Here is a 144,179-nt window from a genome sequence, read left to right on the forward strand (position 1 = left end):
TCAGAGAACATGAATGCACCCACAAACATGAATCTTTTCCATAGTAATCAACACATTCAAAGGAAAGAACATCAAAGGAATAATGAAAAACTGCAATGAAATAATCAAATACTGTTTCTTGATCGGATAAACATGTGCAAAGACATGTAATCTATTCGGATTCAAAATTCACAGATCTTTCTTCTCCCCAAAAACAATATCACCAGATTTCATATATATATCTTTATGTAATCAAAGACATAATGATACATCTACTAATCTTTTTCCACCACAGATTTCAACCATCTGATCTCTCCTTTGATTAGGAATAAGAAAATACAAAAACAAACACACGTTCCAGTTTTTTGTAAAATCAGTTATTAAAAATCTAACCCTTCTACCATCGATTCTACTTAATTTATAGTCTAAACGGGGGGGTCTCCCTGAAAACTCGACCACTCCCCGATAAAACAGTTACAAAACCAACAGAAAGTATTTTGGGACAGTTGTCCCGAAGTTTTTGCATAACTATGAAAAATGTTTTGTTTTTTTTTTAAATAAAGAAAACGAGCCCAAAGCGGATGCATTATGTTATATCTCATCATCACCCTCTTCTTTGTCTTCGCGAGCGTCATGAGAAGCCATGAGTTCTTGGATCATTGATTGGCTTGGGATTTTCATTGCATTAAGCTTCGCTTTTGCCTCCACTTTATTCCACCTGTGTTGCACCATTTTCTCTGAATGCTTCGGCAATTGATCATTCCCAATGAATACCATTGATTCGATCCTAGCCACTTTGGTTATATCCTCCGGTGTGAAAATACTCCTAACTCTGATCTTCTCCATGTTCAACCGAAATGACTTGACTGCTTCCTGTGTACTTGCCCCGCAGATTCCTAGTTCCCAGTCATGATCGGGATTAACCACTTTATTATCTTTGACAATACTGCTCTGCAAATCCTGGAGTTCATAGACGGAGGTTTTTGCATCTGTAATTACCGACTGAAAGGTGAGCACCCACCACATGATAGTTTTCTTAAGCATGAAAAGTTGGCATTCATTAGATATCAGCTTGATTGAATGTTCAGTCAGAAATCTGGTAGTTCCATACTCTTCGATTTTGGTAAACAAAGGCAGGACATTTTGCCATTTGTGCTCTTCTTTCTCCCATGGTACAAGCTGATTTTGAATTTCAGAAATCAGGCCCTATACCTCATCACACAACTTCCGGGAGTCGTTAATGTATTTTTCACCATCTTTGATCACTTGTTCAATCCATTTTTCAACCGCTTCAGCGATGCTCTTAGCCCGTTGAACTTGATCCATCAACTTCCTATTTTCCGGAGAAGTTGGGTCAAAATTCTCAGTGGCATGGGATATTGGCATTGCTCCAAGGCAACCGATGCTCTCGATGAACTGAGCCAAAACACTTATATGTCTTTTAAGTTCTCTTTTCTCCCGTCCATCCTTCTCTGACCGGGTAAGCATCTTCTTCGCTGATACTTGAAAAAAATGGTTAGCTGTATCCCTGCTCATCTTTCCCAATTCTATTTTTGTTATTTCAAAATCATCAGAACCGGCCTCTTTGTTCTCATCTCTTGGTTTGTAAGAAGCAATTTCCGCCGTCCACTTACCAGTTTCCTCGTCATTGTTTAGGTGCACGGTGGTCTTGAACCTCTTTGGCTTTGGATTCTTCTCAGAGTACTTGGAACCATCTCCTGAATTGGAATGGTCACGGGAAGAGAGCTCCTTTTCTTGTTCACTGAGGTTGTTAACCATTTAGGAGTCGCAGCAGAATGAGAAGTTCCTTCAATCATTTTTGGAGGTGGCGTCATTGCTACAGTCACCGTTTGAGAGTCTAGAGCACAAGCAACTTCACCATCCAAATCTTCAATTTCAAAGATCTGAGCTTCAAGTACGACATCTTTGGCTCCCATATCCTTGACCTGGTCCATCCTCTTCTGGGCGACACTACGTGATCAAGTATACCAAGGGGTACTGAAATCCAAAGTTGGGCTAGGTCTGCGTCTAGGCTGAGCCGACTTGATTTCCTTACCTGCACAAACAGGAGCACTATTAGAAGGATGTTTTGGTGAAGACATACTTCTCGTAGAAAGAGGCTTGGTGTTTGGCTTCATTGCTTTCTTCTTGGTCACCCATGCCACTGTTTTGTCCAGAACTTGTTCGGTTCTTGATTGAATGTCATCATTTTTGTCTTCATCCCAATTTATTGGGGGCATTTCAGTCTCTGTGTGGGCTAAATAGCCTGGTTCAAACAGTTCAAGATAATCTGATTCAAGCCCTTTAATATCTATCTTTATCTGCAGAGAAATAACCTGTTCCAACACCAGTCTCATATTTTCTCTTTTGAAGACTTCAAGTTCATCTGAACAGTCTTCCCAGAAATCTTCTAACTGTGGCGTGGGAAGATAAGGCATTAAACCAAGGCTCCGAGAAAATCCTTTGTTGTCAAACCCTTTTCTTTTAGCATACAGAGAGAAATTAAAATTTCGAAGGTCTGCTCCTATACTTAGTGCATCAGACATTGAATTACAGGATAACACTCCCAAATGTATTGGAAAATGACCTTCCCACTTGTCCTTTGGCTGTGCCTTCTTGAGCACGGAAGTCAGTTGTCTGCATACTTCTGCTAGGACAAAACAATCAAAACAGAAATGTGGAAGCTTGAAGGGTTCCTCTTCAAAGCCTCCCACTCGTATATAGCAAAAGCGTGGAAACTAGATGTAAAAGCTTCCGAAATTCTTAATCAAAGCCTGCGCCTCATCTGAAATCCGTTTGGCTTTTGTACCTTTCAGTTCATGACACATATCGCCCAGGAATGCATTATGTACCCTTCTGAAATCTTGTAGGGCATTGTCTTTTTGTAGCATTGGATAAAACTCATACACCAGAACATCTTCTTCAGTGGGTTGTTTGGGTATGTCGGTTAACTCCTTAACACAGGCTAGACAATACAAAAGATACGAGGACATGAAAAAGTTTTGCTGAAATTGCTTGGCTAGACTCAACTGCTCTTTCATCGAATCAACAATTAACTCCGCCCAATCCAGATATTGTTTTCCTTCCAGAACTAATTGTACATAGCAATATATCCAATCATCAAAGCTATAAGCTTCGACAGAACGTCTGGCTCGATGTAACAGAAGCATTACATCGTGGATATGTGGCAACATGTGGTTCTTGTTAGGATTTTTAGGCAGTCTAGAACCACCTCTCTAAGGGACTTTCAACCAGTACTTCACCACATTATTCCTGTGTCCATCTCTATCCGCATTGAACTCACTAATTGACTGAGCAAGGGAGAAATTAGAAAACTGATAATCTGGTATTTTGAACACCAAAGCAATCACTTCGCGGTTAATGGCGAGAAGGGTTTCGCTGTTATCTCTTTTGATGGTTTCAGATACAGGGTCGTATCTGGCAATACACTCCCGAACAAGCTCTGGACAAGGGATTGCTGGAGGAAAGGCTGCAGCTTCTAAAAGTCCACTACTCAAAATCTCTATACAGAAAGACTTATCAACACCCTTGAACACCCTTTCTTTCAAATCTTCAAGGTTCTCACCCTCAAGGTCAGTATCACTAACTATGGCTTCTGTGGACGCCATGCTAAAGACGTTTCCAAACAAGTGCAGGGTGGACTTCATGATTTCAAAACAAGAAACCCAAACTTGATTGCAATGAAACCAAACCTCTGTATGAGAGAAAATGCAAGGGAAAACACTAGAGAGAATAAGGAAAGACTCACCTTCACAGCTGTATAATCGGACGACGGCTAGCGGCAAGAAAAACTCCTATCCAGGGACAATATAAACACAAATCCAACAGCAAGAGCAAACGCAGAACACAAATGATTTTCATACCTTATAAAGAAAGGTAATAATGCAGACACATTAAATGCAATGATTTCACAATTTCATTCTGAACGCGGCAAATTGATAGATTAGACCCCCGCACGCATGCATTGAATGCATGGCAGCGTACTTTAAGAAACTGCTAGTTCTCGCAACGTTCACTTACTTCGAAAAAACCAAAGAACGACATCACTTTACAATATGGTTCTGCCTCTCCGTATTTAGCAATAAATGCACTTCTCGAAACATTAGAAACATGGGACCCGCCAGCATTGAACCTGTGTGAACATCTTGAACCAACTTCTTGAGTGTTCAAGTAGTTCAAGATGTACGCCGCGTCAAACTGTTGACCGCTTTGCCGTGTTGAACACGTTGAAAATATTTGAACCCTTTGAACTTAGTTCAACAAGTTCAACACAAATATTATGTCACCGAACAAGAAAAACTTTATTAAAGAGCCGCTACAAAAACTTAGAGAAAATGTTAGTACGAAGAACCTTTTCTGAACACTTCGGAATCTATTGAACCTAAATGAACATCTTGAACCTAGTTCAGAACAATTCAACGCGTTCAAGGAGTACAATGAATTGTCCGAACTTGAATGAAAATGACTAGAGAAAGGACTTGAGACTACATTTAAAGACTTGAACTAAGGTAATATGGTATGAACTAGGACTCCAACATAAAAAGGAAATTATGACCCATTCTCGGCATGAAGAATAAATGACGCAGTAACACCCACTAAAGTCGCTTGTTCGCACATATAGACCTTGGAATCAGTAGTGCTTTTTTAGGAGAGGATAGAATACCTTCGGGTATCCTATCCTAATGTTTGGTAGATGATAAAATAGACACCAACAGGGCCTTTACATCAAATCTGTCAATGAGCTTCTCAGTGAACTCAGCATATGTGGTGATTAAGTTATGACCACGGGTTACTAACCCGTGGTACCACCACTCATGGGCAGCCCCTTCCAAATGCAAGGTGGCAAACTTAATTGCATCTTCCTCCAGCATTGGTCTTAAGGAAAGATAATTATCAAGCTTCTGCACCCAAGACCTTGTCGTACATTTAGTGTTGCCATCAAAATAAGGCATAGGTATCTTACCAAGTGTCTGTTGATAGTCATTCCTTGGTGGATTGTAGTGATCATTCCTAGCTCCTCCTCTTCTATTCCTTTGATTCATGTATTGATCAAAGGTCCACTGGTCCTTCAAATCAGTAGGTAGTGCAGTATACTCTTGGTACGCTTGCCTTGCTTCATCTCCAAATGTGGTAGCAACAACTACGGGAGGGTTTTCCCTTGGTGTGAAAGTGGGGAAGAGTAGTCTAGAGGCTAATCCCCTACTAGTAGTCCTTTGGGCAGACCTATCTCCTTCAACATTTCTGATGTTTTCATTGCTCCCATTGTGTTTAGCTTCATTTCTTTGGTAATTGGTGTCGTTGTTGAACTGCTGCTCCATCTTGCCCAATAATCTTGACATCATGTCCAACATGGTGTCAAACTTCCTCTTTATCCGAGCATCTTTATCATCTTCCGCCATTTTTCTAACATCTCTTTCCCTTAATGTTGCTGCTAAAGTATCTACGATAGGTACCTGTGGGTTATGGTATTGTTGTTTCCATTGTTCCCTATTATAGTGCATTCTCTTGCACTCATTAAGAAATTTTGATCACACGATGGCAGGATGAAAGCTCTGATGCCACTGTAATGTCCCTGCTAAGTTCTAATAAAAAAATCCTAATATTTATCACTCAAACATTTCATCAAACACTTGGTTATCATGGTTTAGTTTGGTGTTTTCAGTTTTAGATTGACTTCAAGGACATTCAAAGGCAACTACTTCATGTATAATGAATCACAACAATAATGTAATACCATAGAAATACTTCTAAAACAACATTTACAACATATCAAGGGGAAATCAGGCTCATATATGTGACATAACTCCTTGTTGTCATTTAGTCAAACACCTGGCATGCATCTCAGAATGCCATCAAACTAATGTAGTCCCAAGTCAAGCTTAATCCCTTCTTACAATATGCTAACAATAACCAACTACAAGGACAGACTTACATGAACTAGATCTCAGACTTTCTGAGGACTCAAGCCTGATATAAATTTACTCTTTCACCATTCCAATGCTGCCAAACAGGAATTACTCTGTTTGATTTGGCTACAGGAACAGTCAATGGATTTGTTTCCAATGGCTACAGGAACAATCAATGCAAGAACGTCTACTGCAGCTAAAGAAGAAAACTATTTTTAACAAAGGCACAGGAACTCTCACCAAGTGGGCCCCCTTGGATGAGTGCTTCCAGGCTTCCAAAACAATTCTAAGTGCTCAGAATAACATATCTTTATTCATTGTTCCTCAAAAGTCATTACATGATTCAGAATCAAAAGAAACTCAAAATACTTGTAACTTTATTTCTTAATCCTTTGCTCTATTTCTTCTCTTTTCTTTCTAACCTACGAAAAGAGATAAAGACCTTTATTTAAAAGAAAATAACTACTTCCTACAACACACGCAGATGAGAAGAGGCGGATAATTATTCAAGAAAGGAAACAGCCAGAGTTAAGTCACTGATAATGTGGATCTAAACCGAACCACAGTCATAACATAGCGTGACAGTATTTACAACACTAATGCACACTTGAGTAAGAAATCAGTAAGTATTGAGCACCTACTTTTCCTTTGTCATTCCTTACGCTCATCAACTTTTCTGCTGATTCGATCTTTCAGTCACCTCCTTGAATATCTCTTTCTGCAATTGGACAAGCACATACACATCTATTTTAATTAATCAAAACATTTATTAATTTCACACATGATATTGCCTAAGACAATCCGCATGGCAACAAGAATGAATAACATGGCTGCAGGAACAACTAGCAACGACAAAACATGATTTAATAGGCTCAGGTTAACATCTGAAATGCACATAGTCAACTTTTAATACATCATCACTATCCCATCATATAAATCAAAATATGAGAAAAACTTAAGAGTTCTGGGAATAAAAATATGCTAATGTCTCAACTCATCATGCCCCCCAACTTAAGGTCTTGTTGATCCTCTAGTAAGAGGAAAATTCATGATTCTAGCACTAACCCTTAAGTCACCAATGGTTCCTTGACCTGTTCCTCCTGAAGCTAAACTCCAATAAAACCCCTTCATCTTCTCTAGCCTAGACCATTTGGCCTCTTCTGTAACTGCTTCATAGGGCTTATCTGTAACCTGACATCCCAACAATTGCCACATAAGGATAGGGGGCTGAAAGATCAAAGGTAACCAGTTATGGTTTTTCATCCTGCCCAGTTGGATATATTTAGGGGATATATTTAGGGGCACATGAAAATTTGGCAGTGAATGAGGTTCTCCCTGTTTCAATTCCTCTGGCAAATTATTCCAACGCCGAGTTAGGCAATCAATTGCAGCTACACTTTCATTTTGAATTAAGTGATCATATGCTTGAAATATTTCTTCCCTCATTGGCAATACTTGGCCCCTTACATCTGGCCTTGCCAATAGCTTCTGCCAATCATAATAAAGAACCCTTGGGTCTTTTGCTTCCTTCCTCAGTGGTAATGGACAATCAAATTCAATATTCTTATGAGTTTTGGTATGTGTTCCCATGCTGATCTCATTATGAATCCATGACATTAAGGCTTTTATGTAGATATCACCAATGTATAGCAAGGGATTCCACTCACTGTCAGAAGTTACAGCATAGTTATGCAAGTATAGTTCACACAATAAATTTTTCACAGCTGCTTTCATGTACAGAAGTCAAGTGCATGCACTTCCCTGCACTCCCAGATTGACATGCAGGGGTCATGATCACTCTTGTAAGGGTTCTCTCCCTGCTGGCTTGAGCTATTCTATGCTCTCTCACTTCTCTTGTATTATTATGTATTTTGCAACTGTAAATTGGCCATTGGCCTTATAATTAATTGAAATCGCCATTCTTGCATTCTTTCAACTTATGTATGTTGTGTATGTTTTCTTACCTTCATCGTAGGTGTATGTTTTGTGGCTCTTCTCCCATTTATGTTGTGTTCACTTATTTCTAAGTGTGACTTGTGGGAAACCTTCTCCCCTCTTGACATCCAATGGATTCTAACCTCCATAGATGCATTGGGGTCACTCATACAACTGAAGTTTGTGCATCTCCTAGGTTTTTCAGTTGATTATTTGTGTCATTTTGGGTAGGGAGAGGAACATCAACAATCTCTTCTTGGTGCATCACCTCCTTTTATTTCAAGCAATTATCTCTTCCCTTTACCTCTACAAATTGTTAGGATAGGCTTAGGAGTAAGTTTTGAAGTGTTCAGTTGGTTCAACACCTGCACCTGGATTGAGAAGGAAGTCGACCTTCTCCGGAGATTCAACCCCTTGCGCAAGGTCCCACACTTCGAGGTTGTTTCTATGTTTCACAAGGTTGCTGAGTTGATAGCTCAACAAGGGTGCGAGCTTTTGTGATAACAAAAACCATTACAAGAATCCGAATCATAACCATTGAACCATATCATCAAATATCGCCAACCGGTAAAGCTAACCGGTACCAATAAATATCAACTCGGAACATAAGCAATAGCTTCTGAATCACCAAATCATGAACCAACAGAATATGATAAGCATATAACCATCTAAAACCGAATCCAAGGATCTAATCATACCAGATCAGAATCACGGCCAAAACCAAGACAAACACCAAGTATAATGGGATAGGTCCAACCAGGATAGCAGAACCATATCCAACTGGGATACAATGTTGACATCAATGACAACACTTAACCAAATCCAACATATTGCCAACAATATACAATGCCTCTTTAGTTTTTAACAAGCCAAAAAAACAAGAAATTGCTTATTTTAAACAATTACACATTTTTGTTTCATCGACAAGGCATCAATAAAATGATCCGGCATTGTCAAGAATATCTTACATTTAAATGTTCAAGTTGGTGTTGTTAGCGATTTTTCTTGCTACCTTCAGTCCTAAGGAGATACACAACACCAGACCATGGGATTGGCAATCTAGGACATGGAATCAATGCTATCAGTAGACTAAAGACAAGAAAACATAACCGAACAAGGCTATACAAACCTTCTACACTTCGAGTTCCACTAGACTCGGGAGGGTGTTCCTATTGCAGGTCTGAAAATGATAAACTTGTACAAACTAACCAGTAGACCTATTTAAACAAAGTGGATAGTTCTCAGATGTATGATAATGAGTGCTTGACATTTCACCATTACTTGAGCATAATCCCATTTTGCTCCTTACAAATACTGAGAACAAAGGTTAAACTAATCCTACTCCTACAACATAAAGGAAAAGTAGAAATGAAATGATTTTGATAATATATGGAACCAACTGAACCAGAACTTGTAAAGAAATGACCAGTGCCAAAGAGAGGGCAGCAAAGTCACATAAAAGTTCACCTATGTTGTTACATCCAAGCATGTCTTGAAAGTCTTTTGAGTGTTTTTAACTTGTAATAACAATATTCAAACATTCATACTTAATGATCCACCTGAGAGCATACAAAATCTTGTTGCATCCATGAAAGCATTTACTCCATTCCTTGAATAGAAGGCAATCATAAAACACAACTTAGAGCAGCAAAAGTGCTTGAAGAATGACCATAATACTTGATTATTTCATTCAAAGAAATATACATTCTCAGCTGGAGACAAACATTTGATAAGATAAAGCTGTTAAGCACATTTCAAGACACAAAAACTTCACAATTAAGATCAACTTTCAAATATTTGCACCTAACTAAGAAATACCTTACAAAAATGCCTTTACAATACTGACTGCCTTAGCAGAAAATCAGGGTTGGAACCCTTCAAAATGAGGAGAAAATATAATAAATAGATAACATAGGAAACCTAGAAAAAACCTAGAATGCATAAAAAATTGACACATGCCTCCATCCTCGATGTCTTCGATTTTGAATCTACACTTTCTCCCCCAAAATGGGTCTTCAACTTGCACTCAAAATCTGAATGTGACCTTTGAAAATCTGGAGAAAACAACTTGTAGTAGTTGTCACATTCAACTTTGCTCATCAACCAAAAATTGCCACATTTGTATCACTGCAACCATGTGGGAAATTTGGGCAAAATCAGAAAATTGCCACTTTGAGCACATGTCAACTCACTTTTGCTCACTTTGCCAAAGCTTGCTATATTTGGTTCGCTGCCCACACTGACTGAAAGAACACACCCTTTTCTCTCTTCTTGGAAGACTGAAAAAAATGCCCCCTTTGAGTGAAAGTCAAATCTGCACATTTTCATCACTCGAAAGTTTTCCCTTTTGGTGAAAGAGGCTTATGACCTTCAAAGTAGATTCTCTCAGAAAAAAACTCCCCATTACCCTCTTTACCCTCTTTTGAACAAATGTGACTCTATCGCCCGTTCCTTTTAGCTCTCTTTCAACATTGAATTTTCTTTCCATGATTAAAAACAGAAAACCATTCCTTATTATTTTAGAAATTTTTGTGTATTTCCTCTTTGGAGATGCCCCTTTACCTGACCAAAGTTTGTATAAAAGCAATCTCCTCCTTTTGATTTTAATAAATCTCACTCATATATGAGAAACATTTGCACAAGGTTACACAGAAATATTAGCCTATAATATTTTATTTCATTCATAAGGATGCCCCTATACACCACTCCAACCTCTGTAGGTGAAAATTACCCCTCATGCACAATATCATACAATTTCCACTTCTCCTAGGTGCAAACTACATCATTGAGTATCATTCTTTATCATGTGCGCTCCTTCAAAGTATTTATTATTTGAACTCAACCAATTGGGTTTCGACTTAAGGAAAACAATAGAAGATTAAAAAGTGTGATCTGCAGATGCTAAAAGAATGTACCCATGAGTTATATATTTCGAGGTAACCATCTAAGTTTCTGACATTTCTATCTCTCGATGAAGATAGTTCCCCCTTTTGAAGCATTTCCATCATTATTGGGAGCTTCATTAGTGCCATTCACCATCACATCTGCATGCAATTCTTATTTGATTTGATTTTACCATTTATTTCAAATTGGTTCCACAAATCGCGCTCCATCCATAGCCAACCCATAGACTTTTGATAGAATGTACAACACGGGATCGTAAAGCCTGAAGACTACATGGCATCAGCAATGAAGGGTGCCTCTTCAGCTATCTCGTGCAACTCTTCAGTCAATTTTGAAACTCCATAACACATCTTATTTACCAGAGTCTCCACTTCATGCTCATCCCACGCGGCCTACTTCACGGCTTCCTCTGCATTGATCCTATAAATAGCATCACCATGCCATTGCTTTCCTAGCAGAAGGCTTTAATGCATTCGATTAAATCTCCATCATTCCCTTTCAGCAGCCTATGATTATTTCTCTGCAAGGGGTTGTGATACAACCTTTTCCATTTGATTTGGGGAAGGCCTCAAACCTTGACGCCCCTCATCACAACATCCCATGGACCACTCATTCTACTCATTGCTCACAATCTCATGCATCGAGCTTCTTGTTGGCATGGCAGGCTGGGCTGCCATTACATCTCACAATGCGTCTATCTCAATGTGCATTCTCAGTGCCATATTCTAGCATTGGTTAAGACCCCTGAGCACATAGTGAAACCTTTCCCCAAATCCACTTCGCTCATTACCCGCCTTCGCCAATGGCCTATGCTTATTTCTTTTTCTGCCCTAAACCTTCATAATTTCTCTTTATCTTCTATTGTTAGCACTGCGTGATCTTATCCCGCATGATTTGGGGTGGGCTCATTCACCCCCACAAGATAAGGGAGGAAAAACCACTTCCCGCTTTGCACTTAATTTAATCTTCACCACCAACTATTCAGCTCGTTTTTCAAATGATAAAATATTTTCATCCTTCCCTATTAAATCATTAAAATAATGATTTAATAAAAATTTTAAAATTTCTTGGGCCTTACATTTAAACAAAAAATGATTTAAATGAAATCATTCAACTCCCCTTTAAATTTAAAAATAGTACTATTTCAATCAAAATGATTAAAAATAATAAATATTTATAGTAATCACACTATGTATTAGCTCTAGTTGGGCCCCAAAGTGGGCCAGGCTAAAAACAAAGTCGTTTTTGAATCACTGCAACAGTGGAAATGCTCTGATATGCTGACTAATCATTAAATTTGATGTTTTCACAACCCTGATTTTTGGCTCAAAACACCTGAGGAGCCTCCGAAACAAGCTTTAAAAACTGATCGAAACACCTGATTAGGACTTGAAACCTGGCACACATAGATTGAAATACTAAGAATCTGGAGCACCTGACGGATCGTCGATAGGACATCCGAGTCAAAAGTTATTCATTGTGAAATTTGCCTACTCAGAATTGTCTGAAATTGAAACTGCTGAATCAACCTGAGTAGCCTTCTAAACCTGATTTGAAAAAATATCAAATCACCACTTCATGAGCTGCCACTTGGCACACTGGTAGATGAATATACCCTAAATGAGTGTGCAAGAGGGTTTGACCTGATTAGGTCACATGTGGAATTTATAAACCCTCAAAGTTGACTCCTCTAAAACTTTTGAACATGTTGATGCTGAAACCCCGAAAAATTGCATTTGGAATGGGTCTCAAAAGCTGATCATATGACGAGCTGGTGAGCTACAAATCTGGGACATGCTAGAGAATTTTACAGAGAATCATGGGGTACCAATTATTTAAAGTGGTTGGGTTTTAAGGCCCAACATCTGGAACTCTCATTGGGGATAGCTGAAGAACTTGACAAAGATAGGGAACTGAACCTCAAACCTATAATTGTCTCTACTTTCTATGAGACACTGTCCAAATCATATTCTACAAATCCATACTATCTTTGCTCACATATGGAATTGCGATGAAATAGGTGTCCAAGTAGGCAAAAATGGGGCTATGAGTGTGTTGGCTAGAAGAGGAAGTAGGAGTGTCTCTTACATTATTCCTAAGAGTCAAGAATAGATCACCATTATATGTTGTGTTAATGCTTTCGGGAAAAAGTATTCCAAGCTTCTACCTATTTAAGGTCAAGAGGCAGTTACAAAATTACATCTCCAATTGCGAACCAGGTGCTTGCATGACAGCCTAGCCACATGCGTGGATGACAAAGGAGCTCTTCTTGAATTGGCTGCACCATTTTGCGCGCTTTGTTCTAGGGGGTGTTTCGACCACCAACAAGAACTTGTTGATTTTCTATGGTCATGGCAATCATGTCACACTCACAACCATCCAAGAGGCAAGGATGCTAGGTATTGATCTACTAACATTGCCAACTCACGTATCTCATAAACTTCAACCCCTCAATGTTAGTGTTTTTTCTCCTTTCAAAACATACTTCAAACATGAACGAGCATCATGGCTGAAAATATTTCCTAATGTAGAAATCAAAAGAGAAAAACTTGTTGAACTAGGCAGTAAATCCTTGACAAAAGTAATGGCGGTATCAAACATTGAAGCAGGATTCGAGAGGACCAAGATATGGCCCCTCAGTCCTGATGCACTCCTTGAGGACATGTAGTCGAGGAACACATTCCAAATTAAGGATGGTGAGGATGCTTTTTTAGTGCAAAACATACTTAGCCTACCAAGAGTTTTTGTTGTTTCAACATAAGAGGTTGCACATAAAACATTGCTCAAAACAACCAAACCGATTCAACTGCACAAATGAACTCTAATGAACCACCTCAACACATGGTGGAAGGTCAAGTTGACAATAGTGGAGACAACATTAGTCTTCCCTCTGAGCCAATACCATTGTCATGATTAGAAGGGGCCATGAATCTAGGTACTGGCATAAAGGACCACAAAGAACAAGGGACTTTTACTTTCCCATCACCACCACCCACCATCCCATCAAAGCTGGTACATTACTATATTGATTGTGTAATATTTAATTGTGCATTTGATGCAGAATGTACACAAGAAATAGAAGTAGGTGGCAATGATGTGGAGGCCAACATAGGCTTCCAAGAAAATGACACTTAAGCTTCACAATCAAAACCAATAATCAACAAATTCTTAAAACTACTTGTGCATATTGTCAACCAAAAACGCAACAAGGGAGCTAAATATGTTATCCTGTTGAGCCACCAATCTTAGCTCTTGATGTCAGATGATTGCATGAATCTTTTAATGGAATGGTAATAGAGGAAGAAAGATCTTGAGGAGATCAAAGTCTGAAAGAAAGAACAGACTAAGGAGAATAAGGCAACTCATTTTTTGGCAAAGAAATAAAAGGAACATGACAGAATAGAAAGAGAAATTACATGTTAGAAAAGAAAAGAGAATAACAAAAGAGGGATAAGGAGGCCATAAAAGAGAAAGAGAGGGCACTAAATGAATAAGAGGCGGAGGAAAGGGTCATCCAAGATAAGGCAAGGGATTTGGCAAGGAAGAGGCAGTTAATTACTACATCCACTCCATCCACTCCCTTGCCTGAAAACTATGGCATAATACGGGATATGATTAACATAAATATCCCTAACTTTACACATGTATTAAAATGTCCAACTGGCTCAACATCCCTTGAATAATCTGCTATTATGAGTTTTGTTGCAGGTGTCCTACCAACGATTATGATAAGTGCATATTGTAAAGAAACTCCAAGTCAAGTAACTAGCAGTGGATATGACAATCCAACTCCAAGTCAAGTGACTAGCACTCCACAACCAATATCAAGGGTTGACAACATGGTTCCAATTTCATCCTCAAGGATCCAACCTACATCACCCACTACTTCTTTTCCTATTTGCTTTAGTTGAGGTTGGGATGGGTCTATAATTGAATCAACAATGGACAATTTCATAGTTTTTTTGTTCTGGTTTTTGGTTTATACCGTAGACAATGGATAATGGATCTATCCTTATTTTGTTGGTTTTGTAATTTATACTAGCAAATGTTAACTACATTATGTGTTATCAATGTTGCAATAGTGCAATTAAATGTTATTAATATTGCAATAATACAATTATATGTTATCAATACTGCAATTATGTGTTATCGATACTGCAATAACACAATTATTTGTTATCAATGCTACAATGCTAACATGATGAACATGTGGCATTCCATCACATGGCCACCTTTTTATCCAACTTGTCTGCATTTAGTGACCACCATCACCCTACACTCTTCCTTGCAGCGACATTCTTTGCAAGTGTTAATTCCAAACACTACAAACCAAAACTGAATTTGTGTCACCCTATACTCTTCATTATAGTAACATTAACTCCATGCCCCTTCTCCTTGCTGCCACCACATAGCTCAATATTCTCGATCACAAACTCATTCAATGCTCCTGCCTTATTGCCATTTGAGCCAACTTTCCTTCCATTCTCTCCCATGTCTTCTTGAGTTTTTGACAAATTACAAGCTAGAATGTGTTCACCTAGCATCTCAGAACATGCTCCCTTTAGTTACCAGTCTCCCTTCAACCTCAAGGATGGCTACCACTCTCCCTTCCACCTCGAAGATGGCTACGCCCTTGTTCTTGGGCAATTGACATCCACTATGAATCAATAGTGCAACGAGAACACACAACCATTTGAAGGCCTTTTGGTGTTGATTTGTGTTGCAAAGCTCGCCCATTCACTTTGAATGGTGGAGTGCAACATAATTCAACAACAAAAGGGTTTCAAATAACAACATGCCCTCATTGCTAAGACTGAATATTAGGGTAGACTATGATTTTCTACAAGGAACAAATTTAGTTGGCAGTGTTGTCTAAATGTCTATAAGTGTAATTGAAATAAATGTTGTTGGCATGTTTAGGATCCCGTGCACGTATTGACTCATCTCCCCTAGGCATTTGTAGAACCATGTCTATACAATTTCTTAAAATATTGTCATTCTATTTGAGATGTTGGACAACGTTACTTAGAAGCATATACAATAGTGACAATAAATGTGAATGCTAGGAAAAATGTAAATATCACTAAGCTACCTCACTATGAAATTGAATACTGTGAAACATGTAAAATGTAAATCTGAATGAAAATTCTATGAAAAAAAATGCTATGAATTATGCAAATATCACTAAGCTACCACAATGAGCATTTGTACAAACACCAAGATGAATACATGAGATAGGATGCACATGTATGCAACGCAACCAACAACATTTGTAAGAAAATGATAATTGTTGTCTAAGCTAATTTGAAATTAGAAAGGATGCACTTGTACACAACACAACCAACAACATTGGTAGAATGCAAGATAAGGCAATATTAGATTAAAAAAACAATAAGGCTAGACACACACACACACACACACACACACACACACACACACACACACACACACACACACACACACACACACACACACACTGTCTATATATGTACATATATAGACATGTCTATATATGTACATATATAGACATGTCTATATATGTACATATATAGACATGTCTATATATGTACATATATATACATGTATGTATATATATCAGAAACTAAATAAACCATGATGATGTCAAGCAGTTTGGGTTTCACAAACTATGAATGTTTACATACATCCCTTGTAATGAGGACTGCAAGAGAGACACTACAATCTACGAAAGCATTTATAGTACTAAATTATGTTGCATATCTATAATTCAACATAATGCAACATAATTGAATACAAATTCAAATCTGAAATTATCATGTTCTCTAAATTTGTGGGTTCTTGTGGACCTTTGAAGATAGGGTATGCATGAAAAGGCTCCCGACCCATACAAACTTAAATAACTATTACAGTAAGCACATGCATATATGTTTACATACACACATATACATATACATATATACCAATATACATAGATCAAAGAAAGGGATTCATAGGTAATTATCAATGTAGTTAATAATCACAAATAATGACATATTCAATTCTAATTCAAGAGAATCAACAGTTTACATAGAATCGGAATTGATCATTTCCAATTCTAATTTCACAAAATCAGCTAGTTACAAATAATCACATATGATCATTTTCCAATTCCAAAATTGAAGTCCGAGCGGGGGTGGGATGAATAAAAAGAAGAACTCATAAACCTCAAAATCCAACAAAAATAAGTACATATGGATCAAAACGATATCAATCCACACCATCGTTAGGTCAATATGCTAATAAGGCAGGGGAATGATGATACATTATAAATTTAGGGGAAACAAGTAGAGGAAACAAACAGAAGCAAGTATAGGGGTAACTGTGAATAAGCCCATAACATAGTAATGACAAAAGTATTTGTGGTCAAGTACATATGTGCATTATGAGAGGTGGCTAATGAGACCCCTGAGGAACAGGTGGGAAGGCTATTTCAAAAAGAGGAGGAGAATGAGAAAATGATAGTGATCAAGATCCTGGGACCAGATTTCTGGTCGAATGGACACATCCATGATGGGCAAGTGTATGAGAGTGTTTGATCCAATAGTTCAAATTCTAGGATATGCTCTTAATGCTTATTGCATTGTCAACTGTATGGTTAGAGAGGAAAATGTTGTGGGCATCAAGATGGCCTTGGAGACTTTGGAAACTTTCCTTGAATCGGGTGTAATGGTGGGGTATTTTGATCTGAATATTGAAGATAAAAAAACAAAAATGGCAAAGGATTATAAGCTATTAAAAAATGGAGTGGGCAAAAGATACAATTTGGATGAGTTTAATGCTTTTATGGATGCAAACAAGGCTGCACTCCCTGAAGAAATGGTAGATAGGTTGAAAGAAATAGAGGGGGGTTCTAAATACCTCTATCACTAAAATTCCTGTATGTTGATATTAAACTTATTATCTGTTTATGCTTGGAGTAAGTGGCAGTAGTTAGGTCACGAATTGTGAACTGTGGATTGTAATCTTTTTATGTTTATCTTTTGCAAGACAAGTTTCAAGTCATGAACTGTGAAGTGTGATCAGGTTATTTCCATTTTCACATTTAGCAAAATATTTCATGTCATAAGTGTGATAAGTTAAATATCAGATTTTATATGTACACAACTATAATAGTTTCCAGATTTCATATGTACATAGCTATAATATTTTTTATATGTATAGTTTATTTAGTCTCTTAAACCCTTACTACATGGCTTAACACATTGTCATTGGACCCGTTTCTATGTAATCCTTGTGTAGTTTGCTTTAAAAAAAAAAATCTATATCTTACAAGAAGGAGCATGTGAGCACTTGACTCACATGACTCAAATTGGTACTAATATTCAGTCTAGAAGGTCTTGACACAATCTCACATCAAGTATAAAATAAAATCAATTTATTAAAATCTATTGCACACACACTTGATAATTTTCTTGCCTAACTTTCTTAAACAACATAACTAAGAAAATATTTAAATAGGTCACAACCTCTGAAAAATAGTAGAAGATAATAATGAACAACTTATTATTCTTTCATGGATTTACCATGCATGATCAATTCACATCTTTTAAAAAACAAGTGCATCTAGAACTAATAATTCATGCATTTTGTGAATGCATGTTGGCGAGTTTGTATCATTTATCAATAATTGGGTTCATATACGTTCTGCCTGGTCCTATATTTTCATGGTCTTATATTCAACCATCCACCATGGATGAAAATATATTTATATTCAACTATCAAATACTATAACACTCTATTGTTTTAGTCTTTTTCATATTAATGCTGAATACTAATGAATACTAATAAAATAGGTACATTTCTTCTATTTAATCCAAATATGATAGAAAAGTTTTTTTTTTTTTTTATCGGTAATACGAGTTATTATATTAAATCATGAAAATAGGTAATACATTGTCAAAAAAGATTAACTTCAAACCACCAAACCACCACTGATACCACCCTTCATGACCTACCAAAACCATCCTGCATAAACCAAGAATCAAAAACCACCACCCAACATAACCATCAAACCCACCACCAAAAACCCAAATTTAAGTTATCTGAGCTCAAAAAATGCTCGTTACAACAGTATCCATCAAGACTTGACCAACTGAAAATAACCACAGGCTACACCAAAGATTTAACATAAAGTTTTCAGACACAAAAAAATAAAAATAAAAAACCATGAGACAGAGCCGAATTAAACAAAGGTACTCAGGATCAAAGCCAGGGCATTAACATCCCTTGTCTTCCTCCTCCTCAACTGCAAAGCTTGTAGCTCCACCAGTCCTGCTTCCTCCTACGCTTGTTTCAAAGCCGCTTCCACCTCCATGAGTTGCACAAAGACCTTCAGAGCTTCCCAACCTCTTCTTGCTTCCACCCTACATTGTGCCTTAACTTCATCTTCTTGCCATCTGATAAAAGGAAAGTATCTGCCCTGGAAGTCTTGATGAAAATTCGGACTTCCTTCACAAACATTGAATCCCTCACTTAGCACTGCCCACTCAATAATTGAATCCATACCTAATAGGTATTCCTTAGGGACAATTGCCTCCATTACCTTTTTGGCAGTCTCCACTGAGCTCTCCAAAGCCAAATCCCGAGTCATAATGAGGGAATAAACCTACATGTTTGTCCTATAACAATGGCATACTACTCCAAGGTTCTCCCCAAAAATAAATTTCACACTCTGCATCAATCTCTCATCATCAAACATAAACATTCCTCTCAACCGCCTATTTGTAACACATCCAAGGAAAGGACACAATTGTTTCTTCGTTTTCAAGGTGAAATTTGCTTCCATTTCTATACCTACAATGCCACCACCTTACTACAAAACCTGCACAACTTTGCTTCGCTGCTTGAGAAGAAGGGAAAGGCAATGGTGATGACAACTCAACAATCACAACAATCGAAAAAAGCTCACACCAACTTAAATGCTCTGTACAAACATCTCGTCGTTGCCCTTCTATGTTTATTCATCCACACACATAAACAAGTTGAGTTCATTAATGCATGCATAAATGCACCGTACTTGTCACTTAAGTTTCAAAACTTGCAATTACATCCTACTCTATCCTTCGTGACACCACACCCCCAGTTTGAATTCTTTCCTTTTGCATTCAAATCCAATGAACAATCAAGAAATCACCAACCTCAAGCAAAAGATCTGTTAATGTCATCTGTCACCTAAGCCGACCAACTAACATCCTCGTCAGCACTACACCACCATTGGGTTGTGAATGGATCCAGATCACAAACCACATTGGACAAAAAATCCGCCACCCCATTCCTTGCCCTCTTAATATGAGATATTCAAAAGTATTGAAAAAAGTTCTTTTAGTGGATAATTGTGATGAATTTACTTATTTACCAACTTGGAGTAGAGCCTTTCAGAATTACATCAACAATAATCTTAGATTCACCTTCAAGATGTAACTTTGGGACCTTTAAATTATAACCCAACTCTACCACAAGTAAAGCTACTTGTGCCTTCGCCTCATTGTTAGTGGCATCTTAAAGTTGTTGCGCTCATTTCATTACAATTTTTCCTTCTGCATCACAAGCCACGCAACCAACCCTTGAGATACCTGGGTTGCCTCTTGAGGCCCCATCAAAATTAACTTTAACCTATCCTTGCTCCGGGTTAACCCACACGCAGTTCGAAACCCCTACCTCAATTGAATCAACTCTAGACTAATATGATATAAAAGTTAGCCAAGAGGAAAAATCTAATTTTACTATGGGAGAGGAGCCACTATTTTTCCCAATATAAAGATATTTTCACAATTTTATACATTTGCAAAATACTAGTGAAGCTTGAACATAAGAGTACATTTCCCTTTCTGAGATATTGTGTTCGTGAACACATATTTTAGTGTTCAAAAACACAAACCCCTTAAAAATTCAAGCATGACGCAACCACTCCAAAAGGAAACAAGAAAACGTTAAAAATTGTGTAGTCTGTTTATATATAGAGCAAGAACCCACAAATTTAGAGGACATTACAGTTGAGAATAAAAACAATGTCTACAACTTTTCTTTAACTAAAAGAAATAATTGAATAATGGGTAACAAAAGGTCATAGTGAGGAATAATCGTCAGTACGGTCGAACCAAACAAACACCCACAAATTTTACAATGAGAGACTATAGATTGAACATATAGAATGCTTCAAAATCTATAGAAACCACAAAAAAAAAAGCAGAAACAACAAATGGAAGGCCTTAGTGAGGATTAATCCTCACGTGGGTTGAACAAAAAATCTCAAAATCCACGTGGTTGAGCTCCACGACCGCCTTCAAACCCTTTTGCAACTACTTGCAATGAGGAAAGACAAGGAAGTAACCTTCAAACACAAAACCATTATAGAAACAAAAACCCTTAAACTTGCCTTTAAACAAAAGCAACAAACAAATGTTTCTAAACCACGAAGAGTTACCTTTAAACAATAACGCTAGCGAAACAAATGCCGAAGACCTAGATGGTTGCCATCGCCGAAGTTGAAGGGAGACTGGTAGTTAATGCTAAGGTTGAAGGTAGAGTGGTAGCCAAAGTGAGCATTTTTTGAGAAGTTAGATGGACACGTTATGGTCTGTAATGTGTCTAAGACTCGAGAAAAGGTGAGAGAAAATAGAATGAAGACCGGCATCAAATGGTGTCAAGGCAGGAGCATTCAATGAGTTTGTGATAAAAAAGCTGAGCTATGCGGTGGCAGAAAGGAGAAGCGACACAAAGTTAATGCAAGTGGCAGAGGAGTGTAGGATGACGACGATCACTAAATGTAGACAAGTTGGTGAGAAAGGTGGCCATGCATTTAGATGCCACGCGACCACCTTGTTAGCTTCAAAAGGTTTTAGAGGCAAGTTGATGGGGTGGGGCCTTTGACGTTTCGGTCGGTGCACCCTTTTGGGGTTTATTTGACACATTGGATGAATCGATTCACAACACGTGGTGAATGTGTCCTATTTTGAAAAAAAAACTATGTTTCTTGTTTGTCCAATCAACTATAAAAGTGGAGGGCAAAAAAAATCAGCTTGGAAGTCCACGTGGACCTACCAAATTAGAATGTGCACGTATTGACACCTCTCCCCTACTATTAAAAGAGCTCGTTATTCTAAGAACAAGAAAGCTTAAAAGCTTCCATACCAAATGTAACCAAGATTAAGAAATCTTACTACATTCAACCAAAAAAATATATATATACAAAATTTCCCATTACGATTATATAATTCAATGGTTTTCTATTGGTAGACTCAATGATTTAAAATTGACCTAACCACCCCTTGAATTAAGATATGATTCGGAGGGTAAAACAAAATTCTGACTGTAAAGAAAAAATTCCGACCGGTAAAATTGAATTTAAAACGAAAGGAACTTAAAATATTATTAGTTTGGCGCATTTCCGTGTTTCTTGCAGTTCTCATTTTTTTCGAGGGTTTGAATTTACACCTGAATCTGTTTCTGGAGATACTCAGTTCGAGTCCCTTCACGACATCGTTCACTGTACGGCTAAGTTTATTCAAAATTCAGTATGGATCCAGAATCTTTTCGCTCCACCTTCTCAGATCTAGCATTGGGAAATGCTATGGCAGCTGCAGCCAGGGATTATCAGAAGGTATTCTCTATATTCCACTTTTCTTTCCATACAATCGATTATGCATATGGTTTAAGGTCAAAAAAGTTAAATGTTTAAGCATTTATTTCTTTCTATACATTGTTTATGGTAACATATGCTTATTCTCAATATCACGCGACTCTTTTAAAACGAAAAATTGAGCAAATGAAACAGCTTTGGAAAGGAAGATTATAATTTTTTAAAATAAATTATACAAATATTAAGCATGTCAAATCTGCGAGAACGTACCCTGTAGTTATGCGGCAGTATTATTCTGTTTCGAGCGTCATTTAATGTTTATTATGATAATTGCAATCCCAGTGTTCAAAAGTGGTCGATGCATTCAAAAGGTTTTTAAAAGAAGAGAGAAAGACGAAATAGTAGGGCTTCTCGAATTAAGAAGCCAGTTTTAAACCACTGGCTATATTTACGTATTTATTACAAAAATTGCGAAAATGTAGAAGCGTTTTCTGTTGTTAATTGTTAAAGAGTTAATGTTTCTCGGAGATCTGCTATGCTGTGGTTTATCTGAGTTGGAAGCAATGCAAGCGTGTTACAAGCATGCTTATGACCTGGTATGCAAGTGGTTCACATCAAATACAATGAATACAATCTTAAACTAATAATGGAATTGGGATGCTAGCATAACATACCGTTATTTACCTGCAAGAGGCTCGCTATACAAATGCCTCTTGTAATTTGTCAGCACATTAGCTCAATTTTATTGCTAAAAATAGTGTGGAGACAAATACCTCCTGTAATTTGTTAGCTAATTGGTGCTACTTTTTGGCCAAGCATAATGCTTAGATAAATGCCTTCTGTAATTTGTTAGCAAATCGGTACTACTTTTTTGCTAAGCATAATGCTGAGAAATCCTGGTATGCACACCTCTTGCAGCTCACTTATGTCTAGTGGGAAAAATACTTTTTAATAAAAATGCGAATCGAAATTATTTCCTTTGCAGGATTTAGACATTTACACCATCAGCAATAATTTTTCACCTTAATCTTGTTCAGGCAAATCTGAAAATGCTTTACCTGTAAGAGGCCCGCTAGACATATGCTTTACTTGACTTTTGTTTTTAACTTTTTAGTTATTATTTGTCAGAGGAAGACTATCCAATTGTTCTATTTGCAGGGGGACGATTAATACCTTTGTTTCCGTTCTAATGTATCAACAAGCTCAGTTTGTAACATTTGCCTTTGGTGTTCATTTTAGGAACTGGTGACTCAAGGGAAGCCACAGGCTTCCAGTACTTCCCATGAAGAAGTTGATCTGGATGAATTGATGGATGTAAGATTTTAACCATTGAAGTTAATAAATTTGGCTGGCATATAGTTGACTTATTTAAGGCTTAGGTTTTTCATAACGGGCCGGTACATTTTTAGGATCCGGAACTTGAAAAGTTACATGCAGACAGAATTGCGGCTCTTAAGGTGAGGACTGGTTTTGATCCGTTGGGTGAAATGTGATTTTTTGTTTGCATTTTTTTTTCACATTCATTATATACTCTTATTTAATTAACTACATTATTAAACCACTTTTCCTATGTTAGAGTTATCTGTTGATTACTTGGATTTATTGGAATTCTTGTGACTGCCTTTGAAGCATTTACCCAACAATGTAATGTGAACAGTGATGGTGATCATCTAGATGGCATTCAAATATGAGAACAGCTTGTGGTTTATGGAATGCAAAGAATATGAACATACAATAAGCCCAACATCGGGTTTAATATTTTTGTGGAATAACATTTCTGCTTGCTTTTGTATCTATTTTTCTTCTAGCTGTTTGAGTCAAAACTGCGATAATTGTTTGGCAGAAAGAAGCTGAGAAAAGACAAGCTTTAGAGAGAAAAGGCCATGGGGAGTACAGGGAGGTAGGTCCTATGAGTATTTTACATTTTATGAGACTTATAGTTTTCCAGGCTTGAAATTGATTGAAAAATGGTGTTTTACGTCCACAGGTATAACTCTGTCTATACTGGGTAGAAGATCACAAAATAGAGATATAAAAGCTAATCCCCATGAAAGATGAAAGTGAATAAGTGTGCAATCTTGATGCTTTCTGATTTCCACAAGTTAATAATTATCTTTTTACTGGAAGGGAATCACAAAATAGAGATATAAGCTATTGAGACCGTATAATTGATTCCTACAGAAATAACTTTCTTTTTCTAAAGCTGGGAAAGATAGAAATAGAATTTCAAATTATTGTAATAGTTTTTTAATGTTTAACAGGTGACAGAAGGTGATTTTCTGGGTGAAGTTACTGGAAGTAAAAAAGTTATTTGTCATTTTCATCATCGGGAATTCGTGCGCTGCAAGTATGCTTTCTCACTGGATCTTGGGAGTATTTGAACTTTGATTGCAAATGATTATACTATAAACTTTTAATTGCATGGAAACAAGTCAGGGCCATTCAAACTTGTAGGCCATGTGCATGGATTTTTCTTAATAAAAATGGTGACATGAAATCAAGTTTCAAACCCTCTCAATAAATTTAGAGCAACAGTATGCAATGCACCACTAGTATTCCAGAATTCCTCTGTTTTAGATTTTACCAATATGGCAGCAACACCTCAACTCTTAAGTTCTACATCAAAGAAGTTTCCTTACTTTGGTGTGTCTATAATTCAATTTTCATCCCGTCTTTCGAATACTATTTTTCTATTTTTATATTGTCATTGGGATATATAGGTACCACATGTGTACAGTTAGGTTCCTTAGAGTATATATATGTTAAATATTCTTCATCTATTTATATGTATGAGATTTGTTTTTAGAGCATTCCAACCTAATGAACACACACAAAATATTTTATACCTTGAGTCACTTTGGCTTATGCACAAAGGCTAAAAGTTGAAGTTTTTTAGTGTTGTAAAGGTGTTTGAAATTGTTATTCATAAATAGAAGTATTGTGTTTCAATTAATAGATAACATTACATTTAAATAACATTTTAGTAATGTGCCCTTTGTTATAATTGTTAACTGGAATTAGCTGCTTAATCTGATCAACTCTTGACCATGTTTCCAAAGGAACTCTCTTTGGTTTTCTCCACTTTTCTTTGGGAGCTAATTTCTGATGTAGATCAAGAGTCCCAAAGGTTCTGCTGAAGCATTTGTCATCTTGCTTTGGAAGACTGCTCTCCCTTTTTTGGTCTTTCTTCCTTTATTCACAATTTGCACAGTATACAAGAATTGGACAAGTACATTGTAGTAACCATTTACTTTATGATCTAACCATCTGTATTGTTCATTCAGATTATAACAGAAATGTGTGAAATCCATAATGGAAAGTTAAACCGTTACTGCAACCATGGAATTTAAATAGAATGTAAAATAAAACAAACTAAATAGAAGAGGAAATTAGAGAGAAATGCAAAGAAATATTACAACACTTCACTGACTTTTAGGAAGATATTTATAAAATTGCATGAAGCCAAGAATTTGAAAAGTTGAGTCAGACTACCAAGCACGAAACCTTTTCCAATTCCTACAGCCAGCAATATTGGAGAATGTGGCTTCCTAGCTGGTTACTTCTGTGTTTGTTTTTTCTTTGCATTTTTTGTTTATGAATTTATTAGATATTCACAAAACGTCAGCCATTTTAAATCACAAAGGAGTATTTACAATAAGACCCCTAGCACCTTTGCATCCTTCTTGACATCAATTTGAGGAGGCAAATGATGTTAAGAACTTTTACTATCTGTTTCTTCCTCCGAACTTCTCTAGCCGCTTTCAATTTATTTTTCCCCGTCGTCAAATGATGTTTCCGCCTTTTCTTTAGGAAAATTCTGGACTTTGTCTTTTGGCAAATTGAGATTTTCCTATCAGTGTTTAGATGTGTACCCTGATATAATTGATTGGATTAATTTTGAGCAATATGTCTTATTTAACTCCTCTAACAACTTATTTGTATATCAAGAAAGATATATAACGAACTTAACTTAAACTGTTTGGTACCGTTTCAGATATGTTATAAGGATGCCGTTTTATATTTTTTATATCAGTATTTTGTTGGGGAAGGGTCTTGTTTAATTCAAATACAGGTGATTTCTTACATTCCATGTTATTTTGGCTAGAATTTAAAAAAAAAAGAAAAGAAAAGAAAACTTAGAAAAGTAAACCAAAAAGGGAGTATGATTGGAAGGTCAATAAAAATTACTAATTATAAGTATTATCCAAGTACGATTGATTCTGGAACTGTATAGAATAAGAAGGGTATGCCAAAAAGCCATCTTGAACAAAGAGTCTTTTTGTCACATACTTAAATCTAATTAAGGTTCCCATCTGAGGTATATTCAGCTCTATTTTTTGATGGTCGGAGAGGATTGCTGGCTGATTTTTTATTTTTGAAGAATTCCATTCTAGAGAAATGCTGGCTGATTTTTCATTTTTGAAGAATTTAATTCTAGAAATTTTACTTTGTTCTGATTTTTAATCTGTATTTTATTTACATATGCAGAATCGTTGATAAACATCTCAAATTGTTGGCTGCAAAATATTTTGACACAAAGTTTATCAAGGTTGATGCAGAGGTTAGTTTCAGCTTAGGAATGTAGTTAAAAACTTCATTTGAACTTGACTTCTAGCAAGTGCAGAATGCTTGTTTTTTGATTCACATTATTCTTAAGTCTTAAAATTTTCCTTGCAGAATGCCCCCTTTTTCATCACCAAATTAGCCATCAAGACATTGCCATGTGTAATCCTGTTTAGGTAACTTACTGACTCAATTGAAAGCAGTTGATCGTGTAATTAAGAGTGATGATAATGTATAAACGTGATTAATGGTTGTTTAATGACATAGGATGTAAATAGTTACATTATTTTGAACTAAAGACATTGATTGACAGGGATGGAATTGCTGTAGATAGACTTGTTGGTTTCCAAAGTTTGGGTGGACGAGATGATTTTTCAACAGAGGTGCTTGAAAATTGGCTTTTGAAGAAAGGTGCTATATTGTTTTTCTTACCATTTTTACTTCTCCCTTTTAAAAGTGTTTAATGTTGTGGAGTTGATTCCAAGGATGGCAATGTTTGAATTACACTTGATGGATTCCCTTTGCAACTTGTGGTCTTGGGTGCTGTTGCTTATGTTTTTGCTCAATCCAAATACAAGGCAATCTGAATGTGTCAATACTAATTTAAAGAGTGAGTAAAACATCTCAATATTCTACGCAGATTTACAATGAAATCATATTATCTATAGAGCTCTATAACTATAATTTATAATTTTCAACAAATCCATTTTAGGCATAACCTGCAATTATTGCAGTCAGTGAGGAATAATCAATGTGAGGCATTCTGTCAAACAGTTCATGTGCCTTGTCTATGTTTTCACACTTTGCATGCATGTTTACCAGGGCAGTGACAATTATAACATCTGACAAAACCCCCTTCCCATATGCTTTGATTGATGTCTATACCCTTCTCTCAAGCTCCCATTTTAGCAGAGGCATGGAGTATGCTGGCAAAGGTTGTGGAATTTGGCTTTGCACCTGCCAGTTGCACTTGCTTAAAGTTTCTAAAGCCTTTTCAGCAAATCCATTTTGCGTATATCCTGCAGTCATTGCATTTCGTGAGATGACATCTCTTTGACTCATTATGTGAAACAGTTCACATGCCTTGTCTATGGTTACATATTTTGCATATATGTCTACCAGGGCAGTGGCAAATATAACATCTGACAAAAATCTCATTTCCATTATGCTTTGATGGATGTCCATACCCTGTTCCAAAGCTCCTACTTTAGCACAAGTTTCTTTTGTAATATTCAGGAGCTAGCTGTCTATGCCATGTTCCAAATGCTTTTTTGTTTTAATTTTTTTTTTTAAAATTAAGTTTTGATAGTTTTGATTTTTCTGTTTTGCATGGGTATGCAGGGGTGCTCCCTGGTAAGGCTTGGGTCCACCTAGATCCACCCCAAGTACCTTGTGGATTCTTTTGAGTGAACCTAGGCCATTCTGACCCCAAATTGGGACTAGAACCGGACCTGATAGGTATGAGAGGGATTCTGTAGAACCTGTTAACATAGCATGAGACTGTGATGACATTTCTACAACTCTTCCTACTTGGAACCTCAAGAATGCCCTGATGCTATGAAACACTTCTATACTGCTCCTTGTTTCTCTCAAAATATTATTCAAACAACCTCAATTGATTATTAATCAGCTTGGCTATACCAATGTATGATTTACCAACATAATTTAGTTTATTTTCAAGTAAAAACAGTCAATCTTTGATATTGAAAACTCTGGTTGACCAAGTAACTTAATTAATAGCATCCCAACCAATTCACATTCAAACCTAGGTGTTTGCTTCATCTTTTGTCATTTTTAGGTTGTATTTGGCCCTGCACTAACATGCCTTTGTCTTGGGTCTAACTTTCTATAAGTTTGACCATGAACAAGCATGTTTGGAAGGATTCACCCATGGATGAATTTGTCTCTCCAACGTGGTTGTAGATCTAGCTTGTAGCTCAATTTTCAAAGCTTGGATATGCCTTGGAAAATCAGATCAGGAACCAACTCATGTGTCTTGAATGAATGCTAAAGCAACCCATCAAGCTTTTGAACAAAATCACGGGGCTGGATTTCACTTTGAAGGCCTTCAAAAACAAAACACAAAATATGTGGAAATATTGATGGAAAATTTCAGTTTTTTGCTCAAAATTGCCATTTGGGTGACTTGAGTTGATCTTTGCATCATATGTCTTTCCTCAAGAAGCAATGGGTCCATTGCTCGTAGTTTTTGCATTGAATGAAGAAACTTTTTGATGATTTTGGTTCCTAGTGAACAACTTGTTTTATTGTTTTAAATTCATCTTTTATTCAAAAATAAAATGCTTATAAAAATAGTAAAATTAAGGTCCTAGGTGAGAACTGAAGAATCACCACACATGATGGTGACTTGGGTTCTTGGAAGTTGAAACGAATAGATGGATTAGCGCAAACTTGTTACAAACTCAAAGAAGTTTGTTTGAGTTATTTACATTTGGAATCAGAACATGTTGGGGTTATAACTAGAAAAGTCCATGCAAGGAATCCCAGAAGCCAAGGATCCTACAAAGACAAAGCAACTTTCTACAAGGAGATTTGTAATAAAAAGTTAAATTGCCATTGGTAATACAATAACTCTTTTCCATAGTGTATTCTCAAATGCTAGCTCTATGCTCTTATATAGATAAGGTATAGGCTAGAGATAAGATTGAAGAGTAATTATCCAAAACAATTAATCTATTTAAGAAATAGTTAATTGGTTGAACTTGAGTCCTTAAGAGTAGTTAACTAGTATAACATATGTACTTAAGATATAATTATACCATTTAAATACAAATATCTTGTATGAAACGTATGACACCATAAGATTATGACAAGTGACTTAATCTTATGGCTTGAGACACAAAAGCTAAATGTGTTAAGTAAACTTAGTTATTTAGGTGTGAACAAGACCCAAGAGGGTATCTAGTTAGTAAATAAACCTTTTCACACTAATAATAACTTCTGGCCCTCTTTTGGTTGGACCTTTGTAGTGGTGATAGTGGCATGTAGCTTTGCATCAATGATCTGCTTGCCTTCTTTTTGCTCAAACAGATCTGTAGTTACTAGTTAATGATGCAGATTTTTTTTGCAGCTCCTGCAACTATGCCAAGAGAGCCTTGCTAGTGCAACTACCTTTCTGGTCATGCCACTGGCTCTTGTGTGTCTCACAATACATGTCAGCTCTTGGGTCTTGTAATTTTTCTTTGGTTTCTACTACTGTGGTGAAGCATCCTTGCTTTATTTCTTTCTTGTGAACATGGTGTTGTCTCTCTTTAGATTAACAATTGCAAGGAGACCTTTTTACTTTTGGGCATGAATTTAGCTTTAATCTTCACCACATAATTATAGGTATTTTCTAAGGTTTTGATATTTGGAAATGCCATTCTAATTGGATGTAGCAGTGAAGGTTTGTATGATACTTGAGGAGTTGGTGCTTCTTGAAGTTCTCAATGCTCGTTTCACAAATAATGCATGAAAAATATTGGAGTAGTTTCTGTATTGATTGGTCCTATCAGAGTAGCTGCCATGGAATGCAATTTTCTTCATACATATTCTTTGGAAAATTTCTTCCATTATGGGTTCCATGATTTCACCCTATGTAGGATTCATGTTGTCATCATTGAAATTGAACTCTCCCAATTTCTCTTTGGCTAGCAAGCTAGCTTCTCATTATTGTTGTACACAGGGTTTGACTTTGAGAAAGGCCAATTTGTTTAATTTTAATCTAATAATTTTTTTTTTCCTACATAAATCAAAATCTCCTTTAAAGGTGGGAATGCCAAATTTAATTTGCACTTTGAAGGGAATTAGATCAGCAAATGGCCTGTTTGTTGTGTCTTGTGATGAATTTGGGGCATTTTGGAGGATCTGCTCAAACTGGCTCACCATCTCTGTCTATTGTCTTTTCTAGAGTCACCTTGTTCAACACCTTGAAGGGATCTGAAGAGTTAGTTGCTTGTTCTTTGATATCCATCTGTAATTGTTTGTCTATTAGTAAGGTAATTTAACGAATCTCTTATCTTCAACTAATTTTTTTGACATCCTAACCATATTTGATAGTACATGTATGAGTGAATAGGCTTTGATATCACCATTGTAGTATTGTGGATTAATTTGGTAATTTAGGGGACAAGACACTATTTGGGTAACTTATTATTGTAGAACACAAATTTTCTACTTAGGGGGGGAGGGGGGTGAATCAGTAGAAGATATAAATTTATGATCCTTAATCATTTAACACTTTGATAATGTTAAGCGTAAAAACTGAAATGAAAAGAGAGCAATCACACAAAGAAACCTCAACACATGAAGTACGTGGAAAACCCTGTAATGTCCCCACTTTGAAATATAATTTAATAATGAATAATAATAAAAAAAATTAAATTACAAAAGAATAAAATTAAAAAATAAATTAAAATATAAAAGAATATAATTAAAATTTGATTAAAGTTAATGAATGGTCAAAAGGCATGAAATGATAAGTTGTGACTACCCCAAATATTAGGTATAAAAGGGAAAGGAGAACTCATTTGAAGGGGGGATGATTTGGGGATCAAAAGTGCAGTTCTGATATAAATAAGAAGTGCAGATTTGATTGTGAAAGGTTGTGTCTTGCACTCTTTCAAACGGTGCTAATGGTGAAAGGGTGTGTCTCATGCCAAAGGGCATACATGATTGCAGCGTCGTATATTGTTGTCGAGCCAATTTACACCTCATGTTTGTGCTGCTACTTTAGCGTGTCTCCCTCCTCATCCCCTATTCGAGTCTATTCAATGCCTTAACTCCAATTTTTGTGCCATATACACATGTCAATTGATCCTCTGGAGCTATGTCCTTCTCCTTGGGGCTAATTTGAGGTCTTTGATTGAGGAGGACTGCGCTGGTCCTAGGACTAGAGCGCCTAGCGCCCTGGTCCCCCTCAATGGGACCCAATTTTTAAGTGGGGGATAGGACCTATCACCCCGACGGTAAATGAAATTGGTGGCTCTATATGATCGTTGGAGGTCGGCCTAATCGGTAAATTGACCTAGGATCTCATAAATAAGGACATTTGATCAACCTAATTTCATATCTAGCAATTTTATTCAAGCAATCAAGTGTTCAAGTGTTCATCATCAAGTATTCCTAGAGGTCTTCAAGGCTGCATATTTTTCATTCATTCATTGTGGAGCAAATTACATCATTCATATGCAAGCATGTGTGTGTGATTAGGGTTTTATCATGTTCATGCCATTTCATACAACATATGTGATTACATGCAAGAAGCGAAGCATCATTATCAGTCATTGCAGATCTGAGGTATATCCTTCCATTTTTTATTTCAGTATTTACAATATTTCGTTCAAGGTTAATTCCTAAATCGAGGTTTGACTTAGGCAAATCCCTATTCCCAACCTATTTCTCTTCTCTAGTGTGCGTAGGAACAAGTACGGAGCTACGATCTTTAGAATTTTATTTATTTATTGTGACAAATCAATCCCCCATTGGAGTGTGAAAAGTGCGGAGAACCAGAGTGATTGTCGCTACGGTCTCGACAAATCAGGAGATCCTTTTGGGAATAGGTCCGAATAGTCTTGCAATCCTGAGATCTAGGTTTGGGGCTCGATCCAACGACTGTAGCTCACTATTCATGCATAATTACTTCAATTTCAGCCCGTTTGCCTTAATTTCAGCAAATCAAGAGATCCTTATAGGAATAGGTCTGAATACTCTTACAATCCTCAGATCCTGGTTTGTGGCTCGATTTGACGACTGTAGCTTACTGTTCACGCATAAGTACTTCAATTTCAACCCGTTTGCCCTAATTTCAGCGTCTTCAACAAATCAATTCAACTCAAGGGAAAGAAGAGGCTCATCCAAAATCCCTGGAATTTGATCGGAATCTAGATCTATTAGGTTTAGATCTATCAAACTCCTAACTTTCCCTAATGTATTGGTCCTTAAGTAAACACTAGTGGTTTTTACCTTAATTGGGTGAAAGCCCTAATTTTTCACCAATACAATGATGAAGAGGTGTGACCTCTCCCTCACATTGAGAGATATAAAGGAAAGGAATCAAAAGCATCCAGTGACATCACCATGGATCAGATCAGACCATTACTGTTATTAAGTTACAGGCAGTAACATCCTTGTTCTTGGTGGTATGCATGGGGATGTGCTTAATATGTATGCTTAATTTATGAAGCTTGATAATGTTCTTATGCAGAATTTAATAGTAATATTAATATGGACTGCAATATGTATGACAGTCATACTTAATTTCATACACATTCATACAACAAGATATTGAAATATTTACAGTCCCAAGCTCTTTAACTAGTTCTAATTCCTTTTTCTTGAGCAATGGTGTGATGCTGTTAGGGAGAGGCAAAGTAAAACCATCTCATGATAGATGAGCCCCAAGGGCGAAAGAACTCATGATCCTAAAATCTGGGCTGCAGGCCCCAAGAGTAAATCGACTGAGGTTTCGGTAACTTGGGTTGCATTAGGGAGATGGTATCATTGTGCCCTAGAGAAGCAAGTCTCTCATTCAGGATTAGAAGGGGATTAAGATTAGGCCTGAGTAAGGACAATGCTGAACTGCACTATGAGCAACCCCAGTCATTAATTCGTAAATCATAATTACTGTAACATGGTATGTAGTAATGAAATCTGGGCTGCGGGCCCCAAGGGTGAATGGACTGAGGTTTCGATAACCTGGGCTGCATTAGGGAGATGGTATCATTGTGCCCTAGAGAAGCAAGTCTCTCATTCTGAATTAGAAGTTAGAAGGGGATTAAGATTAGGCCTGAATAAGGACAATGCTGAACTGCACTATGAGCAACCCTAGTCATTAATTTGTAATTACTGTAACATGGTATGTAGTAATTTATGTTTCCCTTTGGGAATTGACACCCTATAAATAGGGGACATTACAAACCCAGTATGGGTGAAAAACAACGGTGAGAAATGCTGCTTGGATCTACTGTCCTAACCCAGCCTCATGAATAAAATGTGTGCAATGCTTTAAGGGCATTAATTCTAAGGAATTACCAAATTCCTTGTTTGAGAGCACCAACTCCAACCAAAGCACCAACTTCTCATAGTGAGCACCAACTCAGCTTCCTGCAATGATTATTCACACCACATTTAGTGTTCTAACACAAATTCTTCTCCATAAGTTTTGATATTCTGAGCAATGCACAACCTTCTGCTTTTCTTAGTACAGGTTTTTCTTCAAAACTCTCACAACATTATTCTCAAAAACACACGCACCATGCCTCAAACATGTATTCATATAAATAGAAACTAATAACTGTTACAAACAGTTAACAATTGCAACTGATCATAACTGATCTGGTCGATAGTTAATGATTTTATTTTAACAACTTTCAACTGATCTAGAAAATTAATCTTTTCACATCGATGATACAAATAGTGTCATGAAAACAAATCATATTACAACTGCTTGTTCAACAACTCACAACTGCTAACTATCCCATGGGTATAACAGATCCATAAATAATGTGTATTTAGAAATTTGTTAATGCTTAATGCATCAGGTTAGGCAGTTAGAGCAATTACTCTTTACAGTTTCGCAACCACTTATCAACCGAACTTAACATAGTTTGCAAAAAGATTCATTTCTGAATTTGACAAATTTGTCATTCATTATGAGTCGTGAACTTTCATGGAGATATAGTTCATTCATTTCTGAATATGTCGAGAATACAGAAGAGAGTTGGCATTGTGTTATCATTGATGTCAACTGGATTGTGTTGTCATTGATGTCAACTGGTATGGGATGTTGACTGGTGAGTAAGTATTGGAGACCGGTATGGTATGACAATCGGTAAGTGATGGTTTGGCAATATGTTGTTGCCAACCGGTAAGCGTGTGACCGGTAAGAAAGCAAGGTGAGCTAATGAAGAAGGGCAGACAACCGGTATGCAGTTTGTTTGATGATATTCAACAAGACTCCCACCGGATGAAGATGTTGTCACCGGATGAAGAGAAGACTGATAAAAGTGTGCTACATCAAGTTAGCAAGGAAGACATATGGGAAGTCTACCGGGTCATATGTCTGGCTGAAGTTGTGTCTGCTCAATCTCAGTAAAGTCACATTAGTGCAATGCCTGAAGCAGAATGAGCAGGGGACAAGGATCCACTCCCACCGAGTGTTTGGCATATTGAGTGCTACTGTCTATCTACTTCCATCAGTAAGTGGTCATACTGAGCTTATCTACAACATGCATGGAATGCATCATAACCCTCTGAGATAATACAGTCAGAGAAGTTGAAGGCAGGTGATTGAAGGCTTATACCGGATGACCATAGTGGAACATGAGGATGCCTCAGGTGTGTGAAATCAGAGATGTGCACCGGATCAGCAAGAGTAAGCATGATGAGTTACCGGGACAGAAAAAGAAGAATATGTAGTGATGAGTTTGACACTTTGACAAACCAGTCAAGAGGAGAACTGGTCAAATGAAGATGAAGGTAAGGTTTAGCAGTTGCAGACATGGAGTTATCGGAATGTTGATATCAACAAAGATCCCTATTGATGACTGATGTCTGTGTTGTCATGCCATCGGTGTGATAGAATGTGTGCATTGGAGACTGTTGACATGTTTTTGTCAACCAGTAAGCGAGCAAAGAGGCTAAGGTGAAAGGCTCTCAATTGGATGGAGATGTGCTCAACGACTCACCCTGGATACCTGCTAAGGATTGGCTTGATTTTATGACCGGTTAATGTGATCCATCGACAGAATTGTAAAGTGCAAGCAAGAAGGTTAAGCGGCAGGTTTAGAGCATCACTGGTAAGGCAAGTTGAACCGGTTGTATAAGGTATACACTGGTTGTGTGTTGTGGTTGGTGACTTAGTCTAAACCGACACAAGTGACTGCGCTGAGGTGGATGCCGACAAAGGGGACACATGGACTCTAGGTGTCATACATGCAGGAGTCGGTGAAGAGTGTTTTGACGAGGTAGTTGGTGAGTGGGTCTACATTAATGTTGACTGCGGAAATCATGGGTCGAGGACAGAGGTTTGCGGCTCGATGCAAACCGAATGACGGAGATCTATGACGTGCACTGATCGATGCTGGATGTTCGGGTGCTGATCGGAGTTTGTGAAAGTTACAGCGAGATCATTCATGGTGATTGACCAAAAGATACGTCGATAGATTGGATGCAGGTTACTAAAGATAGTAGATGTGCATTAGAAGAAAAAATATGGCAGAGTTGCGTAATTTGTTGCATGCTATCCATCCTTACAACAAGATCTGATTGGACATGATGTGCCTCGTGGTTGGTGGAGAAACCCTATCGTGCCAAATTTGAAGTGATGTTTTGGTGGGAACATATAGAGATAAATAGGTAGACCAAAGATCAAAGTGATTAATGATGCTGCCAGATACTGGAGGCCGGAGAGAAGAGAAGAAGAGCGTGACAGTGCCTCGTGCAGTCGAAGTGCAAGTTGTAGAAGATAACAGCGATTGAGTGAGTGGAGGTGCGACCGGTAGCAAGGTTTAAGGGAGGCTTAATTGGTGATGTCCCGGTGACTGGTGAAATGTTACTGAGTATGACAATGGTGTGAACAGGTAGCGTGTGTATCGGTAAGAAGGCAGTAGAGAAGGAGGCAATAGAGAGTGAAGCAGAGTGTGAACCGACAGAGAAGAGGCGGAGTGGCAAAAAGAGAATACAACCGGTAAGGTTGAGGAGTGAAACCGGAAGTGGAATCAGACAGAGAATCAAGCAGGGTTTAACCGGTAAGCAGAGTAACTGGTAACCAGGTGTAGAGTCTGAACCGGTAAGGTAGCAATAGTGAGCAAAGAAGAGTCAGAGAACCGACAGAGAACAAAGAAGAGGACCGATAGAGAAGGGTTAAATCGACAGAGAGTTTATTTGCAGAGATTACAAAGTTCATTTGTAATTGGGATACAACTATTGTATTGTTAGCATTCATTGTATCACTGAGTTGGTGCTCCTTGGATTGGTGCCCTAAACCTTGTAACCAAAGAAGCAAAAGTTGGCATTGAGTCGCGATTAATCGTGAATAATCACGAATCGTCAGAAATGTCAATTTTTTTCCCAAAGTTGGGCCAAAAAATCGTTGACTGACTATTAGTCAACGACTTTGGCCTATTAATTGCGGGTAGAACTCTGCAAAATCGTGTTTAAAAATTGCGAAATATCTGCTCGGCTAAAAAAATGACTTAAACCCTAAAAATCACCTGTGAAAATAGACCGATTCTGGGTATAGTTTGCATGGAATCAGTTAGGGTTCGAAATTTTTGTTCTTAATTTTTTGCCGGACGTTTTGACCTCTACAAAACCTTAATGACTTTCTGTATCGCTGAAAATTGAAACCTTAAATATTTTTCTTTGCATTTTGAATAAAAGCCTTGTCTCACTGTTTCACCTAGGAATTATAAATAAAAAATCGGAAATAACGTTTCTGCAACTGATAAAGCTTGAGAAATACGAGAATAAGCTTTCCGTCGTTTCCTTATTTTTGGTAACTTTATATTATTGACAACTTTAAATTAAAATCTGAACTCTAAATTAAAAACTATGACATCTAATTTGGGGGATTATAACTTTATATAGGTATTTATAAAAAAAATTATACGCGACAATCCTTACATTCATTTATATTATTGTTTACTATATGTTTAATATATAATTAAAAATAATTTAATAATTAACATTATAAAATTATTTGTAAATTAAAATTATTATACATTATATTAGTGTCATTTATTAAAATATATAGAATAATTATATAATTTAATAAAATTGTAAATTAGAAATATAAATAATTTAAAAATTATAAATTAAAAATTCGTATCTTTATAGACCATTAATAAATGTAAATATAATAATATTTATTTTTAATTTATAATATATATTATTTAATTTTTAATATATAATTAATATATATAAAATAATTTATAAATTAAAATTATTATATATTATATTAGTGTGTAATTTATTAAACTATATAGAATAATTATATAATTTAATAAAATTGTAAATTAGAAATATAAATAATTTAAAAATTATAAATTAAAACTTCGCATCTTTATAGACCATTAATAAATGTAAATATAATAATATTTATTTTTAATTTATAATGTATATTATTTAATTTTTAATATATAATTAATATATATAAAATTAATTTGTAAATTAAAATTATTATATATTATATTAGTGTGTCATTTATTAAACTATATAGAATAATTATATAATTTAATAAAATTGTAAATTAGAAATATAAATAATTTAAAAATTAAAAATTATAAATTCATATCTTTATAGACCATTAATAAATGTAAATATAATAATATTTATTTTAGATTTATAATGTATATTATATCATTTTTAATATATATATACTATATTTAATTTTATAAATATATTTATTTTTTAATATATTTATTTTTTATACTATATCCGATTTTCTTGCTGATTTTTTCTCGATTAATTCCCGATTTTTTCAAAAAATCTTATACTTTTGTTTTGCCAATTAATTCCCCAAACGATTAATGCTTCTTTGCTTGTAACAATTGTTTATTGTGAGGCTGGATTGGAGCAGTAGACTTTAGCAGCATTTCTCATCGAGGTTTTTCCCATGTTGGGTTTTCCTTGTATACCTGGTGTTGTGTGATGTAACCTTCTGTGTGGTTGCATAATGTTCTCTTCCCTTATCTCACAGGTATGTCTTCTTGGTCTTTGATGTGTTAATCGATATTTACATTTAGGATTAAAAGGGATAAAATTGGAAACCACTGGTTCACCCCCTCTCAGTGGCATCTTGTGTTCTACAAAGAGAGAATGGTAAATTAAAATCTGATCCGATTGACAATCTGAAGTCACAGGTGATGTAGATTGATTTACTGTTTTGTTATCATAATAACAGTTTTTTACTATTTGTTTGCTCTATCAGATCCAAGGCACAAAACCTTCAAAAGTGACACGATGTAATGCTACCATTGAAGTCAAGCTAATGTATCCAGTCTGTATAATCCAAACTTGTAATGTCCCCTTGTTGAAATCATACACAGAATAAAATACCCAAAGGCATCTTATCCTCTCTTGAATAAAGTCGCTAACTGCTGAAGATTTCGCAAGAAGGATCAGTTAGGATGACTCCAATGTTCTTTTTGGTAGGGTCTCTACGTGTGGATAAGCACCAGTGGTCGTTGTGATTTGCTGTGTCATCAAGGGGCCTTACGTTGCCGAAGATTTTGCTGAACTAAACAAACTTCAAAAAATAACAAAAGGATAGGGTTTTGCAAGAGGTCTAATTTAGTCTAACCCTAAGAATGACTTCATGTGGGCAAGACTTGGCAAGATTCAACCAACTTCAATTTTGCCATAAAATAACAACTCAATTGAAATCGATGCGATCTTCTAAGGTAACAAATGGTTCTTCAACACATCAAAGATCAAAGACACTACCACGAAGGTACATATCCAAGATACAATAACGATTGAAGGTTAAGTGATTCGAGTATTCTCCAGTCGACCACGCAAGGCGTTCCTACAATCAGCAAGAAGCTAGTGGTTTGGAAAGCGAATCCTACCAAAGATCAAGTCCAACACTTTGTCCTCCGAATTAACACACTACTTTGATCGAGAAATGATTCAAGAAAATTGAACAACCATGAAGATAACTAAGAGAATTGCAACAAAACACCATAACTTCAATATTTCATTGATCTCAAAGCCATTATGTACAACAATTGTTTGAATTCTTTCTTCAAAGCTCAATCTTGCTACAAAAAAAGTAAATTGCTTCTAAACTCTAATCTCTCTCTAATACTGATTTTCTAGCTACCTCTAATTGACAAAATGAAATGAAATGAGGGTATAAATAGCATCCTCAATTACAATGAATGGTCCAGATCAAAAGTAGATCAATGGTCAAGATCATGACACCTAAACCCTAATTAGGGTTTGTTACAAAAGTTCCCCTTTTATTGCACAACATTAAATGCATAGCCAATTATAAATTTGGCACGAAAATCTAGGAGACATAGACCAATGATAATTAAGGTGCCATGTCATCTATAACAACCTCTCATCTAGAATCTTATTCCCTTTCCAATGCTCCTTTTTAGCATATGCAATGAATCTTGATACGATTCCCTCGATCTCAGCAATTGGAATCTCGGGAAGATTCTTCATTCTTTCTTCCAAGTGGATGACCTGATCAAATGCATCTAGAAGAGCTGCGTACCATGTAAGTTCAAGTTCCTTAGTCTTTTCAATCAGGAGCATGGTAGCAAACATCTGGTCCTGTTGCTCATCTGTGATATTGGCGTCCTTGCAAAAGATGACCTTAATCCTATCCTCCAATTCCTGCAAATCCACATCTGTCTCAACTTCGATCCTCCTGCCAAGAATGGTACGTAGTACCTCAAATACTCTGTCCTGGATCGGGTTGATCACCTCCTCAACATGACTGCATCTAGTACTGATGTCCTCAAAGAGAACTTCCTTCATCTGGAGTAAGGTTGACCACTGAAGTAAACTGTGAGGTCCTCCATCCATAATCTTTTCCTGCGCTAAGACCTTCCTCGATGTTTGTCTAATTACTTTCAAGACAGGAATGATAACATCCTTGGTATGAGCAAAAGCGGCCACTGTTATCATTAAGTTATGGATAATCTCAAGAACTTGAATAGCTCGGTGAATGGTCTGCATCATTCTTGTTGCAAATTCTACGGCAACTGTATGAGATTTGTCCATCCAAGTACTCATACACTGGACCATACTCCTGAATCTCTCTGCTTCACCAATTGATTGAAGGGGAAGTGCCTGTATGGGTGATCTTGCTGGATCCTAACGTCCTAAAGGCTGATTGAGATGGCTGAAATATGTTCTCCATGCACCGACCTCTCTCTCAAGCTTCCTATTCTTCTCCATTTCTTCCCTAAGCTTGTCCTTCAATGCTTCAATCGAATCGGTGGCATCATCTAGTGTCTGCTCGGCTGTGGATGGACCTAGCTCAAATGTCTCTATATCATATTCCTCTGCTAAGATCTCACCTTCATACTTGTCCACTGCCGGTGTAGCTATCTGCAATTTTCTGGATCCAGTCTCATCTCTAATCATCTTGGACATCTTGGTAGCCTTTCTCTTCTCTGTCACTTCCTGGGAATGTCCAACAAGGCTCTCTAAATCAATTACATTGTCCTCGTCCTCTATTACGATCACCTTGGTTAATCTTTCCTTCAACCAATCTGGGATGGCTGATCTTGTCTCTTTGACCTGTATTTCCTTATGCAATATTTCTTCTTCTCTGTGAGGAGATGTTACCTCGTCATTGTTCTTGTCTTCATGTAATTCATAATCTTGGAGAGATCCACTTGGCGACCCTTGAGGTACCTGTCCTTCTTTATCATTCTGAACCATCGACTCCATAGACTCTTCCACTTCAAGTGTCCTTTTCTCTTGTCGAGAAGATGTACCGGATGAACGATCTCGGCTGGCCTCTTGTTTCTTCTTGGAAGATTCTCTCTTTCCAGGTCTCTCTTTCCTCTTCGAGCCTCTTGGATGGAGATCGCCTTCACTTGCACTTCGAAGGTTGCCCTCACTTGCATTTCTGGGATTAGGATTACCTTCGCTTACACTAGCTCCACCTTCGGCTGGCTTCTCTTCCAAAGTGAAAGTCATAGCTATGCCTTGCTCTCTCAACTTCTGATGCTGCACATCAACCCATCTGCGAGTACAAGACAAGACTGGAGCCATCAAAGCATCTAGATCCGCGACCTCGGGCTCATTCCAATCTAACCTTATTGATTTGCTTTCTCGATCATAGGATGACTGGAGATGTCTGCCACTGTCCTGAGCTTGGTCGGCCACTCTGTAAATCTTGCATTTCCTGATGAAATCCAAAGGCAATCTAGAATGCATCTTTCTTTTCACTTCAAGATCGTCTAAGAGATTCATCATAAAATCTTCAATCTGAAACTCATGCTTAAACTTCCTACCGACTGTCTCCTCTATATATCCATGTGGATCAAAGCTTTCCCTCAAAGCAAAGAATGAAAAAGAATACAAAGCTAACTCCTTCTCTGCGTCATCCATGGCTAAAGCATTAGGACATACCTCAACTGAATTGCCCAATACGATAGGTATCGGAACTCCATTTCCATGTCTGTGTCTGAATGCCTTCGCATAAGCTGCCAACTGTCTTGTTACCTCAAGTAACACTAATCTGTCTGTCGGATATCTCGGCAACATGTATGGAGGTGAAGGACATCCATGAACTCTAATATAAGTAAACTTCGGAAATTGGATAAACCAAACACCGTACCTCTTTACTAGTTCCTGTGCATCCTGAGATAATCTGTTGTGAATCCCGCCTTGCAACGTCCTTGTGATGTTCATAGTGAAGGTATCATTAACTAACTTGTAGTTGCTTCCTGGCGGATGATGCAAGTGAACATAGGAATCACAAACCCTGACCTCGCCGGGTCCTCTTCCAATCACTCCTCTGTGAGGTAGTCCTGCATACTCGAAGCTCCTAATCAAGGCATAGATGACGTATGAACTCATGTGGAAGGACTTGGTAGCTTTGAGTCTCCTCAACTGTACGTCCAAGCAATGGCTAATCATTCTAGCTCAATGAATTGTTCCTTTACCCTGAACTATCACCTGGATGAAGTAGAACATCCATTTTTCAAAGTAAAAAGCTTGAGGTGCACCTGTGACTCGGTTGAGCATTGTAATCAAATCTCTGTACTCCTCCTGGAAATCAATCCTGTGTGGTGTGTTCGGTACCTTGCTCAGGCGAGGACGACTCTTGAGTAACCAGTTCTTGTTAATGATGCTTAGGCAAGCATCTGGATCATCTTCGTACATGGACCTGGCTCCTTCCATGCTCTTGTAAATCATATCTCTGTGCTCTGGAAGATGGAAAGCCTCACTTATAGCTTCCTCTGAAAGATAGGCTAAAGTGTTTCCTTCCTTGGACACGATCGTTCTGGATTGAGGATCATAATGACGAGCACACTCGATCATCAACTCATGCACTGTACTGCTGGAGGGAAGCCGGCCGCCTTAATGATGCCACTTTCAATTATCCTCCGAGCGACAGGTGATGGCTTGCCAATGTAAGGGACCTCTCGAAATTTCTTTGTACTGAAGTTGCCCAAGTTGGTATCTCCAATGTTGCTCCATTTAGACACGATCTTGGTCTCCACCTCTTCGGTCTTTTGATCTTCCTTCATGAGAGCAGGACGACTGGTGGATGCTCCCGCCTTCGGGGTCACCATACCTACACAACATTTCATAATAAATAACTAGATATTGCAATGCATAACATAGATTAAATTAATTTTAGGAAACTTCATGATAAATCCTTGAGTTATCATTTCCTAAAAACGATTGAGCTATTGAAATTCAAAATTTCAAAATTCAAAACTTGAAGCAATGACGATCAAAATTCAAAATTTAAAACAAGGGACCACATCGCCATACCTCAATTGAGAGTTAACTCTAAAATGCAAAACAAGAAAATTCGCCTAGGCAACAATCGAAATTTGGTGACTTCAACGTGATCTCCTTCAAATGAACGTCCTCTTTATCAATTCGCCACCCTTGGGGATGTCTTTGACGTGATCTTCAATGTCCTTGGCAAGTTCGCCCCATTTGAAACTAAGGTTTGCACTCCCTTTCAATGATGCTTCGAACTACTTCCTTGGAATGGAAATTCGCTCCACTTGAATACCAATCGCACTTCTCCAAAATCGCATATGAAAGATGATAAAATGATAATGTGAAAATGAAAATTTTCACCCTCCTTTTATAAGCGCTCACCTCTCATTTACCTCTAGGCCGACTTTTATAATATAGCAATTAAAAACAAATTTTAAATAAAAAACAAGGCCGACTTTTGTAAAATATATCCAAGCGCTCCAATTTTATAATAATAAATTAACTAATTGCCTTTATAATTAATTTTTTCGATTTTTAAATAGGCAAAATTAATTAATTAAACATCCAAGCGCCATTTTTTATTATATAAAATAATAATTAATTAATTAAATGCCATCGCTTTTTAATTAATAAACTCGATTTTTAAAAGGCAAAAAATTAATTAATTAATGTTTTAGCGCAATTTTTAAATGCTACTTAATTGAATTTTCAAACTTATCGATTTTTAGCATTTAATAAAAATTCAAAAAATGTTTAGCGCCAAAATTGGAGGAGGGAAAGATGCAAACCATTATCGCCCTGGTCCCTGACTGAGGGACAGGAGCGAATTACCATTTTGATCTTGATTCTTGTGCCTTCGACGTTTGAAACCATCATCTCCATGTTGAAAGTGGCATGTTTACAAGGAACTTCGAACTTGAGTGACTTGATTTTGTAAATGAATGCCTCCTGGGGTGATATCGCCCTGGTCCCTTGGTGAGGGACAGGAGCGATCTTGGTGTTTTCTCCTTGATCTTGCTTCTTTAACCACCAATCTTCATTATATGGCAAGTAATGATGTTATCCTTTCGTTCCATGCTTGTTCTATTCGTTTTTAACAAGGCATTTTAGATGTTTAGATGGATTTCGCCCTGGTCCCTTGGTGAGGGACAGGAGCGATCCTTGTATCTTAGCCTAAATTTGTCGTTTTGTAACCTTTGTTCCTCGTTCATTGCCTTCCAAACGATATCCTTGATCTTATCCATCCTTGCCTTGTCATGATTTTGAAGGAAAATGAATGATCTTGTGAAAATCGCCCTGGTCCTTGGCTGAAGGACAGGAGCGATATAATCTCCTTAGCTCAATTGATCACCTTTTGACGTTAGATTTCTTTGCATATCATCTTCTTAAGATACCTTTGATACTTTGCAACTGCGCATAACCTTGACTTGGCATGATTTTTGAAGGAATTGGCCAATATAGTAAATATCGCCCTGGTCCCTGACTGAGGGACAGGAGCGAATTTGGGCATCCTGGGCTCATCCTTGTTCTTGCCAACTTGCCATCACTTTCACTATGAAGAATGAGGTCCTTCGATCTCTTTTGGCCACTTGAAACTTGATAAACCTTCAAAACTTAGGCCTTCATGAAGATTTTGCTCTGGTCCCTGGGAGGGGGACGGGAGCTATACTGATTTTCGCCCTGGTCCCTGGGAGGGGGACGGGAGCTATACTGATTTTCGCCCTGGTCCTTGACTGAAGGACAGGAGCGATCCTGGGCTTTTAGTGCAAAAATCTTCATCATATTAACTTGCAATTGTCTTTAAAGTGCAAAACAATGTCTTTTACTCCCTTTCAAACATTTAAAATGTGAATGGCAACTTAAATTTGGCCTCATTTGAAAATTTCGCTCTGGTCCCTGCCTGAGGGACAGGAGCGAATTTAGGCATTTTAGTGCAAATCCTTTATCTTTGGCGATCTTCATAACTTTGTCCTTCGTCAAGACGCTTCAAAATGTCCTTGTCTCCTTGTATCCTGTCTTGGAGTGGTTTGAACTTGGATGGAAGGCAAGATAACCACTATATCGCCCTGGTCCCTGGCTGAGGGACAGGAGCGAATTTATACTTGTAGGCTCCATCACACTTTGCTAACTTCAAAAATTATCTTCAATAGACTCGTTGTGCATCCCTTCATTCATCCATGGCTTGGAATTCATTCAAACTTGGCGAGAAATTGACCTAAGGCAAAAAATCGCTCTGGTCCCTGACTGAGGGACAGGAGCGCCTAGGCCAATTTGGAGTTCATTAGGTGTCTTGCAATCTTCAATATGTATTCAACGGGTTCATTTCACCTTCCTTCCTTGCCTCAAACCCAAAACTTGCTTGCTTTTTGCCCGAAACATGCCTCATGAGGAATTTCGCTCTGGTCCCTGGGAGAGGGACGGGAGCTATCACTGAGTTCGCCCTGGTCCCTGACTGAAGGACAGGAGCGATTTTGGCATTTTGGTCCATTTCCCTTCACGAAGGCACTTCAAATTATATTCAATTGATAAAACATATCTCCTTGATCTCTTCAAATCGTCAAGTTGTTTAAATCCTGCAAGGACAAGGTGATGTTTGATTTTGAGCTCCGGTCCTCCACTGAGGGACAGGAGCGATTTTCACTCCTGGGGCATTTCCGTGCTCATGAAATTCTTCAAATTATATTCAATGGAAAGATCATGCCTCCTTTTACTACTTCCACTCGAAAAATCATCTTGATCCTGCAGGGACAGTAAGATTTTTGAAAACGAGCTCCGGTCCTTCACTGAGGGACAGGAGCGATTTTGCTCCTACAAGCCAAAATATCATGATTTCGGGATTTTGATCACTTCACAAGGTAAAAACAAGTCATTTCCAATGCCCGGGATCAAATATCAAAATTTTCAAAATTTGGTCAAAATCGCTCAATTGGACAAAATTCGCAATTTCATCATTCATACTTAGACAAATTCATTCAAAATTCCAATTAAAAAAAAGACCAACTCACTTAGCCTCTGGCGAATTCACTTTATTCAAAATTGCATCCTGCGAGAGGAAGCTCAAAAAAGCTCTCAAGACTGACTGGACTCTGGCCTGAAAACGTCAAAACGGGAACCCCAAGGCTTGACCCTAAATCCAGACAACTGACAAACTACCAAAACCCTAAAAAGCAGAGCGAAAGGCAATCAACAACGAGCAAAAAGAGGGGGTCCCCATTTAAATGGGGCGATGTGTGAAATGGTCACAACAAAACCACTGGTTCACCCCCTCTCTCAGTGGCATCTTGTGTTCTACAAAGAGAGAATGGTAAATTAAAATCTGATCCGATTGACAATCTGAAGTCACAGGTGATGTAGATTGATTTACTGTTTTGTTATCATAATAACAGTTTTTTACTATTTGTTTGCTCTATCAGATCCAAGGCACAAAACCTTCAAAAGTGACACGATGTGATGCTACCATTGAAGTCAAGCTAATGTATCCAGTCTGTATAATCCAAACTTGTAATGTCCCCTTGTTGAAATCGTATTTATTTTATATTAATAATAATAAATTAAAATATAAAAGAATAAAAATAAAATTTAATATAATTAAAATTTAGTTAAGTTTATTGAATGGTCAAAGGCATGAAATGAAAAGTTGTGATTCTCTCAACATGAGATATAAAAGGGAGAGAAGAGAAACTCATTTGGAAAAAAAGGGATGAAAGAAGGGAAGAAAGGAATTAAGGAAGCATTAATGGGAAGAAGATAATGAAGTGACTCATTCAAAGGGGCAGCAATGATGAAGGGTTGTGACTCTTTCGAAGGGTGGTAATTGTGAAAGGTTGTGACTATTATGAAGAGGTGTGACTATCCCACACATTGAAGGATATAAAGGAGAGAATTTTTCATTTGAGGAGGAGATAAATAGGGGAGATCAATTTGGGGAATAATATTTTATTCTCAACAGCAAAAATGCCCAATTTTATGATGTGTAGAGTGATGAAAGAAGACTTTAGATTTAATTAAATTAATTAATTAAATGCTTAAAGGGCAATTAAGGTGCAAGATGAAAACACACTAAGGCAGGTGCCAACCTAAGCGTGGAATTTTACCACCCAATTAAGGGTGTACAATTTATGATGCTACATTTAGCCCCCATTTTAGAGCTCATGTGACACTATGTGCATATGCAAGCTAAAGTACATAAAAGTAAACATTTCATGAAAAAGGATATTTCCATAAGGTGTCAGACGAAGCCCCCAGCAGTATCTATAGTACATTGTTAGGAAACACACCCTACAAAACCACTTGTTAGATAAAATTATAAAATCACCTTTAATGCTTACTAGGGAAATGATAAAATTCGAGGGTAGTTATATGCCCCCTTTTTCGGCTTGCTTATTAGTGAGGAGAAACAGGGTATCATGTTTACCGCATCAAATTGTGATCAAAGATGATGACAAATGCTTGCAACAAGGCTCGATCAAAGAGAATCATGGAAAATTTGGTAAGAAAGAGAACTAAATCATGATTCCAATGCCACCAATGGTTTAGAAATCAGAGTTCTCTAGCTTAAGATATGAAAGATTAAGTAGAAAAGCATAAATTAGGTTTTCGAAAAAGAGAAAAGTGCATACCTCACAAATAGTGAAAATGACACTTTCATTTATTTCTCATTTTCTGTCTTATTTGCAACAGAGGAACCCACATAGCACTCGTGATGCCTTGAAGACAACCCGAGATGCCTAGCCGGATGGAGATCCTGCGATAGTCTATCATCGTTGATCATCCGCTTAACGAGGTGAGTCTACTGAATTACCTTAATAATTTTTGTTGACTTAGGTTTGAGTTTCTAGTGTTGAGGAAAGACTGATTTCATATGTGCCTCTAGAAGGGCGCCATGGTGACCCTTTCACCAATAAAGTATAAAGGAGAGTTCATTCCAAGCATTGAAGGGGACTTATCAATCAATGGAGAAAATCAATACAATTAACATCTATTCTCCTAAGAAAGCAAAAAATCTTTAGCAATCAAATACAGATCGAACCATTCAGCAATAGCACTCATCCAAAAGAGCAGCGTCCAAGTTTCAAAGAGGGAAACAACATCAAATTGAATCTGTCCAAATTACCACAGTATAGTGAAAATACATAACTTGCAATAATTCTACAAGTATAGTGGGCAAGATTTAGTGTCCTCCCAAAAGGGGACATTACAAGTGGTATTGGAACATGATCCTACCAGCCTGCAGGGTAAAGATAAATCGATTATGCATTTTAATCAATGAGAAGGGATATATTAACTCAGTCCAAAAATATGGCAACAACTAAATGACAATGCAAGACAATATGAGACATTGTTGAACATACATGTATTGTTTGCAAAGAAGACAATCAAGTATATAATATATACACTAGACTGAGAGACAATATTATATGAAGATCTAAGTTGAAGTATATAAAGAGTTTTGTAACAGACTTTTGAGAAGAGATTGTGAATGCTTTATGTTAGTCTTATGATCATATTATAGAAGAATTTACAGCAGAATTGTGGAAGACTTAATAGCAAATTTGTGGAAGAGATTTATTATGATTACCCCAAGGGATGGAACTGGTCATAGTTGGATGTTCTTGCCTCTTGTGGGCCAAGTGATGAATTGGTTACCTCAAGGGACGGAACTGGTCATAGTTGGATGTTCCTATCTCTTGTGGGCCAACTAATGAATTAATTACCCCAAGGGATGGAACTGGTCATAGTTGGATGTTCCTGCCTCTTGTGGGCCAAGTGATGAATTGATTAACCCAAGGGATGGAATTGGTCATAGTTGGATGTTCCTACCTCTTGTGGCCCAAGTGATGAATTGATTGCCCCAAAGGATGGAACTCATCATAGTTGGACGTTCCTACCACTTGTGGGATGTGAGGCAAATGGCCATGATTTGAATGTGACATGCTCTCAGGCTTAGTTGGGTTGGGTAGTGTTGTGTTTTTTTACGCACATGCAAACATAGAATAAAATACCTAAAGTATCTTATCCTCTCTTGAACAAAATCTCTCAAATGCTGAAGATTAGCTTAAGGATCACTTGAGAAGACTCCAAGGTTCATGAATGCAGGGTCACTACGTGTGGATAAGCTCTATTGGTTGATGTGATTATGCTGGAATCACAAGGGGACCTACATTTGAATGCCTGAATGCTTGATTCGTTGGAACTTAGATCATTTGATGTTACAGTATGGTGATGCTTTTGATCCTAAACTAGCTAGAGTTTGAAAAAGTGGCAAAAGATGAAGGGTTAAGAGAGTCTATTCTAAAGCCTAGAATGTGAGAAGATGGATGAATGATTAGATAGAATCCTACTGAGTGAGGTCTCACCATCAAACTGAACAATTTGACACAAGCTCAGTGCAATCTTCTAAGGACATTTCAAAGATGTTCAAATCATTACCATCGAACATTGATCACCATTCAAGTTAATGCATAAACAATGAACGCATAACAATTTGAAGCTAAGCTCATATCATTCTAGCTGACCATGCAAGGCACACTTACAATCAACAACATGCTAGTGGTATGGACTAAACGAATTCCATACAAATGCATTCAACAAATCCTTCCATTCAATTTAATTTATTTATCATCTAACATGAAGATCCAACAAGAAACCATGCACATTGTAAAGAAACAACACACTTCACCATAACTTCAATGGAAATGGAGTTCATTTACAACTTAGGCAACAATTTCTGCCTTCTCCTCCTACTCTACTCTAATTACTATTCTATTCTTCTATTCTCTCTCTATTTACTATTCTAGCACTATTAACTATTAGCCAACTATTAACCTTTACAAATGAAAAATTTGAGCCTTTTATAGTGTTCTCAATACAATTCAATGGCTCAAATCCATTTGAAATCAATGGCCGAGATTTTACAATGAAAACCCTAATTAGGGTTTGTTACAACAAACTCAATTCGGCCAATGAAATAATTACAACACTTCGGCATGACCAATAGATAACAAGGGTTGGTCCCTCGGAATTTGTGCCATCACTAGTGAGTCATGTACATTGCATCTAGGCATGTTGACGTGGAACCCCTCGGATCGGTGAGTGGTGACTGGGATGCCACCTCAATTCGCTTGTAGATTTGGAAGATTTGATACTCGACATTACAAGCTTGCTCGAAGTAGTGGTGATGGGATATATTGAGGGAACTGAGTCCTTCCTTCATCCTCACTTGCTTGCCTTGGAGTGATTGTATAACTTCTCTTTCGCACTCCTTTGATCTCTTCATGTCTCCATGGTGCGGTGAAGGTTGAAATTCCTCTTGGGCGTGAAGTTTCTCCTCTTACACTGTGGTGTAGGTCTTACAATTTTTCTCCTTTTTGCTTTGCAATCACCATCCTCTCCCATCTGCAAAACAAAACAAACATGATATCAAATACATAATATATAACTTTGATAGTTCTTCTTAGCTTGATATATCCCTTGATTTTTTGTGTTTTGCAAGTTTGATAAGAAGATCTAGAGGATTTCACCTTCATGAAGGAGCACTTTGAAGTTGATTTTCGCTCTTAGAGAGGAGCTCTTGAAGTTTACTCCACCCTTGATGTTCATGAAGTTGTCCTTGTCTTTGAACTTACTCTCCTTCATTATATGAGCTTAACCTAAAATGGCTCTTTCCAAACTTCAAATCAGTTTAAGGTATTAATCATGTAACCAATCTTGCACCTTCGCCTTCGACTATGAACACATGAAGTAGAGTTCACTCACTTGGATTTTGCTCTTGAGGCTCAATTTGTGGAATTCACTCATATCCTTCAAATTGTGAGGTTCGCTTATGTAGGTCAAATCATGAAGTTCGCTCATGTCTTAATTCTTGAAGTTCATTCGTATGCCTTGGTTTTTAAAGTTGGAATTTTTCGTTGAAGCCTCCTATATGAAGCTCGCTTATCTCAAACACGAAGTTAAAATTTGCTCATGAAGCTTGATTCATGAAGTTGGTTTTCGCTTTCATGAAGAAAGATGGAAAAAGTAAAGATTCCCTCAGAGTGGATTCAACGCCTAGGTGGAGTGGTTGGGCACTAAAATGGAGTGCTCATGAAAGTCAAAAAAATTGTGAATTCCTTGGTCTAGTCAAATCAACGCCCAAGGAAGGAAGTCTGGCACTAGAGTCAATGAGTCATGGAAAGATGATAATCATGAAAATTCCACCATGAAGTGGAATCAATGCAGGAAAACTCACAAAGCGATGAATTCCCTCTCCAGGTGAAAATGGCGCCCGACACCACTAGGGTGCCAAAACTTGATGGTCATGGAAAGCTTCAAAATCATAAAATTCCTTACCAGTGCAGAATCATCGCCCAAGTCCAAAGGCAGGTGCCAAAATCAAGGTATCAAGGAAGGCATGGAAATTATGAAATTTCCTCCATCAAAGTCAAAATTCGATGCCCAAGTCAGAAAGTTGTATTTTTTTCCAAGGCATGGAAATAATGAAATTCCTTCATTAAGTGATTTCCATGCCCAAGTCAAGTAATTCAAAATTTTCCAAGGCAAGGAGTAAATTGAAGGTTAGAAATGGATTGAAAAAGCAGAAAATCCCTTCGGGAAAAATTTCTAAAAAAACCATTTTTTAGGCACCAAATCTCATTAGAAATTCAATTTTTTTATAGATTTGGACTTGTGAGAGAATTCTCTCTTGGACTCAGGTCCTAAATTTTAGGAAAGTTCCTAAAAAATAGGAGATGGTGGAAAATCATTAAAAATCTCCTCCAGAGCAAGGAAAGTTCGGAAAACTTCAAAAAAAAATTTCATGGATCAAATTTTTCTCTCCTAAAGTTTTTCTCTCTAGTGGCTTCTTGCCAAGTGATAGTCGGGTCAGTGCATGTTGAGTCAATGGAGCATCTTTTTGCATGCAGTCGTCCCCTGAAGGCATAGTGGTGGTACACTTATTGCTGGAGTATTTTGACTAAGCGGCAGCCCGGTCAATGCATGTTGAGTGCATGAAGAATCTTTTGCATTTTATGACAGATTCCTTCCGCATGTCATCGTCGCATTGAGGAATGATGGGCATTTATTTCTGCATGGGGAATATTCATTGTATGCTGGGCGAACTTGATGTAAGTGGTGCATTTAATGCACAATAGATGTCATTTTGGGCACGTAAGATTAATTGTATATGGGCATGATGGGTCATTAATTGCTGATTCCCACCTTGTTGCATCATGCGTGGGGAATCTTTTTGGGAAAACCCTAATTAGGGTTTGCATGTGTCCTCAAGGCATGAAGCCTATATAAAGGGGTAGGGAGACTTGTATGAAATTGTTGCGATAAGTTTTGAGATAATAACAGTGAAGCATTATTCTTTGATGGTGTCCACTTAAGCTATTTTTAAATTTTCTCAAAGTTTGCATGGTTTCACCTTCCTCACTTAGAGTAGAAGTAGTATAGTGCTTTGATTTCAATGGAGAATGTAATGGTGTTTGATGAATTTCCATGGTTCATACTTTTTGCATTTTGCTGATTGTAAGTTGCAGTGTAAAGTTAGTCTGAGCCACCAAATTTGTGCTAAGTTCGATTGTGAATAGTCATTTGGATTGTGCCATGTTGGGTATTCAAATGCACTTTCTCAATGTGAAAATCTTTCAACATCCTCGGAAGATTTTACCGGTTCTTGTGGAGTTGTGGCAAATCAGAAATTGGTTTATTTGGAATTTGTCCACCAGAGCACTATCCATTGATATCACTGCCCTTAGGAGTAGATTTAGATCCTTATGAACCCTTTCCCCTTTATTTTCAGTTCATTTTAGTTCGTTCGAAGCAGAAGCATCACAAAATCACTATATTTGATGATAGAGTTCCAACCATAGCAAAGCAGTGAAAGAACGATCCAGACGTAAGGCTCCTTGGATTACCAACATATCACATCCACCAAGTCACATTGTAGTATAAAGGAACCTTGGAGTTAGCCGTTTGATCTTTTTGCAATCTTAGCATACGGCCTAACCTTGATCAAGAGAGTAAGGTGACCATTGGTAACTTTATTTTGTGTTAGACGTTGTCATAAAAAACACGTCAACACCTCCAAGGTGGGTTAAGAGTCGGAAGGACAAAAAACCTTTCATGCTCTTTGTTAAGCTAAGGATGAAAACCCTTGGTATTGTCACTGTTGAGTTAGGGACAAAAGGCTCTAATTCATTAGATTTGTAAGTATTTCTAGAGAATTCACGATATGATTGACTTTGAGTATTGTGCTATGAATTATTCATCTAAATATTGTCATAAGTTCTTAAATCTTTGATAAAAGCTATTATAATCTTGAGTAAATATTATTGTTTTAAGGAAAAAATCAGGAATACTCCAAAAAGGGACAGTACACTCCGTTTTGGGTGAGGTACCTGTTGATGTGTTTTTTATGCACCTCGAACATAGAATAAAATTCCAAGGTATTCTATCCTCTCTTGAACAAAAGAAACTTTGAATGCTAAACAAAGTGATCAATCAAAGCAACTCCAAGGTTTATAATGCGAACTATGCGACTTAAATGCTGCCGTTAGACTTGGTGATTGTGATGTGATTTTGTTGGAATCACAAGGGGACTTATGTTTTGCTTGAACTTTGTTGGAACGTTATCTCTAACTCAACTTTGGAAAATAAAAGATAAAAGGGATGAAGGGTTTAGAAAGGCTGCACTACTTGGATCAATGATGACGATGATTGTTACGTAGATAGACAAACTCCCTCAAATCAAGCTTTGTCTTGCTATTAGGAACAACTACCCAAACTCGATGCAATCTTCTAAGGGAATGAAAGATTTTCACATTGCGAACACATCACCCAAATGCCCAATGCTGATGCAACTTGAACAAGTATCCACAATCGAACTTAGCACAATGATGAGGTTCAGGCTAACTTTACACTATGACTTACAATCAACAAACCACAAAAGGTATGAACCAAGGAGTTCATCACAATATCTTCATAAGCATCCACCATAATCAATGAACTTTAATTAAACTATGAGAAGTAGAGACCATGCAACATGTTGAAATAGCACACCAAAATTCACCATATCTTCAATGAAAAGGTATGTTCATTACAACAAGCTTTGGCAACAATCTCCTTTCCTTCTACTCTACTCTACTCTATTATCTGGCTATTAACTATTATCTATTTACCTTTACAATGAGAGATTTGAGCCTTATATAGAGGTTTCATTACATTTTGAAGGCTTAAATTGATTCTCAAATCAATGGTCGAGATTACATCACAAAACCCTAATTAGGATTAGTTATAACTAACTCCCTCTAGCCAATGAGATAAATACATTTTGCTCCTCTTTGAATATACACCAATGATAAAATAGGTTAGGTTTCTTGAACTTTGTGCTTCCATAGGATGATTCGGGTACATTGTATCTGGACATCTTGACTTGGAATCCTTTGATTGGTGGAATGATGATTGGGATGCCACCTCAACTTGCTTTGTAGACTTGATACTAGTGATCCACGGGGACACGTCTCCCCACTTGGCCCACATCTCCAAGATGGGGACATCTTCGAGACGGGGAGATGGGGACGTGCCATCCCCTGTCGGAGATGTGGAGATGTCTCGATGTCTCTCGAGGGCCAGGGAGACATGCGGAAGTCTCCTGCCCAAATGCTTAAAAAAGCGTTTAAATTTAATAAATTTTTTAATTTTGAGCGAATTTTTTGGGTTTGGGGATTAACCTAATTTGACGTGGGGCGATTCGTATGCTATCTCAGGTTTCTAGTTCTTTAATTGCTAAGAGGAACTGGTCTACATATAGCTTCATCTACTCTCTTAAGAGGAATAGCCTTACTTCTAAGAGAGCAGAGAAGTTTGTGGCTATACATACTACATAGTGCTTTGCGTCTCATTGATTGCAAGACACTTGTGTACAAAGAGAGTCCAACGACACGATGGGATGTAGAGCCAGAGGAGCCATCACAGGTTGATTTGGATGCTCCCACTTCAGATGCAAGGCTGGTTGGTGTTAGTTTGAGGGATCTTGACCATGAGGAGTCCAACAGTTCCAGTGATGAGAAGTTTGCAGATGATTAGAGGCCTCCCTTCACTACATTTTGACATTTTGATATTTGTACTTAAGTCTTATTTTGATATCATAATAGTAATTGTAATTCTATTGCTACTCATTGTAATGATGTAATCATCTTTATGATATTACATATTCATATTTTCAATATAATAGAAATCTCCAATTTGAAAATTTCATTTGTCAAATTTTATTTAGCATTCAAGAAATCTTCGTATTTAGTATTTCAAATTTTGTCATTTTATAATTTTACTGTTTCCATAGATTCATTTTAAATGTAATAGTAATTCTTATACATCTTTTCAGAACTAGTTTTTCAAGCACTATATGTATATCAGCATCACCACTCCGCCACCCCCCTGTCGCTGTCCCCAAACTTAGGCCCTTTGTCCCCTCGTCTCCAAAATCCGTCCTTGCGTCACCCCATCCCCAATGGCCATGGAACACTGCTTGATACCTCATCACAAGTAAGTGTTGATGCCTCAGGCAATATTTCTTGATACTCAACATCCCAAGCTCGGTGTGATGTGGATGAAGGCATATTCCCAAATTGCATCATCTTGATCAAGCCGATCTTCTAACTTTGATTAACTCTTTTGACTTGATCACACTTGCATTTCCATCTTCTTGTTTGGGAATCCTGAAGTAGTTCACTTCTTGATAAAGTTTGATTCTAAATTGAATTGTTTTGAAATCTTTCACCTTAGAGTAATAGCAACGATTCTTGAATTTCTGGGGGAAATCCAAAATTGTAAACTTTTCCACCTCTCCACTGATATGCCCCAACCTTTTCCTCTCTTGTGGTGCAATGTTGTTTCTTGTCCTTGGTTTCTTCATGATGTTAAGTAATGTTTGGTGTATATCTTATATTGCAATTGCCTTGTTGAAGTTATGATGGTGGCCATCTTGGTATCCTTGTGATCAAAGTGTTTGTAACCTGCTCCTTTACCTCAATCCCTAATCATCATGCCTCCTCTCCTTAGTCACCCCTTATGTTTTGACTTCATACTAAATTGACCTCCTTTGCTTTCCTTCATCCTAAGCATCCTCCTCTTGATCTCATCATCCTTTGCATTACTGCTTGATCTCCTTGAAGCCTTCTCTTCAAGTCTCCTCTTTCCTAGACCTCTAGCTTCGCTTCAAACTTAATGTTTATGTTGCACGGCCTAGTTGATTTGATGTTGTGATGTAACCTCTTCATGTGATGTATTTGCTCCATCTTACCTTGAAGTTCTAAAGATAGTGATCTTGCGGAAGGGCATCCCCTCCACCACAATGAAGACCTAGGTGTTAGCCTTGTATAACGTTCTTATGCATGATGCTTACTGACGAATTTTCCTCTTGTGGTAGTCATATCTTTGAAGTTGAGCTGCTTGAAATCCTAGGCACCTTCCTTTACGGAGTAAATCTGAAAAAGAGAAAAGAGATCTTAATATCAAATAACATGGATTGGAATACATAACAACTCAGGCCCTCAAAAAGTGGTGACAATGCATTACAAATGACATTATATGCTTTATTACTGCCTAGGAAAATCTGGAATGATATTTGCTACTGTTGAAACCCTAGAAAATGCAATTTATGGACCTTTTGATTTTTATTCGATTTCTGACCTGTATGGTGCTAGTTGGAACTTGTATGGCTGCCTGGTAGAATCCTATATCTGGCTGATAAACAACAATTTCCTCCTCCAACAGGATTGGTGCTTCATTTTTCTGTGTTTTGGCTGGCTGTAAAAGGTTTAGGGTAGCATTGAAACCCTAGGATAATTTCAACGTGCTAAAATCCTCCTTTCCAGATATGACAAGAAGCTTGAATGCTGAAATACATTTAATCTGCCCTTGTGGTCACTGCATTTTCACCCAAAATTCTTGGAAATTCTTCCAAGGCTCTTTAATTCCGCCTCGAGAATAATATGGAGATATTTGTTTGATTGTTGGAATATGCGTGAAAAACTTTGAAAATAACAACCACCTCTATTTAGAAACAAGGGTTTTTGTAATTGATCCAAAAATGTTGAATTCCAAGAGGGTTTTGTCCTCTAGAATTTGAACACACCAAGGGTGTTCGTCCTTTATAATTTTAATATGCTGAGGATTTTCATCTTTGGATGCCCTAGATTGGATAAACAATTCATATCTGAAAATTGTATGTAATGATAATTTGAATGATGAAATGAAACTAGTAGGCTCCATATTAAAAGCACTTTTTAAATTATAATATTATATTAAGTTGGGTCCAATTTTAATTATAATATTATATTGAGTTGCCCCTTCAATAAATAATCATTGGACCCGACTTAAAAATAATATTATGGTTTCCTTTCCCTTGCTCAATCCTTAGCTTTTGGGAAAGAGAATAGGTTAGAGGCCTTCTCTATGATGGTAGTTTGAAAAAGGGGACATGAGAATCCTCTCTGTGATACAAAACGTACTGTCATTCATAGCAACACAAAGTTAGCTTAGAAAAATAAATGCGAGGAAGGAAAGTTTATTTCTCATCATAAGAATATCACATACTCTTAACTACATACATCCATAATGTGATTAAACAAAACATATATTGCATTTCATCATGAGGATATCCCCTTCCCTATGATAAATATTCTTGTGTTTCTGCCCTTGTACGAGTAGTCACACAACTACTTTTAACTTCTATTTGATCTAACTCTCATTGTGGTTTAGCCACCTTCCTTATTTCACCTTCATGGGCACTTTCACAAAAAATCTTGTACAACTGTCTTTTGCATAATTGCATTTCAGTATTAATTAATTTTTTGAAAATAATTAATTCTCCTTGAGATTTCAAAATCACCAATGGCCCATATAACTCTATCTTACATAACTTGACACTACTTGCCTTCACTAAAGTTTGCCCACTTTACATAACGACTAATTACAGTATGACTATAGTGTAGTTTTTGATTACTTTTGCACAATATATAATATTAATTAACCCTTAAAAAAATTGTATAGACAAATCGGTGCAAATGTAACCTGTAGGCCCATACATCATTAAACATTTTGATTTACTGGGCAGTTTGTGAGACATTTGCAATGTGAGGATAAAATTAAAACTGTATTACTTGAAATAAAATATAAATTCACCAGTATGCATGTTTTTGAAGAAGTTTGTTACAAATTTGTGTTTTTAATGTTTGGAAAATTTGCCGAGTGAGTTTTTTGATCAACTAAGCTATTGCTTAATCTAAGTTTTTCAAATATGGTTTGCTAACAACTCTGCAATCAATTATAGGGTGCATTAAATTCTAATGTCAACTTTAGACCAAGCAACACAGCCATACATATATGCTGTCTAAAAGGATAATTGAAATGGAATTGTGCATTTTCCATATTGTTCTATGCGATTCATTGGTGTTTTTCGTAGATTGACTGTATCATTGGCTGTAATATTCTCACCAAAAGTTTATATGCAATAGTAGATTGAGTGCAAAGATAGGTTTGGAGATAGAGCGGTAATTTTATAATCTATCAGGAGATTGACTGTATGATTATTGCTTTTATTTCAGGTATAATAGTTCGTGCAAAAGGAGAAAATGAAGATGACGAGGATGAGAAACCTAGAAATCTAAGATCATCTATAAATGAGGATTCGGATTCCGATTAACATGTAACATTGGCTAAATTCTTAATGCCGACGATTCTCATACTTTTTATGCTACTTTGAATTGTTTTGATATCCTAAATACTTGTGTTAAGTGGACAGGGAGTCAAAGGCTACGGGTGACTACTAAAATTTTAGGATACTCCTCCATATTGTAAATTAAACTATTGGATAACTGGGTTAATTGAGTGGTGCTTTGAAGATTACTCTATCTCCTATTGGTTTTCTGTGTAGCTCATATGTTAAGATACTTAAAAGGTACGCTCTAAGGTTTTTCGAACCATCTTCAAGCTTCCAAAACTTCATAGTTAAATGGCACAATTTGAAGTAGTGTTGTCTTATAATTTGGTTCTCATGGTATTAAAATTTTATAGTTGTATAATTTTATCATCTCTTAATATGCAAACAGGGCAAACCGTGGTATCTCTTTAATGATGGATATAATTGTGGTACTAGTGTATACAACCTTTGGCTTCCATAATGTTTACTATGTCCAAAATATTAGGTTCATTAGATGTTGACAAAGTTTGGGATTTCAAAAAACTTGAGGGTTGAAAATTAGTGAACATATAAAACCGCACATATTACCTTAGATAATCACTAACTTGTTGAATGTGACAAGGTAAGTGTATGAAAAAACAAAACAGTGAAATTGGATTTCTTCAATTTAATAAGAAATTAAGGAGGGAGGTATTGAAAACACTCAAAGTCAAATTTTGATTGTAATTTATGTTGCAATACTAACCCACCATTCCCCATCCTTGTCCCCACTTTCTCTTCACCTTTTTCAAAATCCAAAATTGCTATTTTTTTTGGTTTGTGTTCTTGTAGATTGACCTTGTACATTTTACGTTGTTCATAGGTTTGGGTTGTCTAAATTTGGTAATTGTGGTTTAGATTTGATATCTTTGATTGAATTGTGTGTGTATGTATATGTAGACATAGTTTGATTTGTTCAATATCCAAGAGTGATGGAACATAAATGTTATATTTGCAATTAATTACTTAGGTTTAACATTTATAGATTGGTGGATCTAATGGCATTCTTGTCTTCTGTTGGCATTTCAAAAAACCAATTACCAGTTGTTTGAACAGTCCTCCATGACGAGAGTTCTTTGGTGCCAGGAGATCGTGGGCTTTTTGAGTCCAACATTTCATGGCCTCTCTCTCTCTCTCTCTCTCTCTCTCTCTCTCTCTCTCTCTCTCTCTCTCTCCATTGTGGATTTCTCATGTTGGCCTTGATTTCAACCTTGATTATGGTGTTTTGGGTGAGGTTGTACCCATGATTCCTTGCAAGGTTAGCTTGGCCTTTGCAAGAGGTTGGTTGCATCCCTCTAGTGTATGCATATATTGGAGTTTTGCATATGTTGCTAGTGCTACTTGTTCTTTGAAGGAAAAAATTCATTCCATCACTTGTGCCAAATCCACTTTGATGGTGGTTTGTAGCCAGGATGTGGTGGAAGATGAGGATTTTTATCAATAGAGGGGTCTAGTGTACAAATGCTAGAACCTTTGGTCTTTGCTTGACCTTTTTACAAATAGGTGTTGGATTCTTGGAGTCCTTTTGTCTCAAAAAAGACTAAGCTCTTCTCCCGTGCAAAAGGATTATTTATTACCTATTTTGTCTCTTCAAAGGATAGATTTGGTGTTGGTGATGGTAATTTTTGCTCTTGGGGAGAGAGTCTTCCTTTAACCCTTTTGTAAGCCTCTAAGTGTGCATCTAATGTGGATAAGACTTTCAAATCTTCTACTCCAATTTTTGGAGATTTCCTGCTATGAGCTCATAGGCAACTCCATTGGTCACTCCTTAAAGGTTGATGATTCCACTTTTTAAATGCGGGCACTCTACTTTTGCTTGCATTCTAGTAAATATTGACGTCTCTAGGCCTCTTCATTGGAATGTGATTTTGATGCTAGGGGGAAAACCTTGGACTCAATCGTTTGATTATGATCCTTTTAGATGTAGATGATGCTTCTTTGTTGGTCACTAGGTTACAAATTGTCCTCTCCCGATGGAAGGGCATAACTACTCGGTGGAAGAATGTTAACAAAGACTACTTGACTATTCACGCCCTTGACTCTTTGTTGAATGATGCTCCCCTTAGGCTGTTAAGTCCTCTCATGAGATTGATTCCTTAGATTCTGGTGTTACTTAGGCATGCCATTCAAACCCTATTGGAGAACCTCATGCCCTAATCTCATAGCCTACTTTGCCTTTTGCTTTATATCAACTTTAGATTACTCATGTGGTGGAGGGTCTCCTTCACATATTGATGGGCTCTTTGAGGGGGAATCCCCTTGCTTCCCTTTGTTTTGAGAATTTGGAAGAAAATATCTCTTGGATTGTTGTTAGGATGAATAAACGTCTTCCTAAATCTATATCCCAAGCTCATGCTATAGTATTAGTTGAGTGGCCAACTCGTGCAACGTTTGGTATTTTTTAAGTGGTACCTATTATGCTTTGCATACTCATCCCTACATTTTCACTTGTTAAAATTCGGGTCCCCCATTCTTTTCTTTTGTTTCTCTTTCTCTTTTCCTTTCGTTTTTGTTTCTCTTTGTTTCTTTGTGGGATCTTGAAGTCTCGGGTTCAAGAGGTTTTCCTCCTTTTGGCCCCAGAACCCCAGTTTCGTAGGTTCCTTTTTTTTTATTTATTTTTATTGTTTGAGTGTTTTTGGAATCCCGAATTCTTGGGTTCTCGATTTTGTAAACTCGGAACCTCGGGATCTCGGATTCTCGAGTTTTCTTTTTTGTTCTTACCTTTTTTTTGTTCTTTTGTTTTCAGAATTTTGGACCTCGGGGTTTCCAAGTTTTCAATAGCCCTCACGCATTTGAAACCTTAGAACCCAAGATCTTGGAATCCCGAGGTCTTTGTTTCTTTCGTTTTGACCCTTGAAACCCCGGAATTTTGGGTTCCCGAGTTTGCTGTTCCTTGTTTGTTTGGAACCTCAGAATCTCGAAGTCCAAGGATCTTGAGTTTTCCTTGTTCTGTTATTTTTTGTCGATCCGAAATTCTGGGAGTTCCAAAATCCTAAGTTCTTGTGTTCATGATAGCTTTTGAGTTATTATCAACTCGGAACTCTAGGATGTAAGGTTCTCATGTTTTCTTTTGCTCGTTTGTTTGGAACCTCGGAATCTCGGAGTCTTGAGATCTCGAGTTTTCCTTGTTTTGTTTGTTCTTTTCGGAATCCTGGAATCCCAAGTCCCTAAGTTCGTGATGACTTTTAAGTTGTTACAGAACTCTAGACTCCAAAATCCTGAGTTTTGTCATTCAATGCCTTGAATCCCAGGACTTTGTAGGGGGTATAAATACTTCTAGGGTGCTTCATTTTCTTCATTTTTGTGCTCTCGATCTTTTGCTCTTGAACTCTTCTACTCTTGGCGATCGAGTAGTGAGCTTGATACAACAAAGTTCTTAGTGATGAAATCTCGTTGTGTTCTTTGCATGTTGTGTTGAGGTAGGTCGTTTTTCCTCCCTTGCTTTGTTTTGCTCATTTTGTTGTCTTTTTCTTTGCTTTTTCTATTTTCGGTTGTTTTTGTTTTGTGTGCCTGTTAGGTTAGGTTTTGTAGTAATAAGTCAGATTTCCTTCCAAAATTTGGCATTTTTGGTCTCTCGATTGCTTTTCGATCATGGGTAGTGATCCTTCAATGAATTCTAGGGTTTTTGCTTCACTTTCATGTTGCCCTGGTTAACTGTTTGTACCCTAAGTTAGATTTACCCTTTGAACTTGCAAAATTCGGGAGTCCCAGAATCTTGGGGTCCTCTACGAGTTCACCTTGGATTCTCGGAACCTTGGGATCCCAAAGCTTTAGAAGGTTGTCAAGAAGTTCATCTTTTCTTGGCTCTGGAACCTTGGAATCCCGGAGTTCCGGAGTTCCAAAGTATAAGTCTTTATTTGTCTTTGGGACCCCGGATCTTTGGAATCTCGAGCTTCACTTTTCATATTGAGCTTCCAAGTTCGGAACCTCGGAATCTCGAAGTTCCAGAAAGTATCCCTTTCATTACTTTGGAATCTCAGGATCCTAGAGTAATTGCTTTAGTATTGAGGTCTCAAACCCAAAACCCCGAAGTTTTGGATTTTGACATGTGAACCTTTTTGCATTCTTCAAGCCTCAGGATCTTGGAGTCTCGGGTCCTTGAGAAATTCAATCTTTCCCAACCACAAATCTCAAAAACTCGAGATTCCGAATTTGTGGCTTGTGTTCCCTTTAGAAGCCTTTTTGACCCCGAAACCCCAGGTTTCCAGAGTCCTCTGTCTTATTGGAAACTTAACAAAGGGTAAAATGTATTTCTTGAGAAGTGATAATTAACTGGCTTTCTTTTGTAGATTTTAGAGATCTTATGGACGCAGTATATGTCCTAGGGAGCTCGAGGAGGAAGACAAAATATGAGGCCAAGCTTGAAAAGATCCCAGTCATAATGAAATACCAATATTAAGGCCAGATAACTGCATCTAAGTTTGAGAACCAAGTGCAATGGATTACAAACACTAAGATGGGCCATATTGAGCTAATAATCCTAACAATGCTTGGAGAAGAATTGGAAGATCAAGATTGGTTCAAATTACTGTATTCCCTCAGGCTATGCCGACACTTGAGTTGATTTTAGCCATTGCACAACATTATGACAAGGACACAAGGAAGTGCATGGATACTAAGGGGAATGTGGTTGTGGATTTATCTTCAGAAATGTTGGCCTTAACCTTCAGGATCCCATAGTTTGAAGAAGTTTTACAAACCACATATGAAGTTGTAAGAGTATTCAACAACAATGTGGATGTTAATAAAGATTACATGAACAACACTTGGCTTAGGGAGCCTTGAGCTAAATTCAAAGATGCCCCTTGTGATTTGATCGTTATGTTGAATAGGGCCTTTGGGAAGGAATAATCCGGACATTGTTGTCTAGGGATGTACTACTACATGTTCACCATCCTTAAAGGGAAGCACTAATTTTGATTGGTCTCAAATCATTTCTGACAATATTCATGATCAAATTTGTAGTGTTAAAAAAACTAAAAAGTTCTTTATGACGTCATATGTAGTTTGGATGATAGCAAGAAGTGGAGTCTATCTAGGACTTAATACTCAAGGCAAATTAGAAGGGCCTCAATACAAGAGTGTGTGGGAATATTACACTCAATTATCATTCAACGACCACTTCAAAAGGGTGAATGATGCTTACATCTATGTTGTTATATGCAGGCTTACTGGTGATGTTGGATACCAATTGTCTCAAGAGGCCATGAAATTGATAGAGACTTGTGGAACCTAGTTCATCCAGAACCCAAGATCAACATACATCCAACTGAGCAAGTTCACATGAAATCCTTTCCTTCTTCCTTGCTACTACAACAATAAGATTGTGCTGCTTGAATTTTCTAGGCAAATTGTGTAGGTGTAGGCCTTAATGACACTAAAGCATAAAACAAGTGTGAGTTTCCCATTCACTCTAGAATATTATATGTGGCATAATTTACAGACTACCAAAACAACAATCGATGAGTTCTAAGCATTGAATATTAAGGAGTTTGACTATGCTCGTGAATACTTTGATCCCTTTGGAAAGCTCAAGGGTCTAATGCCTAATTCATATCAGGGACATGAGCTTGCATTAGAAGACTTTTGAGCAGGCATGCAGGAGAGTTTTAGGGTAAGGAAAAATAAGTTTTATAGACTTAATGTTTACCAACTGAGGGTGTTGGAACCCTAAATTTTTGGTAAAATTTAGTGTCTCCTAAAATGAAAAACATTTAAAGTCCTTCAAATAGCCACTTCTTGAGACTCTGTGCACGTGCTATCACCAAGTTTTTTATTAACCAAAGAGAGCGCTTTCACAAAGTTACTGAAGTTTTCTTTGCTGACATCAAGCTTTTCCAATTTATGAATATTGGTTTGAGAAGAATGGTTTATTTGATCATCAGATGAAGTTATTATTGTTTAACATAGGGGGACCCAACTTCATTTCAGAGCTTAATCTTAAATCTTTCACAAGGGTGAATATTTCGCTTTTCAAAAGTTGATAATTTAAATCAATATTATCGAAGCTATTGAAGTTCATATTGAGTGGTGGATTATGTGTTCAGATTGTCTGTGGGTTAAATGCGGCTCCCACAAGGGTAGAGCCCAACATATAGTTTCGAAAGCGAACTTACATGTCATAAGAGCACTGACGAGCATCAAGACATGCACAGGCAAATTTTTTTTTGGTATAAAGTTATTTAAATTATTTAAAGAAAAAATATATATAAAGTTATTTAAATTATTTAAAGAAAAATATATATATATATATATATATATGGTGGCTATATGTCGAGGGAGATAATATTGAGATAAAGTCATCAATCCAAAATTATTTAAATAATCATTATTCATAATACTGAAGAGGAAATAGTGAAGTAGTTTATCACCATGTGACAGGTACCACATGCCTTCACATAATAAAATTTCAAGATCTGGAAAGGAAATAATAAAATCCCGCCAATGACATAATGCCAACCCAATGGGAAGTAAGGACTACAGAATATGGAGTATGGAATCCGGTTTTCCCTAAAAATACGATGCTCGAAAAAACCATTTAAAATGTTTCACCGAAATCCATTACAAAAGCTAAATTTACCCTAATCCAATTTTAGGGTTGACGACTTCACATAATGAAGCGAAATGTGGTGGGCCCCAACTTTTTCTACAGAGCATTAGATATCTATGTGGACAAAAGGGATTTCATTGAAAAGGTGAGCTACACCGAAAAAATTTCTTTCGAGCTACTGTTTGGACACAGCCAAATTCGATAACCTGGGCCAGCACCCATTGTACCTCTGCGAAGTTGAAGATGCCGAACGGGTTATAGACATATACCCAAGCATAATGATAGGCAAATTCTGCTTTCACAGACACGGCACAAGAATCTTTTAACAGGATGCCCTAAAAGGATGCGTAATGATCCGCATAAAGTTTACTTAGAAATTATCAAGCAAACGTAATCAGTGGGCGTGGAGCCCAATCCATTACATTTCACAATATCCTTCCTGCACATGCCAAAAAGAGGACATTGCAACAGTATATGAATTTCCATCGAAGTATAATGCAAAAAGGCTAATGGATGAAAATATCATGGTGCATGCAACGTATAAGTCTGCTGAAACGACATTCAAAATAGCAGATGAAATGCCACATTGCCTGCGCAAAATAGAAGCGTTCAAACAGGATATGCACAAAATGATTTTATTAAAAAGACTTTCAAAATTGGTGGGCGCAAGGGCAGATTCCACTACTCTTCTTAACATCCTCAAGTTGCTGAGTGTGTTATATCGCAGCTTGTGATTATTTAATCTATATAATGATATTTTTGTTCCTAAACCTACTTGGAGGAAGCATATATTCTATGATGACTATTTACGATTAGGTATCATGAATCAAACCTAAAGTTGGTATGGTTTTTTTTGGGGTTATTGCCATCCAGTAACGGAATATCAGCCTTGAAAGAGAGAATGACGGTCCATCAAGGCATTAAGCCATTCATTAACTTCATTAAATTTTAATCAATTATATTCTTTTATATTTAATTTACTTTCAATGACTTAAGGAACTTTCAAGAAAATACATTGGGTAATGCCAACATCCTGTGCGCATGTACTGAAATGGAAGACACAAATCCAAAGTTTAGAGGCATACGCAAGGCACATAAGCTACTTGACAAAATGTCTCATAAAGAGATACCATATCAGGAAACACGATGATCACAGGTGAAGCGCAAAATTGAAATGGTGGAAAGTAAAGAAATGCAAGCACACACAAAATACGGGAGCACAAATCAAACTCGTGAGATGTTTGACAAAATAACTCGAAGAAATGTTGTCTAATGGTGAGCAAAGAGCTTATACACAGAATCTGCACAGAATTAGAGAAGTTAGCCTCAAAGAAATGTTAACATGGGAGCAGAATCAAGGCATTGCAATCTCATGACATGTTATTATTGCACGAATTGCACATAAAAGATTTATTGGTAAGGATCGATAAAGTTTCAAGCAAATGCAATTATCAGGTGTAAAGCCGAATTCAACTGGTTTTATGGCCAAAATCAAATATTTGGGGATAGCGTATGTCATCTCATTATAGTATTCTATGATTGCAGACTATGCACGAAATGGATTTGTAGAAAATGTCAACCAAATGCAATTGAGAGCCGCATTGCACGACTTTACACCAGTCTCCTCACTGTTTATGCATACATGGAACTTAGAAACAAATGTCTTGATAGAATGCCATCTCATGGCTCACAATGATCGCAGGATATGTATAAAATGATTGTTTTTAAAAACTTAAAAAATGCAAGTGTTCTGTGTAGACATACATGCAATGTGTAGGAGCATAAGCAAAGCCACATGAACTATTTAACAAAATTGCTCAAATAATATGATCTCATGGAATACCACGATTACAAGATTTACACGAAATAGATTTGTTGAAGAAGAAATAGAATTTTCATTGCAAATATATTGGCCAAAGATGAAAGATTGTAATTTTAAAAAACACAAAACAGAACTGTAAAGAAGAAGATAACTGCTATTAATTTCATAGAACTAATATTGACATGGATATTCAAAACTTAGCAGTTACAATAACCATATATTGGTTTTTATAGAGTGCTGACCTTCTACAGCGATCAGACTAAAACATAAAGAAAATCTAAAAATAAAAACACTGAAAAAACTGTTTTTACTACTAAAACTAAAACTTTAGCAGTTTTACGTACTACTGAATCACAAAAGCAAAAAACATAAATAAAGTTGTTTTATTAGAAAAACTAGAGATGAAGGCAAAATGAGAAGTAATTACTCCTAGCGAAATATAATTGAAGATTTTTAATTTTCTCATAGGTGAAAATATTTAGAAGAGATAAACGAAAGTAAATGACTAGATTGAAGACTAGACAAAACAATTATCTCAATAAATATTTTAAATATTTTCACCTCAGTGAATGTGGACACTCTTTGGAATGTTAATTTTTCAAGGGTAAAGATATCTCCAAGAAAGTAGGGTTAAAAGGAAAATAAAGATGATGAGCATATGGAAGGGAGAAACTATTTTGTACATAATGATATAGTAAGAGCATTTTTACGTATATATTTTTACATGGAAGTGATAAGAGGAAAAAGGCTTTTTATTAATGGAAGGAAATAATTATTTTACGTAAATATTTTTACATGGAAGTGATAAGAGGAAAAAGGCTTTTTATTAATGGAAGGAAATAATTATTTTGAGGAAAATAAAAGTATCATTTCAAAAGGGTATTGCATATGAGCGGGAAGTTGCCAACGCATGGAGAGTATTATTACTTAAAGCATGAAGATTAAAAAGATTAAAATTTAATTTTTTAATCTATTGAAGATATTTAATTAATGAAGATAACGATGATGTGAAGGGATGTAGCCCTAAAATGTAATATAAATATGTAAAACATCAGAATATATAATGTGATATCAAATGTAATATTATTTTAAGTAATACAATTAGTATTTTCCTTTCAATTGTGCTGCCGAAAATCTTTGTTCAAGATCAATTCTCTTGTGATTTTCATTTTATATAAATGATTGCTATCTTAATCTTCTTATGAAAATAATTATTTGTTGTCATGGCAATTTGATAAATAAGAATCATTTGTGAGTTCCTTGTCCTTATGTTTCTTGTCTAATTGGTCTTTCAAGGAAAGTTAAATTCAATTGGACTAGATGTTGTTCATCCAAGTGGTGAATTTCAATTCAAGATCAATCAAATCATTACATATACTTTTCAATTTTAGTTTCATGTAAGTAGGAGATAGGAGTAGGGTTAGAAGTTAAATTAATCTATTTCAAAAGTTCACTCCATTCTGAGATAGAGATAGAAGATAGATTAAAGGAAGATTAAATTTGCTTAATCAGAAGGTACACCCGCTTAGGTGTAGCAGAGCCTGAAGAGTAGGGAATTACAATCACATTGATTTATTCCATCAGTTGGCCAGAATTGAATGTTGAACCTGAACATATGACCTGACATACCTTTAGGGTTTAGCAACTTGCAATTTTGAGCTCCTGATGCAATTTTATAAACTTAACACTTTCTAAATGAGCGAACTTGGTGTAGAAAATGACACCCCCAAGGATTTCAGAGATGATGGGATAGTTTTAGATCTTCTCTATGATGAGAAAAAGGTATACCAGATACCTCTTTCTCCCATCAGGTGGTTTAAGACAAAAGATGTAGCCATAGATATTGTCACTTCATAAGTGCTCCAACGAAGTAGGCAATGGTTGGGATTGAGAATTCATGGTAGTATTTCTAAAAGAAAAAACAAAGGAAAGGCCACACAGGAATATGTTAAGAAAATGAGTGACTCCAGAAAGACAACTCCAATTGAGGAAGAAGCTCCCATGACAGTAGCTGAAAAGGAAGAGCTACAACACCAACTAGACAAGAAGATTAAAGAGTCAATATCTTTAAAGGTAAGGTCCGAGCAAGGAGTGACCATTGGATCACTTCCCATCCCTCAAGCCTCAATCGCTTCGGTGATGACTGTTGGCAATTTGGAGGAATTGATTATGTATTGCATTGATGTCAACACTAGCTTCTTTGGTTGTCTACCAGGTTCCGGTAGAGTTGTTGGATTGTGATGTTGATCTGGAGACTATCTCCAGTATTCTCCGGTACGTTCTGATTGGTGGAATTGGTTTGGTTCGGTCATTCACGTGTGTGTCACATTCAGTTGGTTTGGGATTTGGTGATCCGGAAGCTATCATATGTTCTAGTAAGCCTTATGGTTACCAGTAAGGGTTTTACCGACAAAGCTTTGATGAAGATCTTTTGATGGATTCGATAAGTGGTGTTGGTGCGGCTTCTAGAAGGTTCTCAAGATGTTGATGGTTATCATGTTCGTGTTCCAGTTGATCAGTGGTGTTGCATTTGTCTTATGGTGACCTATTTTAGGTCGGGTGCTATTCTATTAGGTTATGGACCGATTTATGTAATGTGTTGGTGGATTCTCCCGATGCGTTACCGGTTGGATTTATTGTTTGGTTAATGTTGTTTCGGTCTTAGGCCGACTTGGATTATCATTGATTTGTGGGTTTATGTAATGGATTTATTTTATTATCTTATAGGTGGTCGACCTAATTGTTTAGGTCTCGGGTTTGTATAAATATGATGTAAGATCCCTTTCGTAGATCATGGTCATGGGTTATGGGATTATCCGTGTGTGAATAAAGTTGTAATCATATGTTTGGTCGATCATAGGTGATCGAATTGGGTTTGTCTAAGAGGTTTAAGACCTCTGGTATTGAGCTTAATCGGAACTGTACTCAAGCATAGGAGATGCTATACTTGCAGTTCAATCCTCTTTCCAGATTGTAGTATGAAGATTTCTTGTAGTCAGTGAGGCTCCTTTTGTGATGAGCAGTGCACTCTAGGCATTGTGTCTTCCTGCATGTGCAGACCCCTTATATGTAATATTTATTCATCTGATTAGTGGATAGATATTGTGGGTCTCCAATCCCACTGTGTTTTTTCCTCATTGATGTTTTCCACGTATAAATATGTGGTGTTATGGTGTTCATCTTTGTGGTTGCATTATTACTTGTTGTTATCTTGTTTTATGCATATCAGCTGCTAAGTTGTTGTGTTAATAAGGTTAAAATTAATCATTCCGGGAGAACACTGATTCACCCCCCCTCTCAGTGTTCTTGGATTCCAACAATGACTGCAATTGGTACGGCCCCAAGAGAAGGAACATCTCAAGATTCAAAGCTAGAGCATGCAACAACATCCTCTCAAGCTCCTACAAGAAGAACACAACCACCACCAGTTCAAGAGCAATTTGAAATTCATAATATTGACTCAAATTTAGATTCTGATAATGAGGTCATATCAGTAATAGCTTGCAAGAAGAAATAAGTCTCTAGTCAGAAACAAGCTCCTTCGAGTCATGACGGGAGAATTTGTATTATCCTAGGTATTGGTCATCTCTCATGATGAGTAACCTTCCCAACCACTAGTACTTACACAAGAAAAGGGCCAAATTAATTATACAATCTAACACCAAGAACTTAAGCAATAAGAATAACTTATGGAGATAGATGACTAGGATAGCCGCTTGGTGCTCACTCCATAATACCAAGAGGAGTTTCTCAGACAAGCTGAGGAAAGTGAAAGGGAACAAAAGGAGAAAAGAGAGAAGGAAATCCTTGAGCATGAGGTAGGAGAGAAACTTGAGGAACTTGCAAAGGAACAACTAGAAGAAGAGAATCAACAACAGCCTCCAATGCAAAGCAATGAACTTAAGGAGCAACCACAAGCAGAGCACCATGAGGAAGAAGAAGAACAAAAAAAAGAAGAAGAGCGAGAGCAAGAACAGGTGACACAAAGTTATGCAATGACTGCTCAAGTTACTCCTCAAGGTGGAAAACAAGATTCCAATGTGCCTCGGTGGCTAGGTTTCAATTTTGAAAGGAAGAGAAAGATTGTCTTGTCTAAAGTGACCCTACAAGATGTTATGGTTGAGACTCCAAAGAAAAGAAAAAGGGAAAACAATTTACATCATTTAATAAGGAATGAATCAGGTGAGGTCTTGGCAAGCATAGCCACCCCAATGCCAGGCAATGAAGGTGAAGAGCCAACTCCAACTAGCTACCAAGTCTCTCAAGTGAACTTGGGAAAAAAAATCAAATGGGGAGAGATTGCCACCTTGGATGCTACTACTGCTAGCATAAAGAGAAAAATTGAGAAAGAACACAAGTCTTTGAGCGATAAATCAAGGCTCAACTAGAACAATACAAACAAGTGCTCATGGACTTGTCACTCCCACTGAACTCCAAGACAACGCATACACAACCCTCCTCATCAACACTCCCTTAGCAGGAAGCCAAGTCTCTACATATTATAAAGGAAAAGTTGACAGCTCTGGATACATGGGCCAATGATTAATTAAGGAAGGTAAAGTTTTTCTTACAAGAGACCACAGACATATACAAGGATGCTTGCTTCCTTGAAAAGGGCATGATCTCTCTCTCATTCAATGTGAATCTCAGTCCCACAAGTTTGAAAAGTAAATCAAGGTGTTGAAAAAAATTAAGGGCTTAGGAAAAGATGTAATTAAACAAGAAGACCTATTGGCAGGTGAAGATATGAATAATCTACAAGATTGCATCTACAGATTGGAATTTAAAAGGTCAAAAGGAAATCCCTCTTTCTTGGAGCAATTGAAAGGGTATGAGAAATATGTTGTCAAGATGTTAGGGGAGCGTGTGCTTACAACTGTGCGAGATGGCTTGCTCAATCAAGGGTCAATGTTAAAAGAGTGGGACAACTATGTGGTGGAGAAGTTCTCTCAAGATATCAAGTTTGATACCACGTTAATGGAAATATACATGTATCTCATCATGCAGTCTTATCAAGCAATTCAAGTGGCGGATAACTTGGTAGACCAGATGGAGGAAATTATCAAAGTCTCTAAGTTCCGGATTAGGTATGTTCTAGATCTACCCTGATCCTTAATTGAATGTTATTTGGAGAATTATTGAAGCTTCAAGAGGAAGAATGTGCAACAAATGGAAAATGACAGTACACTCTAGTTATCTTGAGCAGAAGAGGAGTAGTTGCAATGCATTGTTACCTAAGTAAACTACAGTTCTAGACAACATATTTAAGAAGTTTTGACATGCATAGCCCCACAACACTCAAAGAGGAGAAAACTACATCAAAGGAGGAGTGTAGTTATCAACTCCAACTCACTAAGTCTTTCTCCTCATCGGTTAACTTTAGGTCGGAGCACAATAACTTGCATGTTAACTATGTCTCCTTCTAGTTTGTAGCTAGATTTTGGGCATGATTTATTCTAAGTCTAAGGGATTCTGGGTCAATAAATGTAATTTTCTAAGTCATTGTAAGGGTCCAAAAATTGATGATTTGAGGCCAATAGCTAGTAATTTCATTTTTATGCAGCTTTCAAGTTTTAAGTTCTTTGTAGATAGTTGAACATCTATAGTATCAGTGATTTTTGATGTAGACAATTTAACATCTACAATATCAGTGATTGTTGATGCTTCTTTTCTAAATTAATACAGGCACTTTATGGATCGCATGGTCAATAAGTTGTGGACGTTACACTTTTACGTGTTGTGGACTTTTCACTCTTGTCTTTTCAGGTCTTTGGTGTTGCAGTAGATAATTCTGGTAAATGTAATGTGTTGGTAGGTTGGTTGCTTGTAAGGGTTCATCTAAAAAATGCTTCACATTTATTTGTATTGTTGTTTTTACTAGTGTAAATTGGTGTACGAGCTTATATTGTTTGTGCAATGTCTCAATTTAGAATTTAGGTGATAAAATGTATTGCAAGTATGTTTGACAATGTTCTATCTTGTGACTATGTTTTTTGGCCTTTCTAGTATAAAGAAATTTGTATCTATATGATTGTGCTAGCTTGTATTGACTTGACAATATGAAAGAAGTGCATGGAATTGTTGTTGGATGTTCAAGGAATGACTCTATGTGTTTCACAAGACAGTGGTTGATCTTTTTGGTATCACATATTGTGTGGAGTTGGTTTTCTGGGTAATTTATGGTTGTCTGGTTGATAGGGTTTATTCTCTTGCTTGCACCATGCATTTGGGGGTTTGTGACAATATTGAAGGTTGGGATGAGGTGTCTTTGGGTCTTTCTATGTCTCAATATGACTTACATTACGTTAACTCATTTGGAAGTTGTGATTTTGGGCCGACTAGTAAAGTGCTACATGTTTCGTCTATATACTACCCTATTGTTTCCTTGGGATAATGTGTGCCAGTATACTTGATGTTTAGGAGCTACTTAAAAAATATGTAATAAGTTGTTTTAGGTCCACTCTATCTCTTGGTTTGGACCACTTTCATCACAAATTTGTGTTGAGGCTGACTTGTTGGGATCATTGCTTGTCTCTTGTTCTAGGTGACCTAATTTGATGTTTTCTTTGCTTGTGAAGGATATGTAGAAGATCAAATAAATTGAAATGTGTGTGAATTGAGTGGTACAAAGTATGAAGCAGTAAGAGTGTATGGTGGAAGTTCTAAAGGTGAATTCTCTAATGGTTGCTTGAGGCAGTGCGTCAAAATCAACTACATTCTAAGGAGATTGTTCGAGGCTGTGAGTTGAATGATTATTTATTGTAAACCAAATTTTCATGTATCATTCCTTGAGATAGTGAATCTCTTCAACAAGTCCTTGTATTTTGCTCCTAGATAGTGAATCTCTTTGTAGAAAGTCCTTTCTAGAGTAGTGTGTTTCCTTAGGTAGTGAGCCTTAAAACAAATTGTAAGACTTATTCATATATTGTGAGATATCACTGTGGTTTTTGCCTTGTTAGGGTTTTTCACATAGATCTAGTGTTCTCTTGTGCATTGGTGTTCATTACATTATCTTTCATTGTTTTTGAGTTTTTATGAGTTTTGAATTTGAAGTGCGCTAAAGAGCTTAAGTTTTGAGGATACTATTCAACCCCCCTCTTAGTATTTGAGTGTGTTCAACAATTAGTATCAAAGAAAAGATCCTCAAAATTAGAGCTTAACCTCTTGAGGAAGGTTCAATATGGCACAATATGGATCTCACAAGGCTCCTCGGTTTTGATGGAATAAACTATAGTTTTTCAAAAGTAAGAATGGAAGCACATATGACCTCTTTAGGGTTTGGTGTTTGGAACTCAGTCAAGGATGGTTATACTACTCCTCCCACTCCTATAATATATTTGGTTGAGATTAGGTTTGATGAATTCAATGGAAAAGCAAGGAATTCAATCTTAAGTGGATCAATAGATTCAGAACTTGTGAAGGTGATGCATTGCAGTATTGCTAAGGAGGTTTGGGAAAATATTAACAACATTTATGAAGGAGATGGTAAAGTAAAGCAAATCAAGATACATAACTTCAAATGAAAATTTGAGAACTTGAGGATTCATAGGATAAATATTTTTTTAGTTATTTTCTTTGGGTAGATGAAGTGGTAAATGTCATCAAAGGTATTGGTGGAGAATTGAAAGAAGATGAAGTTGTGAAAAAGGTACTTAGATCTCTTCCTAAACCTTATATTCATAAGGTATCTACTATTGAAGAAAGTAATGAATTATATAAATATGCAATGGATCAAGTATATGGAGCTCTCACTACTTTTGAGATGAAAGAGTTTGACAAAGATGCCGCAAAGAAAGAAGCAACATTCAAAGTTAGTAAGAAAGTAGAAGGTGAAGCAATTGATCAATATGATGGCTATGATGAAGTAGAAGCAAACTTTGTGAGAAGATTGAAGGACATTGACAAGTACAAATGTAAGCTACCTTTCAAATGTTTTAATTGTGGTATAATTGGTCATTTTACTTCTAAATGTACTTTTAGAGAATCAAAAGATAGATGTAAAAGAGAAGTTCAAAAGAAGACTTTATTCTAAGGAAAATATATACTCTTTAGAAGACGAAGACCACGATGATTCAAATGATGAGACACTCTTCATGGCCTTAAATTTTGGTGACAAAAAGAGTGATATTAAGGAATGTAAGAAGTCAAGTACCTTGTAGGCTAACAAGGATGATGAGTGGTAAATGATTGTGTGGATTTCCTTCCATGAAAAGGAAGAAGCAAATGCTTAGGTGATTGACAATAGTTATTCCCATCACATGACTAGTGACAAAAGAAAGTTCATCGACCTTGAGAAGTGGAATGGAGGATCAATCAAGTTTAAGGATGAAGGATCAACACAAATATGTGGAAATGACACTATAACAATTGATAGAAAGAACAAGACAATGTTTTTAATAATATACTGAAACAAAATCTCCTCGGTGTTAGTTAGATGTGCAACAAATGATACAGTATTATATTTCATGACAAAGGTTGTGAAATTAGAAAAAGTAACTTTGGAAGACCAGTTGTAGAAGAAAGTAGGCCTTATGGGAATGCTTATCACCTACAGGAGGCTAAGGGAAGAAGATGTATCATAATACAAACCAGTGAATGTTGGCTATGGCACGAGAGGATGGGTCACATCAACTTTGAAAACATGTTGAAGATCAATTCTTCACATGCAGTAAGAGACATGCCAAGGGTCATCAAGCCTACAAACATCTTATGCAAGGGACTGTAATGGATGTAATTTGCCACCTTGGAAAATACAAATCCCCAAGGACAAATTATCCGTCTTATTACCTCTTTGAACAATTGCAACGTTGAGCCAGGGGATAAAAGGGAATGCTCTGGGTCTATCAGAGAATCGAGATGAACCTCTAGTGAACTCTGCAAGGTTCTGTGATCGAGACAATAGTGCGGACCCTAGACTGTAGTGCAGAATATGGACTATAGCGCGATGCACTAGTGTCCTAGGTGAACAAAACACAGAGGTAGGCAAAGATATTTGGCTCTTACAAACTGATTAAAACCTATGGTATTATAACACACTAAAAACAACAAGAAATAGAATTAATGTTAGTGTTATTCAACCAAAGATTAACCTAAGCAGGCATATCAAAAGAGATACTAAGATCATGCTAACATATTTAACAAATGACACAAATATAAGAAGACATCTCCAAATGCCTCTTAACATGTTCTTAGCTCCTTCTCCTTTGTTCCTCTATTCTCCAAGTTCCAAAATAGTGTAGCTCTCAGCAGCTTTTTGCACTATGGATGCTTATGGAGATTCAAGATTGTAGATGATCTCAAGCTTATGCTATGCAAGTGTAAAACAAACTAATTAAACATATTATGAAAAAGAACTAAGATTTATTTTAGTCCAAGATAACAATATATTAGTGATTTATGCTAAATGCTCTCTAAAATTCACTACAGATTAAATGCATACAAGTTTTTAGGATCTGGATTATGAAGAAATGGGCTCTATTTATAGGTAAAATGGAACAATGGATGGTTGAGATTGAGTAATCTCAACAAGGGTCAGGATTGAATGATATTCAATCCATGTGAGGGCTTTCAACCCAATCCCAGGATGACAAGTGCCAATGTGAGATAGGTTGAGAGGAGAGGGAATAAGCATTAAATGCTTGACATGACCTGGGAGTTAACTTGGGGGTTAGAGTCAAGGTTGGGTTTAGTGAATAAATTCTTTATTCAAAGAATAAAGCTTTTATCCTATGGATAAACTCTTGTGCAAAGGCAAAAGGGATAACCATGGTCAAAGCAATAAATGCTTGAGGAGACACATGAGTGCAAGTTGAAATAACCATAAATGGTTATGTAAGAGCTATTAATGGTCATGTAAGAGCCATTAGTGGTTTTGGAAGACTTTAGAGGTTAAATTGTTGAACACACAAAGCATTAAATGCTTTTCAAAGACTTTGAAGTCTTTGAGAAGTGACTCCAAGTTGCTTAGGAATGTGACAATAATTAGGGGATGGATTAGGCTAATTAGGAAGGGGTTAGAAGAATCTAGAAGGGGGTTTAGGAATGCAAGTGGATTTGGTGGGTGAGGGAAAATAGGTTTTTTATTTAAAATAAATTAATTTATTGCAATAAATGTGTGCAAGTTGCATTTGTAGGAAAATGCAAGTGGGGGGGGGGGGATAAATGATTTAAATAAATGTTTTGTTTAATTTATTTAAAAGAGGAATAGGGGATTAAATGAAATAAATATGATTTATTCATTTAATTGATTTGTGATTTTGGTTGAATGAATTATTTAAAATAAATTGAATAATTTATTTAATTAATAGGAGAATATTTGAAGATGAATTAATTAAATATTTAATTTAACTAACTGATGGCTAGTGGATTTTTAATCAAATAAATAGGAAATATTCATTTAATTAAATTGGACAGATTTATGTGACTACACAAACAGAACACAGAACAACGACATAAATAACTAAACTACCAACTATCTAACAAACTATCTAATTACAAATAAATAAATACATAATGTATAGGATATGAATAAGATGAACGATGAACTAATTAAACAAAAATAGAAAATAGAAAAGACAGAGCAAATGAAGAACCTGGGAGACCCTCGGATTCAGGACGCTAGTGCGGTGCACGGATGCCAATGCGCTGCGATGTCGTCTATGCGTCCAGAAAACACTAAGTCTCAGAATCCCAACACTGGATCAAACCTATACCTGCGCACACTGGAAATGGGGAAAATGTTGGGGCTGTATAGGGGCCTGCCTCAGTGATACCCCCATTTAGGTGTTTCTACTGCCACAGACAACCAAATTGGTATAGATTGAAAAAATAGATAACTTGGAATAAATTGGTAAATTGGTAAATAGATGCAAAAAGAAATCTAATTGCTATTGCATGCAAATAGATATTGGAATATTGGTAAGTACACTTATTAATGCAAAGGTCTCATTGCATAAAAGTGAAATAGAGAGAGTAACTTTGGAAATCAAACCCTCCTTGATATTTGGTACTGCGAGTGTGATGAAGCCCACTTGATAGATGAATTGGTAAGTAGCCACCACAAGGTCGGGAAGCTTGATGTTAGTATTGATAGCTTGCTTTTGATGTTGATGTTGCTTGAGAGAGCTTGAGAGAGCATAAAGATCAAGAGCCAAGAACCCAAAGTGGGAACCCCTCCAAATGAGTTGGAAAGGTCTTTTAATTCGAAACAAGCACACGCATCGACTTGCATTTGAGTCATCGACACTTTTGAAATCTGACCATTTTTTGAGACATTAGCGCAGCGCACGAACGCCCCCGCATCGCATTGCCATCTGTCAGGAATAGGCCCCAAAGGGTTGGTAGGGCTAAGAAATGATTCTTGGAATGAAGGCCCTATGATGATAAAATGTTACAATCTCGATCATGCACAAGTGTCATAAATGCATTGAGTATAATTTAAGACACTACATTTTTCCCCCACCTTAGTGGACTGATCAACCTCAGGGATTAGTCACAATAAAGTAGTTTAGAAGACATATTCACCAAGCTCACGTCATGCAATAAATGTGACCAGGGCAATAAATGCACTTCAGAGACACTGTAGGAGTCACAAAGGTCAGGTCCGCGATCACGAATGATGCCCCCAAGTTTCTGCGAAGAAAATGGAGCATCTGAAAAGACAAAGAGTATGCTACAAAACAACCAAATGTGTTAGCACGAAAAATGAAGGAAGCTACTCAGGTGAGAAGAATGATTAAGAAGTGTTAGTCTAGAAAGTTTGTGAAAAATTAGATGTAGGCGAGTATATGCCCCCTCATGTTTTTACCCCAGTGAAGGTGTGGAAAATAGGAAGGAAAACGAGTCAGAATTATCCCAAAGAAGGCAAAAGCCATTTTGGGTGAAAATTTAGCCTATATACTCAAAAGTGGGCCCATGGAAGGGTCATTGTTACTATTCACTGCATGCATTCGAGCTTAGAATAGTATAGAGCTAGAGAAAAAATGCCTCATAGATGGGAGCTTAGGGCGAGTATGATTGAGAAGCTTCGCACTGTAATGGAGCAGGGCGAGGAGCTTGGCCAGGTACGCTTCAAATCATACCTAGTTTTGTCGTTTTATGTATTTCTAAAAGAAATTTTTGCAGGACCGCAACGTAGGTGTCTAGGGGACACATTGTCGTTCAACCAGCATGCATTTGTCCCAGATGGGTGTTGGCGTCCAAAAGATGCAATGTCATCTTCTGGGCGTGCTAGTGTGCCAAAAATGATGATGAATGATACTGATGGAACAGTTTCTGTTGTTTGCATGTGCAAAGATTTCCTGAGATGTGGGAGCACACTGTAGGGCATTTATTACAGATGCTACGTGATAGACTGGAGGATCTTACATAGGCTAAGCATCGACTACTGTGCAGGGTCGGCCTATTGTGGACCTATATGCATCATGAGTTCCAATTTCATGCCCCCATGCTGTGGGCACTGATGGAGTGCTGGGACACTGACACTATATCATTTCACCTACCCACAGTGGAGATGACTATTACATTAGTGGACATCTACCAGATCTTGCAGTTTCCCATCAGAGGGGAGAGACCCACCATGATGATCCTGTCACAGTGGGAACTCATCACCCAACAGGAGTGGGCCTTAGGTTGACGAATTGACATCACATGACACGTATATCTGCGAGTACTAGACCAGGGCTAAGTTGTTATTCCCCTTGTTTGGCACATCATGATCATGACCGTAGCACTACGAGTCTTGACAGATGGCTGAGGATCGGAGTTGGCAGCAGGGTTCATGCCTCCTATTAGAGAGATGGAGGAGAGGCAGATTGTATACGCGTGGGGTCATAGCATGTTGGCTCATCTTTACTATGAGATTTCATGGTACGTGCACCACGAGTACCATAGTCTGCTGACATGAACTCTACTATAGGTGTGGGCCTTCAAGAACATCACGTGCACCTGACCTGTAGAATTTCTTATGCCTATGCCCTTGGAAATGCCACGAACACACACCTATCCTCTATGACGCAGAGCGTGGCACACAAGAGACTTGAACTTCTGGCACATTTCATTTGATCATCTTTGGATCGATGACGTCGTCTGGAAGTTGTACCGAGAGATGGGGGTCTGGATTGCAGATTGAGTGCAACTTCCACGGATGCAGAGAGACCGATTCTTGCTCAAGCGACAGGACTACGTGGTCATGCCCTACTATTGGCACCAGTGCATGAGATAGTTTGGATAGGTGCAGGCAGTGCCACTCGTTGCTCCTACCTATGCATGATCGACCAGGAGCGCTTTGAGACCCTAGGACCTTCCTCATCCCACCATGGGGGACATCCAGGACAACTTCGAGGGTAGTGACGTTGACAACATCAATCCATAGCTAGATATAGATTATGTTAGAGTCATTGTCGACTTTGCGGAGTGGTGGGAGAGAGTTTCTCTGACATTGATCTTCCCACCAGATGCAACAGGAGGAGATGTAGGGGCGTTGGGAGAGGACGAGCCAGAGGGCTCGTCAGAGGTAGAGGAGGAGAGACCAAGCCAACAACAGCGGATGAGGAGTTCGAGTCCAGATAGACCGGTCGGGCGGGCACTCCTAGCAGCACTGAATGTACCACCAATAGTTGTCACAGTTTGTGCGAAGGGGTCCAGCAATAGGGATCCTCCACGAGATCTAGACTAGCAAGGGGGTGATCCTGGTATGCATATGGTATTTTTTGTTTATGTACTTTCATTTATTTTGATACACATATGTATAGATAGATAATTTTGACGTGATGAGGTACTGATGTAGAATCTTCTTGTGTTTGCAGAGGGTGTGGCAGAGTGGTTGAGATTTTTTTATCATTCACTCATAGAGATCATCTTGGATGTGCAACCGCGGGGTCCTATGTTGGATGCGACTCATCCAGATGGCAAGACAACATGTCCATCTGTTCGAACCTATAGCACGGTTGCGAACAGTATACGAGGAGGATCAAGTGGAGCTGGTGCAGGAAGCATCACAACTGGCCACTATGACGGGGCAATAGGATCAGGCCCTGCAAGAGCTACAGACTGTCCTGAGAGAGAGAGACCAGACAATGATGCAAGATGAGAGTGACGAGAGGGCACGTGACACTCTGCAGAGCCAATTCGATGACCTCCAGTGACAGTTGGATGCCACCCAACAGGGTCTTGCTGGTCATCTAGGCCACCCTCAAGTGCGTCAGCTAATGACGGACCTGGACGTCGCATGCCAGCGTGAGATCAACCTGCGAGAGGGGCTAATGATACAATGAGAGACCATTGCAGAGCTACAAGGGGAGATGAGGGGTCTATGCTCGTGGAGCATCGCAGTCCACCTCAGTTTGAAAGCCTCTGAGGAGAGAGCAGGATCCACCGATGCCAACCAGCTCAGGGACATGTCCCCCAACCCGAGGTCCACCAACACCAAGCCAGGACCCGTCAGCACCAAGAGGCTGAGACATTTTTGATGTAGATAGATGATGTATAACATTCTTTTTTATATGTACACAAATGTATTTTACACATATATGACAACATCACGTTTTTTTGTAGTGATTCAATATTTTGATCTTCTCTCTTGTGTTATCATGAATGAATGTGTTCATTTGTGTTATATTCTTATGTGATGTATGATGTAGATGTTGGCATTATGTGAACCGGTATGAGGACATAATGACATTGTATGTTGTCATTGATGTCAATATGATGAAGAGGTGTGAACCAGCATATGTGAGAACCGGTATAACACTATGAACTGGCATTTGTGCCAAAGTGAAGCGGTGTTCTTGTTCATGATGAACTGGCATATAGTTATGGGAACTGACATATGGAAGTATTGTATGACTATCGGTTGGTAGTCTCAACTTTAGGGTTTCCGGTTGATGTGCTTCAAGCTTGTGTGGCTCAACCGATGATATTGTGTGATGAGTTAGCATTGTAAAGAAGCACAGATTGTGTTGCCATGCAAGCCTGTGTGCGTGAAGGTTTTTGCATGAGGGAGATTGTTCCTATCTACCTTGGGAATGTGCGAAGTCTGTAAAACGGTGATAACATGTGATGGGTTATCAACCGCCATATAATCAGTGGAAATGGACGATGGAGAATGTCTTGAGTTTGGATCAAGATCTGCTGCATTTAATGCAGTGTGCTCAACGGTCAGGATTGAACCATTTGAATTCCTTAACCTAATAGGTTTAGGGTTTAGGGTTTATACTACCAACCTATCTGTTTTCCTATAAGGTCGATGTTGTGTCTCTTTCTGAGGTTGTTGGCAAAAGTTGTGTCTGTGTATCCAAGAGAAGGGATACGTGATTCTTGCCAGACCAATAGGAGAGAAGTGATAACTGCAAAGTGTAAGTGCAGAAGGTGAAGAGGAGCTTAAGTGGATCTGCATTGGCATTGAGTGTTGTTACCAGATCATTGTAATACCTGTTGATCTCTAACCACCTCAATAGTTGGAAAATCCCTTAACAGGGTAGCCTTAACCGGCTTGCTGAAAATCCTTTAACAGGGTAACTCAAAGCTACTGAGTTCAGAATCCTTTAGCTATTGAGTTCTTGAAATCCTCTAACAAGGTAACCTTTAACAAGGTTTAACCCTTAACCGGGTATTGTAGCCATCCCTTAAGCGGGTGATCTCTAACAGGATCGGTTCCTAGCAGAACCTTTTGTAATGTCTTTAACCGGACAAGGCTCCTAACAGAGCGGACTTCTAAAGAGTTCAAAAACAGCTTGTGGGTATTCATCCCCACTGTGGTTTTTCCCAGTTGGGTTTCCACGTGAAAAATATGTGTGTCATGTGTGATGCTTTTATCTTGTGATGCTTTGCTATTATCTGTCAAGCATATGATGGTTCTGTGTTTTATGCCTGTCAATAAAACATGTTGAACTAGCTGTTATTATGATCTGATGATAGATTACCTGTTTATGCATAAGGGTGAAATGGTAGTGTAGTCTCGAGTTGAGTGAAAAACTAAGTGAGTAACTAGTTAATGCTTGTCTCAGACATTCTTAGCTTTACCGATTGCACTCTGTTTCAAACCGGTGTCACTGTCTACCAGTCATTTGAAGTGTCTGCTATCAAACCGGTTTTGGATTGTATTTTTGTCTGTATTGATTCACCCCCCCCTCTTAGTACCAGTTTGGTACTATTCGTTCATCATTAAGTTATCAGTAGATTAGATGGCTATCAGAATTTCATTTGCATTTCGTTACTTTTTTATGTGCATGGTGAAATACTATGATGATCTGTGAGTTTTAGAATAAAGCATATGTACACATGCGCACACACACATGGATATGGCTATGCATAGTCACTTTATAACACAATAACAAAGGCTTGTGTTGACAAAGGATACACGTCAGGACATGACCGCCGTAGGGAACTAGGCATCACACACAAGACACATATTACGTATTTTTCTACACATAGTATCGATGCAAGTGCATAGCGTTGATAGGTTCTTTGAGAGGAGTGCCATCCATGGAAGATAAACCATAGGCTCCAGAATTATATACAGAAGTGACGATGTAAGGACCTAACCAATTCAGACTAAACTTTCCACGTTGGTCGGGTGGCGCATTGACATTTCTCTGGTTCTCATAGAGGACCAGGTCACCGATTTGGAATGTTCTGGGAAGCACATTTTGGTAATACTGATGAGATTGAGATTTCTGATAAGCCTAGAGGTGTTGAAGGGCCTTCAAACAACACTCATCTAATAGCTCCAACTGATTTAGACAAAGAGTGTGATAAGAATCATCATCGATGACCCCTTTCAAGGAGATACACAAAGAGGAGATCTCAAATTCGAGAGGCATGATGGCGTGAACGCCATACACAAGGTTATAGGGAATTGTTTCTCTAGCCTTATGGACACTCGTGCGATAGGCCCTAAATCGGTTGTGAATGCCAATCATTACCATGCTTAGTGAGAGTCTTGTGCAAGATTTGCTCGATAGTTTTGTTAGATGCTTCCGCTTGATCGTTGGACTGTGGATAGTAAGGAGAGGAAAAGCGGTGCTGAATGTAGAACTTATCGAGGAACTGCTTGACTTCCTTGTTCTTAAGCGACACGCCATTATAAAAAATAAGGGTAGCAGGTATAACAAATCAACAGATGATGTTATCCATGATAAATCCACAAATCATGTCAGCGGTAGTCGAATGCAGTGGTCCGCTTTGACCCACTCCGTGAAGTAATATGTGGCAGTAATGATAAAAACATGACCTTTAGATGACAGAGGAGATATTTTACCAATAATATCTAGTCCCCAGGTCTGAAAAGGCCACAGAGAGACTTGATTACAGAGCTCCTGTGTGGGGGCTCAAATCAAGTTGCTTGTTGTTGATATTGAGGGTATTTCTTAACAAAAGTGAAGGAGTCTTGCTCCATTGTTTGCCAACAATACCCCATATGATTAAGTTTGTGCACCAAAGATTTACCACCAAAATGACCACCTCCAGAACCCGAGTGGGCTTCCTGAAGGACCACAAAGATCTCGGCTTTTGTTAAACATCGCAAAATAAGACCATTAGATGATCTCATGTATAATACATCGTGATGCACGCTAGAAAGGACACAAGAGAACACAAGTTCAAACGTTAGTATGTTAGTGACACAAACGAACCTATAATCCTTAACATGCATATCAAGAGAGATATAAAGTAGACAATGAAAAGCATACAAAAATGAAGGAAGGAAATAAAATCCCCCAAGATGCTCTCCAACATTCTCATAGTCGCTCCTCCCTTGTTCCTCTCCTCTCCAAGTTTCACATGAGTGTAGCCCTCAACTTTTTTCACTAACTATGGATGTCTTACGAAGATTCAAGATTATGAAACTAAGAACAAATGCCTATGCAAGTGCAAATAAATCACTATGAGAAAGCACCTAATTATGTTAATTTTAGCAAAATAACAAAGCAAATTCTCCTAAATGCTCTCTCAAAATAACTATAAGTTTGATACATACAAGCTTTCTAGATCCTTTTGAAGAAGGAATGGGTTTTATTTATAGGAAAAATGGAGAAATGGATGGTTGAGGTTGAGTAATCTCAACAAGGGCCAGGATTGATCGGTTTGTGATCCATGTGAGGGATTTCAACCCAATCCCAGGATGACAAATGTCAACATGAGATGGTTTGAGAGGAGAGGGAAGAAGCATTAAATTATTGAGATGACATGAAGGTTACCTTGGGAGGGTTTGGTTAGGCTTGAGTTAGTGAATAAAGCTTTTATCCAATGAACAATGCCTTTATCCAATGGACAAACTCTTGTGCAAGAGCTAGTGGGGATAACCATGGTCAAAGCAATAAATGATTGAAGAGACCCATGAGTTAAATGGGGGTTGAGTTAGAGGGGAAGCCTCTAACCATGTGGGTTAGTTGAGTTTAACTATTAATGGTTATGTAAGAGTCATAAATGGTTATGTAAGAACCATAAATGGTTTGGAAGACTTTATGGGTTAAATTGTTGGAGAATAAAAGCCTTTAATGCTTTTCAAAGACTTTGGAGGCTTTGAGAAGTGACTTATCTTTGCTTAGGAATGTGACAATAATTAGGGAGGGTGATTAGGCTAGTTAGGAATGGTTTAGAAGAATCTAGAAGGGGATTTATGATGCAATTGGGTTTGGTGGGTGAGAGAAAATAGAATTTTAATTAAAATAAAATTCATTTATTTCAACTAAAATTGTGCAACTTGCATTTGTAGGAGAATGCAGGTTGGGGGGAGTTTAGGGATTTAAATAAATATTTATTTATTTATTTAAAGGAGGAAAGGGATTAATTTAAATAAATATGTTTTATTTATTTTAATTAATTGTTAGAGTATGGTTTAATGAATTAATTTAAATAAATTGAATAATTTATTTAATTAATAAAAGAAGAGGTTGAGGATGAATTAATTAAATATTAATTTAATTAACTGTTAACTGATGGTTAAATAATCAAATAAATACTAAATATTCATTTAATTAAGTGGCCAGATTTATGTGTCTACATTTGCCCCTCTTTGAGATGGTGCAGTTTATCGCGTCATTTCAAAGAAAGAAAGAAAGGTATGAGGAATATGCCCCATAACTGTTAATTTAGTGGGTGGTATGCCCCCTCGAGAGATGGACTGAAAAATTTCAAAAAATTTGGCGATCTCTCGAAAAAGAGAAAAAGGTTGGGGGGAGGTAGAATAGAAGAAATTAGAAAGAATGGTGAAAGAATGAGAGAAAATGGAGTTAAAATGAAGAATTGAGAGGCTTCCGAAGTTCAATGGGACCACAACGGTGAGCGGGGTGAATTAGGGTTAGGGCTGGGGGGTATATATGGAGGGAAATGGGTAAAAACTGGCTCATTTGTACCTATCTCCCTACTAGTTTGGAGCTTTGATAGTGACTTGTGGCGAAGGAGTGAGCAACAGTCATCATGGTCATGCCTATAGCAGATCACTGACTAGAGCATATCCGTCGATACCAGCGGCCAGAGGACTACGAACCAGCGGTACACAAATCTTGAATTTTTCTTTTTATGCATTTTTGTCATGTTTTTTCAAGCGTCAAAGTCCAAGTAAGACAATAGCGCTAAACTTGTGTTTTAGCACTTTTGTCGCCTAAAATAATGCTATTGTGCGACAATGGCGTTATTGCATAGTTATTGTAGCAATTTTGTCGGTTTAGCGTTGTTGGGTCCTAGTTATGGCGCTTTTGTAATTTAGCACTGTCGGGTAGGTGTTGTAGCACTTTTGTGATAAATAGCACTATGGTATAGCCATTGTAGCGCTATTGTTGTTTTAGTGCTTTTATGTCATAGTAATAGCGCTATTGTCAGCAGACTAGTGTGATTGTGGTAAAACGCCCCAGTGTTAGATAAAATATTTGTTGATGCCTATGTTGATTGATTGATTGGTCGTTTTGGTGAATCATAGCATCCCCGTTGAGACTAGGTCATTATGATAAATGCATGTTGTAATCTAGGATTGCCATGATCAATTACTTGTTGAGACCCGAAGATACTTGATCAAAGTATCTATTGATAGTCTAGGTTGAAACTTAAGAAAGTTTGAAGCAAAACAACTGATGTTTGTTGATGTGTGTAGGAGGATCTTCTCGTCTTACAAATGCAAGAGCGATACCTTGCGACATAGTAGCTGCGTGAGTAGTTGACTGAGGTAGAGATTAATTGTGTATGTGCAACTGGTTTATATGACATGATGTACCTACTCGTGATTAAGATGAATTGCAGACTATTGACAACGTTGGCCGAATGATGGCATAACGAGATGTGCTCCTTTCATTTGGCGATGGGAGAGATGACGGTGACTTTGGAGGACGTGTGGAGGATACTTCATATCTTGATTAGGGGGAGCTTGTGACATATGATCGGCAACCGTGCAGAGGATATTCGCCGATGACGTGTACATTGAGGATGGCTCTGTGGTGTGGGAGGATATAGCAGTGCTTTATGATCCCTTACCAGCAGTACTATCAGGGATCGTCAGGGGTTTCCTTTGCTTTGATCGACGTTCACATGTATTGGCCGTTGGTTGGGGCTAGGTGATAAAGTAGATGGTGATAGAGGGGATCTGCTATGCATGGGGCCCATGTGTGTTAGCGCACCTTTACAAGGATTTACACAAGGTAGTGTACAGCGAGACTGGATCACTAGGGGTAGGGATCATTTTGCTACATATCTAGGCTTGGGAGCACTTGCAGTCACACAACCGGTATGTTTGAGGTTTAGGGTGATAGATCAGCCCTATGTTTTTATGTATGGAGGTTTGATGAGCCAGCCCCATTTGGGGAAGTTGGAGTTTTGGCGACAGGCATTGGATTACTTAGATACAATCATATGGAGGTCGTACCTTGATTGTGAGGTCTGGGAGGATGGTGGAGAGGCCTTACCATATGTGTATATGAAGTGTTTTTTGATTGGTCGCACATCCTATGTGGTGGAGAGACAGTTGCCAGGGAGAGTGATGAGATAATTTGGACGGAGGCAGAGTATGACGAGGGGTTTGGGGGAGTATGCACGGGTAGTGTGGGAGTATGCACAGGTAGTGTGGGAGAGATGGCAATGGAAGCCAATTTTTACCTATGATCAGGCCCTTGCAGAGTTTCGTTACATTACAAGAAAGAACATGGAAGATGAGGCCAAAGATTGTAGATGCAGGGGTGCGAGAGGAGTTTACATAGTATCATGCCGCTCATCTGATTTTGTGGATTTCAGATCCGGCAGAGCCTATACCACCTTTTGAGGATGATAGAGGACGACGACGAAGGAGGAGAGGCGATAGAGTTGGTAGAGGTTTTGGAGGAGGTGGAGGTTTTGGAGGAGTAGGAGGAGGTGGAGGTGGTGGGGGAGGTGGATTTGGGGGTGGAGGTGGATTTGGAGGTGGAGGTAGAGGTGGAGGACAATTACAAAGGAGAGGCAGAGGTGGGAAACCTTTACAACTGTCAAAGGGTCCACTGATACAAGGAGCAATGAGAGCAGGAGGGAGAGATGTTGGTGGGGGAGCGGAGCCCATGGAGATGGGAGAGGGAGCCGCAAGTGCTGGAGAGGATCCTATGGAGATGGGACAAGGAGCCGCAGGTGGTGGAGAGGATCCTATGGAGATGGAACAGGGAGTCGTAGGTGGAGGAGAGGAGGACCTATGGGAGTTTATGATATTATAGCTGCAGACTCGACTGATAGCAGTTGAGGTACACTTAGAGGATAGAGAGGCATAGATTGCAGCCAGGGATGTCCAACTTTTTGCATGGGAGTTCGAGTTGACTGTAGTGATGCGAGAGAGAGAGATGATCTGGAGGACATATTGAGGGAGTTGCAGGATAGAGGACGAGTTGTGGCAGGAGCACAGGGTCTGACTAGGGAGGTGCTGAGGGAGATGCGACGGGTGCAGGAGGAGATAGATTACTGGCGAGGATTATATGAGCAGGTGGTACCGAGTATTTAGTGGGTACTGAGCTATTCCCAGATGCGGCGAGCAAGATCAAAGTGGTCCCAGAGGGTTCAAAGAAGTGGTGGTGTTATGGGTCCTCCTCAGTGAGATGGTGAGGGTGATGGGGGAGAAACATCTGGCCAAAGTGTTATTTGAGAGATTCTATGCATTTTCTACATTGTTATTAGACTGATACCTGATGGCTCTTGGTAGCCGATATTTTGAGACATCATTGTACTCTGATACATGTATTCTTTATAGTGTGATATATGAGGAGATCTCATTTTTTGTGATGATATGATATGTATGTATGTGATGACATGTATGTTTTTATGTAGGATGATGATTATGAGTTATGCTTAGGTACATGCTATGGAGATGTTTTACTTTTGAGATGTACATGTTGATGATATGATTTCTATATGCATGTTATGGATAATTTGCTAACATGTGGATGCGAGATAATAGATAGATGATTTTTGTAATGATATTAATGTGATGCCATGGTGATATTTTATGCAAAATGATGAGATGAGATAATGATATTGTGATAGGTAATATTGTAGATGTTGAATATGATGAGATGATGATATGAGTTAATGATGCATGTTTTTAAGATGAATCTAAATGAATGAAATGTTTATGAAAATGTTATGTATGCTTCTAGATGGATGCACTTAAATGAATGGTTGAATGTACTTAATGAATACATGCATTTTAAATGATAATAAATGTATGCACTTAATGAAACTAAATGATGAAATGTTTTGAATAGGTAACTAAATGAATCTAAATGAATGAAATGATGTGAAATGCAACTAAATGATAATAAATGCATGAATGCACTTTAATGATTAAATGAATGCAACTAATGGATAATGAATAACTACACCTGAATGCAAGTAAAGGATAATGAATGCACTTTAATATTTAGATGAATGTTCTTGATAACAGATAAACAAATGCACTTAAATGTAACTAAATGATGATGAATGATTTGAAATGCAACTAAATGAATCTAAATGAATAAAATGATATGAAATGTAACTAAATGATAATGAATGAATGCACTTTAATGATTTAAATAAATGTACGTTAATGACTAACATGTAACTAAAATGGAAGTAAATGAATGAAATGATTTGAAATGCATCTAAATGAATTTAAAAAAATGATGTGAAATGTAACTAAATGATGATAAATGATTTTTAATGATTAGATGAATGCAACTTAATGATTGAGATGCAACTAGATGATAGTAAATGTACCTTAATGACTAAGTGCATGTACATCAATGACTAATATGTAACTAAAATGAAGATAGATGAATGAAATGATTTGAAATACATCTAAATGAAGCTAAGAAATACACTTAATGCAACTAAATGAAATGATGAAATGCAAGTAAATGAGAACAAATGCACTTGATGTTTTAAATGCACTAAATTGATGAAGAAATCAATGCACTTAAATGAATATCTAAATAAATCTAAATGCAAGTAAATGATAATGAATTGAATACCGTTGATGCAACTAAATAATAATGTCATGTTTTCATGATATATGAATGCAAGTTGATGAGAATTTGCAGATGTGGAATGGAAATGTGAGATGACGTATCAGAGAACTTCGTCGTGGTTGTACCCAAGATAAATTTATATTAGGTTCTTTCTCGTAGAAACCTAAATTACTTGCATTCAAACAACACATATGAAATAATGAAGGAGCAAATGAATGGGCGATATGCAACGGAATGCAATTTATACAGATCAGATCAGATGACGATCCATAGATTATTCATAGTGCTTTATTTTAATCATCGAGCATGGTAGTATTGATCTTGGTCGAGGTAACAGAAACCAAGGTTGAGCGTTTCACCTGTAAGCAAACAACGCGGACAAGGAAAGTTCTCCTCCATTCTGGTTCATGTATAAATGGTCGAGGTATACACTGTTGTAAGTAAGCCATAGTGATCCATGACTATATTTTTGCATAGGATCACATAGCTTAGTGAACTTCCCACGTAGACACCATTAGTACATGCCCCAACACTTCATTGGAACAATCCGCAGACAACAGACAAAGAAAAAGATATCAAGAGCCATCCTGGCTACTCTAATCACTTGTGGATATCTTGGAGTAGCATAGGAACCTGATATAAATAAACAAATAATAAATCGACCAAGTACTTATCAGCCACACCAAATTTTCTTATCAAAGAAAATGTTATCATGTCTTGTTTGTGAGGAAGGATGCATCTTTGTGAAGACAGTTGTGTGTAGATGTTTTGATTGGTTGGTTGATTTAATAAGTGGTCTTTGTTTGAGTAGATCAAAATGTTGTTTTGTGTCTTTTTTGATGTGTATGTACAAGGAATAATATACGTTGCAATGGTTTTGAATTTTTTTTGGATGTTTTTGTCATGTTTTGGGATTTTTTGAATGTTGTGAATGTTTTTGGTATTATCTTTAGGACATTTTAATGATTAACTCAATGAATCACAAGTGATGTAGAATCCACTTTCATTAGTAGGTTAAGAGCATTGCCCCCGGTTAGATGTCGCTATGAAAGCGAGATGCAGGACACATGAAGTACTAACCCTGATTGCAGATCAATAACAAGCCATGGTTTGAATGATAGATGAATGGATGCAATAGATGTGATTGCAATGAGTTTGAAAGACAATGGAGCCATAGCCTTTACGAATGACACCTGTTTACTAGGTTTTCACCATCGTACTTACCCAAGGCGCCACCGAAGCGGTTTTCACCATTTGGATGCATCATTTTTTTCACGACTATTTTTTGAATGTTTTTGGTATTTTCTGATATTGGAGGAGCCTGATGCTCTGCACAACTTTATGTATGAAACCTTTTTAGATGCATGTTGTTGATCAGACCTGCCAGTCGTTCTCCTTCTGAATTTGCCAACTAATATGCCCCAGACCTGAAGACGACAATGATAACATATGAACCCTGCCAATTGGATTCAAACTTGCCCTGGTGTTCTTTGTTTGGTTGGTTGCGAGGATTTTCCTTGAGAACAAGATCTCCTACCTCAAATGTGTGAGGTTTGACTCGATGATTGTAGCTTCTTCTCATGCGTTGTTGATAGGCTTTTAGGTTGTTGTAGGAGCTTGTCGCTTTTCATCAAGTAGTTCCAAGTCCTGAAGATGCGAGACTCGGTAGGCTTCATCATCTATTAGATTGTGCAAGGAGATCCGTAGAGATGGTATTTCAACCTCAATAGGCAAAATGGCTTCTGCTCCAAAAACTAGTGAGTAGGGGGTTGCACCTGTAGGGGTGTGAATGCTAGTTCGATAGGCCCATAGTGTTGGATTCAATTGAATGTGCCAATCACAGACAACATCATTGACTGTCATTTTGAGGATCCTCAATATGTTCTTGTTTGATGCTTCAGCTTGACCATTTCCTTGTGGGTAATATGGAGTGGAAAAACGGTGTTGGATGTGAAACTTCTCACAAAGTTCATGGACATCCTGGTTTTTGAAAGGAAGGTCGTTATCTGTGATGATGGACATGGGTAAACCATACCTGTAGATGATGTAATTAAGGATGAATGAGGCGATCTTCTTGTCGGTGACTTGGGTGAGTGGAACAACTTCGATCCACTTTGTGAAGTATTTTGTGGCGGTAATGATAAATTTATGACTATTGGATGAAGATGGATGAATTTTTCCCACAAGGTCAAGTCCCCATTGATAAAAGGGCCATGGTGTTGTGATAGGTTGCAACTCCTATGCTCGGGCATGTATCAGATCTCTGTGAACTTGGCACTTCTTGCACTTTTTGACAATGTAGTAGGAGTCTTTTTCCATAGAGGTCCAATAGTATCTGACTCACATGATTTTCTTTGCTAGTGAGGGACTGCTTGAGTGAGCCCCACAAATTCCTTCATGTACCTCTTCCAAGGATTTTTATATCTCATCTTGTTCCAAACATTGAAGGAGAGTACCATCAAGACTTCGTCTGTATAGGGTTTCGGCAATGATGGTGTATCGAGCAGTTTGACAGATAAAGGTTTTTTGTTGGTTATTTGATTGGTCAGGGGCAAGTGTGTGGTCATGGAGGTAGGTGAAAAATTCATCGTACCATGGGGAGTCCGAACCGACAAGACGACATATAATTTCAGTTTCAGGGATATCATAAGTGGGGATCCAAAGTTTTCTACCAAGAACTCGTAGCGTGTCGAATTTTGTGGAAGATATAGGAGATATGGAATTGTAGCCATTGCATCGGCAGCTCATTTTTGATCTCTTGGTACTTTCTCAAATGTGATAGTCGTAAATGAATCTTTGAAGCTATCCACCATCCTTTTGTACGACATGAGTTTATCATCCTTTTTTTGGTATTCATCAGTGACTTGTTAGATGACTAGTTAGGAATCTCCATATACTTGTAGCTCTTTCAGATTCCATTGTATGGCCAATTTGAGTCATGTGATCAAGGCCTCATATTCTACTATATTATTGGTGCATGGGAAAGTGAGCATGTATGACTTCGAGATGCTGTCACCTTGAGGTGTGATAAAAATAATACCTTCCTCTGAGTCATGTATGGTGTATGATCCATCAAAATATAGCTTCCAGGGTTGTGTAGCTGTGATCATGAAGATTTCTTCATTTGGGAAGTTGGAAACAAGAGGTTGGTTGCCTTTGAGTGGTGCATCGGCCAATTGATCTGCAATGACTCGTCCCTTGATAGCTTTGTGGTCCACATACTCAGTGTAAAATTCACTCAAGATCATAACCCATTTGGTCAAGTGGCCTGTCAATGTTGCCTTGTTGAGTAGGTACTTAAGTGGATCTATTTGGGCAATGAGTTGTACCTTGTGCGTTAATAGGTAGTGCCTCAATTTGGTGGCTGCCAAGATAACTGCTAGGCAAGATCACTCAATAGGTGTGTAATTGAGTTCATAGCCTACCAGTGTTTGAGAGATGTAGTATACAACACATTATTTTCCTTCCACATTATGTTGTGCCAGCAGTACTCCTAATTTCGTATTTCTAGCTGAAATGTATAGCAATAGATGTCTGCTTGGATCTGGTGGAATCAACAATGGTGTATTCATTAGGTAATCTTTAAGCATTTGGAATGCTTGTTGGCATTTTGTTGGAATGCCAGAGTGAAAGTTCTTTTGGCCAATGGTGTTTGAAGTAAACCTTGGGGTTTTCCATGAGTTCTAGGGGATGTGATTAATTGCCCAACACAAAAGAGTTGGCTAAGATTATATTCCTCGGGACCTTCCTGAGCCATTTTCATTTTCAATTTCTCTTGCTTTGGTGTAGGGGTTGTTAAGTTGGAAAGAGAGGCTAGATTAACATATGATGAAGAAGGGATAGCTTCTCTGTTGTTAGGTACGATGATCTTTGGCTAATGGTTAATATTATTACAATATGCAAATGGATTTGCATCGCCGAGGATTGTAATTTCTACCCTATTATGTGGGAATTTTATACATTGGTGATAGGTAGATGGGACTTCTTGCATGGCATGTATCCAAGGTCTTCCTAACAAGACATTATATGGCAAAGGAAGGTCTAGAACTTGGAAAACTATATGCTTCACCACTAGCCCAACCCTGATAGGTAATACAACAACTCCTCTGGAAGAACGTTCTGCATCATCATATGCCTTGATGGTTATCTTTTTGCTGGCATCCACTAATTCTACTGCATAACCCAGTGATGTGACTAACTGCAAGGTGCATATGTTCAAGCTGGATCCATTGTCAATCAAGACTTGCTTGATTCTATGTTGGTTTATGAATCCTTCAATATGAAGGGATGCATTTTGGGGTTGTTGGAAGGATGTATTGTCACTTTCAGTAAAAGTGACACATGGTGATGACTTTAAATTACAAACCATGGCTTGAAACTGATATGTCATGTTGGCGGGGATGGACGCTTCTTGGAGAGCTTGATCCAAGATTGTTTTATGTGAAGGAGATAAGCGTAGAAGCTCTAATATGGAGATGAGGGTTGGCGTCCTATCCAATTGCTGTACAAGATTATATTATTTGGGGAGGGGTGTCATTCCTTGTGGTGTTACTTGAATAGTAATCTTTCTACAACACGTAATAACATTGCATGCAGGATTTGGATCTTTGATGGTAAGAGTTGCAACCTATTCATCAACATCATAAAGGTGATTCATAGTATAATTATATGCAGCTTGTGTATAATTAGTTGTAGTATCTGTGTTTCTCCTTGAGGTGGAAGGACCCCTTTGATCATGTGATGGAAGTGGATTCTTGAACATTAAATGATCATCATTGGATGTTTTAGGGTCATGCCCTTCTATTTCAATTTCTCCTCTATCTATAAGATCTTGAACAAGATCTTTCAGTCGATGGCAATTGCTTGTTTTATGCCCTCTTCTTTGGTGAAATTCACAATGTTCATGATCTCACTACCATGGAGGCTTGACTTGAGGCTCATAATTAGATGTTTTTGGTAAGGTCACGAGATTGGAGGATACCAATTGACGTAAGATTGTTTCGATAGGTTCCCCTAAGGGTGTATATGTGTGTTTTGGCTTGTATTTTTGTTTCTTTTGTTTTAGTCCCTCTTGTTGTGTACTGCGACCTTGATTTTGTGGATTAGTGATGGTGTTGTTTTTAAGAGAGGGATTTTGTCTTGCAAACCTGACCATAGGTTGTGCAATTTTTACCGTTCTTGCATCCACTATCCCATCATTGAAAACGTTCTTGTTTTTGTTCCAAAATTTTGGTTTCACTAGTATAATGTGGCCGAGGACCATCTTTGGGTTGATTGTAAATTTTGATAAGTCCCTTTTTTATGAGGGCTCTTTCACATTTTAGCCCTTGAGTGATCATTTCTTCAAAGGATTTTGTGCCCTTCATGTCCAAATGAAATTCCATTTCATCATTTAAGTTGGAAATGGAAATTTCCACTAATTCTTGCTCAGGTAAAGCCTCTACTAAACAGTTGCATCCACTATTGTAGGAAAGTTGAGAACAACTCCCCTGGTTTTTGTTTGGTGTTGCACAAATCTGCCAACATCATGTTCTATGTTGTGTGCATAATGAGCGATGAATTTTTGGACTAGTTCCTCAAATGTTCTAATGCAACCTGGCAGTCATCAAAACCTTTGTATGGTTGTGCCTCCCAAACTTTGAGGAAAGAGGCGCATTAGATATGTGTCCTCATAGGCCAGCTCTAAACAAGCTGAGTGAAATTATCGTACATGGTCCCTAGGATCTCCTTTTCCCCTATACTTTTCAAATTTGGGTGTTTCAAACCCTCCTGAAAAAGGTGGCATAAGCATGTTCCTATCAAAAGGATAGGGACAAATGTTGTTAAGTGAAAACCGAGTAGTCTTTACACCACTACTCAATTGTTGAGCGAGATTTTCTCCTTGCTGCCTCAACATGTCTATTTCTGAAGGAGGAGGAGGTGGAGGATTCCCTTGATGATTAGGCTCATAGCGGAAGTAGTCTCTACCTCCTCCACCATCGTGATGACTATGTTGCTCAAATGTTTGTCGTATCTGTGTTGTATCAAAGTTGGAGGGTAGTTTGGCACCCTCTTGAGCAAGTCTTAAGAAATGAGCATTTGCATTGTTTCTAATAATTTCATCAAAGAGTCGGTTGAATTTTGGATTATGTTGTACTCTTTCTATATCTTCTGGAGTTGGAGTATTGGGATCTTCATCGTTAGTGCCTCCTCCAATGACCTCATGAAAATTGTTGAGGTTTTCTTCCTCCTCTTCAACTTCTGGTTGTCCGTTTTTCATTGATCTTGTTTGAGCCATATTTTTTTATGTTTGTGAAAGTGATTATGAGGTGGTGATGAAGTGTTTGATGTAAGACAAGTTTTGTGAAATGTTTGTCGGAAGATAGATCTCTAACACTGAAGGTTGGATGTCAATAGAATTCTTTGTGAATTGCTCGTGTTTTTCAACAATTTCGATGTGATGAGGTATAGCAAGGTTTGAGATGTATTACAAACCAAGCTTCCTAGCAATGAGAGGATGCACTCATAAACTAGTTTTAACTTGTGTAAAAATGCCTCTTAGGATGATTGATCCTAGATGTAGAGACACCCTAAAAGTGATTTGTTGGTTTGATTTAAGAAATATCTAAAAGTACTAAGGACAAGACCTCTTTGTGTTTGAGAGTTGAATGGATTTGTGATGATGGAGGTGAAAGTGGATAGAATATGTACCTCAATAAAAACTTTCTGTTACAAAGGGGGTTTCTACTTCTTCCTCTCTTACAGGGGTTGGTGGTTCCCCTCAAGCTTAGTTGTATGCGATACAGATTTAAAGAAAGAAAGTAGAATTGATCTTGCCCCCTTTGTTTTTGTGATAATCAAAAGCTCTATATTGAGTAAAATCTCTATTTCTCAAAGGCTCTTTGTCAAATTCGTTGGATTTGCCTTGCAGGTACAAGTGCATATGACGTAAGAATACCCTATGTGAGAGAAATAATTGTCTATTGATATAGAAAAAAACTTCCATCTTTTGATAAGAGCTTTTGAACCAAGATGTCTCTTCTTTAATTTGATCTTTTGATGAAGACTCCTTTTTCTCAAGATATGAGTGATGGTCATAAAAAATAATACTTTATTTTCACTTGTTGATGTTGTTTTGTTTATCAATGTTTGAGGTAGATTTGTTGGATGGATACTTGGTTTCAATTGTTTTGAATTTATTTGACAAGAAAACACAACAAGCGCACAAGCACAATAACCTTGCCCTTTTTCAATAAAAGGCACAATAGGTGTGGGTTTAAATCAACCCAATCATGAACTTTTTTGACCCTTTTACAAATGTATTTTATGTTCCCAAAGCCTGAAGTCGGCCCAAATTTTTACTGGTCTGAAATGAGATGAAGACAACTCAAACACTTCTTATCCCTAAGGTCATGGACAGTTGTGATATTTTCAGCCCACATCTTGATATTTCTTCGACTTTGGTACTACATACCTTAGGTATCCCCCTCTGTGGCAGGTAAGGATGTGATATACTAAGTCTTGGACAAGCATAATAGATAGATGATCCCTACGATGGGGGAGTCACCACTCATCAAGCTACAAGTAGCTTTTCAAAAAGCCATGTTTCTACTTAAGGAAATATGTATGGTGATTATCTTGGAAGAAAAACCATCTATGCTCTTGCATTGAACTTTTCACAAATGTCCTCAATCAATAGAACGGGCGGGCTTCTAAAATAAGAGGTGTCTAGTAATGTTTAATGTTTTTGGACGTAAGTTCATTCTGCAATGACTCACTTAAGAGTCTTGTAACTTGTGGTGGGGCTCATATGTCCTTTCGACAAGTTACACTATAGGAACAACTACACCCAAGTCTACAACTTTCGCTCTCACCTAATTTCTATAGTTGCTCGAAGCATTTACTGTGCAAGGTCGTTCCGAAGAGTGATGTGTCTCTTGGCATATCTCTCTTAAAAATAGAAAATTTAGAGCATCACTAACACTTCTCTTGCACCTAGGACCACGAGAGCCAAGGGAGAGGATAGTGTGTGTTAGAAATGGGATCACTCTACAGCTTTGCACAAGCGTGCCAATCATGAAAAATACTTGTTCTTTTTAACCTTTTTATCGCAATGTGATCTATTTGCTATTTGGAGATGTTGCTCCAACAGTCATGGTGTTCTTTTTTATCCCATAAAGCAATTTGTTTTCTAACTAGGAAAGTGAATTTCGTTAACAAGAAAACATAGCAAGCGCACAAGCACAATAACCTTGCCCTTTTTCAATAAAAAGGCACAATAGGTGTGGGTTTAAATGAACCCAATCATGAACTTTTTGACCCTTTTACAAATGTATTTTATGATCCAAATTGAAAAATGAAGTTGATTTTTAAATCCTTTTGTCTAAAAACAAGAAAAATGAAGTTTATTTTAAGTGCACCAAAAAGACCATGAGGTTTGTTTTAATCCTTTTTGTTTGAAAAAACCTGAAAGATGAAGTTTGTTTTAAGAACCAAAAGTGAAAAATGAGGTTTATTTTAGTTACACCAAAAAGACTATGAGATTAATTTTAATCCTTGTTTGAACAAAACATGAAAAATTAAATTTTAAACTCCAAGATTTAAATAAAAATGTTTCTAACTTAACTTCTCCAAAACCTGCAAGAAATTGTTAGTAACCTGCAAATTAAACCAGTTAGTAAAAATCAAAAATCTCATGGGGGATTCCACAAGCCTAAATTTAGTTTTTTGGTTACAATTTTTTTTTTCGAACTCTCTGTTACAAAAGCGCTACTTTGTGAGAAAATAGAAGCATTACTTTTGACAAAAGCATCGAAGTATTTGCAAAAGCACCAAAACAACTCACAACAACGTTAAACTACGAACAAAAGTGCCAAAATATGAACATAAGTGCTATTTTAACAGTTCTAATTGAATTAACAAACTGACAAAACAGAGAGTGCAAAAGCGCTAGATTATTACAATAGTGCTAATAAATGACCAAAAGCGCTAAATCTACAACAAAAGCGCTAAATCTAATGCAAAAGCGCTAAAACTAGACAAAAGCGCTAGAACTCTTTTGTCGATAGCGCCAAAATGCGAGACAAAAGCGCTAAAGCACAACCTATATGTGCAAAATTATGAAAATCACAAAAAGAGTTTTTTTTTTTGGAAATGATCAGAAGGTTGCGTGTTTGATTCACGTCGGGTTCACCAAATGATGCACGCTAAAAAAGACACAAGAGAAGACAAGTTCAAACGTTAGTATGTTAGTGACACAAATGAAAGACAAACAAACCTATAATCCTTAACATGCATATCAAGAGAGATATAAAATAGACAATGAAAAGCATACAAAAAAGAAGGAAGGAAATAAAACCCCCCAAGATGCTCTCCAACATGCTCATAGTCGCTCCTCCCTTGTTCCTCTCCTCTCCAAGTTCCACATGAGTGTAGCCCTCATATTTTTGCACTAACTATGGATGTCTTATGAAGATTCAAGATTATGAAACTAAGAACAAATGCCTATGCAAGTGTAAATAAACCACTATGAGAAAGCACCTAATTAGTCTATGTTAATTTTAGCAAAATAACAAAGCAAATGCTCCTAAATGCTCTCTCAAAATAACTTAAAGTTTGATGCCTGCAAGGTTTTTGGATGCTTTTGAAGAAAGAATGGGCTCTATTTATAAGAAAAATGGAGAAATGGATGGTTGAGATTGAGTAATCTCAACAAGGGCCAAGATTGATGGGTTTGTGATCCATGTGAGGGCTTTCAACCCAATCCCAGGATGACAAATGTCAACATGAGATTGTTTGAGAGGAGAGGGAAGAAGCATTAAATGTTTGAGATGACATGAACGTTACCTTGGGAGGGTTTGGTTATGCTTGAGTTAATGAATAAAGCTTTAATCCAATGAATATTGCATTTATCCAATGGACAAACCCTTGTGCAAGAGCTAGTGGGATAACCATGGTGAAAGCAATAAATGCTTGAAGAGACCCATGAGTTAAATGGGGGTTGAGTTAGAGGGGAATCCTCTAACCATGTGGGTGAATTAAGTTTTACCATTAATTGTTATGTAAGAACCATAAATGGTTTGGAAGACTTTAGAAGTTAACTTGTTGGAGAATAAAAGCCTTTAATGCTTTTCAAAGACTTTGGAGGCTTTGAGAAGTGACTTCTCTTTGCTTAGGAATGTGACAATAATTAGGGAGGGTGATTAGGATAATTAGGAATTGTTTAGAAGAATCTAGAAGGGGATTTAGGATGCAATTAGGTTTGGTGGATGAGAGAAAATAGGATTTTAATTAAAATAAAATTCAGTTATTTCAACTAAAATTGTGCAACTTGCATTTGTAGGAGAATGCAAGGGGGGGAGTTTAGGGATTTAAATAAATATTTATTTATTTATTTAAAGGAGGAAAGGGGTTAATTAAAATAAATATGTTTTAATCATTTTAATTAATTGTTAGAGTATGGTTTAATGAATTAATTTAAATAAATTCAATAATTTATTTAATTAATAGAAGAAGAGGTTAAGGATGAATTAATTAAATATTAATTTAATTAACTGTTGACTGATGGTTAAATAATCAAATAAATACTAAATATTTATTTAATTAAGTGGAAAAATTTATGTGTCTACATATCGGATAGGAGGATATAATGGGTAGCTAATTTTTGAATTCGCACACGTGAACTTTTACTAGCGTCTTCGGGAAACCTGTCAGTTTTTAGATAATCGAATATATATGAGAACCATTCTCCTGAGTAGAAATGAGCACATATGAGATTGTCTTGAGATGCGCTTTTTGAAATAGCCAAAGAACGGAGGACTTGCAACACAAAGCGGTACTTGTACTGGCCAAAATTGGGGCCTACAAGGGAGGTCGTGCTTGTCATTGCATCTGTGTGATGATTTTCTCTTCAGGAGATGCTATCAATCATGGAACTAGTGAATTGCTTCAATATAGTCAGAATTAAATACTTATACTAAGACAACTTCAGTTGTTTCACACGATAGGCATATGTCACTTGATTTACAATGAGTTCAGAATCTCCATGGATGCGGATATGCGTCACGCCTATGGCAATCACGAAACAAATTCCTATGATCAAGGCCTCGTACTCAATGATGTTATTGGTGTAATTAAATTCCAAGTGGAATGAAAGGGGAACTGGTTTTCCTTCAGGTGAGATAAAGACTACACCTACTCTAGAACCAGTTTGACACCTTGAACCATCAAAATGCATGTCCCACACAGGGTCTCGATCAATGATCAAGACATCCTCATCGGGGAAGAGGTCTAGGGTGGAAAATATTTGCTTGAGGGAGCGTCGGCCAACTGATCAACAATAACCTATCCCTTAATTGACTTCTGAGAGATGAAGCTTGGGTCAAATTCAGAGAGCAACATTACCCACTTAGGCAACCATCCTAAAAGATCAAATTTAGTAAAAAGGTGCTTAAGAATGTCATTTTTGGCCATGACCCATGTTTCTGCATGGAGAATATAATGCCTTAGCTTTTGGGTCGCGAACACAAGAGTTAAGCATTGTTTCTCTATGGCAGAATATCGGGTTTCATAATCTATCAATGTACGACTAACATAATAGACAACTCTCTCTCGACCTTCATAATCATGCTAAGATAGCAATGTTGCTAGAGCATGAGGTGTAGCAGAGATGTATAGGAAGAAAGGTCTATCAGACATAGCCAACATCAAGATAGGAGGATTATCCAAGTAATCCTTGATAGAATTGAAAGCCTTTTGACAGTCTTCATTCCATTTAAAGTGAACATCCTTCTTCAGCAATCGTGTGAAAGGGAGAGTCTAATTAGTTAGTTGTGCCACAAATCGATGGATGGCTTGGATTTTCCCCTGTAGACTACGAAGCTAAGAGATGTTTCTAGGTGGAGGCATTTTAACAATATCATCAATCTTATCTTTATCTATTTCAATTCCTCGGCAAGAGACGATAAACCCCAAGAGTTTCCTTCCATCAACACCGAAGACACACTTAAGAGAGTTTAGTCTCATTTTATATAACCAGTCTTTCAAAGACCAGGCGTAGATTTTCAACATGCATTCCCTATGCTAGAGTTTTTACCAAAATGTCATCGATATAATCCTCTAAGATCGTATGGATGAAATCATGGAATATCAAAGTCATGGCTCGTTCATAGGTTGCTCCTACATTCTTTAACCCAAACGACATGATGACATAGCAGAAGGTCCCCCATGGGGTCATGAAAGTAGTCTTATACTGATCTTCCAGGTTAATGCAGATTTGATTATAACCTGAGAAGTCGTCCATAAATGAAAGCAAAGCATACCCTGTAGTCGAATCGACGATCATATCAATATTTGGGAGGGGAAAGTCATCTTTGAGAGATTCCTTATTCACATCCTGAAAGTCAATGTAAATGCATATTCTCCCATCAGGTTTTCTCACCAGTACAATGTTCGAGATCCAAGGCAAGTAGTCAATAGGCCAGATAAAGCTAGCTTTTAAAAGCTTCTCTATCTCGGTCTTGACCAACAAGGCCACCTTAGGATTCATAAGACCAAGCAAAGATGTCAGGGAATTGGTTAACTACTCCAAATATTCTTTCGATTCTTCAGGGGACAAGCACTTCCCAATCTTTATAACTTTATCGGGAGCCTTATCACTCATGACAATATCCATAGTCTCCCTGTGTAAGAGCGCACTACTATCGTCCGGATGAGAAACAAATATTTGTTCTTCATTATGGGAAAGAGGTGTCCCCTGGGCAGAAAATTCTCCAAAGTAGGCTTGAGCATTCAAGTAATATGGGAATCAACGCTTATGGTGAAAAGAGGGAAGCTCCTCGTAGACACCCAAAAATTACTTCAAGGATTCTTCCAAAGGGAATAATTCCAAGGGAATCTCATGATGAGGAGGCAACATACTAGAAGGAGGACCTTGAACCAACCAACCTTCTAAGGCTCACAAACTCGACCAAAACCCTTCTTCCAAAAGATCCTTACACAAAACCAAGTCACTCAATGGTTAAAATGACACTAAACAACACCTTGGAAGACTCAAAGGCTCCAATATGTCCCCTTTACAATCAACTAACACTCTCAAGTCTTGTGTGACTACATAGACCCTTGCATTCATGTGTGGGCTACTACTAGCCTTTAGGGGTTTGAAAGGCCCACTTGACCAATTCCATACAACAACCCTTGGAGGGGTGTTCTCACAACACCTCAACACAAATGAAATAGGATTTCATTGTTTAGACCCACCAGAACACCAATTTTGACTCACTTGCCCACAAAGAGTCCTAATTACAATTAGGCCTCCATTTGAAGGAGCTAGGTGATAAATTTTGACCCCCTGAGGATCTAGGCAAACATTATATTTTCGAACACCCTTTTAGGAGTTCTCAATAATATCTCTTTTTGGTACCACACCAACTTGTAGATATCCCAACAGACCTAATAGGGCTATTAGGCCTATTTGACTGAACACCTTTCACAAACCTGCTTGGCTCTCCTAAAAGATGACTATTCCTAACCATGAAATGTTATGTCAACCTCAAAAACACTCCTCTATCACATTCAAACCGCTTTCCAGTGCTCTACCACTCAATTCTCACGCACTGCACTCATCAAATCGGTCTGTCACATAGAGATGTCAGACCTAGGGTTAGTTCTCCATCCTCTTCACCCTGTTGTGTCCTCTTAATGGCTTTAGGAATTGATATATGATATAGTGTATTATCATCTCCTATAGTGATAGAGTATTCAACTTAGGATTGATAGGCCAAAACCCATTATTACAGTCAAACCCTAGGGGTTTGAAGGTTTTAGGCTACCCAATAGAGATTTGCTAGTAGAATGGGGCAACGATCACTTCAAGACTTCACACCAAATGAAAAACAAAGATAAAACAATCTAGTTATAGGATCTATGTCATGATGATTCTTGCCAATCCACCTGCAATATGCAATTAATAGAAATTAGACGGTTTTATGAGTTCCCAACAGTTCTTGATGCTTCAATTTCCTTTCCAAATCAACCAACGTCAACCCAACTCACATCTTTCAGTGTTTGGGGTCCTTAAAGGTGTCACCCCAAACAAACACAACCTCCTCCAATTGTTTTTCAAACTGAACGGACTGTTGGAGAATCACAACTTACAAAAAGTGCAAAATTGTCATGACAACAAATTGACAATATGACATTTTTTGCATTATTAAACCAACTTAGATTCCTGACTATCGTAGTCCCCCAAAATGATTACATTTGATCCTAAAACATAAAAAATGACTCAAATAGACTTGTGGTCACTTGATCCCTCAATTTAGACCATTGTGACCCTTATTGACTCAATGTGCTCTACAAGACCCTAGAAGACAATTTGACCCAAACATGGACAAACTTGTCACACTCCTAGGACATTGAATTACAAAAAGGACCCATAGGGTCTTATTACATTCCTTCTAGGCTAATAGAAGATCATCTTGTTCTTGGTTCATTTCTTTATAGGTGGTGCTCTTGCACCATCTTAGTAGGCAATGCATTATCAATGAGTTCTGGATGGACAAGCTTCAAAGGCAGGGGATCGGTCAAAATCATGTTCATTGTTAACAATGGTTTCATCTTTCATCCCGTATCAAGAGGTACCCTAATTTAATGTTGTGGTGGCGAGGTTCAGCCTCTAAAGGGATCCAAATTCCTTTCTCATTAGGTCCACAACCTTTTCCATTGTACCCAACTTGAGAGACTAGCTTGTATCCAGGACCATAAATCTCTTGAAGCTCCTTCCTTGATGGTGGTTTGGTATATAAAAGATGATCCACATGGTAAGCATCACCTATCTTTATGGATGCATAATCATCCTTCGTAGCCGAAGTGAATGCTAGCTTTGGAAAACTCAAGTGGACAAGATCTACTTTGTATTTACCAACGTGAGAATCAATGAAGTCCAAAGAACCCCAGTCTTCACCTAAGCATGCATTGACTTTCGAAGGAGAAGATGAATTCACTGGAGATTGTTTCTTAGGCAGCGGCTCTAGTGTTTTTGTCTTAGGAGTGTTAATCGCGAGAGACTCCGATGACTTCTCCTTTTTAGCGACTTCCTTAGGGATCTCTTCTTTCTTACACTCTTCCTTTTTAGGGGAGGTGGTAGAAGCAGAAGTTATCACCGAAGAGGATAAGCTTGGTACCTAGTTATGAAATGAGGGTGTAGCAGAAGCCTGGCCTACTGCATCAATCTGACATAATTGCATAGCCTCAAGGTCAGCTCTAATTGTAACAACTCAGTTATCAACTACAAATTTCACCGCTCCATGAAGCGTAGAAGAAATGACTCCCAAGGCATGAAGCCAAGGTCTACCTAGAACAAGGTTGTATGGTAAATTTCTTGGCATAACGGGCACAAGGGTTGGAATAGTTACCGGTCCAACCTTCAAGGACAGTATGATAGTTCCTACAGTGGTTTTTCCACAATTGTCAAAACATCGGATGTATAGAGAGGATGCTGCCAAAGATTTTGGATCTAAATTGATCTTTGGTAGCAAATCCAATCCGCAAACATTAAGTGCAGATCTAGTATCAACCAGAGTTCATCTGATACCCACACCATTCACATGGACAATAATCATCAAAGGATCTACTAGATTCCTTGCCTCGGGAGGCGGAAGCACATGAGGATAGAAAATAATATTCAGCAAATCCGCCCAAATATGATCCATCAACACATTCACGTCAGCCGATCTCGTAGAGGAAGGTAGCAAGATCTTCTACAAAGCTTCCTGCAACATACCTTGGTACACCAGGGCGATCTAAAGCAAATCCCACAATGAGATCTTAGTTGGAGTAACTTGAAGTTGCTCGATAAGATCGTAATCACTCGGTTGCTTGTCTGTCGGCACAGGTGCCTTAGGAAGAGTCGATTGAGAAGGTGGTAAATAATTTTGTTGTTGTCTGAGAACTTTCTTGTTAATATGAGTGTTATACGTGTGTGCAATGGTGTTTTAAGATGGTTGTCTAGACTGCATAAATTTGGAATATAGATCGGAAGTTTCTCCTTTGAAAGGCTTTCCATTGATGGACCTAACTTTCTTGGGAGAAGGACTAGCCGTTGTCACATGAATGAAAGGTCTCTTAGGCCTTGGAGGGGCTATAGAAATGATAATGACATTCAGGGATGCTTTTTCTTCACATGAGGATGTTGAGGAAGGTGACTCATCCTTTACACTCCTTTTTGAACAAGGTGCATCAAGGATATCATCTAAGACCTCATTTGACATATCGAAATCATCTTTAGAGAATCCCTTGTCAAAGGCATTAAACTCTAAAAGGAAGAAATCCGTCATCTAGATCATTCACGTCGGGTTCATCAAAATGTAATAGATGGAATTTTCCACCTTGGAAAAGACAAATCCCCAATGATAAATTATCCATCTAATTACCTCTTTGAATAGGTGCAACACTGAGCTAGGGGATAAAAAGGAATGCTCTGGGTCTGTCAGAGAACCAAGATGAACCTCTAGCGAACTCTGCAAGGTTATGTGACTGAGACAATAGTGCGGACCCCAGACTACAGTGTGGAATGCAGACTACAACGTGGCACACTAGTGTCTTAGGTGAACAAAATACAAAGGTAGGAAAAGGTATCTGGTTCTTAAGACCAAAACACATAACAACGACATAAATAACTAAACTACCAATTATCTAACAAACTAACTAATTACAAATAAATAAATACAGAATGTACAGGATATGAATAAGATGAATTGTGAACTGCTTAAATGGAAATATAAAACAAAAAAGACAGAGCAAATGAAGAACCTGGGAGACACTCGAATTCAGGATGCCAGTGCGCTGCGTTGTCGTCTATGTGTCCAGAAAACACTACATCCCAGAATCCAAACACTGGACCAAACCCGTACCTGCGCACACTGGAAAGGGGGAAAATGTTGGGGTTGTATAGGGGCCTACCTCAATCAGACCCCCATTTAGGTGTTTCCACCACCACAGATAGCCAAATTGGTATAGATTGGAAAAATAGATAACTTGGTATAAATTGGTAAATAGATGTAAAAAGAAATCTAATTCCTATTGCATGCAGATAGATATTGTAATATTTATAATTACACTTATTAATGCAAAGGAATCATTGCATAAAAGTGAAATAGAGAGAGTAAGTTTGGAAATCAAACCCTCCTTGATATTTGGTATTGTGAACATGATGAAGCCCACTTGATAGATGAATTGGTAAGAAGCCACCACGAGGTCGGGAATCTTGATGCTAGTATTGATAGCTTGCTTTTGATGTTGATGTTGCTTGAGAGAGCTTGAGAGATCACAAAGATTAAGAGTTAAGAACCCAAAGTGGGCACCCCTCCAAATGAGTTGGAAAGGAATTTTAATTTGAAACAAGCATGGAGAGCCATTACAGCATGATGCAGGCCAAAGGACACGTCGGCGCACATATGAGTCACTGACACTTTTGAAATCTGACCATTTTTTGGTATGTTAGTGCAACGCGTATATTTCCTCACATCATGCTACTGTCCGTCGGGAATAGGCCCCAAAGGGTTGGTAGGGCTAAGCAATGATCCTTGGAATGAAGACCCTATGATGACAAAATGTTACAATTTCGACCATAGGGTTGTCATAAGTGCCTTAGGTGTCATGCACAAGTGTCATAAATGCATCAGGTACAATTTAGGACACTATAGGGACATCAGATGGGGAAGTGGATGAGGACAAGTTTCAAGAACAAGGAATAGTCCTCTACAAAACCTTTGAAATCAATACATATTGACCATGTAGACCTACTAGGACAAGAGTACTAAATGGTGAAAGATATTTTATGGTGCTTATTGATGATTATACTAGAATGAATGGGTTAGATTTTTTAGAGAAAAATTAAAAGTTGTACATAAGTTTAAAGATTTGAAGTCTATGGTTGAGAATGAAGTAGATGTTAGGATCAAATGTCTTAGATTTGATAGAGGAGGTGAATTTACTTAAAATGAGTTTGAAAATTTTATGAGTTTGATGGTATATGTAAGTGTAGACGTATAAAAATGACCATTTCTAAATGAATATTTTATGTTCATTTCTCTATTTAATTAAATCCAATTTAATTAAATTATCCACATTCTTCTATTTTATTAAGTAAATTACTCAATTTATTTAAATAAAATTCACTATACCCATTTAATGAATAAATCATTTTATTCAATTAAACCCCCCTATCCACTTTTAATTAAATTCAAATTTAATTAAATAGTTATCCTAAATTGAATAAATCTAATTTATTTAATTTCCCCAAATTACAACCAAATTGAATAAATCATTTAATTCAATTAAATCCTATTATCCCTCCATCCACTTGCAAAATCCTACATCTCCCACTTGCCTTCCTAAACCCCTATCTAATCCCTTCTAGACTCTTTTAATCGCTTCTAATTAGCCTAACCCATCTTCTAAACTTTGTCACATCCCTAAACAAGGGGAGGTCACTTCTCAAATCCTCAAAGTCTTTGATAACCATTAAAGGCTTCAAACCTTCAACCACTTAAATCATCAAAGTCTTTGATAACCATTAAAGGCTTCAAGCCTTCAACCACTTAAATCCCCAAAGTCTTCAAAACCATTAATGGTTAACTCAAACCCTCTTACATGGTTAAAGAATTTCTTTTAACTCAACCTTCATCCAACCCAAGGGTCTCATCAAGTCTTTAATGCTTTGACCATGCTTATCTCTTAATCATTTGCACAAAGGTTTATCCTTGGATTAACTCTTAATCCATTGGGTAATCCTAACTTAAGCTTAACCCTTATCTCTAAGATAACCATGAGGTCTTCTCAGGCATTTAATGTCTCCAACCCCTTCTCTCAACCCAACCCTATGTTGACACTTGTCACCATTTCATTGGTGCCAATTACAAACATGGATCCCCAATTTTCAAACTCAACCCTTGATTAAACCATTCAATCTTGACCATCCATTGCCCTATTCTTGCTATAAATAGAGCTCTCATTCCTCCATTTTAGATCATCCTCCAAATTTGTAGTATCACACTTATGCTCAAATACATTCAAGCTTTCTTATATCATATATGCTCATCATTTTAGCCTCTCTTTTAACTAGAAATTAGTCTAAATATGCATATTTAGAATACTTTCTTTATCATTTAGCTCAATCATAGACTAATATATCATGTTAGGATAGTATTCATACTAATCTTGTCATCTTATCATCTAATTTATTGCATTTCTAGAATCATGCATAGTTTAGAATCCATTTCATTCTAAAATCTATCAAGACATCCCTCGTTCTTGCATTTGCCATCCCTGAACCATTTTGCTCAGTGATCTGAGAGCAAAAACATCGGTTTGAGGGACATTGTAAGATAGAGAACCATGGGACCAACCTTGGGAAGCTGAGTGATACTTCATTACTCCATAGCTTGCACCAAGAAGTCCTATGTGTGTGTGTGGACTAATATTTAGCAATATTTTCACATATTGAGTTTTATCAGCCCACTTTTCCCGCATACATTTATGGCGCCCACCGTGGGGCCAGACCCCATATATCAAATCGGTTTTTGAATTTAACCACTTTTGCAGGTCTGTGGGAAACATGAATCAGCGCATGGGAAACATTCCCTGGCGCATCCGGTTAACAGTCTAGCACATCCCGCTTACTGTTTAGCGCGTGGGGTCTATACTCTAGCGCATGAAGTCATTTCTTTAGCGCATGACTTCCACTAATCTTTTCCTGTAGGTATCAATGCGGAAAGAAAATAGAGTGGCGCATCCGGTTAACAGTCTAGCGCATCCCGCTTACTGTTTAGCGCGTGGGGTCTATACTCTAGCGTGTGAAGTCCTTTCTTTAGCGCATGACTTCCACTAATATTTTCCAGTAGGTCTCGATGCTTGAGAAAAATAGAATAACGCATCGGGAAAATAGCTTAGCGCATTGGGGGCACATAATAGTGCGTGGGTGCTTTTTCTTAGCACATCCGTGCAATAGTTTAGCGCATAGAGTTGGCAGAGCCAAAAATTTATGACAGAGTCAAAAATTAGGTTTGTGGGAGGCATTATATATATATATATATACATTTAAGTATAAGTGACATTTCCTCTTCTCTTTTCTCTTTCTTATACTTTAAGTTATATTCCATATATATTGTCAGGATGTTTGAGAGGGGTTTTGGACCTCTAGGAGTTATAATGCAAAATCTAGTTTTTGGAAGATCTTCCAAATTTCAGACTTAGTCAAATTTCAGGACATTTCAGGATCAGAATTGTAAAATTTGTAACCAAGATCAGAATTTAGGCTTGTGTAAGCTCACACTAACATTTGATCACTGACTGTGTGCAGGTTCTAATATTTTTTGTGCAGGGGAAGGAGCAAGTTTAGAGGCTTTAAGTTTATTTTTAACTTTCTTTCAACAAAAGTTGGTTAAAAAGAACTCACTCTCCTTTTTGCAAAAGTTAAAATAAACCTCATCATTTCATTTGGATGCATAAAATGAACTTCATGCCTTCCTTTTTGGTGTTTTAAAATAAAACTTCATCTTTTCTTTATTGCAAGGTAAAAAGAACAACAAACTTCATATTTGTTTTCTTGCAAGATTAGAGGAAAAATACTTCATTTTGGAAGCTGTAAAAAGAACCAACAATCTTTACTATGACAAAAGTTTTAAAAAAAAAAAAAAATCTCACCATCCTTTGGTGTTTAAAAGGATTCACTTCATTTTGTAAAGTAAAAGAACCTCATCTTCATTTTGTGCAAGGCAAAGAGGGAAAGTTTTCCCCTATCGACTTTAATTTTGTTGACCAAACATCACGATTTACTTTGTTGACCAGGCTTGTTTTACAAAAGTTTTGGAAATACACACTTTGCTATGAAAGGTTAAAAAGAACATCATGCTTGTTGGAGCAACATCTTCAAGTAGAAGTTAGCAAATCATTGTCTTGAAGGCTAAAAAGAACAACTTAATTGCCTTGTCTCGAAAGTGGAAGGTATATGCTCTCCCCATAACTGGGTGACCAAAAAGCCAAACCACTCTTAAGCTTGAACTGTACTTCAAGCATTTACATCCTTTAGCAGGCCTGCCTTCCCGAGGTGTTGAAAAACTCTTAAAGCCATTCTTTGGCCGGTGTGAAGAGAACGACCTAAGTGGGGAACGACTTTGATGCCAAGTATTCCAACCCACTATAATCAAAAGTGAAAAGTGTCGAAAGTCCTTTTCAACGGTTGCGCGCAGCGATTAGCCTTCCCTCAGTATCCTCAAGATATGTAAAGCCTTTGTTCTAAAGGTTGGGAAGCCTCCTGAGGGAGTTTATCACTGACGGCCGAACATGAAGCCTGATTACGAACCATAGAAATAGAAACCTTGAGCTGAGTCAGTAACCAAACATTGGCAATATCATAGTGCAAGGGTGGGGAAGAATCCGCCCCCAAGATTACTCACCATATATCTCCCAAGATAACTACTCAATTGTGAAGAAATTCACTTTGAGTTAAATTCTGGCAAAAGGCAAAAAAATGGGCGCCCTTTAGAGGGTGACAAGGCTGTTTGAGCTGACAGAGTATCAAGATTAGTGGGCTATGATATTGCTAATGACCTTTGAATAAAGAGTCTATCTGATGTGTCTTTTGTTGTAGATCAAACCAGTGATAACATCGAGGATTTGAACACATCCTCAAAAGAATATACACTCAATGTTTAGCATTAAGATGATCATTGTCTTCATGTGTGCTATGTATTTTTGTCACAAATGTTAAAATATCTTGCAAAGTATCCAACAATCAAACTCAAAAGTCAGTTCAAACAAGGAAAAATCATAAAGTGGAGAAGATTTCCAAATCCAACAAAGCATCTTTTGAGATGGTTATCAACATTTCAACTATCTTTAGGAAAGACTTTCATCCAACAAGATTAGGGGAATACCAAACCACGTAATCAAGATTTTATCTATTCGACTTAGTAAGCTTGAGTATCCAAAAAGAAATCATCCATCAAAATCACAAGTGTTAAAAATTTCAAAAATCACAGAAAATCAACCAAGTCAAAATATATTAGGGTAGTTTAGCGCGTGAGAGCAACTTCTTAGCGCGTGGGGACCATCTTTTAGTGCATTAGACCTTCACCTTAGCGCATTAAGTCTTAACATTAGCGCTTCATAGAAATCCAATTCTAGTAGTTTCAAGTAGTGCGTTTAGAAAACAGTTTAGCGCGTTGAAGCATCAGCTTAGCGCGTGGAAGCCAAACTTTAGCGCGTAGGGTTTAACAATTAGCGCATTGGTGACCCATATTGGCGCATGACCTTTTTGAACCAAGGCAAAAGAAAATAAACTAGTTAGCGCGTATCAGGGGGCAGTGTAGCGCATGGAGTCTTTTCTCTAGCACGTTGAGATTTTTTTTTAGTGCATCTAGTCTCTGGCTTAGCGCATGGTCAGAACTCAGAAAACTAGAGAGCAAAACAAGCCTTTCTAGAAAAAGTTTTCAAACTTCTTGAGTATCCTTTCAGGTCCAATATCAAACGTAATCACAAGAAATCAAATCAAAACACCAGAGAAATCATTTTCAAATCAAACAAGTCAGTCTTAGAACAAAAATTGTCAAATCCAAAACTAGCTAAAGATAAGACTTTATCCTATCAAAATCAGGTATTATCATCACCTTGATCAAAAGGTTCATCATCTAAAGGATTCTATCAAAACAACATACCAAGTTTAAACCTTAAGTTGTCAAATCAAGTTTCTATATCGGGAGACTTTATCTATATCATTTGACACACTTTGTCGTGAGGGGGCATCTAAACCTTCATTTGATAAAAGTAGACTTAAGTTTCCAAACGAAGTATCTCAATCCAAACATCGAAGGAAACCATTGATCATTTGTGTATGACCACTCCTCATATTTTGAGACGAACAAGTCTTCATCACAAAACTAAGTTAAAGAAGAGACAACCTAGTCCTAAGACCCTTACCAAAAGGAGTAAATTTCTCTACATCAACCTATCAAAAACATCAACTTTGATCATTCATATGACCATTCATCATCAAACCGAGAAAAAGGAAACTCAGTCAAAGGAAATGAGTCCTAACATAAATCAAGATCAAGATATCATGGCTCTCCAATCTAATCCCATTTTTGATCAAGATCCCACTTGTCAAGAATCTTATGATGATCCCCTAAAATTTTGGTGTTCCATCCCCAATGATCCCCTTTCATCTCAAGAGCAGAGTCCCATTCAACATCCACCTCCTAAGCAAGAGCATGATATCCCTTCCATCTCCTCCACTCATCTAATTCAAAATCAAGAGGAAAGCACAAACTCAAATGATCCTACTCCAAGTCAAGATCAAGATCAAGTAATCTCTTCATCCTCCAAATCTATCTTAGGTCCTTTCATTCCAAAGTCAATCTCTTCTTCCAAATCTATCTTAGGTCCTTTCATTCCAAAATCAATCTCTTCATCCTCCAAATATTTCATTCCAAATTCAATCTCTTCATCCTCCAAATCTATCTTAGGCCCTTTCATTCCACAATCAAACTCTTCATCCCTTCCATCTATCTTGGGTCCTTACCTCCCTCCATCATTAATCCATCACCTCAAATGATCCATAAGAAAGATCAACGAGGAGCACATCTTTGAACTTCTTTCAACCCTCTATCTAAACATCTTCCCAAATATATTCTTCTATCATTTTCTTTATCTATTTTGGGTCCTTCTGTCCCAAAATTCAATTTTCCTCCATCTCTTCATCACTTCTCAAGTACCAACACTCATCCTGAAAACATTTCTATCTATCCTTGCACAAATCTTCAAACATTCTATCTATTATCCAACACCTCTTTTCTATCCTTCCATCCCTTTGATTCAATCCTTTGCATAAATCCTTCATCTATGAAATAGGAATTTGTGTCATTTTGTCACATACTTGCCCATGCTCGAATCTAATGTTCAGTCCTTTTCCTAGATATCTATTCATGAAATGCTTCAGAATCTGAGGTTGTTCCTCTTTAACATTTTCTTTTGGTTGGGATACACACTCAATCCAGAAAAGAACCACTTATCGTATCTTGGTACCGACATCTTTTGATTACTATATCTCATACACTTGATTGCTCTAAATCATTGTGATCTCTTAAATTGAAGACATGGCTAGTGAAAAATCTAAAATCTTGCTTCAGCGCCACTATAATTATCAGACCCATGTAAGTTTCATCACTTACAAGCCAATGCAAGAAAAATAAAGAAAATAAATAAATATCAAAAGCATGAGCAAGAAAATGAATATCAAGAAAAGCAAAATGCAATATCAAAATGCTTGGCTATAAGAACATGCAAGTAAATCCATCAGGGCTATGCACGCCTGGCTGGCAATGGAGCAATATTTGTGAGATTACAACGATAACCTCGTCGGGGCTATGGACACTCGCAGGCAGCGAGGCTCTATCCAGGATGCTTTTGAAGTCAAGATAACTCATGTAGCTAGCCATGCTAGATTCTGAAGATTACAATGATCATATAAGCCAGAATGAACCCACTTGCACACACATGGGTAATCAAAGACTAAGTACCTTGATCTAGTTTGGGATTCTTATTCCCTTTTGAGTCTGCTTCCTAGTTGCTAGAAATGTTCAGTTGAATTTTCGAGAGGTTCCAAGTGTGGGTTGGGTCTCTATCTTTGAAAAGTTTAGAAACACTTATTCAGATGGTGCTAAATACTATGACAATCTTACATATCACCTTTTTGCAAATGGAAACCTCTATGCTTGGGGGCAAAGTTCATCCACTCTATTCTTCCTACCATATCTCCCATGTCCTCTAATCCATATCCCTTATCCTATCTATTCATATCTTCTATCATCCAATTATTTCTACAATCTTGCTTCACTCTAATCCATATCCCTTATCCTATCTATTCATATCTTCTATCATCCAATTATTTCTACAATCTTGCTTCACTCTAATTCATATCTATCTATCCTATCTATTCATTGCTTCCATCATCCAATGCTATCTATATCCTATCTCTATCCATATCCCCTTTTTCATCCTTGATCTTGATCAAACCTATGGACAACAAATCTATTTCCACCTCAATGGTTCAGTCATCCATTCATCCATTCCTTGTCTTGATAGACATTGGGGCAACCAAATACATCTTTCTTCTAATCCAAAAAATCAAAAAAATCAAAATATCCAAAAATCCAAAAAAATCAAAACATCCAAAAACCAAAAAAAACACAAAATATCCAAAAACTCAAAAAAATCAAAATATCCAAAAACTAAAAATCAACAAAATCAAAAAAAATCAAAGCATGAACACATGGACCATCCATCAAATCAGATCAACAATAGGAACACTCTTAAAGTCTGCAATCAAACTTATCACATGTCTTGTTAATCAATTCATTACTTGAAATCAACATCAACATCAAACATGTCTTATACAGGGATAGGTACACTCGAAACCAGACAGATCGGTCTTATACGGGGTACTCACTCTTTGAAACTAGACATTTCTATCAATCATCAAGTCTTGATAATCAATCCATCTATCAACATCAACATCAACATGTCTTATACAAGGATAGGTACACTCAAAACCAGACAGATCGGTCTTATACGGGGTACTCACTCTTTGAAACCAGACATTCTTATCAATCATCAACCAAATCATAACAATGACATCAATCAGTATGACTGCTGGATTTTATTATAGTAAGCCTTATCTTTATCAATCATATTGTACATATCATATCCACCCATTTGAGGCATCACCAGAAATTCACAAATGCTTATCAATCTTGGACATACTAGTGTAGTCACTGTCCTTGGTTTATCTAAAACAATTATCCAAATAATATCCCACCATGGCTTGGTGATCAGTGTGCATATCCATATCAAATTAGTATCAACAACAAGGGGAAAAATCCTGACCTCGCTGGGGGCCTTTCACCTTCAATATTTTCAACATCAGACCAAAAACGTAGCAAGACGACAAGGACCAAAACAACCAACAAATGCCAAACGACAATGCGAGAAGGCTAAACATCACAGACTTGAACTGATTTCAACTAAACAGAGATCTATTTGCAAGATGTTTTAATTAACAAGAATACATTTCCAATAGCATGCATGATTACTTATTGTTGTTAATTTTTGCTTATCATATCTCCTAAGTGACTCAAGGATGTCTTACGACTAGAGAAGCAAGGAAGGAATGTGATGTTTTATTTGTCTTCTATCTGTGAGTGAAGTCTTTTACCATGCAAATTTGTCCTATGAAGAAATCAAGTGGCATATCACTGAGGACATTTCGGATTTGTATGGGACAAAGGTTAACTCTTGTATGTTTACGCAATACGCACTTAGGTCGTCCTGGTTCAATTATACCTTGACGCTTGTGCTATCTTGCAAAATCAAATATCATGTAAATTTTTCTCAGGTCATTATGGTTCAATTATACCATTATGCTTGTATAAATTTTCAACATATCCTAAACAAATCAATGCTCAATGATGATATCTACAAAGAAAGCAAACAAATGGCTATATCGGATGGCAAATGCAGAATGAGGATGCTACCAAAAACATAGTTGCATATCATTTTACACATAGTTGCATATCATTTTACATATTTGCATATCATTTTACAATTAGTTGCATATCATATCATACATCTCATTTTCAAAATATCATTCATCATTCATCATTGCATCCCTCGCATGCATATCTATCACATCATCATGGAATCTTTCTTCACTTTCATATCTCTATCATTCTTCTAAACTATCTTCTATCATTCTTCCAAACTATCTTCATCATTCTTCCAAACTATCTTCTATCACTATCTTCATCATTCTTCCAAACTATCTTCTATCATTCTTCCAAACTATCTTCTATCATTCTTCTAAACTATCTTCATCATTCTTCTAAAACTATCTTCTATCATGTCTTATATAGGATATATCATTCCTGAAACCAGGCGTTTTGATCGGTCTTATATAGGATATATCGTTCCTGAAACCAGACACTCGATCATCCATGTCTTATACAGGCAGTATCATTCTTGAAACCAGATGCTTGATCATCCATGTCTTATACAGGCGATATCATTCCTGAAACCAGATGCTCGATCATCCATGTCTTATACAGGAGGTGTCATACCTGAAACAAGACTTGCTCTTATTCCAATCAATCTAATCAATCTTATCAAACCCATGCATGCCATCACTATCTACTCTTCTATCTTTCAAACAACATTCTTCTTCTTTTGAGAGATCATTCATGCTTTGTATGCACGAATGATCTCCCGAGGGGGCATTATCATATCAAATCTCAACATCAAATCCAATATCAGTTTCCACATCAAAACAAAGATATCAAAATCAAACTCACATCAACAACATGAAACAATTTGCTCATCTACATCAAGTTCAAAATCCTATCATTTCATATCAACTTGTAAAACAACTCAAGTTATCAAAAACCATATCAAAACTTGTAATACAACTCAAGTCTCCACAATCACATAAACTTGTAAAACAACTCAAGTTTCCCACCCATATCAGCTTGTAACACAACTCACGTTTCCAACCCATATCAGCTTGTAACACAAATCAGGCTTCACACATTGAACTTGAAACAAGGTACGCAACTCATCATATCAAATCAAAAAATTTCAAAAAACAAAATTGATTCATCTCCCGAGGGGGCATCACCATCAAAATATCGAATCTGGGGCATCACACATCAAATCAAATCTGGTATCACCATCAAAATATCGAATCTGGGGCATCACACATCAAATCAAATCTGGGGCACGACTTGCAAATCAAAAGAGCGACACAAAAATTGCATTTGATCATAAATCATGATAAGGCATCATTTTCTTTGAAATAACATGTGCACACATGTCACTTCAAAGAGGGGCAAAATGTAGACGTATAAAAATGACCATTTCTAAATGAATATTTTATGTTCATTTCTCTATTTAATTAAATTATCCACATTCTTCTATTTTATTAAGTAAATTACTCAATTTATTTAAATAAAATTCACTATACCCATTTAATGAATAAATCATTTTATTCAATTAAACCCCCCTGTCCACTTTTAATTAAATTCAAATTTAATTAAATAGTTATCCTAAATTGAATAAATCTAATTTATTTAATTTCCCCAAATTACAACCAAATTGAATAAATCATTTAATTCAATTAAATCCTATTATCCCTCCATCCACTTGCAAAATCCTACATCTCCCACTTGCCTTCCTAAACCCCTATTTAATCCCTTCTAGACTCTTCTGATCGCTTCTAATTAGCCTAACCCATCTTCTAAACTTTGTCACATCCCTAAACAAGGGGAGGTCACTTCTCAAATCCTCAAAGTCTTTGATAACCATTAAAGGCTTCAAACCTTCAACCACTTAAATCATCAAAGTCTTTGATAACCATTAAAGGCTTCAAGCCTTCAACCACTTAAATCCCCAAAGTCTTCATAACCATTAATGGTTAACTCAAACCCTCTTACATGGTTAAAGAATTTCTTTTAACTCAACCTTCATCCAACCCAAGGGTCTCATCAAGTCTTTAATGCTTTGACCATGATTATCTCTTAATCATTTGCACAAAGGTTTATCCTTGGATTAACTCTTAATCCATTGGGTAATCCTAACTTAAGCTTGACCCTTATCTCTAAGATAACCATGAGGTCTTCTCAGGCATTTAATGTCTCCAACGCCTTCTCTCAACCCAACCCTATGTTAACCATTTCATTGGTGCCAATTACAAACATGGATCCCCAACTTTCAAACTCAACCCTTGATTAAACCATTCAATCTTGACCATCCATTGCCCTATTCTTGCTATAAATAGAGCTCTCATTCCTCCATTTTAGATCATCCTCCAAATTTGTAGTATCACACTTATGCTCAAATACATTCAAGCTTTCTTATATCATATATGCTCATCATTTTACCTCTCTTTTAACTAGAAATTAGTCTAAATATGCATATTTAGAATACTTTCTTTATCATTTAGCTCAATCATAGACTAATATATCATGTTAGGATAGTATTCATACTAATCTTGTCATCTTATCATCTAATTTATTGAATTTCTATAATCATGCATAGTTTAGAATCCATTTCATTCTAAAATCTATCAAGACATCCCTCGTTCTTGCATTTGCCATCCCTGAACCATTTTGCTCAGTGATCTGAGAGCAAAAACATTGGTTTGAGGGACATTCTAAGATAGAGAACCATGGGACCAACCTTGGGAAGCTGAGTGATACTTCATTACTTCATAGCTTGCACCAAGAAGTCCTATGTGTGTGTGTGGACTAGTATTTAGCAATATTTTCACATATTGAGTTTTATCAGCCCACTTTTCCCACATACAGTAAGAAGTTTACAAAATAAATGCATAAATAATTTGAGATGTCTATGATTGGTGAGTTTTCTTTCTTCCCTGGACTTTAAATTTCTCAGTTGAATGATAGTATCCTTATTTCTCAAGCTAAGTACATCAATGAGATGTTGAAAAAGTTTGGCATGGAGGATTCCAAGCTAGTGAGTACTCCCATGGCTATCTATTGTCATTTGACCAAGGATGACGAGTCACTTGGAGTTGATTAGACTCTTTATAGGTCTATGATTGGAAGACTATTCTATTTGATTGCTTCCAAACTTGATATTATGCATGTAGTATGTTTGGTTGCAAGATATCAAACTAGTCCTAAACAAACCCATGAGAAGGCTATCAAAGGGATATTTAGATATTTGAAGGGCACTTCAAACTATTGTTTGTGGTATAAAAGGAATGATGATTTCTCTTTGAATGCCTATACTGATGTTGATTGAGATAGTTGTGTGGATGATATGAGAAGTACCAATAATAGTGATTTTTTATTGGGAGACAAATTGGTCTCTTGGTTCAATAAGAAGCAGGATTTAGTGTCTTTACCAACAACAAAATTTGAATACATTGTTGCAACATCTTGTTGCACGCTAGTACTTTGGATGAAGCAAACATTGAAGGATATCAAGCTGGTATATGATGAACCTATTCCTATCATGTGTGATATTACAAGTGCCATAAATATTTCAAAGAATCTAGTGATGCATTCAAGGGCCAAACATATTTCTATTAGTTGTCATTTTTTTAGAGAGAAAGTTGCAGAGAAATAAGTCAGATTGGAATATTTTCCCAGAAAAGATTAGATTGTAGGCATTTTCATAAAGGCACTTTCAAAGGATACATTCAAGTATCTCAGATAAAAGCTAGGGGTTATCTCTTCTCCTTATAACTAGATGCATAAGTTAATGCATATGTTTAGGCGAAGAAATTCATGATATATCATTTTCTCCTAGATTGATGTGGGCTACCTCTAGGGGGGAGAAGATAGTTTGTTGGTTGTTGTTGGTAGAGGGAGCATGTGTAAGGGGGAGAGTGTAGATGAAAGCTAAGGAAAGAGTGCAAATTCTAGTAAAGACCTTTTTCTTTCGTCCTTGATGTCAAAGGAGGAGCGAAGGTACATAAAAGAGAGTGCAAAAAAGAGTAAAAACCATTGTTCTATTAGGTGAGTGTTACCATCAATGACAAAGGGGGAGATTGTTGAAGAATATTGTGTTGTCATTGATGTCTCATGTGCAGTTGTATGTTGAGATGTTAAAGCTATGATTAATTCCACAGTTAGATGTATGGTTGGATGTCAACCATCAGTTTGGTGCTTTTGTATATAATCAATTTGTTGTGGTGTCATTTAAGCTCGCACTTATATGATGATGTGTTGTGTTGAAGAATAGTGATGGTGGTGAAGTTCCTGATTAGATGTCATGTCTTTCTTATTATCTTATGATGATATCATATTAAGATGAGGATTAGAATCATAGCAATGAAGTAGATCTAACATAGGTTGGTGTATGTGCAAATGATGCTACAAGGTTGTTCTAGTCTTTGCAAGTTGATAGTGAAAAAATGTAGGAAGGTGTTTTAAAGATTGACTAGGAGAATGCTTTGCATTCCTCCACGCTTAATGATATGGTCCTATGGTTGGAATTTAGGTCTTATGTGTTGTGGACATTGCAATCTTATCTTTTTAGGTCTCTGATGTTGCAACAAATGATTTTGGTATATGTAGTATGTTGGCAGTTGGTTGCTTGTCAAAGTTAGTCCAAAAGATGCTCTACATTTCTTTGCATTTTTGTTCATCCTATTGTGGCTTGGTGGATGAATTTATATTGTTTGTGTTCTGTTCTAATTTAGATTTTAGGTGATGAAATATACAACATGTATGTTTGACAATGTTCTTTCTCATCATTTTGTTTTTTGGCCTTCCAAGTATAAAGAACTTTGTATCTATTTGATTGCACCAACTTGTGTTGGCATGATAGTATGAAAGAAGTGTGTGAAAATGTTTTTGGATGTTCATGGAATGTCTCTATGTGGTCCACATGATAGTGGTTGATCTTTTTGGCACCACATGTTGTCTAAAGATTTTTTGGGGGGGTAAGTTATGGTTGTCTTATTGATAGGGTCTATTCTCTTGCTTGCACCATGCATTTAGGGGTTTGCATCAACATTGGAGGTTGTGATGAGGTTTTTTGGGGCAATAGTATGTCTTCGTGTGATCCATATTGTGTTAATTCATTTGGAAGTTATGTTTTTGGGTCTACTGGTAAAGTGCTACACGTTTCATTTGCACGCTACCCTATTGCTACCTTGGGATGATGTGCACCAACATGGTTGATGTTTGGGCATTTCTTAGAAAGATGTGATAACTTATTATAGGTCCACTCTATCTCCTAGTTTGGACTGCTTTCACCACAAATTTGTGTTGAGGCTGACTTTGGGTCATTGCTTGTCTCTTATTCTTGGCAACCTAGTTTGATATTTTCTTTACTTGTGGAGGATATATATAAGAGATCAAATCAATTACAAGGTGTGTGGATTCAGTGGGTAAATCATGAAGGAATAAGAGTGTGTGGTGGAAGTTACGGAGTTGAATTGTCTAATGGTTGCTTGAGGCGATGAGTCAAGAGTAGCTACATCCTAAGGAGACTACTGGACGATGTGAGTTGAAGGCTTATTCATTGTAAACTAAATTTTCATGTATCTTTCTCTAAGATAGTGAATCTCTTTAGCAGGCTCGTGTACCTTTCTTTGTGATAGTGAATCTCTTTGCAACAAGTCCTTTCGAGAGTAGTGTGCTTCCTTAGGTAGTGAGTCAAAACAAATTGTAATACTTATTCATATATTCATATATTGTAAGATATCTCACTATGTTTTTTCTCTTATTCGAGTTTTCCACAAAAAATTGATGTTCTCTTGTGCATTGGTTTTCATTTCTTTATCTTTCATTGTTGTTGATCTATTTATGATTTGTGAATTTGAATTGTGCTAAAGAGTTTAAGTATTAAGGAAACTGATTCACCCTACCTTTTAGTATTCGGGTGTGTTCAACATGCACCTCATAAGCATTCTGGAAATTAAATCTTTGGAGGATTATACATAGTCTGAACTTCTTCAACTTGTTCTATGTGACTATTTGAAACCTCTCCTTTCAAACATACATTGTGACTTCATCATCAACAATAAACTCTTTATGGAAACTTTTGGCATATACTTGGTCTTTGTATTTGCCATTCATAATCTCTAGATACCGCTTGACTTGCTTGTGCACAGTCTCCATGTAGTTTGCAAATTATTTTACTTCTACACTTCTTTTATCCTTTGAGATAATGTCTCTGAGTTCCACGAGTCCCTTAGGATGCAATGCAATAATAATCTCAAATGGATGAAAAAATCATGCTAATCATATAAAATAGTCTAAACTGAAAAATTGTTATGCAAAGCTTTTCACTTGACAAAATTCTCCTGTGACTCAAAAAATTGTCTTTTCTACCAAAAAAAAACCATTGCCCAAAATTAGAATTCCAAAATCCGTTTTACAATATTACAAGTCCCTTTTATAGAAAAATAAAACATGCTGGCCTAAAACCAAATCACATGACATGTGAATCCTTTCAATTACATTTTAACTTTTCATTTATTAAAAGTAGTCTGGGGACTTGTGCCAATTACAAGATATGATCATTTAAAATTAAGTCCTTGGATTAGTTGAATCGATTAAAGAGGGTTAGGAATGATGGTACCCTGACAACCTTTTATTTCTGATAAGTACTGGAGCCAGATGACTCGAAGGGCAAATTCTATTCGTCAAAATAATAAATTTATTTCGTTTACATGTCAAAGGCGATTCGCCTTTAAAATTGGGCAAAAAGAGGCAACTTTTCACTTTCACTTTTCAAGTAATTTTCTTTGGTTAATTTGTGTTGGCATGTTATGGGAGAAATCCATCATTTTTCATGACTAAATGGGTAGACAATTTAGCCTTTATTCAAGGTCATCTAGAAGAAATAGAAGAGGATTCAAAAGAACTCAATCAATAGAAAAAGGCTTATAATGATGCTTATAAACAGTAAACTTCAAAGAAAATGAAAATTTCTAACAAAGCTTCTATTGATAAAATCATTTGTTTCTAAAAAAATGGTGTGTTATCCTTAAAAGATTTGAACAAAGAGACTAGGACAAACTCAACTTTATCAAACATATTAATAAAACCTGTAGACACTTAAAAATAATTATTTTAATTATTTTTAATTCCTCACATAATTAATTAATTAATTATGTTAATTAAAATTCTTCTCAATATTAATTAAATATAATTAATATTGTCAATATAGCATATGATTGATTTAATAAATCAATCCCTTTCTTTATTCTTCTAAAAAATCAAATCCTCACAAATCTTCCTCTGAGCTAATTAATTTCAATTAATTAGTTAACCTACATGATTCCTACAAATCATCTTCTTAATTCATTATTAACCTAATAAATTCTTCTAGAAACTCCCTAAACTCACTTAACATTATTCTTCTAATTTTTCATTCCCTCCACTCATTCTCTCTCCTAGTCAAATTCTCCTACAAATATAAATCCCACCTAACATTTCCTCTAATCCCTCTCCTAATGAGTCATTAATGGCTAATCATCATGATTAGCCACAAAGTCAACTCTTTGTCCTTTCATCCAGCCACTAGCTTTAAATGCTTTTTTTCTAGATGAATGTAAGATTTTTGAAATCTCACATTCCTCTAGGCATTTCCCTCTCCCAAGGAATTTTTAATTTCTTTTTATTCTTCTAATCCCCATAATATCCGTTTTTGGAGAATTTTTAATTCCTCCAATGCATCTTGTAGAGTGTGGAGATACGAAATGCCTTTAAGGCATATTTATTGGTCTCCACACCCTCTCTTGGACCTTGTGTGAGCTCATAAGTAAATCTTAGCCCTTCATCTCGAATTCATCCTAGCCATCCGTTTTCCTTTCCTCTTCCTATAAAATTAGGGCTCCATCCCTTCATTCTTAACATCTTGAAATACAGTAAGCTTATGCTACCCTTTTGAGCCCAGGAAATCATCTTGGCAACTTGATCATCTCATCCTTATCATTTGTGCACAGTATTGGAGAGCCATCCACATCCAACAATCAAAGGAGCACATCAAGTGGAGCATTATCAAGGGGCGCCTTCACTTCATCAAGCTCAATCCGAAGGAGAAGGTAAAATAACAAGGTGAAATGGTCTTTTAATGATATTTTAGCATTCTGCATGTTTATTTTGTTATGTTTTGATCAGTTTACCTTTCAAATCTGTTTTCCCCTCTTCATTTTGGCACGCCCGGTGGGACCCACGTCCCTAAGAACTAATGTTGTTGTGTTTTTAGGTTTTTGTGAGTTGTGAGATGCAGGTTCCAGAATAGTGCGACTGCAGAAATATATATATATATATATATCTCTTTTTCGCAAGTTCCAGAATCGCGGCTCTACATTTCTACGCGACAACTCCTTATTTTGTTCTGTTTCTATTTTTTTTTATGTTTCTGTTTCTATTGCAGCACGACAGCTCTGTTATCTGATTTGTTATTTGATTTGTTGTCTGCTCTGTTTTAGTATAATTTGTGTGAAAGTAGGAGAGTTTGCTTGTCTATATAGACAATCAACAATCTAGACCTTTCACTTTTCTATTCTGTTTAGCATGACTGTATGCTCTGACCGTAGGAAAGTGTGAAAATAGGAGAGTATGCTCTTGTCTATCTAGACAATCAGAAATCCGGACCTTTGACACTTTTCTATCTATGTAGTGCTACTGTCTGCTCTGTTAATCTGTCTGACAATTTTTAGGCACTAACTGTAGTCTGCATTTAATTTATTTATTTCCTATTATCTGCTCTGTTTAAATATAATCTGTCCACCCGCAGGAAAGTGTGAAAGTAGGAGTATGCTCTTGTCTATCTAGACAATCAGAAATCCGGACCTTTGACATTTTTATTTTATTCTGTTTAGTGCGACTGTTTGCTCCTAGGGTTTCTATCTGCTCTGTTAAATTTAGGGTTTCTGTTCTGTTAAATTTAGGGTTTCTGTTCCGTTAAATTTAAGGTCTTTATCTTGACTCCATTTTCCTCCAAACTTCACCAGAATCTCCGCATTGCCATTTTCCACATTTTCTTCCTTGGGGGCCTTATCTTAAAAATCCACTTTTTGGAGCCCAAAATCCCATATTCCTCTATTTTTAGGGTTTGCCATAACTTTTTCCCCTTTTACCCAATCACCTCCAAATTTTTTTCATATTATCCATCTCCAACTTTTGCTTTTTGGTCCCTCTTGGACAAATTTTCCCATTCCTTCATCTTTCCTCCAAAATCCTCATTTTATGCTTGCCTATCCCTTGAAAAGTGACAAAAACCTAGTCAAACCCCATTTACCCATCAAAACTTCCTTCAAATCCACATTCGTCATTAGTAAAAAAGTTTTTATTCATGTTTTTCTATTCATTCCCAAAAAAATTAAAAAAATTAATATTTTTGTCATTTTGTTGCCTTTTGCAGGACGCTTGTTGAAGACTCTATTTTTCAAACTACTGATCAAGTTGTTTTGTAGGACGCTTTTTGAAGACTCTATTTTTCAAACTACTAATCAAGTTGTTTTGTAGGACATTTTTTGAAGACTCTATTTTTCAAACTACTAATCAAGTGGTTTTGCAGGTTGCCTAGCTGATTCAACCAAATATTGTGCATTTATTTAAATTAGGCACCTGGATATTAATTAAAATGGAATGAATCATTGTCTTATGTGTCTTTAAGAAAAGCATAAAGGTAGGAAAGTATGCTCTCGTCTTACTAGACGATCAGAAATCCAGACCCTCCAACCTTTTCTTGTTTGATTGTGTGTTTACCTCTAGCGAGCCTACCCTCCCAACTTGCTCTTTTAGAAGGTAAGAGGAGAACGACCCAAGTGAGTACACCCGGACCTGGGGTTCCTGTAAAGCGGAAAATAATCGAACCCTAGTTGTTCTCCCCTCCCCAACTCCAAGGAGAGAGAAGGAAGAGTCACTAGGGTTGATGGTTTTCACTTGGGAAAGACTTTACATTCAAAAGAGGGGTTGAAACCCACAAGATCCAATCCCACACAATGCAAGATTGGATGCTAAATGACTTTCAAGGGTTGTGATAGCAAGGATACCCTCTTTTGTAAAGAATGTAGATAGAAAGATTGAACTAGGAATGCATAGAAAGTGAGAAAGATTCGCTTATAAACTGAGATAGGGATATGATATGAAGTTGCGGACCTGGAATTAGCTGTAAAATGTCGATACGGCGTTGTCCTGCAAATTTGAGCAAAAGTTGACGGGCCGATGGCGCCCGGCGTGCACACGGTCCTTCGAAAAATCCGCGAAACGAAGGGGGATCTGTTCGTCTTTGCACAAGGATTCCAGATCTTCAATTTCAGCCGCGTACCTGCAACCTACACACAGAAAAGCGAAGACAGTTGGGGGGTTAGGGATTAGGGGTTTGCCTTTAGGTCAAACCCCGGTTTTGGAATTAACCAAGAAATGAGAAATGCTGTAAATGTAATGTAAAACAAGTACTAATACCTTGTTGTAAGGATGTTTGTATCCTTATATGCGAAGGTATAGATGTTGTTGTTTGTTGTATGTTGTATGTTGTAGCATGTAATGTGTTGTAAGTGATCCCCTCTTCAATGGTTGAATCCTTGTCTTGAATGCAACACTTAGCCTTGAATGGAGACTTAGAATGATCAATTGCTTGAAGGAATGCTTGAATGCTTGAATGCTTGAATGTTTTAATATCGTTTCCACCTTTTTTCATCCTCCTCAAATGAGAGAGGAAAAGTAGTTTATATACTTGCCAATTAGGGTTAAAAGACTGATTTTCCCGACCTTAGGCCGACCAGGAAATGTTATTTTCCAATTTGCAAACAAAAAGGCCCGAAGTCCCATAGGAGACCGGGCCCAAAATAGGGCCAGGGACCAGGGCGCTGGGTGCCATGGTCCTGGGGGACCAAGGCGTTGGGCGCCCTGGTCCTGAAGGACCAGGGCGCTGGGCGCTCTGGTCCCACCTCCCGGGACAGCAGGGTGCAAGGAGGATCAGGCCAGGGTGCAAGAAAATGCAGTTTTTGGTGTCGTGAGCAAGTTTCGGGGTCTCCATTCAGGTTCAGTGTTGCATCGCCATCGTGAAGACCCAAATGCGGTCAAAATTGCAAGTGTCGCAATTTTAGGACGCTACATTTAGCCCCCACTTTAGCGGGAGTATAAGCGTACGCTCATACTTCCGGTAAAGTACAAGGAAACAACATTGAAAAACTTTCACCACGTCAAGGAGGCAAGATACACCAAGCCTGCAGTGGACTAAGGATCTTACGAATTCGATTGACAAAGTAAAAGGGAAGATCACGAGGGAGAACCATGACTGTCAGTAGTAAGGTTCCCTCACTATGAGTCATGCAAGAAAGATATCAAAAATTTTCAAGGCAAAGCTAAATTTGTCAAGAAATTTTCAAGTATCTTGAAAAGATATGAACGGGATGTATGCCCCCCTACCTTTAAGCGACCGCACACGCCTCACCGGGGCTGATTGCTTTAAGGTAGTGATACATATAAGAATGAGAAGGGAAAGGAGCACGTTATCACAAGGATTTAGCCCCCAAGTGTGAGATAAGCCCAAGGATAATAGACACAAAACACAAAGCACAAGGTGACTTTGCTTTCCTCGGGGTCAGTATGCTGTATGATAATTCATGTATATCATATGTATGTATGCATAATTGTTCTTCATTCCCCAATCAAGGAAGGTCACCTAGAAGAAGGGAACACATGTGTCTTTTGAGTCAACATGAGAGAGATCGAGAGATCTCAATGTTTTGCATCGTCCTCAAGTAGACAACACTAAGGACAACGAATAGAAGAATGAGAATAACACATAGAAGAAGTGACAAAAGAGAGGAGGAGAGAGTCTGCTATGCTAATGAAACTAGTCTAGCACGTCATCTACCCCCCGATCTTGCTGATCAATGTTTCGGGAAGGCAGGGAACACGCTAGAGGAGGAACATTCAACACAACAGATGGAGCTATCACAAGATCCAAACAAGGGCTATGTTCATGTTCCAAGCCACGTTGTTCTTGTCTAGGAGCTAGGATAAGTGCTTTAGAAAATTCGTTAGATAAATGGTTATCCATATCAACAAGTTCATATTCACTATCAGAATGAACAAGAGTAACATTTGCATCATGAATAACATTTTCATCTATATCATCGTCAAGATTTATAAAGATAGGGTCTTTAACTCGCACAGGATCAAAACCATCATGCATCTTATGTTTAGGAGATTTCGGCTCAATCGTCGGTTGAGGAGAAAATGGAATAATGCTTGTTGAAGGTGTTTTTGGAGATTGCAAAGTTTGAAAAGCAGCTGCCTGAGCTCTAAGACGACACTTTCGTCGGCGTTCACGTGCCGAATGATTTCGTCTAGTCTTAGTAGGAAGTTGCGAAGAGTGAGGAGGAGGAATGTTCTCATCCTTATCACTTGGGTGTTTAGGTTGTGGTCTCTTAGGTTGAACAATAGGAGAAGAGGAAGGTCTCTTCTCTCCATAAGAGGAAGGAGGAGGAACTGCTCCATATAAGGGAGGAATATTTGGTTTAGGAAGGAGACCAAGTCCATCATGACGAGGAGGGATAGGTCTACTTTTAGGAAGTTTATTAGATATAGGCATAGTCACATCCATAGGAATAGGTTGGGAATCTTCTTGAGGAAAGACATTAGTTTTATCTTTCAAAGGAAGAACTTCCATCTCAAGAATGATAGGAATGTCAAGTTTGGGTGTTCTAGGTTCACTTAGAGATAGGATCATATCTGTTTTCCACTTTTGATAAGATTTGAAAAGATGATCACTTCGCGGAGGAAGAGATTGGAATTGTTTAGGCCAAAAGTAATCAATAGGAACACTAGAAGTTCTTTCAGCTGGTTTAAAGAGACTATGATTGACAGTAACAACTTCACCATTATGGGGAAATTTCAAACACTTGTGAATAGGAGAAGCGATAGCTTTCATGGAAGATAGCCAAGGATAGCCTAGCTTCACACGAAATTGTTTGGACGAAGGAATAATAGCAAAGTTCACATCAAGGGATTTGTTATGGACCTCAATAGGTAATGTAATAGAACCAATTGCAGGAGAAGAAAATGCATCAAATGGTTTCACAACCACATCTATTTTGTCATAGATAACTTGATTCAATTGCAAAGTAAAAAGAAATTCTTTAGTAATGACATTAACCGTACAAGAAGGATCAATAAGCACTCCACGGCAAGGTGTGTTCTTGACTTTTGCAACTATATATAAAGGACCATCAGGTGCCCTGATAGTTTCACTGGAATCAAATGTGATGGAAGGTTCTTTAGGGATTTTCTGCTGTTCCACAAAGTTAATCACATTCGGAGTCATAGACACAAGATCATTAGGTGAGACAGAGGAATCAATAGTATCAATCGCATTAGAGGTATGAGAAGGCAATGGATCAGTAAAAATCTGAAGATTTTGGTTAGGAGGAGCTACAGATGTGTTGCCTTTATCATTCACTCTAGAAACAGAGATAGTATTATTATCAATCAAATCTTGAATTTTCCCCTTTAAAGCAAAACATTTTTCAGTATCATGCCCAAGTTGACGATGAAATTGACAAAAAGATTTGTTATCAAAATAGGGTGAATTAATCTTTGCAGGATCAATTTGCCTTATAGGAGGAAGAGTAAGCACATTTTGTTCCAATAACTTATTCATAATACTATGCAATGATTCATTCAAAGAAGTAAACTTTCTTTCTTTCTTGAAAAACTTAGAAATAGGAAACACACCTGATGCTGCATTCACATTGTTGTTGATGATGTTTTCATTGAATTTAATGGACTCTCTGTTCGGTTTAAACTTCCCAAATGGTTGTTGACTACTATCACCCTTATCACTCGGAGCCATAGGATGTGATTGTTCCATTTGACTCACAGTCAGTTGATAATTGTGAAGAGTTGCGCACAACTGTTGGAAAGAAGTAAACTCAGAAAACAGGAGTTTTTCTCTAATGTCTTTTTGAAAATTAGAAATAAAGATTCTTTGAATATCATTGTCAGGCACTGGAAAAGAAATTTGAGCATACAAATGCTTATATCTACCAATGAAATCAGTCACTTTTTCTTTAACACCTTGTTTACAATGCATTAAATCAATCAAAGTAACTTTAGGACTTATATTGTTTTGAAATTGTTGAATGAAAGCATTTGCAAGTTGTTCAAAAGAAGTAATAAAATAGGAAGGCAACGAGCAATACCATTGTAGGGCTTTGTCTCTTAATGTTCTAGTAAACAGTTTTGCAAGCAACCTTTGGTCATAAGCAAAATCAGTACATATTGTTTGAAAGGTCTTAACATGTGTTAGAGGATCACCCTTACCATTATAAAGCTCCAAATGCGGAATTTCAACATGTTTAGGGGGGATAGCTCGAACAATATCAAGAGAAAGTGGGCTCGCAACATCAAATGTGGGCACACTAAACTTGGATTGATTCATAGAGGCAATTTGTTGCTGTAAAGAAGAGACAGTTTGTGCAAGATTGTTAATGGTCGCTTCAGTTGAAGAGTTCATATTAGACGTGTTAGATTGTGATGGAGGTGTTATGTTATTGAAAGAAGGTAGAGAGTAAGGTGGTGGGACACTATGATAGTTAGTCATAGGAGATGATTGGACAGGAGGAACACTACATGGAGGAATGGAATGGTTAAATGAATTGCCCCCTTGCGTCATGTTCATTTGTGGAGATATAAGAGGAACACTCACTGAAGGAATGAATGAAGAAGTTGGATTGAATGAAGGAAGAGGGTTGATTGAAGAAGAAGGATTGCCCCCATGATTAGTGATCATAGGAGGAATGTCTTGTATTGAAGTAGTCATTATGTTTGATGTAAAAGTAGGTATACTAGCAATAGGAGTCATCAAAGGAATAGAATGATTGTCTTGAGTAGGAGGTTGTGTATAACCTAAGGTTTCGGCACAACTTTTCATAGGCATCACATTTGAATCCACAATGTGTGCAATACCACGCAAAATATCAATTCCATTCTTATCACTTTGAAGCATACATTTTAGACCCTCAATTAAAGGAAGAGCTTGACTATCAGGGTATTCTTGAGACATCCACTGTCGAAAATCGTCAAATTGGTTATCCAATTTTGAAAGTTGTTCTACAGAAACCTCATGGAGAGGTTCTTCATCATTAAGAGGATTAGAGGAATTACCCATGTCCTCATTAAAAAGACCATTCAAATTAGGTTCCATCTCCTCAGTAATTAAACCTTGGAAGGACTTAATTCTAAGGCTTCGTTTAACGGGAATAGTGTAAGTAGGGCTTATTGTTGTAAAACTCATGCACTAAAGAAAGAGAGAAGATTTTGAATTTTAGAGGTAGCAAATTTCAATAAAACCAGCCAATCTTCTAGATTTAAGCTGTTAAATACAATCAGGACAATCTCCCGAAATTTCGGAAAAAATGTCCAGGACCGCGGCGCTCGGAGTGCACATGGTCCTCGCAACTTTTTTCGAAATTTGCAAGGATGAAAGTTATGATGATTTTACAGCTAACCTGAAAAAATTGAGTGATTTTGCGATCTGTAGATAGGCCAAATTAAAGTTGCAATCTCAAAATTGAACTCTACCAAGATTGTCGAAAAATGCAAAATTTGAATTTTGAAAAAGAGAGGGAAACTGAAAATTTGAATTTTGTGATTTTAGAAGGAATGCCAAAAGCAATGCAAGTTTTGAAATTTAAAAATTGACTCAATTTCACGCAAAATTCAATTTTGAAAGCGGAAATCAAAGTTGTTGTAATTAAGCACTTAATTTCAAAAGTCACAAATTGCAAGAATTTGAATAAAGCACTGAAATTTCGAATGAATGCAAACACACTTTTCAGATTTAGGGCAGTAAGAACACAATTTTGACACAAAATTTCAATTTCAACAATTTTTTAATGATTAGAAGCCCTGAACCAAGCAATCACAAGACCAACTTTGACTGTAATTTTGAAGGTGTTAAAATTGATAAAATCAGCCAAAATTCTGGATTTTAACAGAAAAATACAGTAAGATCTAACTCCCGAAATTTCGGAAAAAATGTCGGGGACGATGGCGCCTGGGGTGCACACGGTCCTCGCAACTTTTTTCCAAATTTTCAGGGATGAAAGATATTATGATTTTATTGCGGAATCCAAAGTTACAGCTGATTTGGAGATGTTTTGATCAGTGAAATTGTCGGACAAAGGTTGAATCAAGAGGGTTTCAAAAATTAGGGTTTTGACACTTAACCACTTAATTAATGCACAAATATGAATTGATAATTTGTAATAGAAGGGCAGATCTGAAACAAGCATTAACAATTAAACATTTCACAAGTTTAATTACTTAAAAAGAAAATTTAGGGTTTTTATGCAATTAACCTCTAAAATTTTGCAAAAGATCAAACATGGAAATGTAATCAAAGAATCCAATTTTCAGATCTAACTATGAATAATCAGAAAGGATGTTCACGTCGGGTTCACCAAAATGTAAAGCGGAAAATAATCGAACCCTAGTTGTTCTCCCCTCCCCAACTCCAAGGAGAGAGAAGGGAGAGTCACTAGGGTTGATGGTTTTCACTTGGGAAAGACTTTACATTCAAAAGAGGGGTTGAAACCCACAAGATCCAATCCCACACAATGCAAGATTGGATGCTAAATGAGTTTCAAGGGTTGTGATAGCAAGGATACCCTCTTTTGTAAAGAATGTAGATAGAAAGATTGAACTAGGAATGCATAGAAAGTGAGAAAGATTCGCTTATAAACTGAGATAGGGATATGATATGAAGCTACGGACCTGGAATTAGCTGTAAAATGTCGATACGGCACTGTCTTGCAAATTTGAGCAAAAGTTGACGGGACGATGGCGCCCGACGTGCACACGATCCTCCGAAAAATCCGCGAAACGAAGGGGGATCTGTTCGTCTCTGCACAAGGATTCCAGATCTTCAATTTCAGCCGCGTACCTACAACCTACACACAGAAAAGCGAAGACGATTGGGGGGTTAGGGATTAGGGGTTTGCCTTTAGGTCAAACCCCGGTTTTGGAATTAACCAAGAAATGAGAAATGCTGTAAATGTAATGTAAAACAAGTACTAATACCTTGTTGTAAGGATGTTTGTATCCTTATATGCGAAGGTATAGATGTTGTTGTTTGTTGTATGTTGTATGTTGTAGCATGTAATGTGTTGTAAGTGATCCCCTCTTCAATGGTTGAATCCTTGTCTTGAATGCAACACTTAGCCTTGAATGGAGACTTAGAATGATCAATTGCTTGAAGGAATGCTTGAATGCTTGAATGCTTGAATGTTTTAATATCGTTTCCACCTTTTTTCATCCTCCTCAAATGAGAGAGGAAAAGTAGTTTATATACTTGCCAATTAGGGTTAAAAGACTGATTTTCCCGACCTTAGGCCGACCAGGAAATGTTATTTTCCAATTTGCAAACAAAAAGGCCCGAAGTCCCATAGGAGACCGGGCCCAAAATAGGGCCAGGGACCAGGGCGCTGGGCGCCATGGTCCTGGGGGACCAGGGCATTGGGCGCCCTGGTCCTGAAGGACCAGGGCGCTGGGCGCTCTGGTCCCACCTCCCGGGACAGCAGGGTGCAAGGAGGATCAGGCCAGGGTGCAAGAAAATGCAGTTTTTGGTGTCGTGAGCAAGTTTCGGGGTCTCCATTCAGGTTCAGTGTTGCATCGCCATCATGAAGACCCAAATGCGGTCGAAATTGCAAGTGTCGCAATTTTAGGACGCTACAGTTCCCAACTCACTATAATAAATAGGCCATTGACTACGAAAGGGTTAATGGTTGGGGCTATATGAGAGTTCACTCTCACATTGGGTGCTTAGTAGGATCCTAGAGATCTCAATCATGCTTGCGTGACTACTAAGTTCTTGGTGCTTCGTTGGGCTATAGGCCTCAATTGCACTTGCGCGACTTTGAAGGGTAGCTCCTAGCGGGAAGACTTACTAAACACCTTGTTCATAGTGGCCAAAAACCTTCTAGTCATTGGTGCAGGAGGTCGGACCTCCGAAGCGGCCCATATTCTTACAGCCCTTAGTAGAGACACAAAGTTCGCCATGAGGAGTTTTCATGGAAATTGATGCTTGGCTGCCTCAAGAAGTGAGTGCCATGGAGGGGAGCCAGTGGGGTCAAGCATCTAAGTGTCCGCTTTGGGTAAGCGTAGATGGGAAACCAATTGGGATCCAATGACTATTGTCCTTGCCAGCCTTAAGAATGTTGTCTATGAGCATGAGTGTCTTTGAGATAATATGCATTTAATCATTGTGTTTGCTTTGTTTGATACATACTTGCCAAGAGTAGACTAAAAACACATCATTATCCCCAAACACTTTGCAAAAATATTTGTCAAGACACAAATAAATTGTCCAAGTCATTACCCACACCAAGTCCAAAATTGTGTCAAAACTCCGTCCGTCCCATTTTTCATAAGCCTAAGAGAGAAGCTAAGAGTTTATCCTCTACGTCAACATTCAAGTTTGTCCTTTGAAACACCTACTATCGTCCAAATCAGGGTGGTCATATCCCTTCATACAACTTGCCATTTAAGTAGATCCTTCATGTTCATGCCAAAGACAACCTAGTCATCAAGTTTTCTTCTAAACCATCACTCCCATACCTTCTTCATCAATCATCCTCAAATTTCTTAAATCTTTTCATCCTCAAATTTCTTAAGTCCTTTCATCACAAATTTCTTAAGTCCTTTCATCACAAATTTTTAAGTCTTTTCATCACAAATTTCTTAAATACTTTCATCCCAAATTTCTTAAGTCCTTTCATCCTCAAATTTCTTAAGTCCTTTCATCACAAATTTCTTAAGTATTTTCATCCTCAAATTTCTTAAATCCTTTCATCACAAATTTCTTAAATGCTTTCATCCCAAATTTCTTAAGTCCTTTTATCCTCAAATTTCTTAAGTCCTTTCATCACAAATTTCTTAAGTCCTTTCATCACAAATTTCTAAAATCCTTCCATCACAAATTTTCTAAGTCATTTCATCACAATTTTCCTAAGTCTTTTCATCACAAATATCATGTATGGTCGCAACTCAATCCCAAAAGAAAAAGATGGTTGATCAACAATATGGCATGCCAGACATTGGTGTCCTATATGAAGATCCCACGCAAGATCATACATAAAGTGGGCAACCAAGCGATCAAGATGAAAGCCAAAATCTTGACATGGTTAACCAAGATGAACTTTGTCTGAAAGTACAAACTTTCCTAGCAGATTCTTATAACCAAGAGATGAAGGAAAAGTTTATTAAACACAATCCTACTGCACTTTTGAAAACTCTTCTTGAACATGGAGCTCAACTTCCACCTAAATTTAATAGATCCGCTCTTGTCCAACAACCACAAGGAGACCTCGCTCCCACACAAAGTGTTGCACCTACTATTCAAACTTAATCAATTGCAGCCCCATCAATCATCCAAGCCCAATCAATGCCACCCGTGACACCTCCCACCACGGTCTCCATCCCGCCTTCTTCCTCCTTACCATCCATACCACTATCAAATCCAATCTCATCCATTCTCCAACAAAATTATATACCACCTCCTTCTATTCAACCACATATTTCTATTCCACAAACTTCCCTTTCTGCCAACAATGTCGCAAATTTTATCTGGACCACATTCAATCCCGTCACAACAGTTGGCGGACCGCAACCAACTATCACACAAACCCCAGCGACATCGGTCATCACATCCCACATTCCCACCTCCTCATCATATCAATATATTGGTGGTGGTGCACCTTCTTTGGTTCATCCAATTCTTGGGGCAAATACAATCCATCAATATCAAAGTCCACAACAAGACCTCATCAAGGAAATTCAAGACATGAAGAATATCATCAAAAACATGAAAGAAAAGACTAATAAAAGGAAAGCTTACTCATTCAAAGAGTTTTGCCCTTGTCCTTACGACCCATCTATATCAGTTGCACCATATCCCCCGAGATTTGAGATCCTTAAATTCACCAAGTATGAAAGCAAAGGAGACCCCTGCGACCATGTCTGAGAATTCCACATCTTATGCCAAGAAGTCTCCTATAGTGACCTTTATCTTCGCAGACTCTTTCCCAAGAGTCTCACCGGAGACGCCCTGGCATGGTTCTCATCTTTACCACGAGGTTCCATTGTCTCTTTTTTAGACTTGGCAGAAAAATTTGTGGCCCACTATGCATACAACATGGGTAATGATGTTTCTATGATGGACCTATGTAATACAAAACAAAGGCCTGGAGAAACCTTCACCAATTTCCTACAAAGATGGCGACATCTTATCAAAAAATTCCAGTGGGACATGCCAGAACAACATCAAATTGAACTATTTCAAAAGAACTTGGTGCCTGAACTTTCAAGACCTTTAATATCTCAATGTATCAAATCCTTCCAAAAATTGACCAATAAGGGCTTCGCCCTCGAACATGTCTTGTTGGAGGAAGGAACCTTGAAACATTACCAGAATTCATCACAAAGTTCTTCCTCTTATCATAACGACAAGCCAAAATTCTGGGCTAAAAATAAAAATGTGGTCAATGATGGTGTAACTGATGCAAAGCGGGTCCAAACCGTGGCCACTCCCCCAAAATCCACCACCAATATTCATCAATTCAACAATCAAAACAATTCAAATCAATCTCAAAAACCTCACAACAATGTCTCAATCCAGGGACAACCACCCTGATCGAATAATAGGACTCCAAGAGATTTCACTCCTCTTGCTGAGCCTATTGAAGTGGTGTTTCAAAAACTTGTCCAAGCAGGTATAGTGGTTTTTCCAATCACTCGCCCGTTTGATCCCAATCAACCTAAACCAAGATGGTATAATGAAAATGAGTATTGTGAATACCATCGTATCAAGGGACATGATACACGAAAGTGTATGAAACTGAAGATCTACATACAAGATCTCATTGATAGAGGTGAGATTGAGGTAGCAAATGCAAAACCTGGTAATAACAATGACAAACTCAAAATGTACCAGGAACCCTTCCCAAAGCATGATAAAGGAAAAGGCTCGTCATCTAACGCAATGGGTTATGACTACGCTAATCACGTAACCAGTTTTGATTTTTTAGTAAGTCGCATTGAACCTACAGACAATCATGTCAATGTCATAACCATCCAAGGAGTTAATCCTCCTTCTTCCCAAAGCAAACCAAATCTGGCTAGAATATTCATTCAAGGTGCCATGCCTTCCACCTCCCATTTCCAGAATGACTGCAATGCAACTACACGCCGAGGAAGAGTCACCATCCAAGGAGTCCCTCCCCCACCAAACCCCCCACCCATGTCTTCCACCCACCGATATGACCTCCTTGATCAACTTGGGAAGACACCCGCGCAAATCTCCATTTTGGAACTTCTCAAGACTTCTCCAGTCCATAAAGAAATTTTGGAACAAGCCCTTCTCCAATCATGCGTTCCTGATAACATCAACGCCACCCAATTTCAAACCCTCATTGGAAACCTTGCTGCCCAGCAGCACATTGTATTTAACTCCAAAGATGCTCCCGCAGATGAGGACCATAACAAACCTTTGCACATCGAAGCTCTCATCCACAAGCACAAGGTCAAACGTATCCTGATAGACGGTGGATCCGGGCTTAATCTGTGTACATACAAATTGATAAAACAATTGGGACTTTCTGAGGATCTAATAGACACATCAGGAAGGATCACAATAAAGGCATATGGTGATGCGGAAAGAATTTCAAAGGGTGTGATCACCTTACCTCTTCAAGTGGGACCCATTACAATTGAAACCCCTTGCCAAGTACTCGATCTTGATCTCCCCTACAACATTCTCCTCGGGAGGCCATGGATTCATTCCTTGCAGGCCGTACCCTCCACCTATCACCAATGCAACAAATTCCCCTATAATGGAAAAGTGATCACTGTCAAAGGTGATCCTCAACCTTTTCAATATTGCAAACTATTAGAGGGGAAGCATCTGTATCATTGCCCACTAAATAGACCTTTGCCAACGCCTCCATCTGACACATCAAATGTTGCCTCCACATCATCCCAACCAAATAATCAAATCAAGATCTTGGACAATGGCTGTGGAGAATACAAATTGGAGGACGTCTTATTAATAGGCAACCTCCCTCTCTCTCCTAAGTCATTTGGCAAACCAAAAGAGCTAAAAAAGGACCCGAAACCAGTCATGCAATGCCAAAACACCACCTTCCAGCAATGGGGCCCACTTGATAACAAGAACCTCGAAGCAGATATCTCTTCATCGTTGTACTGGGAAGAGGATGATGATCCAACAAGAATATCCAAAGAAATGTACCCAAAAGCATTTGCCATAGTTGAAAAAATGGGTTACAAAGGACACGATCTGGGACCAAAGGAGAAAGGAAAAAAAGCACCCATAAATCCTATCTCCTACAGATACAACAGAGGCTTGGGGTACACCCCAGTGCCTAAGATTACTATCGTTGGTGCCCCTTCTAGTCCTTCTTCGGATATCGAAAGCACTGACGAAGAGGAATTCCACGAAATGCCTTATGAATACAAGAAAGATACCTTCTTCGACGCTTACATCAATACCATCACCCCCGTAACCCCTCCCACTTCACATGAGCTACATCTTGTCCATCCTGAACTCATTGACTGGGGCCAATGAGACAAACCCACTTTAGATATCTGCGCTGACGATAATGCTCTCATTGCTCTCCTAACAGCGCAAAATATGGAAGATTGTAATAGAATTGAGGGTATTCAACTACACGAAAAGGGATACTTTGGTAGTCAAGTCAATGCCCTTATCCACAAAAAAGATAATAAAAGAAAAAGATATGATTTCCTAGGTGAAAACCTCCCTGAGGCGCCTTTGGATGAACAAGAAATAAAAACAAAGGGCGTATCTGAAAGTGAAAACCTGGAAAAGGCACTTGACGATGAGGGATTTGACCTCCCTACCATTGGTTACCTTCCACAGGATAAATCAAATTTGTTGATAGAAGAAATAGACAGCATCAACATGGGCACCGAAGTCATTCCGAAAAATGTGCTCATTGCCAAATCCCTCACCGAAATCGAGAAACAAGACTTCATCAACTTCCTTACAGAGGTTAAAATCAATTTTGCATGGTCCTATTCCGATATGCCAGGGTTGGATCCTGCCTTGGTGGTTCACAATCTCGTCGTCCGCCCAGATGCAAAACCTGTAAAACAAAAACTCCGCAAAATGCACCTGCATATTGCTCTCTTGGTCAAGGCAGAACTTCAAAAGTTGTTAGACGCAAAATTTATCAAACCCATAGACTACGCTGAATGGGTCTCCAACATTGTACCTATCGGCAAACCTGTTGGGGGCATCCGCATCTGTACAGATTTTCGAGATCTAAATATAGCTTGTCCTAAAGACGATTTCCCACTCCCAAACATAGATATGATTGTGGATCTTACAGCAGGACATGAAATGCTATCGCTAATGGATGAGTTTTCTGGATACAACCAAATCAGGATAGCAGATGAGGATCAGCATAAAACCGCATTCACAACACCATGGGGTACTGTCTGTTACCAGGTCATGCCTTTTGGCCTTAAAAATGCTGGAGCTACATATCAACGGGCAATGACAATAATTTTTCATGACCTCTTGCACAAAATTATGGAGGACTACGTGGATGATCTGCTATGCAAATCCAAGACAAGACGAGCACATCCCTATTCTAAAACAAATCTTTGAAAGATTGGAAAAATACAAGTTGCACCTAAATCCCAAAAAGTGTGTGTTTGGCGTCACATCGAGAAAACTACTAGGATTCATTGTTTCCTGCAGAGGCATCGAGGTTGATCCCGCAAAGGTAAAAGCTATTATGGAAATGCCTCCGCCAAAAACTCTCAGACAACTACGCAGTCTCTAGGGAAAACTCCAGTTTGTCAGGCTTTTCATTTCACAGCTAGCTAACAAGTGCCATCCATTTGCACACCTGTTATGTAAAGACACAAAATTCAAATGGGATTGCCTTTGTCAAAAGGCCTTTGAAAAATTAAAAGAATATCTAGCAACACATCCAGTTTTGATGCCACCTACCCCTAGAAAACCCCTCATTTTGTACATATGTGCTACTACAGTGGCATTGGGGGCATTACTGGCGCAAACAGATGATCAAGGGAAGGAACACGCCATTTACTACATCAGTCAGACGTTGGTAGGATATGAACTCAACTACACCCCCATTGAAAGAGCATGTTTGGCATTAGTGTTCAGCACACAGAAACTACGACACTATATGCTAAACAACAAGACAAAATTAATTGTTAAAATTGATCCACTTAAATATCTCCTGTCAAAAGCTGCTCTCACTGGCAGAACGACTAAATGGGTCATGTTCCTAAGTGAGTTTGACATCGAATATGTGGACAGAAAGACAATCAAGGGACAAGTTATTGCAGATCGGTTGGCTGAAGCTCCACTTCCAGGTGGTCACCCTCTTCTCACAGAATTACCAGATGAGTTCATTATGACTGTTACCACATCCTCCACATGGCAATTGTATTTTGATGGCTCCTACACTCAAAATGGATCGGAGGCAGGAATATTATTGGTCACACCTCAAGGAGATGGCATCCCCAAATCATACAAGATAGCCTTTGCATGTACCAACAACATAGCAGAATACGAGGCCCTCATCACAGGTTTACACTTGGCTATCCACTGGAAAATAAAGGAGTTACAAGTTTATGGTGATTCTCAGCTCATTATAAAACAAGTTAATGATGAATACCAGACAAAAGATGATAAACTCCTTCCCTACCGTACCATGGTTGAAGATCTTAAACAACATTTCACGGGAATCAAGTTTGATCAAATCCCATGAACAAACAACAGGGCTGCAGATGCAATGGCCACCATTGGCTCCCTCCTTCAAATGCCAGCACACAGTCAGAAGTGCGAGTTCTTGGTCGAGCAATTGTTTATACCGGCATACGACCTACCAGAATTTGAAATGGTGTGTGTTCTCGTTGGTCCAAAGTCCCCTTGGTACCAAGAAACCTTCGCTTTCCTCAAAGACAACACCATTCCCCCACATCTAACCAAAACCCAACAACAAACTTTTATCCGCCAATGTGCCTGTTACACCATCCTTGCAGACACCTTGTTCAGAAGGCATTTTGATGGTTCCCTTCTAAGGTGTTTAGATAAACAAGAAGCCGAATGGGCATTACGCGAAGTACACGAGGGCATCTGTGGGGCACACTCAAGTGGACTCACATTGGCTAAAAAACTTTTGAGAACAGGATACTATTGGCCTAAAAATGAAGAAGATGCATACAACTATGTGAAGAAATGCATCCCTTGCCAGCAGCATGGCGACAAGATTCATGCACCGTCACAAGAATTGCAGCCATTCATTACACCATGGCCCTTCTCGTAGTGGGGGCTCGATCTCATTGGGAAAATCCACCCTTCATCTTCCAACGGACATAAATTCATTATCATAGCCACCGAATACTTCACCAAGTGGGTAGAGGCTATCCCTCTTACTTTCACCACCAGCAAGCAAATATCCAAATTCATCTTGAACTACCTAATCTGCTGATATGGCATCCCAAAAGTTATCATCACAGATAATGGTAAACAATTTAAAAACCAGGATGTCGAAGAACTCTGCCAAAAATTCAACATTCAACACCGCTTCTCCACTCCATATTATCCCCAAGGCAATGGCCAAGCTGAGGCTTCTAATAAAACCCTAATAAAAATCCTCAAAAAAATAGTCAATGAAGTGGACCGTGATTGGCACCTCCAAATCCATCCTGCATTGTGGGCCTACCGCACCTCTATCCGCACCCCCACAGGTGCCACTCCTTATTCCCTAGTATTTGGTTCCGAAGCTATCCTTCCCCTTGAGATCAAGATCCCCCCTCTAAGGGTATCGCTGCAAAACATCCTACCAGAGGAAGAATACAGAATTGCCCGCTTACAAGAGCTAGAATTGTTAGATGAAAGGCGCCTCAAGGCCTTGAATCATCTTCGGGTATATCAAAACCGTCTGCGCATGAGTTATCAAAAAAAGTCAGAACTCGAGAATTCCAAGTTGGTGATCTTGTCCTCATGGAGAATCAAAAAAATCTACAAGAAAGAGAAAAGAAAGGCAAGTTCGAGCCTAATTGGCTTGGACCATATGTAATCACAGCGAAATATGGATCAGGAGCTTATCAATTGGCTACTCCTGAAGGCGATCCTTTGGATGATCCAATGAATATCATGCACCTCAAAAGGTTTAATGCTTAGTCCTCAAAAAGTCTTAAATTGTCAAAAAAAAATTTAAAAATGAGAAAAAGGACCTGAAAAAATCGTCACTTTGGTGCAAACCTGGCAAACAGGCACCTTATGATACAAAAAAAATTTTTTAAAAAAAAATCAAAAAAAGAAAGAAAAACAATTCATGGCGCTATGGGCAAGTATCTTGGTGAAAACCTCTGTGCAGGCACCAAGGTAAATAACCGGATCCACTGTCTATCATGTCGATACTACAAATCATCTGCCATCTAGACCACCCATGCACAACATTCCTTCTTTTCCGCCTCCCAATAAAACATGCGTATGATGATGAGTCTTCGCCTGAGTCATGAACAAGAAATGTCCCAGTGAAACTGAGCTTTTATGCCTCTATATAAGCTTCAAGAAGTCTTGAGAAACAATCCCAAGTCCATCCTAGTTCTACTCTTGGCAAGAGGTATCATTTGGTTGCAAGGAAGAGACTTGTTAGATTTTGTTAGATCTTTTCATATAGGCTTGCAT

General features: G+C 37.6%; 2 protein-coding genes across 3 annotated transcripts; both read left to right on the forward strand.

The window, feature by feature from the left end:
* Nucleotides 1-22,075: 22,075 nt before the first annotated feature.
* On the forward strand, nt 22,076-59,226 carry LOC131033921 (thioredoxin domain-containing protein PLP3A). 2 transcript variants are annotated; one of them, XM_057965227.2, is made up of 9 exons: nt 22,082-22,362; nt 23,581-23,655; nt 23,751-23,798; nt 24,185-24,241; nt 24,603-24,688; nt 26,830-26,902; nt 27,019-27,080; nt 27,218-27,315; nt 58,926-59,226. In XM_057965227.2, the coding sequence occupies exons 1-9, from the start codon at nt 22,279-22,281 to the stop codon at nt 59,021-59,023; spliced, it is 681 nt and encodes a 226-aa protein (XP_057821210.1). In that variant the 5' UTR covers nt 22,082-22,278; the 3' UTR covers nt 59,024-59,226. The 2 variants fall into 2 exon arrangements, with proteins under 2 accessions (XP_057821211.1, XP_057821210.1); XM_057965228.2 differs by lacking the exons at nt 23,581-23,655; nt 23,751-23,798 and having other exon boundaries at nt 22,076-22,362.
* Nucleotides 59,227-69,387: 10,161 nt separating this feature from the next.
* Nucleotides 69,388-71,819, forward strand: LOC131859285 (uncharacterized). Its single transcript, XM_059212876.1, has 3 exons — nt 69,388-69,504; nt 69,647-69,705; nt 71,186-71,819. The coding sequence occupies exons 1-3, from the start codon at nt 69,388-69,390 to the stop codon at nt 71,817-71,819; spliced, it is 810 nt and encodes a 269-aa protein (XP_059068859.1).
* Nucleotides 71,820-144,179: the final 72,360 nt, after the last annotated feature.

The sequence above is a fragment of the Cryptomeria japonica genome, chromosome 10 (assembly GCF_030272615.1).
Source record: "Cryptomeria japonica chromosome 10, Sugi_1.0, whole genome shotgun sequence".
Classification (NCBI taxonomy): domain Eukaryota; kingdom Viridiplantae; phylum Streptophyta; class Pinopsida; order Cupressales; family Cupressaceae; genus Cryptomeria; species Cryptomeria japonica.

Excerpts from the sequence above, each read along its gene's own strand:
- LOC131033921 (XM_057965227.2), top strand. The coding sequence starts at position 22,279 with ATGGATCCAGAATCTTTTCGCTCCACCTTCTCAGATCTAGCATTGGGA. Across the intron at positions 23,656-23,750 it reads ATCTGGATGAATTGATGGAT|GATCCGGAACTTGAAAAGTT; the intron begins GTAAGATTTTAA and ends GTACATTTTTAG. Across the intron at positions 24,689-26,829 it reads CGGGAATTCGTGCGCTGCAA|AATCGTTGATAAACATCTCA; the intron begins GTATGCTTTCTC and ends TTACATATGCAG.
- LOC131859285 (XM_059212876.1), top strand. The coding sequence starts at position 69,388 with ATGAGTGACTCCAGAAAGACAACTCCAATTGAGGAAGAAGCTCCCATG. Across the intron at positions 69,505-69,646 it reads AAGAGTCAATATCTTTAAAG|GTTCCGGTAGAGTTGTTGGA; the intron begins GTAAGGTCCGAG and ends GTTGTCTACCAG. Across the intron at positions 69,706-71,185 it reads ACTATCTCCAGTATTCTCCG|ACAAGCTGAGGAAAGTGAAA; the intron begins GTACGTTCTGAT and ends GGAGTTTCTCAG.